Genomic DNA, 133717 nt, shown 5'->3' on the forward strand with positions numbered 1-133717 from the left:
AAGAACAAGAAACGTAAATGGCATTTTAAAGGTATCATCATCGCTTCAATGTTCCCAACGTTTTTTTTTTTTGTGGTCTCGGAGGCTAGGGGCAGTGCTTCTTGCAGGTTGTTTGCAAGACGTTTGGCAAAGCGTCTTGACGTGACCAGCGCGTGAATGAACTATTTTGGAGAAAAATACGGGCACATCGTTTGTGCCCTTGCGCGCTGGTGCACCAGAATAACTCGCACTTCAGCGACGGTTACATCCGAATAACAACTGCGAATCTTGAAGGCCATGCTTTTCCGTACTGCGAACATTGCCAACGTTTCGAAACACTAGAACTAGATCCGGTGGAGGTTGGATGGCGTCTCTACGATTTCATCTCAAAGTTCCGAACAGACACTGCTCAGCACGTCTATTTGTGTTACTGGTTTCCTTAAGATACTTCTTGGCCAATTTTATTAGAGATCAATTTACCAATACTCATTCGGATAAATTACTTTCGTTGGGAGAAGCCACCTTTTATTTTAAATTAACCCAGCCTTTACGTTAGTCCAACAGGAACACTTCATCTGTAATCGAGCATCACTCAAAAAGGATATGTTTTTAAAGGTAAATCACAGGCAAATGCTGCTGAGAAGTTGCGAGAGCTTCCACTCCAGTATTTTTTGTTTTTAAATCTCCTTGGACAATACCACATCTCTTGGTTTAAACCATCAAAAATGTTTTTTTAAAAGCTCTTGCTTGGCGACAAGAATCCAATGTGCTTTTGTCTAGCTGCCAATAGTGGTTTCCACGAATTGGAAACTAAGTCTTTCATTCCCGTTTCAAGAAGTCTCACTATCTTGAATGAACCAACCACAACCAAACTAGCCCTCCGAGACTTTGTTTTTCTTATTTTTTTTATTTCAGAGTATCGAAGGCCAAGGCCTTTGGTAAGTAGCGGAAGGGTTTGTTTCGGTAATCCGTTATAGATACAATGAAGTTCTTTTCTTTTTACCACTTCTTTTCCATTGATGTCTGGTTGATGTTCGGTCTTGTGAAAAGCTGATTAGCTGCAAGAACTGTCAAATGATTTGTAATGCTTTACTGCGGTAAGGGCATCGGAATTGAATTAGGACAACACCATGCGAGGCGTCCACACTGCTCTTGGCATTGCGTCTTTCGAATATAGCTGGAAAAAAAGACCGTTCAACTTAAGATTTTAAACGTGTTACCGGACATAGTACTTTTCACTCGCACAACAATAACAGTCATCGAGCTTGCTTTCGCTTCCTTTCTTGAAAATGGTGTGCTCGCCACTTTCCTATTAAGAACACTATGTCACGCTGATAGCACACACGCCGTTCATGACCTGGAAGTAGCAGATGCACACCATTCAGACAAGGAAAGGAACACAAATCAGGTGACGATTATTGTTGTGTGACAAAAATACACCCCTAAGGTTACAACTGCTTTTAGAGTGCACAACGGGAATAAGATCAGGAAATGACAACCACCCATTCGTAGCACGAAGCCACAAGAAAATCCATATGGATTTCTCAGAAAGAAAGATTCTTAGATGCCGAAAAATTCATCCTGGTCCGGAGACCAACACCTTTCTGGTGTGGTCGCTCTAAGAACTGAGCTATCCAGGAAGCTAGCAATTCGCAACCAATTTGCAGCATTCTGTGTCCATGCACTTCGATTTGTCTATTAGTTAGCCCTCACGCTGCCAACTGCTAGCTTCCTGGTTAGCTCAATTGGTAGAGCAACCGCCTGTCCTGGTCCCGAGTTTTAACCCTGGACCAAAACAAATTTTTCGGCATCTAAGAAGCTTTCTTTCTGAGAAATCCGCATGGATTTCCTTGTGGCTTCATGCTACAAATAGGTGGTTGTCAATTTCCCTTTCTTAACCCTTCCGCCACCTTGTGGGATTCAGCAGAACCGATCTGCAACAACCAGGGATGAAATCACATTTTTCGATACATGCAGAATGCAACAGAGTCGAAATCAAGCCCTATTTTACAATTCTTTCATTACAAAGCTGCAATACACAAATACAAACACACAAACAGCTACAAATGAAGGCAGCAAATGAGCAGAAAAAGGTGCGTACATGTGGTCGCACAAAGCTGTTTTATGCTCCTATCAAAAACTTTCCTTTATGTACACAACAATTTCAACTTCCTTGAAGTGTCACAAGACAAATGCACAAATTGCACAGACACAAATAAATACACTGCTTAAAGCATTGCGATTAGAAAAATATCCACCTACAGACATTGCAAGAAATGATAAGATGCTCGAGGTAACACAGTTCTGCAATAGAGGACTTACAATACCATGACACTGGACGTAATGGCAAAATGTCTATGGCAACTCATTAAACAGAATGGCAAGTGATAGCACCGGCAATAGTGAAACCTCCTCGTGCCTTATGACACACGGTGAAATTGTTACATTGTCATGTTATGTCATGTCTGAGGAAGAAATGAAATATTAAACAAAAAAAAAAAAGAGCAACCTGCTGTGCAAGGTGAAACACAGATTGCAAAAATCGTGGGGTCTGGGGATATTTATTACTTTGAATTCGAATCAAATAATTTATGACTATTTGAATGTGAAAACAACCATTCTTAATGTTCAATTCACAGTTGGTTTCAGTATTAAGTATACAATGTGGTCGTGTTGCCATAACTACCATAAGACATACGTTACCTGACTCGCTGCCTCACAAGGTGAGTGGCTACAGTGTTAACGTCTTGCATAAGTAACAAAATATACCTTTATTTCAGATTGCTCTGAAGAGTCATCAATCTTGAGTTTTCACCTTAAGTGAAGCTTAGGCACCATTGAAATTGGGAGTGACGTTGCATAGTTTATCTGCCAGTAACAGAAAATATCCTAAGCTTCATTGTGCATTATAACCCACAGTATTGGCATGGCAGGCCACATGTGTATTCTACTGCTTTTATTTTCATGGTACTAGAACAGCTTATGAACATATTACACCAATTATGTTGATCCATTGCCAGTCACAAGCTAAAGAACATTAAATTGGTCAGCTTTTCTCTATTTGCCTTTTACATACTTCTTTATGCAACATATACTCAATTAGCATAATACTTGAAGCAATTATTTCCTGCATATTTAAGTTTGCTTAGAAATATACAAGCACTCCTATGAAGTTCGTGATTTAATTGTAGAGACGAAATACCAATCATAGTAAGATAAAATTTAAAATTCATGGACAGCTTTTGTTAGTAATGGACATCATGGAATGATTGCTTAATGGAAGAAAGCCAATACAGCTAACAGAAAAGTTATAAAAATCCTTCAGAGGCCTTTTTCTGGGAAACCTTTCATCGTTACAAGTGGCAGTAAAGAGAGCTTTCAGAAAAGTGATGAAAAAGTTTTCTGTAACACTAACGGACCCTTGAAACCTGGAATGATGCTAGAGTTAATGACAAAATGGTAAACTTTGCTCTAAAAATACTGTAGCAAAAATACTAGCGACAAGACATGGCTTAAAGTTTTATGATATTACATTTGCAAGAGTAAAATGTGGAACATCTACCGGACGGATTGGTCATGAGCAGTGACTTAACTTGCGTTTAAATCTATTAAAATGGATTTACTTTCATGATAGTTGCATGGTAGAACAGTGCCAAAAAAGCACTTACACACTATGGCTAAAGTATAAACTAAAATAGTAAAGCACAAAATTGATACAATTAAATTGGGGGACAGAGGAGGGAGACACCTACTGACCTACACATAAGGCAAATCTAAGGTTCTACACACATACAATAAGTGATTAAAATTCTACCGCACTTTCTTCAAGTACACTGAAAAGTGCTTGTAGCAAACCTGACAACTTAGATATAAAAGCTTTGCACCAGCAAAGTAGTCCATCAGGGGTCTACAATAGCAATCTTTGTGGAACAGATTAAATCAAGTTATGGTGGAAGCTTGACAACATGAATATCATAAATTGAAATTTTCATGCAATGCAAGCCAATCATCAACGTCCCACAAACTGCATAAAAATTTCTAAGACAGCCTCAATACCTAGCAAGTTGCATTTGCTGGCATTCATTCGAAGCCTACGTTGTCACATATTCTGCTGACAGCAAATTTCCAGTTCAGGCCACCAATGCCAAAGAAGAGAGACGATTAAAAAAGATGCCCTGCAACAAAAGACTCAACAGGCTGAGCAAACTAATGCTCTCAGTTTGCTCCAATGGTCCCAAGTATACATTGTATCTCCCTGCAACGTTTCGTGCTAATAGCTCTCATATTTTTCTGCAGCAACTACCTGAGAGCTGCAGTGCTAAAAAAATTTTTGACTACGAATAGATTTCAGAAATTAGCCAGTGCTCTGTACGACTTGCGTGGGCACCATACAGTACATACTTTTTGCCAAATTCCAAAATCATACACCTCCAGTTATCTCGCAGCGACTGGCAAGTCTTCGATATCGCTTGAAATCATTTGAACCTTAGATAGTGTGGGAAAAACAGGAGTGCAAGGCTTGGAATGAACTGCTATTAGCTGTTAGCAGAGTTCCAGGAACAAAAGGTTTTTGTTGGAATGTGTTACAGAAGGGCGAAATCGCAAGTCTGCCAGACGAGCGGAGCTCACCAGCCATGTGCATACTCTCACAATGTTGTTTCTCTATATCTCTCATCTTCTGTTTTCACTTGCCGAAATGTAATTATGAATCAACTAGCTCCGCAGTATATTCTCTTTTGTCAGAACAGCACTTCCAACACTGTTTGTAAGTGTGCCGATTTCGGAAAGTGGTTAAGCAGTTAAAACAATGCTCTGTTCTGTTTCAACTGCAGTTCTAGCACATGCCGATAATGCACCAGTGCACCTGGCTGGAGCTACTTGATTAAGCATAGAAAATACCGCGTATATTTATGCGAAACTAACCGCTGATAAGTGGACACATTGGTGCTGTTTTGAAACAGCTGCCACTAACAAGCACGCATCTGCGTACACCGCTAACAATTCTGATGTGATAGGAGAGAATGATCAAGCTTCTTGACAGGAGAGAATGATTGCTTCTTGATTTGTAAGAGCATGTTGGTTATGCTACCTCTACAGATATGTTCAGATCATCAAATGGGATACATTAATTCAATGAAGGGTGTGCCACCTTGTCTGTTGCCAGGCAAATGTTGTGATATGTGCGAGCGGTGACTGAATCACAGAACTCCAAGAATAAGCTTTCACACTGGTCCTCAAAGTGTGCGCTTCTGATTGTGCGCACGTGCACGCATCTACATGTGTACGGTAAAATGAGCAAAATGCAGTTACACGCTACTGCGGCACGTAGTCCGCATAAAGAAAGCGGACGGACTTGCTGCAAAAGGCTGGACGGATCCTTGGTTCTCCATCGCTTCCAGTAAATGGCAGTGAGGGGTGCTTCTTTTAACTTTGGAGCAAAATGTATTGTTTCTTGTGAGTCTCTTCTGAAGCAGCTACTCTGTTCCCACATGTAACATTCTGCCCAGACCTTTACGTTTGCACAGCAGAAAATGCCTTTTCGTATGGTAAAATTTTTGCTTCATTTACCAATATCATGGGGAAAAAAAACACACCTATGATTGTGGTTGAACTGCCAAAGCACTTAATGTCAACAAACACATTGTATAAAGGCATGAAATTACGAATACACATAAGATTACAAAAACTAAGAAAAATAATTGCGTGTTACAAAAGTAACTCCACGCATGGAAGTGATTAGGCACTGCTTGTCCCCTGTAAGATGAACATGAGAAGTCTCCTTCAAAAGAAGACAACATGAGGGTACAACAGCAAACTCAGTCGAGACACATTAGTACCGACTGGTTTTCGCTGTCGCCGCGCTGAGCAACAATCATCATTCGCAATGTCTCAATGACGAACTGCTTCCTTTTGAGAATGCTAAGTGGCTATGAAGAACCCCTGGCAGTGAATGTTCCAAAAGCGAAACTACCCTACATTTTTCAATTCGTTTTTTTTTTTTCATCATAACACTTCTTCGAAGAGAAGCCAGCAAGAGCATCATCTTCACCAACAAAACACAGCACCTCTCCTCAAGTCATCGCTGCCTCGCTGAAAGAAGTAACAGGTACTATTTTCATCCTACAGTCTAAGGCAAGGCATGCTATTCTATTAGCTCATGGTACATAGCATACCGGAACTGTAGCTGTCATCTTGATCAGGACGGAGCATCTTTGTTCATACAAGTGTAGATTGCAGATGCTAATGTGCAGTAAGCAATGAGACCATTTCCTAACGTAGACTGCACTATGAACACATGTAAACGGACAAGCATCTCTCCTTGTGAACCTGCTAAATCTGTCTTCTCAGAAAGCAGAGGCTAAGAAGACAAGCCTGTAAGGTGACCGTGGCAAGACCCATCTCAGAGAGCCCAAAGCACAAACTATGACAGTTTTTTTTTTCGTCAAACAGTTCTTCTGCTTGCAAACGGTACTCTTCACAATAAAATAATAAAAAAAAAAAGCAGGCTTCGTGGGTCGGCACAGAGCGGGCTCATACGAAAGACGAAAAACCAGGAAGTGGCGCCCGCGAACCAGCCATGTTGTTGAGGACCACGCGTCCACCGTTGAGGCACATGGCGGCACTGCTCTCCTGCTCGGAGTCGGTGTAACTCGGTGGCTTAGCAATACGCTGCCGTTTCCAGGACTGCCGCAAGGTGTCGTTGACGTTAGCGTAGTGATTGACAAACGAGTGTGGGTCGCCCTTGGTGTCGTCCTCACTGTCCGAGCCCTGAGGACGAAACAGAGATCTTTAGCCAACTCTAGTTATGTGCGCTGTCACCAACTTAGCGAGGCTACTCTAAAGATATGAACAGAGTAAACTCTCGACAGGCCCTGATGGGACCAGGAAAATATGCTTCGTTTAACAGAAGTTAGGTTTACTGAAAGATCAGCAGGGGAGCAGAATTCAAGTACGAAACCAATCATATCAGAGGCAGCTGTTCCATTTAAGCAGCAATTCTTTTAAGAGACTTCCATTTACTGAGAATCTGCTGTAATTGGGAACCCAAAAACAACTGATTTACCGGCAAATAGAGAGGATTTCACAAGTGGTCAGAAAAGTTTTTCAGTGTATTGCTGGACACACATACACTTGCATGCAAGCTGAGGTCAGTCGGTCAGCATTCCAAACACTGTCGTGCCGTCCCCACGGATATACGAAAGTGCAGTTAATGCATGTGCCAAATATACAGTGTTTGCACAATGGTAGGTTGACCTATTTTATTAAGATTTGACAATTAGAAGTCGAAAAATTGACTTGCAATCGAAAAGAAGCCGCCAGCAACATATCAAAAACTAGTGCAGTGTGAATAACAAAACTTTGAGTGTGAATCGAACATAATAGTTTTCAAATGTACTGCAAGACATAGCCGAAAAACGAAGTTCTTTTGCACAACTGGCATAGTTGCTCAAAAAGAAAAGAAAGGGTCCAATTTTGCATGCAATGCAAGTGCAAAAGGAAGATAGTCTCTGTTTCTAGTCAGAAACTTCCAGTGTCTATAAGGTCAGTAGTGTGCAGTGATGCTGTCCAAATAATTAGTTGGTGACTGCACATTTATTTCTGTACGAACTGTACATGCGCATGTGATGAAGTAATCAGCCTACCTGTGACTCGGATGAACTCATCTCCGAGGGCTTCTCAGTCAGGCTGCTGCTGTCGCAATGATCGTCGTATGCCTTGGTGTCCTCTTCGTCCGAGTACGTCACGCTCGCAGGAGAGGGCCGCGGCGGAGACCGCAGAGCGGGCAATGGCTTGCGGAGTGATCCGCGGGTCATTGTGCGCTTTGTCGGCGGCTCGGGGCTGCCAAACCCGCCTGCCTGCTGGTCAGTTCAAGCTCAACTGGTCATCACTACGGAGGCTCTGCTGCATCTCCTGCGATTCGGCACCAGTAAAGAACTGGTCAAAAAACTCAATCATTAAGTAAGAGTGAAGAAACTAATGTTAAGTAGGAATGTTAATTGGGCTAGTTGGTATGGATTTATAATTATGAAATGGCACCATTAAATACGACAAAGTGACAGAGGAACAAACGAAACTTGTGTTTTTGTTTTTCTGTGATTTTGTCGTATTTCGTGGCGCTGTTTCATAATTAGTGAACAAAATGTGGCATTTTTCATCTTTTGAAGTGGCCTTATCATAACTCTCTTTTTAGTGTTTATTGTTGCTTTTTATATTGTTCTTGTTCTCTAACCTTATTTTTTATTCTTTGTTTTGTTATGTTTTATTTCTTTATGTTAACGATTACTTCTTTTGCTTCTCTCCCAATTCATTTCAGTCGGAAATTGGCCATTGCATGCCATCATACTCCACTACAGAATCTGAGTGGAAATGTTCAAATGTTCTAGAAAGACGAAGTTTTCAACATCCTCACTGCCTAATTCTCCTCTGAAAAAACCTCGCACTTTCCTCTCAATGATATCGAGAAGGCATATGCCAGAATCAGTTCATAATGCAATGACAAAGCTATCTTTCGCTGTGATCGTTCTATCGGTTACTGATAGACAAGGCACACCAACACTCAACGAAGGAATGGACGCACTCTAAGAGCTGCACTCTAGAACATTGTATAGCTTCGATAACCACCGCCCCACACATGCACGCACACAAAGAAAGCCTTCAAATAAGTTAACACTCAATTTGCACCCTTTTTCCAGCACGAGGGTAAAAATAAGGGACCATGAAAATCAAGTGAAGGAGGATGGAACATACCTGCTTATACTGGTGGGTCTTGCTCTTGACGCACAACACGGCAACAACCAGGATGATGGCTACCATGCTGGCAGCAGCGAGCACCACTAAAAACCATGGCTCCCGATAGAACGGCAGACGCTGCTTGTACTCCAGGAACAGCTTGTCTGTGCAAACAAAGCAAACCATCAGATATGCATAGACCTACTGATAACAAAGGCTGGTTAAATTCATGGGGTTTAACGTCCCTAGTGACTCAAGTTATGAGTGACGCTGTAGTGGAAGGCTCAAAATAATTTCAGCCACTTGGGGTTCTTTAACATGCATTGACATCACACAGAACACGGGCCTCTAGCACTTCACCTCCATCGAAATGTGACCATCGCAGCCGGGACAGAAACCACATCTTTCAGATCCGCAGCCGAAAAATGTAACCACTGAGCATCTGTAGTGGCTTCACCGACAACACAAGGGACATTAATAATAATAATAATAATAATCGTTGGGGTTTTATGTCCCAAAATCGTGACATGGTTTTGAGGGAGACCTGGTGGAGGGCTCCAGAAATTTTGACCGTCTGGTGTTCTTTAACATGCACCTAAACATGCACCTTTAATGTACATGATTCTCCAGCATTACCCCTCTATCGAAAATGAGGCTGCCACGGCCGGGATTCGATTCTGCAACCTTCAGGTCGGCAGTCGAGCACCATAACCACCAGACCACCATGGCAGGTAACGAAAAGGACAGGCTGTTATGTTTGGGAGAGCTGGAGTACTAATTATGTTACTGCCTGCTACAACCACATCCTCGCAAGGTTGGACGTCCTGATAAAATGTCCACCCACACTTATAAAAGTGTTGATCTCTTTCTATTTCACTCACTTTCTTGGCGAATGAGAATGCGCAAGTTACTTTCTATAACAGTAGAACAAGTCCTCCGACTTCCCTTTCAACATGATTAACTTTGTAATAACCTTTTATATCTTCGAAGTTTTTGAAGGGTAGTTGCTTTGGGACACTAATGTGAAACATTAAATCAGTTTAGACAGATAGATTATTCTTTAAGAACACTGTTGCCGCAAATTTCACCATCATAGGTTCATTATTAGAGGAGAAAATGCACATCAAGATTTCCTTCTTGAATCTTCCTTGAATTTCGTGCCACAACTTCAGCACATGAATGTCAATGTGATGTCACAAACTTCAAAGTGTTTTTCGTATTTCGGCCATAATGGCTCAAAAAAATTTTCTGAATCTTGCTATGTTAAGTCTCTGGCCCCTTAGAACACAATGTAATTCACTTTTACCTCTAAACAATTATGTGGGCCTTAACAGACCCTGCATAAGTCTACGAAGTCGTAGTGAACCAATGTGGGAACCTCGAGGTGGCATTGCCACCTGTATTTTCTTATTGCACATTTTCTTGCTCACAGATTGTATTCTTTCCGCAAGAGTGGTACGCTTTGTATTGTGAAGGGGTAATTTTGCGACAAAGGAAAAATTGTCTTCAACTTTGCTGTCCCTTTCTGAGCTGCCAGTTCCACTTATAATAAGCGGATTTGGAATTCATTCTTCACCGAGTCGCTTGTAGGATTTTACTGTCGCTTGTCACGTTTTTCCTACAAACTTATTTCAGTGGTCGCCACTTTCTCTAATGGCACGTTTGTTAATGACATTGTGAATTTGAGCATTGAAATCAAACATACGTTGGGGGAGTGAGCAATTAACTAATATTATTCGTGCACTGGAAAGCACACATCAAACACAGTGGAGACTACGCTGGAGACTGTTTGCACATATTTGTTGCACTAAATAATTAAAGTTATTCTTTTACCTTCCCTTCGAATCTGAGTGTCTCTTTTATATTAATTAAAATACTTTCAATTATGAGAAAATTTATTAAAGTACCGCTTCTATTAGGCTTAACTGCATAAATTCAATAGGGCAGCTTTTTTGGGGCTTCTTTTGGGGCTTCTTTTGGGATGATTATATGCCTATTAGCTTGGAGGCATCTGGCAACTTTAGACATCTGCAGTGCTGATCTCAAAACTGCAACTTCTTACACAGAGAAAAAGAAGAAAAGAAAAAAAAATGCAGCAACAATACACAATTTAGCGATGCTTCCAATCAGTTGTACATTCCTTCTAAAATATTTCCCTGCAAGGTAGTATAGTCAGCCTGGACTTCAGAGTGAAATCAATGCGGTGCAGTCCAGCAACAGGACTGGAAGATGGAAGAAGGAAAGATGGAAGATGCAAACTCACTTGGCGTCAGCACGTGTTCGGGAGCGTAGGCTGGTGGGCTGATGCCAAGGCGGTTGCGGGCGAACAATCGCAACGTATAGGCCGTCGAGGGCACCAGGTTCTGGAAGCTCACTTCGTACGACGTGCGTGGACTGCCCTCTAGCTCTGCAACTGTCTGCCACTCTTCGTCCTCACCTAAAGACACAAGGCCAGTGTCAGTAAATGCCTTTTCATAATAGTGTCTATTTCGTGGTTCAAAGCAAACTTAAAGTGAACGGTAACAGTGCCTAATGATGCTGAGGCAAATAGTAGTTCAAATAGTTATGGAATTTGCACAAGACCTCAACACACAACACCCAGAAGACAGCAAATCTAATAAAAAATCTAAAAAATGAAAAACAAGAAGGGAAGGGCAGGTTTATATACTTGCGAAGATGAGAATAGCTTCATCTTGAGGAACTGTTGTCTTTTTAAATTGTTGTTAAGATACAGTATAACCTTATTACAATAGACCTTCATAGTGAAGGATTTTGGTCCGTTGTAAAGGGAGTATGTAAAAGCAGTCAATAATTGCAATCTGAATAGCCAAGCTCCTTTCACTAAGGAATCTACCACATTTTCCATTTAATTTATTTCACCCTCACTTGCGCAAAGCTTTACAGAAAGGAGTGGGGTACATAAAATAACATTCAAATGCGAAGAAAATAACATCACATTAATAACAACTACAATACATATGAAGATACGATGTTAGGCTGATACAACTGAATTAAAATGCTGGTGCGATGAGAAATACAGAGCAAACAAAATAAAAATATTATACAACATACATTTTACATGTTATCAAGTAAGTAAGTGTGTAAGTTGGAACAAAACAAGTAATGATCAGGGATAGAAATGGTGTTGGAGGGAAGGTGGTTCCAGTCTTTGGACGCGCGTGGGACAAAGGAATACAGTCAAACCTCGTTACAACGAACACCACATTAACGAACATTTCAAATTAACGAACTTTTAAGAAATCCCGTGCCGACTGCTTATAGTTTCAATGTAAAAATATTTCACTACTACGAACTTCAGAATAACGAACATTTCAGAATAACGATCGTTATTTAATTCCCGTGTAATCTTAACAACACCTCAGTACTACGAACTTATATCCCGAAATGCGAGGATTCTTAGATTTCAGTGTATCGGTCATGGCAGTCGGAGCTGTAAGGTAGCAGACGACGCAGCGCGAAGAGCAGACGCCCTCCCGCTAAAACCTGAGATGGCACGGGAGGAGAAAGACGCGGGCGGAGAACTTTTTTTTTTCCTTCGTTGCCGAGGCGACAACGCATCAGGTTTTGTAAAGGCCCAACTGCATGCATAGCACGCGACTTTCGAGCGAAGGCGACTGCGACAAACGGGCTCCGTCGCGCTGCTCGATTGAAAACTATCTCGCGCACGCAGGCAAATTACGAAAAAGAATTACAGAGTAGATGAATGACAACATGCCAAATTTATTATTGTCTTGTTTGAGATAAAGATGCCATAAAAGCGTTTCGTGACTTCCTTTTTTCGCAATCTTATGTTTAACCGCGGCAGTAGTATCTGCTGTGATCCCATGGGGCGCCCGGAAGCGTACGCTGCCTACGCTACGTCGCACTTTGCAAACTGCGTTATGTTGGGGTTAGTCCACGAGGCGCATCTCGACAACGTTTCCTCTTGCTGTCATAGAACGTTTAAGAAAAGCCGCAGCGCCTCACATCGTTGCTTCGCAGGGCTAAGGGCTACCTCACATGACGACGATGTTGAGATTGCAGCAAGCTACCACCAATGCAGCAAGCTACCACCGAAACATCAAAACGAACCGTCGATCATAATTAACGACAAAATACGGCCGCTGCCTCGCTCTCCGCGTGAGATGGGGCTGTAAAGAAGGTAGTCCTATAACTTGCATTCCTTGAAGTACGCGCCGATTGGAAGCATCACGAGCAAATTGCAACCGAAGCGAGGGTCAGAGATGCTGCCATGTTGTCGGATATCGTCATGCTCACTACCGGGCGACAAGCGATGTTTTCTGGCTTTCCAGAAACCTGGGGTGCTATCGCGGAACGATTCTATTTCAGATTCCAATGCCTTTCGTGCTTTTCGCGCTTGGCCAGTGGTCAGAACGACGGTCCGTCCGCGTTATCAGCGCGATCAGCCAGCCGTGTGGGATCGGAAATAGCATCGTTTCGCGATTGCGCCCCTGCGACAAGCGACGGCGATGGATGGCCCTCCGCGACAGCAAATCCTGTCGGCCGTCGCTCAAAACTCGCGTGCATGCAGTTGGGCCTTAAAGGATTGCAGCGATGACATGGACGACGATGTCACGGTAGCACCCGAAGATCGCGACGAGTCCGTGTCGGCCACAGATGCATTGGACTACTTGAGGAAACTCCGCATATTCATAGAAAAAAGCGGAACAGCGACCGAAGCGGCGGATAAAAATGCGGACGGTCTAGAATCGTTCGTGACGCAGAGTTTGTGCTGCACCCGTCAAAAAACGATCACGGACTATTTCAAATAAACGTGCCTTGTCTGACGTTCACGTGTGCATTGTTGTGAGAAACGAGTTCAAGGACGTACCGTTGCAAAGGTAGGACGTTTGCGTTACTGAAATTCTATTGTTATGGTAAATTTTTGGGCTTTCACTATAACGACCTTTCAGAATAACGAACATTTTTCCACGGTCCCCTGAAGTTCGTTATACCGAGATTTCACTGTAACAGATGTGTTAGTGCGGCAGCTATACTCCATTTCATACATCAGGTGCAACGCTGTGGAAGCTATGCATGAAGTTTGGTCAGCAAAATGTGCAAGTCCGTGCATCTCGCACGCATGAGGCATTGTGACAGGCTGCAAATAAAAGACCAAAAAACGAGAGCAAAAAGACTGCTAAGCGATCCAGAACAATGTATTGACAACCGTATAACTAGGTTTGCTTGTTCCTGAGGCACAAAGTATCTTCATTTATTACTCCGCCTAGAAAAACAAACGGATCACGTTACGGTTGATGAAATTATTGAACTGTTTCTTGGTATGAACGCATCTACCACAAGAAGTCTCTGGCTAGCCTCCACAGCGTTGCACCTGATGTAGGAAACGAAGTATAGTGACGTGTTCCTTATGGTGATAGTCTAAACGAGCTGAGTGATAATATTAATGAACTTTGAAATACCATACACACGTCATACACTGAATAAAATTTGACAACGATAAAACAGAAAAATACAGTGACTGACAAAAAAAAAAGCAAAATATTGTACGCGTGACGTACCTGCATGAGCGGGACGTGCCTCGACCAAGTACCCCGTGATGACGCTGGCTCCCGGGGGCCCCTCCTTCCAAGAGAGGGTGGCCGCAGTGGCCGATCGTTGTAGGGCCAACTCCAAGGGGGCCAAGGGTGACCCCTCTTGGGGGCCCGTGGTGACGTTGCACTGGCTCTCTGCACCATAGCCATGGGACGTCTCTGCCCGCACAGTGAACCGGTATGTCGTCATCTCATCAAGGCCACGCACTGCCAGAAAGGTGTGCCCTACTTTCTGCCGCACTTGCCTGCCAGACTCTGCGAATAAAGAAAAATATCTGCGTGTAAACACAAGGGCTGCAACTGCACTCGATGCACTCACGATTAACCCTCCAAGGTGCTTTGTGCACAACGATGTACACCACTGGTTTTTGCTAGTTGTGTCGACTAGGGGATAAGAAAGAGCAAGCTACATTGACATTTGGATGAATTGAACCTCCTACGTAATAAATGTGTCCTCCTTTCACTTCATTTTGCAGTGTACTGTTGTAGATGATCAATTTGTGAAGGCACTGTCATGTTCAACGCTTGTCCGCCATGCCGCTTTCCGCAAACCATGTCAAAAGTATTATTTTTCTTTGCTCAAAATTAACATAATTGGAAAGGCATTTGCACTGTAGTTCTAGCCTGAGATATGATTCTATTTATGCAAAAACAGACCATTAGAACTTCAGGATAAATAAATTGTAACTACAATTCAATTAAGATTAATTACTATAAAATGCATAAATCAACGTTTATGACATTGTTTTTGTTGCAGTAGAATATCGAGTGGCTTGAAGTGATGTTATGGAAATTTGATGCATTTACAGACAGTTCTTCATAGGTGGCTCTTGAAAGGGTTAATAAAGACCATACTTAGGTATGATAGGGGTTAATAAAAACACTGTACGTTGACTGATGATTGGCGATTGCCGCAACATTTAGTTGTGACAAAGTTCAAATGTGCAAAGGGGCTCGATTTAAACTGAGTTGTGTACCTGTGCGGTGTGCACTCTGTAAGCCGCAGTGTGTACATTCGAAGCAGCAAACCCCTTCACATCTCACCTATGTCCAAGTCGGCTGTTTCATAGTTGACCAGGTATCCAGTAATAATACCATTGGGCTCCTTTGGTGGGGTCCAGCTGACGTTGAGTGAATTCATCGTTATGTCGGTGAACACCAAAGGGCCCGGAGGGCCAGGTCCTACAAAAAAAGAGAGAACAGATGTGTACATACCTGAACAACCATGCATTCAGTTTGCAAATCCCAGAGTCACTATCGATGAAAGGAGCTATTCTTCTAATCATTTTTAAATATTTCAAATCAACTGTGCACAGTCAACGTGAAACTGAAGTATCAGGGTTATACAGTTCATCACAGCAGTCATAGCTGACATAAAATATGGGAAGTCAGTAGTGAAGCATTTCATGACACCAAGACAGATTCTTTTTAAAGGGGCACTCGCACAAAAGCTTTCAGTGTTTTTTTTGCGCCAAATGAAAGGCCAAGCGCTCAAGAGCCCAGAAAATGTACTGGTAAGTGTGAGTGCACCTTGAAATAGTAATTACAGCATGTTCTTAACAAATAGTTTCGGTTCCTACTGTACCCTGACATCCCAGCACGGAATGAGCTCTGGTCACACACTCACACAAGATATCTTGACATTTCCACGGTTGCTACGCTCCATGGCTCCATCGGTGAAGCACAAGTGGCCATTTTGAATGTTTTGGTGATGCACAAGCGACCATATTGAATGTTTGGTACCTGACGTCATCACTAGGCTTGTGCAAATAGTAAATTCTAGGTTCGAAAGGAATTCGAAGCGAACAGCGATTTGGTCGAATAATTTCGAATCGAATTCGAGTAGTATATATCACATATTATAAAGAAAAATGAGCATATTTGTCACGACCCAGTGTCATGACCCAGCTAACTTGCACAATATTCTGTTAAGATTGAAACAAGGCATGAGCAAATGTCATTGTTTTTGGTTCAAAGGGGAGTGGAAGCATCTTTGAATAGCAGCAGGATTTGACTTTCGGTAGAATGCGAGTGATAACCTGTAAAATATGTTACGTTTTAAAATTTACTATACTTAGAGCATATAAGCCGGTATAACAAGCTTTTAAACTTAAAAAATGATTAACCTTGAAGTAGGGCTTTGAAGCAGTGAAGATTTCCCCTGGATAGGTGTATTCACGATATAGCACCCCTCCTCCACTGCAGCGAAACCACCTCTACAAGTGGTTACATGCACTTTATGTATGTCTATTCGTCCATTTCGAATAGTTCGGAATTTCGGACAATTTAAATTCATGTCCAAGCGAATTCGAATACTGTAATATTCGTTTAATATTCGAAGTGCTCGAATATTCGCACAAGCCTAGTAATCACAACAGGCCATACTGAAGCTTGATGTCACCAGAATTGACACTGTAGCCTGATGTCACGTTAGTGTCGATGTCAGTGGATGCGCTGTGTGAAAATGAACTCTAATGTCAAAATAAAATATCTTATCAGCATTTAGTGAGCTTCACACTATTTCAGAGCCGCCTCTGTATACAGGATATTTGTATGACGAAGTAAACTCATCTTCGAAAATTGGCATCAGTACCCCCTTCAAGCTAAAGCTTTCGTATAACTTCAAATATTCATTATTCATATATATTCATACATTCATTAGTTGGTCCAATCCCGAGGATGCGAATAAATTGCTTATTTGTTCGTAATGCTGCATTTGTGCATTTAATGAACAATTTGCAACATGCAATGTAATAATGAAAACTTGCTTGCAACATCACAACTTCTAGCCGTCGAAATATGGAATAAAGGGAATATAAATTGAATTGGGACCGCGTCACTGTTGTTCATAGCATGGTACAGGCGTCACTTACGGTCGGCCTGGGTGTGGACTTGCAACAGCTTGGAACGTGGACCATCACCAGCCGGATTAAATGCCAGTAGTTGCACTGAATAGTTGGTGAAGCGCCGCAGGTCGGTGATGGTATAGGCGGTTGGGGTTGCTGGGACTGCTTCCATGGCTTCTTCCGCATCACCTTCCGCTTTGTAGAAGATCTGAAACAGGCCAGGACAAACTTTCATTTTTTATGCCTGCTCGCTGCCTGTGTGCTCAAGAAACAAATGATATGCTTTTGACTAGGGGAGAGCAGTTATAAAAAAAATGTAAATATGTTGTTAATTTGACATCTAGCTGGTTCAGTCTTGAATTATTGAGAGATGTGTTCATTCATGAGAGCACATGCTGGGCTGGAAGTGGCAAACCATGCCACACTGGCTGAGGGAGAGCAACAATTGATTGATTGATTGATTGATTGATCTGCCCATTCTCATTACCAGTATTGTTGGGTATTGCACCTTGAAATGTAAATTCTAGCTTGATGTGACATGGCCTTATAGATTTTGAGTGTCTCTATAATACACGTCATGCCACAAACAGTTCATGCATATTGTCAATATGATCACATATTATAAAGAAAAACTAGCATTTTTTGTCGTGACCCAACTAACTTGCACAATATTTTTATAAATTGGAAATAGGTGAGTGTGAATGTCACTTTTTTGGTTTGAAGTGTAGCGGAGCCAAATTAAATAGTGGCAGGGTTTGAATAGCAATAGGGGGCAAGTTATAAGCAGTAAAATATGCTATGTTTTAAAATTTTCTATACTTAGCACATGTGGGCTCGTACAACACACTTTTAAACTTAAAGAAAAAATTAATCTAGGTGCTGGTAATAGGTACATTTAACCTTGAAGCGTGGCGTCGTGGCAGTGCGGATTTCCCCTGGATAGGTGGTTTCACGGTACAGCTGTCCCATACTGCAGTGAAACCACCTTTTTAGGAGGCTACATGCGGTCAAATATACATCTATTCGTTCATTTTGAATACTTTGAAATTGCGAATAATTTAAATTAGTGTCAAAGCAAATTCGAATATTGTAATATTCGGTCAAATATTCCAAGTGCTCGAATATTCACCCATGCCTACATATTAAATAGGGAACAGATACAAACAAAGAAATCTGTAGCCCAAATCTATGGCTAGCAACATCAGTCACTGGTGACCAGATTGCCATTCTGCCTTGCTGATAAAATTTAAAACCTACCATACGCAAATGTGTTTCAAGTTAGTCCTAAAACCTTCACGTGCAGAAAACAGGGAGCCCGAAAAGCTAAAACAAAACTCTGATGTTCTTGCCTTGTATCCAAGCAGTTCACCATTGCGTTCCGATTCGGCAGGTGGCGCCCAGGACACTGCTATTTCGGTAGAGCTCGGCGAGTCGAGCTTCAGCTGTCGTGGGCTGCCAGTAGGAACTGCAAGGAGACAGAAAATGGTGGCTCAAACAGCTGTGAGAACCCGCGAAGTACACCAGCAAATCACAAGCTATAATTTCTGTCTTTGCAAATGGTACATCTCAGCCTTTGACACCACTTGTGAAACGAATATGAGACAACTCACTTAGACTTGGAAATAGTGTAATTGTCACTGCAATGTTTGATTAATTTCAATGACAGGTTCTCAAACTATCTGACACAAAAAATGCATGACAGAAGGATAGCAGGTTTATGGGTCAAAGCTTTGAAAGAATATAATCATATACTTGCTTCAGTTCTACATGCCAAAAGCATGATATGATTATAAGTAGGGGTGTGCGAATATTCGAAATTTCGATTATTTTTCGAATAGTGTTTGCTATTCGATTCGATTCACACTGAAATTTTACTATTCGAACTATTCGAACTTCCCAAAGACAAAATGCAGTCAACGTCCGATTGAATGTGACCCCTTCAGATTTTCAATATGCTTCACCTCATAACACTCTCGTATTGCGGCAAAGCTGCCTTTCAAGCTCCGTTACGGTCGAACTTAGGCAAGAAACAGTCAACTTCCGATTGGAAGTGGTCCCTAGATTTTCAATATGCTTCACCTCCTCACACCTCGGTATTGCGGCAAAGCTGCCTTTCAAGCTCCGTTACGGTCAAACTTAGGCAAGAAACAGTCAACGTCCGATTGGAAGTGGTCCCTAGATTTTCAATATGCTTCACCTCATCACACCCCCGTATTGTGGCAAAGCTGCCTTTCAAGCTCCGCTACGGTCGCAAATGTATTAACTCAAGAAAACGCTGGTTCCAATATGGAGATGAAAGATGTGGCAGAGTTGGGGGTTCAATTAATGCTGTTTTGAACCTGAAATTTGGCCAGGAAGTCCGAAAAATTGGACGCCGAAGCTTTTTAGCATCCAAAATTTCAGATGTTCTTATATATCAACGTCTACGAGGCAGATTTGGAACTCCGGACTTGAAGAGAGCACACCCTTGTCTGCCACATCAGTTGGGCTTCCACAGAAGTTGAAAGAGGAGGAGAGGCTGAGGAAATGGCATCTCTGCCTATCACGTGTAAAGTGTTGTCGGCAACACTTTGGTTGCACCAAATCATGTACATAAATACAATTTGGCCTCTACATTGCCTCATTCTTGATAAGAAAGGCAACTATGAAACATGACCCCACCAGTGCTTCACCAACCTAGCGAAAAGAAACACTTTCATGTTGCTATCTCACAAGAACATACTTAGGGATTTTCTGCAACTTTTCCTGTAATTTCACTTCGAATTATTCGAAAAATGTTTGAGAAATATTCGAAAATTATTCGAAATTATTCGATTCGATTCGCACTCAATCTTTATTATTCGAATTCGCTTCGCACCCAAAATTTTGCTATTCGCACAGCTCTAATTATAAGGCATGCCTTCGATTGATTTATTTTTTCATATTGCCCACAGCACCTAGTGGCCTTACAGTGGCATTAGTGAAGAACTCTGAATTAATTTCCACCACCTGGCAGTCTTTAACGTGAACCTGAATCTATGTACACGGATGTTTTCATTTGCGTTTCATCCCCAACGAAATGTGGCTACTGTGGCCGTGAACCGAACCCGTGCCCTCAAGCAAGCAGCATGACACCTTACATGCAAGCCACCACAGTGGGTATTTCACAAAATCAGTCAATTATGTGCAACCCCTGCACTATGCTTATCACGTAGCTGTCCACCAGGCAGGTGAAATCACACAAACAAAACAAACGAGAAAACAAATTGTTCCACGCACCGGCTTCACCGACATAGACAGAGACTGGTCGGGTTGGGGGTCCATCACCCTGGCCGTTGTAGGCAATGACCCGCACCTCGTAGATGCGGTCTCTCTGCAGTCCTTCCAGAGTGAGAGGACCGCCTTCGAGCCCGTCGAGTGACCGCACACGACAGTCTTGCAATGACGCACCTACAGGGCAGGCCTCCACACGGTAGCCGGGATGCCGCTTGTCACCGTTCCACGCTTCATCCGCAAGACCCTGAACACAGTTGTTGAGCTTACAAAACTAAACCTTTAAAGGTGAAAAAAGAAAACCGAAAAACCAACACCCATACCTGCCAAGTTTGGAGAAACGGAATCCGGGAGATCTACACAACGGAGGGGGGGGGGGGGGTATAAAATATGTCGACCGCGGGAGGGGGGTGGGGAGTACTGCGATAGCAATTATACGTACACTGTCAGCGGGGTTTGTCGCCGCTGATCTGCACAGGGTCCAAACCGATAACATCGCTTACGCATCGTTTATTTCACGTGCAAGTAAAAGAGCGCTAGCGCAAGGGACGAACGCGGTTGAAGCAGAGATGAAACGACCCGGCTGTCACCGTCGCGCGAAGGGCACATGCGATAACATCGCTCCACGTGCGAAGGCGCCGTTGAGACCAACGTTACTAGAACAAACTCAGTTTAAAAGCTCCGCCGGAGAGGCGGTCCGCGTGGCGGTCGTGAGAACTAGTGGCGCTGCAGTCACGTCTAGCTCCCGCGGCTGGCGCTTGTTGTGATCTGCGCCGCCGATGTACGAGCGCACGTGGGTTACAGCGTCGTCTGCGCTTTGTTAGCTCGTCATTTTTGCGACTGTTCTTGACCAGGCTTAGCGTCTTGTGCGAAGACACGTTCATGATGTACGAAGCGTAACGAGGGCGAAGAGATTCACAGTGCGGTATGCCGACTTGCTTTGCGCCAGGCTGCAAGAGCGGCTACCGCAACGACGACTCCGCTTCACGACACTTCTTCGGACCTCCAAAAGACCCTACGCCATTCAAGCTTTGCATCGCAAAGATAGAAAGCTTACTGCGAAATGCAAGGTCTGTGACGTTCATTTTGAGAGTGACGACATTGTAAAGCACTATCGTCGTGTCGTTGCGGGACAAGAAGTTTTGATCCCACGTGGAAAGTGGGAACTCGCGCTAGGTGCCGTGCCGCGCTTGTTCCCATCACTTCCACCCCACATTTCAAAGCCAAAATGTTCGGGGTTTAGGCACAAATTCCCTCCAAAACGCACGGCGTCCTGCGAAAGCCCAGTGCCCAATTTGGAGGAGCCGCCAGAAATAGAACAGCAAAACGAAAGGCAGGCGATTACCTATATACGCTACCGAGACTGAGAGTTATCAGTTGTCAGCTGTCGCTATGCCTTCAAACCAGTGGATTTTCGAGAGATTTTACGACGAGGTATTGAACAAGATGTGCGGAATATTTTACACTCGCTGGCTCGGGAACGGGCTGCTCAGCGCAAAAATGTGACACGGTACACATAGAAAAGACGAGGACCAGCGCTGGCCCTCGTCTTTTCTATGTGTACCGTGTCACATTTTTTGCGCTGAGCAGTTTAATAATGGAATACCAACTAGCCCAATCCCACACTTTGCTTCGGGAACGGAAACTTACTTGTGCAAAAGATAATTGTAGTTGACGAGCAGTTTAACTGCGTAGTGAACGGCTACAGCACGAAGCGCAAACGGCTGTCGTACAGTGTAAAGTGATGCGGGCATGGAACATCTGCTCGGTGAAGTTGAAAAACTGAAGTTGAATACTGACGACTCTTCTAGCGACAGAGTACGCGCGAATAACTGCTCGGTGCTCACATCACGGCCGATCTGTTCGAATTGTTTAAGGCACCGTAGAAGGATGCGACGTAGAAAGATGAGACAGCGACAATACAACTATCCGCTGAAAAAAATTGCTCAGAGACGACATCTATTCGATGTAACCGCACACTGAGATTTCATTTACCGAGTTCTCGTAAAATTTTCCGATTTTGGGTCAGTATCCCTTTAACCGTCGCGAAAACGTGTCTTGTAAACATTGCAAAGCATCGGTGATGGTTTTCGAGAAAGTTTTTTTCAGTAAATTGTAGAAACATGAGTACTGTTTTGCTAGAACGTTTTTGTATCTCGAGTAAGTACGCTTCTTTGTGCACGTACTATAAAGGCTTTTACAAACGTGTTGGGTTGTTCTTGGTCTAGATAAGACGGCAGCGGCTAAAATTGTGGTGGTAGTTATAAAAATTACTCTGAAAACCCTCATTCGCTTAGAAACTCCTATGCTTGGAAGTTAAGTGCAATGTAGACAGCTCAAATATTGTCACAAGGTCGTGACGTCGACGAAGGCAGCAGTCGGCACGTCCGAGATGAAACTCTTTATTTGGCCGAACTTGTGGCCGGGAAACTGAAAGTCAAACTACAGCAATACACTGATAGCGGCGAACAGAGTGTCGACCGTCGATCAACTGACAAGCGGTCAAGCGCGTCGGCTTTTATACAGGCGCTATCGAACTTTCCAGCGATATCGCTGGTGGCGGCGTTATCTCTCGACAAAGCTGGAACATTCGCGTGCAGCGCGCAATCTTACCAAAACGATCTATTACAATCGCGAAGCTTCTCGAACACTGCTTCGCGGACAGTGTCGAGTGTTTATAACCGTCCTTGCTGGTCAAACCCGAATAAATCAAAATAAAACAAGAAGTGGGCGTGGCAATATAGACCGAACATTGATTTTTAGCCAATCAATGAACAACGCACGCGGGCCAATGCATACAGATGGCCTTATGCATATCCACCTAAGTATCTACCTAACTAGTAGAATGAGAAAGTTGCCGCGCTGTTGCCGCGAGCAACGGCGCGGCGGACCGCAGCGTTATGCCATGGCAGCAGACGACGCGCCGATAGTGGCGCAAGACGGAACTGCAGCGCCGCTAGTTCTCGCGACCGCCGTTCGGACCACCCTCCTCCGTTGGTGGAGATACGGAGCTTTGAAACTGAGTTTGTTCTAGTAACGTTGGTTGAGACGGGGACGGTCGTGGGCGCTGGCGAACGCGCTATCTCGACAGACATCGGTAACGGCTACCCTTTTAAGTGCTGGGCTCTCCACTTAAACCAGTAGTGACACAAAATTTTGAAGGCGAGATAACTTGTGGGATAGATTTGTGTGTACACAAACGCATCATCTGTGTGTGCGTGTATACAAACGCATCATCGATGCCGTCAACAGTCCGGCATCAGTGTGCCGTACTGTCGCCGAGCTCACCGGAGTGAGCGAGCGAACAGTTAAGCTTATCAAGGCTGAAGCTCTGCGGGTCCCACTTGCCTCCCCGAAGCGCAAGAAATTGAATTCGTCGGGCCAAACTGAGAAGCGCATCACCGGCAAGACGCTGCTGCAGTGCTATGTCACGTTTGCGTTGGCAGCACTGCGGCGCAAAGTGCACAGCTACTTCATGCGCAATAAAACTGAGTTGAACCTTTCTACCATCGTTAAAAAAAAAAAAAGAAGATGAATCCTTTCTTCTACGTGGCCAGATAAAGCACTGGACGCGCGGGGCAAAACTGGATTTCCGGGAGATTTTCCTAGTCTCCCGGGTAATCCGGGAGACTTGGCAGGTATGAACACCTAACTGAAGCGTTTAACAAAGGAACCAAAGTGCAGCTCAATACCCTTTATGGCACATTTTTGTTAATCAACAGGCATAAAACATGTTGAGCAGTGGTGTGGTGAGAATAGAATCACTTGCCCAAGAGTGATTGGCAAATATGTAACATGCTTGAAACTAACTTCCTAGCACCCTCTATGAAGCAGCTGCAAAACCTTACAGTCTCCAGCCCTCACCACTGCACATTGTGCACGTGCTGGTCACTATCACTGTGGCCATTGTCTGGAGTGTCAGAAATGTTTAACAACAATTACCCCTACATAAAATATACTTTGCAAGTGCAAATGCTGTTATCATTCATTATTCTCATAAACTTGAATTGCAATAAAGTTTATGAAAAATAACATGCTTTAAGGACAAAGAACAACAAAGTACCCGAGTGGGGATGCACATGTCACATGCAGAAACCTGAACAGTAGATCAGTAAATTGGAGTGCGTGCACACTGACAGAATCTTACAGTAGGAGCACAATTAATTTGAGACGGTATTTCCATACAGGAAAAGCAAAGCGAGCAAAACATGTCCCCTTACCTTCCAAACAACAGTGATTGACGTCGTTGTGTACGGAGTCACAACTACATTTGTTGGTGCAACTTGTGGTGCTAGAAAAGAGAAGGAAAGAAAGCACAAGTCAACTTGACCGTCAGCACAGTTAAAATGACGATACAGTCAAGTATTGCAGCTTCAACCAACTTCCGTACTTTTCAATCAAAACGTTGTCTGCATCTGATTTAAAGTGAAACACTAAATCAATTCAGATGGATAAATTATTCTTTCAGAACTCTATTGTCATTAGTTTCATTATCATAGGTTAATTATTAGATGAGGAAATGAACGTCAAAGCTTCATCTGAATTTCGCGTCGAAAGTTCAGTACATGAACGTCAGTGTGAAGGCACAAATTTCTGTTTCATTGCATATTTCGGCCACACTGGTTCGATGAAATTTTCTGAAAGTTGCTATGTCGATGCTCTGGGTCCTTGAGAACACAATGTAAATAATTTTTAATGACTACCTATTACATAGGCCCTAGCAGATGTCGTCAAAATCTATGACGTCACGGTGAGCTGGTGCAGGAACTTCGAGGTGACCACTTACATTTTCTTTTTGTGCATTTTCTTGCTTACCAACCATCTTCTCACGGTAAGAGTGGTTATACATCTCTTTGCAACATGGCGGCCTCGTTTGGAGATGCAACTTCCTTTTGCCATTTCTAAGCACTTTTGGCAAGGCAGAGACCGCAAACACTGAGCTAATCGTAAATTAAGCCTTTTTGTTGCCTAAAGTTCCTTTATATTGATTCTGGCTGAAATATTTTGCTACACGCAATCATTTTGGTGAAACACTACGTTGGACGTGGGGCTTTTTGGCAGGAATTTCGAAATAATGTTTTACCTTTTTTAGGCATGCTTCCTGCCAGCAGATAATTATCACATGTAACTCGAGTGGGTTGTTGAATTCGTCTTAGGAAGAAATATGTCATGACAAATTGTACAATAATTAGATAATTATTTACATTGTAATTGCAGTTAATTGCTAGAAAACACACTAAATTATTCTAACACTTTCACTTGCTTTAAATTCAATCTCCAGAATACTGGCATCCATTCCAAAAAGAAAGGGCGTGCAACACGGACACAAGAAAGAAAGACAGAAGTGTTTGCATGCCCTGTCTTTTTAGAATGAATACTTACCAAATGGCTCAGCTCTCTGTTATTCTAAACTGGCATCCAATTATGTAAATTTCACGCATTTATAGACAGTCGATCAAAATGTGCACTGCAGTCAACTGCCGATTTTTCGGACATGCTTGAAAATTCAGACTCTTTCGCATCACTGTCACAAGCCCCACAGAAATCAATGTATAAGAACATCTGAAATTTTGGACGCTGAAACTCTTCGGCGCCAAATTTTTCAGGCTTTCCACCCAAATTGCAGGTCCGAAACGGCATTAATTGACGCCCCCACCTCTGCTGTGCCTATCATCTCGTAGGTTTAAACCAGTGCTTTTGTGAGTCAATCTGTTTACGGCCGTAGTAGTGTCCAAAAGTCAGCTTTGCTGCAAATCTTAAGTGTCGGGTTGTAAAGCAAACCAAAAAAATCCGAAGGGGCCACCATCACGGCAAACTGTGGTGATGTCTTTCAGATAAGCACCAGAAATGTACAGAGGTGTGATGGCGGCAAACACGCCAGTACACTTCTTCGCTGACAAACCTTTATGATAAGCATCTTCAGCTAACAGCTCGGTAGTGCATGCGGCCTAGCGCAGTTGTAAGCATACTGCACGCTTTTAATAGGCGACAACCAAATCGCAGCGCACAGCCGTTAATGCTGCCTCTTTGTGCGAGACCGCTAAGTGTGCCGTACAGACGTGTTGCCTCCACGAACAGCTTGCCATAACTGCTAGCCATAACTGCTAGCCATCGCAGCTCGCCATCGCAGCTCGCCGTTGCCACAGCTGGCTATCACCGCGCTCCTGGGCGGTCAGGAACGGAGTGGGCATACATTTTCACGGCAAACGCGCACATACGGTACAGCAAGCGTCCCGACAGTGACGGCGCCAGCTTAGTTGGCGAGGTGCTGCACACAACTAGGAATGATCAGCTTCACGCGGCAGCAACTACTGCGTGACGGCGCAGATTTTCATACAGTAGTGACAGTAGTGCATCGTTTACGTGCACACACACATCGGGGAAAGGTGAACGAGTCGTCTGCTCTTCTGCCACAGCCTTCAAGTTCCACGTCATCGTTTCTTAAGGCTCCATGTGAGAGAGCTGTAATTCTTTCCGCGCTTTGCTGGTATCGGCGGCACTCATCATGAGACAAAAATTTTCATTTGGCGGTTGGCACGTAGTTAAGTGGGGTTTGCGGCATTTACCGAGAGAATTCACTAGAGCCTGGGCGCACACCAAAATGCCTGTTAAATGTACTGGCAGGCATTGAGGCTATATAGAGCGTGGCTGAGGTGATTTGACTGCTTGAGCGAAATAAAAAAGCATGAATTCGTTTTTTCGGCCTGCTCGATTTTTCGAAAAGTTTCGCGGCCCCTGGGAGTCCAATAAATTAGATGTTGACTGTACATGCAAGGACTGACCTGCTGGCAGTGTCCAGGTTTCGTTAGACGGCTCACTCCAAGGGCTGAAGCCAAGGTCATTGACCGCTCGCAGCCTAAACAAGTATCGTGTGGCCGGTTTCAGTCCTGCCACTGTGTACGTAGTGGTGCTCGGGTCCAGCTTCTGGGGCAGCTCCTTCCAGGGGCCCGTGTTTTCAATCTGCGTTTCCAAAGGCAGTGATCGTTGTCAACACACTCATTCTGCGCTTCTTACTAATGCTTAGAAAATGTTACTGGATACAAATATTAAAGTGGCCCTCAACAACATTTAGAATGGAAAAGTACTACGCGTACTGCGCAAGGTTACAATGTGAGAGGCCTCGAAGAAGAAGAAAAAAGCAGCTCCACTAACGTGAAACCTGGGGAGGTGCGAATCACCGGTGTTTCCCAGAGGGACACGTCAATAACAATGAGAGGACAGCATCCTCTCATTACTAAAGACAGCGTCGCAGACAGCGTCCATCGCAGAAACAGGGCTTTCCCGAAGCCAATGCGTCGTCTTATTTGCCACTCGGAGAAGCGCACATGGCGTTGTCTCTTGTGGGCGAGTGCGCATTCTCGTGAGCTTTTCCTGAACGAACGGCGTCTTATTTGTCACTTGCTTTACTGTGACGGGCGACGACAGGAGGCACCTTGACGGGCTATGACGACAGGAGACGCCGACAGTCTGAGCGCATTAGGTGCTTCGCACCTAAAATTCCAGCCAGTTGATTGCTATGAAAACTGTAAGACAGCAAAGCTGTTAGCGCCTTTGTCAGGCATTACACTTCGCTCCCAAGTTTCATCAAAGTTTTCACTAAGGCTTTCTTTTGTTGTTTCTATGTTCTTCAGGTTTAGCCAGGTGGACCTTATGCGACCATATGTTCATTAATAGCCGTGCTGGAACGCTACAGTAGCGTTCCAGTGTGGCCGTGGCCCATTCCACCCGCCCATTCACCCAAAACGCGTATCATCATCACAGCTGCACAGGAACACAAGCAGTGTCATCATCATTTAGCACTATCATCATCATCATTTCATTTTATTTATTTATTTATTCACTTCCCCCTCTGGTCATGTGACCTGCGTGACTACTACTACTACTACTACTACTACTACTACTACTACACTCAAACCTTGTTATAACAAAGTCACATCTGCAACGAAAATAACTTCGTTATATCCGAAAATTCGTTATAAACATTTATTCTTAACACTGTAGCTATGACAACACTACTCTTCATTTACTTCGTTATAAGTAGGCTTGTGCGAATATTCGAGCACTTCGAATATTCGAACAAAAATTACGGTATTCGAATTCGCTTCGAAACGAATTTAAATTCTAGGAAATTTTGAAGTATTCGAAATGAACTAATAGACACACAAACCGCATGTAACCCCCTGTAAAGGTGGTTTCACTGCAGAGGAGGTGTGCTGTACCGTGAATACACATTTTCAGGAGAAATCCGCATTGCCGCAAAGCCCCACTTCAAGTTTAAATGAACATACCGTAAAACCTCGTTAATTCAAAGTCACTGGGACTGTGAGAAGTCTATTTAAGCGGGTTTTCGAATTAACCAAACATACAAAAAGCGGGATGCAAGGAACTTTGAATTACTGGAAGTAATCAGAGGTGGTTGTTTGCTGTTCGTGCTAGTTTGTGGCTACAAGGCTTATGTCTTCCAGTAATACCTCATCCCAATTTTGCCGCTAAACTGGGGAAACTGCAGGCCTCGCTGCTGCCAGCGCAAGAAAAAAAAAAGAAAGAGGAAAAAAAACGGTCTCGTGGTCAACTGAAATGCGCGCCTGCGGAAGAGACGTGCTTCGCTGCAACACAGTGGTGACACGCGGGCAGCATGTCACCTGCTCCTCGCAGCGTCAGCGCGTCACGATGCGACCATTCGCCAATTCTTTCTGGTAAAATAAAGAATTTAATAATGACCAGTGTGACGGAATTCGCGATGTGTTCTGGGTGGAAAAGATGATCATTGAAGTTTTTGAACTGATTTTTCGAAGTAGGTGTTGCAGGCAAGTATTCCGCCAGCAGTGCAAGTGCACAAATTGCCGGAACAACCGCCATTCGGAGGTTCGCATATATCGCGAATTCCGTCAGACCGCCCTTTATTAATTTCTCTATTTTCCCAGAAAGAATGGGTAAATCATGACGCGCTGACGTTGAGAGAAGCATGCGTCATGCTGGCCGCGTGTCACCGCTGCGTTGCAGTGAAGCACGTCTTTTCCGCAGGCGCACATTTCAGCTGACCACGAGACCGCTTTTTGTTTAGTTTTTTTCTTGAGCTGGCAGCAGCGAGGCTGGGATGCTTCACTTGTCATTCATTAGTATCGCTACACATTGCATTGCCTTGTGGCTCCTAAGGGCCATCGTTTCTGCGGATTCGCGGCTAAATCGAGATCAGGGAATTGGCACATGGCACCCAATGTTTTCAAATTAACTGGGCTGGTACTGACCGCCGCTTCAAATTATCCACTCAAATTTACATTGCAAAATATGGGGCCAAGGAAATCCTTCTAATTATGCGGGATTTCAAAATAACAGAGTTCTAATTAATGAGGTTTTACTGTATTACCCCCACATTGATTTATCATTTTTTAAGTTTAAAAGCTTGTTATACTGGCTTATATGCTCTAAGTATAGTAAATTTTAAAACATAACATATTTCACAGGTTATCACTTGCATGCTACCGAAAGTCAAATCCTGCTATTACTCAAAGTTGCTTCCACTTCCCTTTGAACCAAAAAGAATGGCATATGCATATGCCATGTTTCAACTTCAAAAATATTGCGCTGGTTAGTTGGGTCATCACAAATATGCTCATTTTAGGGGCGAAGCTCCTTAAGGCGGCACCTGTTCGTCCCTCGTAGTCGTAGTCGTAGTCGTAGTGTGTAACCAGTCTTACGCTTTGACCTCCAAGGTGGTGCCGGTGGGAGATTTTTCCTGTGCGTTGTTGAACAATAAAAAATTCGCAGCGTGCGCGTTAACTAAAAGCCGAATTCTTCTGTCTCTCATTCCCCATTAGCAGCCATTGGCATGTTCCAGTAGGAAACGTTAGTAGAAGTAGAAGTGTTAAAAGCCGACTTCTTCTGTCTCTCATTCCCATTAGCAGCCATTGTTTACCTCCAAGGTAGTGCCTGGTGAGATTTCTCCTGTGCGTGATTAAACAATAAAAATTTTGTTCAAAACGCCGTTGATTGATGAAATAAACCAACGAAAGACGCCAGATGTTTTGTAAAAGCAAACCGAAAGAACGCCAGATGTTTCTAAAGCAAAACGAAAAGACGCCAGCTGCTTAACGAAAGACGCCAGATGTTTTCTAAAGCAATGGTTTTCTAAACAATGAAAATTCACAGCGTAAATGTAAAATTAAAGTGAGCTGCAAGTCGTCATAACTCATCGAACCTTTAGTATAAACGCGCCCGACCTCACGTCGGTGATGATGTACTGGGCCGAATTCACGGAAGATTCATGGTTTACCGATGAACCTCCACAGCTTCGCCCACTCATCATCATTCACTCCGTGGATATACTGTGATTTTTTTTTTCTTTATAATATGTGATATAAACTATTCGAATTCGCTTCGACCAAATCACTATTCGCTTCGAATTCGCTTCGGACCTAAAATTCACTATTCGCACAAGCCTAGTTATAAGCGATAATTCGTTATATCCATGTTTGTTATATTCGGGTTTGAGTGTACTACTACTACTACTACTACTACTACTGCTACTGCTACTGCTACTACTACTACTACTACTACTACTACTATAATGACGATGGCACGGTGTAGACTAAGAAAGCTTCACTGTAAAAGGAAACTGCAAAAAAAAAAAAAAAAATTGTTAGTGTACTCCCAACACTCTGCACTAATGGTCAAAATCAGTTCCACTATTGTCCTATTTTGGCATACCATATGGTGGAGTGGTTTTAAAGAGAGGCAGCAAAGGACAAAGCTAAAATAAAGAACTTGGTACGGTGTGCTACCATTCGAAGCTTTTGCTAACAATAGACGATGCTGCAGAGCTTGCTTGCACAGAGTACAAGGAGGCAGTCAAGCAATGTGCCAAAGGAAATTACATCTCTACTCTACACAAAACGCCTGACACATGCCCTGACCAAACCAGTGCGACAACTGCTGCAGATACTAATCAATGCATAAACAATCTGCAATGAAAGCAAGGTGATTTAATCATGAAAATAAAGACTCCTATAGTAAAAAAAAATAGCATTGGTAATGTACATGTCTCAGGTAAAATACATGATGCACTTTGCACATGTTACATGATGTTACATGTGCATCATGTTACATGGTTACATGATGCACTCTGCATAGAAGTGGTTCAATTGAATGACTGACATACTATGTGCTCAAGGAGCGTTTAACATACTATGTCATGAGCCAATTGGTAGTTCTGATGTCCATCGGTCCTTCATCTTTTCACTGAGCCTGAAGCTAGAGCCGTGGTTGAGAATGCATAAACATGTGAAAGACCTGCCTATCTAAGCCAAAGCAAAGCCCAAACAAATGGCACGTGAATAACTTCATCCTCACCTGCTGTAGCAAGTAACACCTGAGCGGTGCAAATCCATCACGTCCAGGCGTCCAGCTCAGGGTGACGTGCCTAGCCTGCACCTGTGACGGACTCACGAGAGGGCGTGACGGAGCCTGAGGCTTCTCCCGACTCGCGGTGGTCAGAACGAGTGCCCGAGCCTCAACGCCCCATCCTTCTTGTGTGCGTGCACTCACGGCAAACTCGTAGTACGACTGCGGCTGGAGGTCAAAGGCCTTCAGCGTGCGATCCATGGTGGACACTTCACGAGACACTCGACCCTTGTCGGTGTTCTCGGTGGTGTCTTCGTTTTCTTCGGCACCGCTGCCCAAGGAAGAGCCAGGGCGACGCCAGAAGGAGATCTTGTAGCCCAAAATTTCACCATTTGGTTCTTGTGGAACGTCCCAAATGATGCGCGCTGTCGTTGTGGTGACATCCGGGAACGACACGTTCGAGGGTGGGCCAGGAACTAAAAGGAAATAGGCAAACAAACAAACAAAAAAATGTTTAAAGACATCAGAGGATTGTACACATCAAAATGTGTGCAAGTGCTGCCACAGTCTGTAGTGGCACTCAAGGAAGGTCACACCAAGTTTAATCAGTTCGTGTAACATCTAACAGCACAGAGAAGCTACATAGCTTCAAAGTGAAATTTTAAAAAAGACTACAAAAAACACTTCGCAGGATATTGTAAAGCCTCACTTTGTCGTTAGTGTTGCCCACTGCAATGAATGATGACCAAGTAACCCAATTTTCTGTTCAGTTACATCATTGTCGTATGGGCACTTTTGATTGCAACTGAGGCCAACCAGATTAGGCTCGATCCGGATCAGATACTGCTACACGGTCACTTTTAATCATAACCAAGTCCAATCATGATCAAGACGATCACAATTTACTGACATCTGCACCAAACTCGGTTTGGGTTAGCTTGGCACATAGCACCACATAGCAGAGACCATTGTTGATCGCAATCAGAAATATGACCTTGATTGGCCTTGATCATGATCAACAGTGACTGTGTGACACCAGCAGGAAGCAGTAAAGGTGCTGCAGCACAATAACTACCCTTTTATTGCGATAGCAATTATATGGACAGTCTTAGTGACATCTTTTAGCCGCGAAAGAGCACAACACAAAGGAAAGAAACACACAACGACAGGACGGGCGGCACTTCCAACTGAATTAGACTGAGCGCAAACCCAGAAATAAATATACAACATACACACATGCGCAGTCTCACACCACCTTAGACTATCCAGCTATCAAACAATCTCTTTTCCGATCCATACAACGTCACCGACGTATCACTGACACACCTTTCTGCTTTCTTTCTAATGTAGTAGGCTTCCATCAACTCACGCGCAGTCTGATTCTTGCTTCTGCCTAAAATCTTGATCTCTTTAAAACGTGGCTGACACTTGCAGGTTTTGCAATGCATAGGCAAATGCGCCACGCCGTCCTTCATTAAATTCAGTTCATGCTCCCTGGCTCGTTCATTAATACAGCGCCCGGTCTGTCCGATGTAGGAGTTGCCACAAGAAAGGGGAATTTCGTACACCACGCCTTTGGCACATTTTCCGTACGTCGTGCCATGTTTCTTGCCGCATCCCTTTCGGCTCGCCTCCTCCCGAGCAGTTCTCGGACACAACTGAGCCAGTTTAGCGGGCGCGGAAAAAGCAACGGGTACCCCATACCGGCCTGCTACCCTTTTTCAGATGTCACTAAGATGTCACTAAGCAAGTACCAACTAGGCCAACAAACAGTCTTGTTAAAACATATGGACAGTCACGGCTGATTTTTGCCGTCGCCGGCCGCCGTCATTCACCGTATATGTATATGTGTATATATATATATAAAAGCCACAAAGAAAAATAATTCAGAAAAAACTTTCCGACGCGCGGAATCGAACGGGCGACCTCTCGCTTTCCAGCGAGCGGCGTTAGACGGTTACGCCACGAACAGTACCGTCTTTCAGCCTGCTAACGGCGAGCTATTTATATATACCATTTCCTTCAGCACGCTTTCTTCTTCGCCACATAGATGGCGCGATGTGCGCGCTTTAAAGATGATCGCCCAGCTCGTGCGAACGCCGTTGGTCTTCGCCCTATAGGGCGTGGTCGCCTTCGTGTGCTTATCTCGAGGAAAGAAGGGGGCGACCGGGGGGGGGGGGGGGGGGGGGGGGGGGGTTTGCGGGCGGTTGTCCGCGCTGAAGCCACAGAGTGTATGAAGGTCACTTCGCAGCGGCCGCGTTTAGCGCGCTGTTCAAACAGAAATAAGTAACAACTGTGACAGTTCGCGCTCGTCCTGTGCGTACCTGTTCGTTGGTTTCGTGCGTCCTGCTTTATGTTTGAGCAGTGCGCTTCAGGTGCCGAGCTGTGACGCACGATAGTTCGCGCTCGCCCTGTGTGCGTTCTTTTCGTGCGTCCTTTGGGCTCGAGCGACGCGCTGGCAATTTCGAGCTGCTTTCCATTCTTCGCGTTACATTCCAATTTATTGCTATCGCATTCATTGCTTCGCCGTTGGGGCGAAATTGTGACTTTTTAAAGGAGCCATGACACCCAATTTTCTATCATAATCTATGATATGTGGGTTAATCATTGTGCGTTCACAAACAACCTCGCGAAATTTTAGCGCATTTTTTTATAAATACACGAGTGGCCTGAGAGTCGGGCAACACTGGCACACTCGCAAGCCATGAAGTAACAGGCTGCTTGCTGTGCGAGCATCTGCATTCCGGCCAACAATTTTTGTTCTGTGTTCAACTGCGCATGATATCGAGCTATTTCAGATTTGTTCAGCTTGGCATTGAAATTCAACCATTTACAATGGCTGAAACTTTGATGGAAGACGACTGCTTTGCTCCATGCAGCACGTGATGTCACACTCACCATGGCAAAATGGCAAAATGAGGGTGGCTGATGGTGGGTTCAGTTTACACCCAGCGACTTCCAGGGCTTAACTTGCACTGAAATCTTATTTTACAGTTCAATTTTCATATACCATATTTATTCACGTAATGAACACATTCGCATAATAAACGCACCCCCAACTTTAGTCGTCAAAATTTGGATTTTTATTGTGATAGCAATTATATGGACAGTCTCGGCTGGATTTTGCCGTCGCCGTCATGCACCGTATATGTATAAGTATGTATATATATATAAAAGCCCCAAAGAAAAATAATTCTGAAAAATGCTTCCGAAGCGCGGAATCGAACCAGGGACCTCTTGTTCCGCAGCGAGTGGCGCTATCCACTACGCCACGAAACGCAGATCCTCCACGTAGCTAACGGCGAGCGTTATATACATACCCTTTACCGCTGGACAGACTCACAGACGGCAGGCGATAATAAGCTTTCTTCATTACCAGCGAGATGGCGCTAGCAGCGCGACGGGCGCATTTAAAAGTCGTCGTCGAGCTCGCTCGCTTCTTATATTTGCGCAGCGAGAACATTGCCCTTCCGTTGTCTGCTCGCGCGGTTTTCTCGGGGTGAGGGGAAGAGGAATGTTTCACGCTTTCACCGTGATGTCCGCGCTCATGTTACCGAGCGTACGAAAGTCACTCGAGCTGAATGGACGCCGCTAAACGAACAAACAGAAGATGAGCGCGAACTATCAAGTGTCACAGCTCGACAGTTGAAGCACGCTAGTTTCCTTCGCTGCTTCGGCCGCCTTTGCAACAGGAACGCTGTTCAAACTGAGAGTATCCATTGGCGAGCCTCACTTCGTATAGCATTATTTCTTGCTATCGCATTCATTGCTTCGCCCTTGCAGCGAAACTGTGACTTTTTTTTTTTCTCCTGCATAATAAACGCTCCCCCTACTTTCATCCGCTGCAGTCCCAAGAACCAATGCGCGGTGCCTCCTCGCCCATCAATCTTTCTCTTTTTTTTATTATGCCGACCCGCCTTGGTTCACGTCCCCCCCTCCCCTCTGCCCACTGCCGCGCACCGTTTTTTGTTTGCTTTTCTATCTTCACGTGGCACGTCCCTCTCTTTTTGTACTTGTTTTTGAAGTATCCATGCGCCACAGCAGGATTCACGAACGATACGAGTGTATGAACGGTACGGCTCACAAGCACACAGCGAGCGAAGGTCACGAAACTGCCCACGCCAGCCAACAGTCGCTTTCTGCAAGTACGAAACTTTAGGGAGCCGGCAGCAGGAGCGTGTGGAGACAGCTTGCAGAAGATAGCGCCATCTACCACCGAAGCGGTGGAGTGTCATGAGTAAAGGGGCCCAGGGCGCGTGCCGGACAGCGCAAGGCGTCGATAGTGTGCGGGGAATGAAAAAGTACCCGATGGTGTGCACCCCCGCCACGTCGACGCAAGCCATTGGCCGGAGAAAGGCGCGTGCCACACAACTCGAGCTGAGGTGGGAGACCACAGAAGAAGAGTTGGGCATTGTTCGGTGGAGTCGTCGAGGAGCAAGGTGGGGCAAGCCAGCGTCGCACCCGCGACGGGAGCAGCAGGGCCCCGTTCTGGAGGCAGCGGCGAGAGGCTCGGGAGGGTGGCCGTCGACCTTGGCGTCATCCAAGTGAGGCTCCCCGAGCTTGCAGCAGCCTCATCCAGCAGTTCGCAGGGCACCTACGGCACTACCACAGCTCGACAAGACGGCAATCCACTGACAATCACCGGAGAGCCACGTCGACAGTTTGACCCGGTGGCACCAAGAGGATAGGCCGAGACGACGTTCTCGAAGAAAGACCGAAGGGTCAGCGACGAGGACGACTAGCGAGGCGGCAGCTTCAACGACGGCGACTCTCAGACGTTGAGGAGCAGCGTCGACGGGGCTGAGCGTAGACTTTGGCACGGAAGCGAGGCGACGGACTCACGCGAAGTAAGAACGTTCTACAGTCGACGACCGATAATTCGGACTCCACGGGGAACGTAAATAAGTCCGAATTATCGAATGTCCGAAAAAACGAATGCGCCAGAAAAAAAATACTTTTATTGACACTTCAAGGTCCCGGTGGCCGAAAAAAGTTGTCAATGCGTTGCTGCCCGCACTTCCGCTTACGTGCAACCAAGTCCGCCTGTATCTCCACCAGTGTGATGTGATCGCTGTACGATGACGAGCTGGTTTCGTTCGTGAAGGCAACGCGTCTGTGCGGCGCACTTAGCGGTCCCACAAAGAGGCAGCATGAATGGCGGCGCGGAGCGTTTGGGTTCTCGCCTATTAAATGCGTGCACTACGCATGCAACTGCCCCAGGCCACATGCACTATCGAGCAGTTGACTGAAGATGCTTATCGTAAGGCTCGTCAGCGATTGAGCCGTACTGGCGCGTTTGCCACCTGCCGCCATCACGCCTCCGTGCATTTCCACTGCTTATCCGTAAAGACATCGCCGCACGGCGCCGTGATAGCGGCCCCTTTGAATTTCCGGTCCGCTTCACTGCATAACACTTCGGCATCGCGACAAAGCTGACTTTCGGACTCTGCTACTGTCGCAAACAGGCTGACTCGCGAAAGCGCTGGTTCGAACCTACGAGATGATAGACGCGGCAGAGATGCGGGCTTCAATTATTGCCTTTCGAACCTGCAATTTGGGCAGAAAGTCCGAAAAATCGGACGCCGAAGAGTTTTAGCGTCCGAAATTTCTGACGTTCTTGACCACTGACGTCTATGGGGCTGGTGACGGTGCCGCGAAAGCGTCCGAATTTTCGAGCATGTCCGGAAAATCGGGCGTCCGAAAAATCGGCAGTTGAATGTATCTGCCGCCTTTCGTTGTCGTTGGCGCGGCCTTCGGCGCTGGCTGTGAGGACACCGTTGGCACCATTTAACTCAGATCTTTTGAGACAGCAGAGCGTAAAATAAAGCAAGTTTCAAGATAAAAATGAACGCGCGCGCAGAACGCTTTACCGCAGACGCATTCGACAAAATGGCGGCGATAGCAGCGCAGCGCGGGGATACAGGAACCGGAATGTAGGATGTTCGCGATGTCGATACGATTTCCCACAGTTGACCAGTGCCTCCAAGATCAGCATTTCCAATCCCAAATCTGAGGCATAAAGTAGCGATCGAAATAGAGGCTCATAGATCTCCAATTAGCTTTCGTTTTGATCTCTGAGGCCATACTTTGTATGGTACGGGTGCCGGAGGAGATAATGGCTGGCGATTCGGCGTGCGCGACAGTCTCGGACAGGGTCCGGATTATCGAATGTAGATCTCGCAGCTGTCCGAAATATCGGTCGTCTTTACACATTACTTCTATGAGATCATCGGCGGTGCCGCGCGACTGTCCGAATTACCGAGCATGTCCGAATTATCGGTGTCCGATTTATCGGTCGGCGACTGTATTCGCGTAGCTAGACCGAGACGCCATAGTGGCCAGACTTGCGGGCCAGTAATGCCGAGCTTAGTTAGAAGTGTTTCTTGTATTCTTGTGTACTGCTTGGCGTTTTTGCACGTTACTCCTGATTGTAAATTTTTAGTGTGTTAATTTTTTGGTTTGCCGTGGTGTGGGATATAAAGTTTGTTTGCCGTGACGCCATGGTCTCCGGCCTCGCTCACTCTCCCAACTCCATCACATACTGCAAGCGCTCCCGAGATACGTGACACGGAGTTTCCGAGACCGGGTGGGACAGCCAATCAAAACGACACTAGAGAGTGACACGTATTCTAGTGTTATTGTGGCCTTTTCTTTTTTTTTCCCCGCCAGCCATTCTTACTCCATTGTCAGTTCATTTTTAGTCTGTTTTGCATTTTGCCATGGAAAATGGGCCGAAATGTGAGCTAAATGGCCGGTTTGAAGCTACAGGTTGTGGCGTACACGGCATACACGTGCGAGCCCAAGAGAAAGGATGTATGTCGGCCGATCTAATGGCTGATTGGGTCTGGACAGTCTGGGGACGGTGCCCTGCCACCTCGCTTCTCCTGTCCTTCCTTGTGCTCGATAGTTTTCGCAGCCACCTGGGAGAGAACGTACGCTAGGAACTGAAGGAGCTGTGCACTGAGATCGCCATCATTCCAGGTGGACTCACTTCGGCGCTGCAGCCCTTTGATGTTTATGTGAACAAGCCTTTCAAAGACAGTGTGCGCCAGTTGTATACAGACTGGATGGCCCATGGAGGGCACGCCCTGATGCCGACCGGCAAGATTAAAAGGCCGTCCGTCGAGCTGGTGTGCTTCTGGATCTTGGAAGCATGGCGCTCGCTGCCAGCGGATTCGATTGCAAAGAGTTTTAAGAAGACTGGAATTGCAAATGAGCTGGACGGCAGCGAGGACGACCAGTTGTAGGAGCAAGATGATGAAGTGGCGAGCGACCTGGACGACGTGTCTAGCTATTCTGATGAAGAGTGAAGGGCAATAAAAAAGCTGCTTCCAAATAGTGTAAGCATATGTTTGCTGCGAAAGGTAAGCTACCTAACTTTTTTTTTACCACATTTTGTGCTCGTCCCAAAAAAGTTTTCATAAAATTTACCCTGCATAATAAATGCACCCCCCACCTTTTGCTTCAGTTTTTCAGAAAAAAAAGTGCGTTCATTACGCGAGTATATATGGTGTGTATGGACATAATAGACCCTGTACTTATCTTTTTCGCTGAAAGCGCAAATTCTTCGGGTGACCGTGTCTTGAATCCTTTAACCATGTATGTAAACACAAACCTGGCTAGCGGTGAAGCAAACAGTATTCACAGCACAGTGGGCTGCCACACCCATCAAACTTACCATCTTCAAAGGTAGTAACTGCAATGGGTGGCAGGCTGAGAGCTCCGTCACCCACGCGTGTGTATGCCAACACTTGCACCGTGTACACAGTATACTTTCGCAGCTCCGTCAGGGTGGTGGTAAAAGTGGCATTGCTCTCGATATGTTTGCGCATAGGTGCCGACTCCCTGGCTGCCTGGTACACCACCCGGTACCCTTCCAGAACACCGCTGCGATGTGCCCGAGGCACGGGACCCCAAGACACCACCACGGTGGTCGATGAGGTTGCCTTGGCGGTCACCTGCACATACACACACACCAGACACACTGGTTTCAGAAACACAGTGTTGAAGTCAGAGCTACAAAAACTCACAGTCCCTTTAGGCAACACAAAGGAGAACACAGACAGAAAAAGCCTGTGCTCTTGCAAGACACTAGTTAAAGTACTTTGACTTTGTCAGACTGTGTTCCTATTCTGGACAGCATCGTAGACAGTCTACGCTGACAGCTTTGAAGACTGCATAAAGTCCAAGTAGTCCGAGTAATGGAACGCATCTGGATGACATCAGTGTGATGCATGGGCTTCAGCAAGGAGGTGCAAAAGGGGCACTTGACCCCCTCCACCACCGTGATGCAACCCAGCTTTGCACCACCAAGACAAAATCCTGCCGACATCCATGATGCGACAGGACGCCACCTCGTGTCGACAAGAGAAAGCTAAGAAAAACAAACATACGTGTTATTTCTTTAACTTCTTTCGTGTTCAAGTCTATGAAAAATGTAACGTCAGCAGGCAGACACACACATAGAAGGTGCCGTGTGTTTGCCAGCACAACTCATCGCTCCAAGAGAACAGAGACGCGAATGGAGACGCGAAGAGAACGCAGACGGCGGTAAGGCACTGTGCGTAGACCCGTGTTTCAAGGAATACAGTCGAACCCGTTTATAGCGAACTCGAAAGTGTCGCGAAAAGTGGTCGTTATATCAGTAGTTCGTTGTATATGGACTCGCCCTTGAAAACGTGCGCTTAGCGGCCAAGCCGTTTTTTTTTTTCCTTTGTGCACTTTTATTAAAGTGCTAACAACCCCTTCGGTGACAAGCTAAGCCTTTTCGCGTCGTGAAGTGACGCCCGCTGCGTGCTCACGAGTGAATTAACCGCCTTTGCAATGAGCTGACACCGTTTCACCGAAGTGCAATACCGCGACATGGAGCCGATCATCCCTGGCTAGTTGCGTGCAGCGCGTCGCCTACTCGGGTCACGGAGTCACTGCCGGGCCGCTTGATGTATGCCGTATGCACGCGTTTGTACGTTCTTTGTGCTTGCTTCACTCCGGACCGTGCACGGGTGCGGCGACTAGCCTCTTCGTTCAACGTGGCGAAAACACGCATTTTCCAAGCAACGCGCACTCTACGTCTCCGCGATGCTCTCGCGGCCCTGCACGATGATGCGCGGCGCACTTCACTCGTCACCTAGTCAAACACGCAGTATACGCTCGCTGTCAGTGCATCGATGTTTCTCGGTGCCCGCGCCGCTCAACAACAGCGAGCTACTTTTGTTTCTACAAAGCGACGCGCACTTTAAAGCGGTCTCGCACGACGCGGCGGCGGCGAACTCGCGAACGGCAGCATGGCTAAGCATGGCGCACTCGTACCGCCGTCAATCCGCAGTGTACGGCGTACGCCACACGCGCAGCCGAGCAGATATCTACAGATGACTGTGATATAAGGTTGTCGGCTGTAAGTCATAATGGCACGTTCATCGACGGCCGCCACCTCGCCTTCGCTCTTTTCTGGTGCTTATCCGCGAAGGCATCACCGCAATCGCGCGAAAATCGTTACCACCGACCGACCGGTCTCTGCCGCTACCGAAATTACCGAAAAGACGGACGACCTTTTGAGGCACATTGTGGCGTCGACGAGTTTAGGGACGCAGTGAACCTTTATGCGATGAAAGTTATCGCGGTTATCACTTCTTGCATTTATGCCTTCTTGCGTTCCAAGGCATTGTTTGGTTCATCGTAGGCGGTCGTAGCTGCAGAGAACGGCATCAGGAAAGGTTACCGTGCGAAAGCTGATCGCAAGGCTTCATGCTGCCTCCTTTTTTTTTTTTTTTCCTCACTGCCATTCTGCCACTGAAGAAAAGGCTGGAAAGTGAGCAACCTCGCTCGCAGCGTCCGAAATCTGCGTGCGGTGCTCGCCGATCAGGGATATCTTAGTCGCAAGTAAACTGGAGCGGGGCACGAGCGAGCGTGCGCCCCTCTCATGCTTTAGAAGGCCTGTTTTAACTTTTTTCGCTTCGTATGCACCATATTTTTACCGCGACCGTGTCTGAAGTGTTCGTTGTAAAAGTAGAAGGCTTTGAAAAATGTTCGCTATATGTGGACGCAGCTTCAATGTTTATTTAGCATTGGGAAATCGTACGTGCACCCAAATATGGTCGTTATAACCGATAGATCGTTATATGTGGGATTGCTATAAGTGGGTTCAACTGTACGGGCCTTATTGCTCCCTTGTAACACTATGATGTCAAGTCCTTGAAAACTAGCATTGTCTCTAGATGCGTGCGGCAAATTGTAGCAACATACTTATTTTGCTAAGTTTTACTTGCTCTCAACAGAGAATCACAAGAGCTACAGAGGTAAGACTTGGAATGAAGAGAGCTGATGATCTGAAGAAATGACGACTAATGTTACGAGTAATGACGAGCAAATGTTACTGTACATAACAGCTTATTAAAAGAAATTGCTCAGGGCTGCAATGAGTCACTTTCTTTAAGGGTCACACAATATAGTAAAAGCTCGTTAATTTGACACTCGTTAATTCAGAAAATCGGATTATTTGGACGTGTTCTCTGGTACCGGCAGGCGTGTGCATTGTTTAATGGCATCAAACTCTTGTTAATACGGCCTTTTTTGGCCACAACCCTGTTAATTTGGATGATGCTCGGAGCGCACCGACTGCGAAGCGCCGCAAAAGTGCGACGCAAAGGAATGAAAACGGTGTTCGCGGACAGCCGAAACGGCCACGGGCTTTCAGAAAGGCGTGATCGTCACCCACACTCGCGTTGTCGGTACTTGCAAATGATGAAAATTCTGGCTTTTGCGCTGCTATTATGCACAATAATTACTGGATATACATATTCATCAAGGAAATGAAAGAACATTGATGTAATAGACATTTATCGATTGTTTTCTTGATGCTTTCGATAATTCGGCATTCGGTTAATTCGGACAGTTTTTCCGGTCCCATGAAATTCGAATTAACGAGCTTTCCCTGAAATAACTTTTGGCTTCCCGAGCAAAGAGTTCAAAAGGCATAAAAACGTAATAACTAAAATGTGTCTCGCATCTTGAAGTTGAAGCACTACAACTATGTGCTCTGCATGGGTGTGCATAAAGACAAGCACTTTTATGACGAAAATATAGCAACTAATTAGTATAAGACTTAGTCCACGGCTTCTTAGCTGCAATCGCTGTGTTGTTTCCAGGCAGCAAATACGTCAACGAAAAGCCTAGTCGCAGTCCCGATACCTGGGAAGGGCCAGCAGAGGGTGTCGATTCACGGGTGCGCTCGGATGAAATCGCACTGGCACTGCTGGCACCCACGTCGTGAAGGCCACCATGAACACCTCGTACGGGGTGAATGCCTGCAGGCCGTCCAGCACCACGCTGTTGGCATTGTGATCCTCGACAACAGTCCACTTGAAGTCGGGCTCATCTGCGCAAAAGGCGAACATGCAGATTCCAATCAGAATATCAGATGACAAAGAGGGAAATCCACACATTGAAGATGAAATTTCCAGAGGTATGCACAAAATAACAGTGCTACCTCTTGAGTGAGTCAGTGATTTATACTTTACAGGGGTACACTTATAACACAGGGGATAAGTCAGGGACATGAAATTGCGTACGCGAGTGTTTTGCACACCCCAGCCCATTAAAGGGGCCCTGCAACACCTTTCTTAGTTATATTGGAATAGTCTCATTATTGACGTATGACTCTTCACGAGTCATATGCCGCAAAAATTTTTCGAATCCGTCAAGTCTAAGTGGTGTTACCAAATTATAGAGATCACGTTCCGCAGCTTTCTCCCTCAACTCAACGCCGCGAGCGCGCGGAAAGCTAGGCAGCGAGTCAAGGGAGCGAGCGCAGAGGAGCGAGGCTCCGCCCAAGAGCGCCGGCGGAGTTTTTTTCTTCAATTTTTTCTCTCTGACGTCTGGGCGCAACCACGTGGTCTGTGCCGCCACTTCCGGTCGGCTTGCGTCGTTCTCGTCGAGCGGAGCCGACCGCACTGTGTATCGCGCGTGCTTGAAAACTGCGCGTTGGTTTGGTAATGTTGGGTGTGCACCTCGTACGCCGCAGTGTTTTCATTGCTCTGCCAACCATAGAAGCAAACCTGCGCGCTCGTTTGAACGAATGACAGCTGAGATCAATTTCGGCCCATACTCCGATACACCGCCTCGTAAGACGGCACTGGCAGACGACCCCGAAGCGCCACCATTACCGGACGCCAGCATTGTTATCGGAGACACGCTGCACCCCTGCCTCGGTCGGTCGTGAGAACGTGCCGACGATGCAGTTCTGAGCTGACGAGGCAACACTCGAACGGCTGCCACTCTCAACGGCAACCGGCGATGGTCAAAAGCACAGAAATATTCACGTTTTCGGCACTGCGCATGGCGAAGAAAACGGTACCACGCAACTACAAGCAGACGAGCTGTCGGTGAGACCGGAAGTGCTAATACAGTAGAACCCCGCTGATACGTTTTTGAAGGGACCGTAGGAAATAAACGTAAGAGACGGGAAACGTAAGAGCCGAAAAACAGGAAAAACGGCAAAATATTTAGTGGTACAGAATTTTATTTCAATTCTTACGAGCAGCACGAAAATTGGCGCGCTCAGCCGCGATCTAGTCGATGGATAGAAACGCGGAGCTTAGGACGGCCTCATCCACAGAAATGTAATCAACGTATGTGATTTTTTTAACACCAACAGCTGTAGGCATGAAGGAACTAAGCACACGCAATCACGACCGGCGCGGCGAGTCCGACCGCGAACCGCACGCACGACCATGCGAGCTCCAACCAGCTCGAACTCCTCCCGTTCTCCGACAAATATCGATGATGATGAGTCTACGCCAACGCGATGGCAGAAGTGAATGCCAATCTCGAAGGCCTTGCTTTCGCAAACAATTACGTCATACACGCCATGTTTACGCAATACAAATCTCAAAGGCTATGCTTTTGTCAATAGTAAATGCCAATCTCGAAGGCCTTGCTTTCGCGAGCAGTTACGTCATAGACGCCATCTTTGCAATTTGAATCTCGAAGGCCATGCTTTTGTTTGCATCAATTGAAAGATTCTGTTGCTTGCGCCTCTCATGCGGCTAATATTACGGTCAAACGAAGCCAAGCTGCTTGAAAATGCACCATGGCCGCTCTTTTTGGTAGTCACTCGGTCGGCTTTTGTCATAGTAAATGCCAATCTCGAAGGCCTTGCTTTCGCGAGCAGTTACGTCATAGACGCCATCTTTGCAATTTGAATCTCGAAGGCCATGCTTTTGTTTGCATCAATTGAAAGATTCTGTTGCTTGCGCCTCTCATGCGGCTAATATTACGGTCAAACGAGGCCAAGCTGCGTGAAAATGCACCATGGCTGCTCTCTTTGGTAGTCACTCGGTCGGCTCCGAGCGCACTTCGCGACGTATCATACGGGAACGGTCCGACAGTTACGACGTAACAGCGGGGTTCCCAATACATTGTATCCTATGGGAGCTATGCCGGGACCGGCGGAAAACGACGTAACAGCCGGGAAAACGCAGCAGTGAGGAACGTAACAGCGGGGTTCCACTGTATTAATGTTTGTTCGGTGTTTTTAACGCGATAACAGAATATAAACATACATATTATCTACTTATTGAACTCAAAATTAACAACGAAAGTAATGATGAGGGTGTTATCGTGATTATAACATCAGCCAATGGTGGAACTGCCGACAATCGCGTCATATTTTGCGGACTAATACATCATTTGTCGAGAGAAGAGGGAGCGATTTTCAGCTGACTTTGAGAATTTATTGTAAATTCCAGGCTGTGCGCATCGCTATAATATTTGGCTCGCGTGTTCTCGGGAGCCTCGACTACCGATCGGCAGCGCTTTTTGAGCATGCTCGAAAAGTGTTGCAGGGCCCCTTTAAGAGCCATTGTTTAGCAAGTCTGAACATACTCGCATGCACCATCTCACTGTTACCAGCAGCATCGTATGAAACAGTTGCTTTGAGTCATTAACGAAATCTGCAGGCAAGCGTCACAGTTTGCTAATACAAGGGCTTCAATACGATAACACCAGTTGTCTAATTTTGACGTTTTTGCCTGGCATACCGAGCCTCCTGTCACAGGAAGAGCAACTTAGTAATACCACTCAAATAACAATTCTCTTGTATGTCCCTAACCAATAAGTGCATGTGTAAGGAATGCATGCCAGAGCGCTTCCCCCACTCTCACGCTTTGTTTCATACATCAGGTGCAATGACATAGCGAGACTTGCAGTACATGCGTCCGCACCAACAAATAGTTTTAATGATTTTACTGCTTGTAATACAATTCTTTTTTTTCCACCTTTAGAGTGACTAATAAATGAAAGATACCTTGGGCCTTAGAAATAAACAAACCCTGTTATTTATACAGTTCTGGATCACATAGCGTCTCTTTATTTTCGTATTGTGGCCTCCGCGATTGGTCGGGTAGCGCGCAGCCAGAGCCAATCGCGGAGGCCACATTTGTAACGTCAAAATCACACTGCGAGACACACGAGCTTACACATTTTTCTTACAAAAATTCTTGCATAGTTTCCATAGCATTATGCCTGATGTATGAAACAGAGTATAGTGTTGAGTAAAGAGCCGAGAGGGACACGCACCTTTTGCCCGAAAGGAGACATTGTAGCCTCGGGGAACTCCGTACCAGTCGACCTGGGGCAGTGGCGTCCAGCGGACACGCAAGGCATTGGCATTTACGGCCCGCACGGTGACGTTGCGTGGGGGATGTGCGGGCGGAGCCTGGATGGTCTGGAACCACTGAGAGGGCTCGCTCGGCGGGCTGGGCCCCACCACGTTCGTGGCAACGAGGCGCAGACGGTACTCGGTGAACGGCACCAGAGGGGACACGTGCAACGTCCGTGCACCGGGTGCACTTGTCTGCACACAACGTACCACTTGCAAAAACGCTGGTAACCAGATTCGATTTCAGAACTGTTGATTGCCACAGTGCAGAGGCTGCCAGGATGAATGTCTGATAAAACACAGATTTTCCATCAGGTACATCTTGTCAAGAACAGTGCAAAATTTTAAACGAGGACAAAACGAAGCGGAAAAACACAAGACGAGCGCTGATTATCAAATGAAAGTTCATTGGAAAAAGTAACATTTATACAAGCAATTTTCATGTATAAATGTTACTTTTACCAATAAACATTCCGTTGATAGTCAGCGCTCGTCTTGTGTTCTCCCTCTTCGTTTCGTCCTCGTTTAAAATTCCTCGCTGTTCCTGACAAAGTGACTGATCTCCAACTCGCCAAATGTGCATCCTTCTGCATTTCCAATCAGGTTCATTTTAAAAGGGGGGTATAACAAAACCGCAGACAACTATGTTTATAATGTGTGTTACAGTAAAACGAGCCGCTTTTTAACAATTGAGAGAACCGACCACCTGCTCCTAAGAGCACATCGTGTGACAAGCATATTACACAATCTTCAAATTAATTATGCTTTCAGATGTAGGATTCAGGAAGAAATTATACTGATGCCAATTCCAGTAAACTTCCTCCCCGTCTTGACTCCATAAGTAGCAATGTTGTAAACTGCTTCCCTGGATATGCACTAGCAAAAGCATAGCGTGTGGTCACTCCACTGCCAAGGGGGGCACCCTATCAAATGCCGTGCCCCCTAGTATTCACTTGCTCAGTCATGTTAGCTAGTCCTCACCTCATGAACCGGTATCCACTGCTCGGAACGTCGCGTCTGGGCCTCCACGATCCAGCGGGTGATGGAGGTGTTACCATCGAAGCCCGGCGTGAACTGGAGCATCACCGAGAACGGCCCAATGTTGGACACAGCCAGGCGTCTCGGTGCAGTTGGCAACACTGAAATAAATGAGTTGCATTACACATCCAGACATTTCAGCCACATTACACAACCAGAGAGACAGATCACGAGATCTAGGTCAGCGAATCTGGTTGCAGAACTAATCTTTTCCAAAGCACATTTTTTCCCCCAAAACCAAAACCCTTTCAGAATGAAATCAACAGCCTGCTACCATATGTTGAATTCTAATGGCAGAGTCGGAGCAGCAGATGGACTCTGCGAGCGAGCCCTTGACTCTGGCGTAGAGCAACGCCTCAAAATTAGCGACTGGAACACAATCCATGCCGCCAGAGCAAACATGGGAGCAAGGAGGAAACGGAAGTGCTTGAGCTGCCCAGAATACCTTGTGTGAAGTTATTTCATTCTGTTTATTCTGCTGTCGAATTCCCGCTCGTACACGGCAGTTGCAGCGTCACTGTCACTATTTGATGAATTGCTCGTGCAAGAACGGAGTTTTCTGACTTGGAGCTGTCACTATCAATCAGTGGAAGCAATGCCGCACGATTTGTCAAGGCGCCCATGTTAGGGTACCCATGTCGTCCGCCATTACTGTCAAAACACGCGACACCGGCAGCGCCCCCAAGCTGGCAAACGTGTTAAAGGAAGTACCTCACGCCGAGTACTGGTACACTCTGCCGATTTTGGCGGAGCAACTTTCCTGCTCCACGGAGTGACTCCTGCTCTGAATCCGCTCTGACTCTCTCATTGGAACGCTTCACTCCCGCCCTCACTCTGCCACTGGAACACACTTGCTCCAATAGGAACAGAAAAGCTTGCTCCGACTCCACCATTGGAATCCAACAATAGTTAGCATACCTGATAATGAAGCTTTCGCAGCTGCTCTCTGAAATTTCCTTCGGTCTTCTAGTACAATTAATTTTTATATATAGTTTATTATATATAGTTTATTATATATAGTTTATTATATATAGTTGTATAGTGCCATTCCTTTCTCGTCTACAAAAATTTATTTTTTATGTGGGTAATCTGCACTGACATTAAGATGCACTACTTTTGTTCCTAAGAAATCTTGATTGCATTTTATACTGTACCACTAAGGCATCTAAGGTGAAAGTCTTAGATAAGGTGCCTCATAAAACACAAAAAGTGACCATTTGTGTCAAAATGATCCGTTTAAAAAATCAAGCAAAGCAAAAAAAGCAACCGACACGCCCCATGGCTCCATGCATCATACAAAACACTTAACGTTCATTAACCCTTTGAGGGTCGAATTTTTTCGCGAAATCCAGTCCAAAAATGTGTAATTTTTTTATTGCTGAAATAAATTCTTCAGATGATTCTATTTAAGAAAAGAATTGTCTAAAATTTTTTTTCGTGACCGTAAAGTGACAAAAAAATCAGTTTTGTTGTTACATACATATGGTTTATTCGTTGTAAAATCAGGCAGAATCCTAAAAAAAAAAGCTTCACAGTTTTTTATGAATAAAAATTATGCATTGTATTAAACATAGCTCACAAACATACAAAAATAAGCACACCAGAGTACGTTTCCGGTTAAAAACGCTCGTGCTCTAACACTAAAAACTTTTCAGCGTGTGATAGCCTTTGAAGCATGGCTCCCCGTGCACGCGTTTCAGATGTCGCTCCTTGATCGTCGTCGGAGTCTGAACTCGTCAAAGATCCTCGTCTGACGAACTGAAATCCAATGAATCAGATTCTGATTCGGCACTTGGGGAATAGTCCGCATCGGAAGAATCGCTGCTCGACTCACTGGCAGCAGAGCAACCGGCGCGCGCTTCCATAGCGTAAGCGAACTGCGTCAGTGAGCGAACGGAAGAAAACTCTATGGTTGTGCGCCTGTCCGGAAAGCAAAACGAGTGAAAAAGCTACAGTAATACTTCGTCTTATCGCCAACAAGACGTAGTTAGTTTTTCCGAGACCCCAAAACAGGAAACGCAATCACGGCGGCGTCGTTTGTGTAATATAGCGCCGCACGGAAACAGATGTAATCGCGCGCCGGGGTGCAATAAAGAAGAGAGTAACAAGCGATCACCCTTTCAGAGATTAGAAACCAAACAGCCATCAGCTTTGCGGGAGCAAGAAGCGAAAACCACCCGAAGGACGAAACCGAAACCAGCCGGACCGCGTGCGCACGTTCTGATGCGAGACTACAAGCCGCCGCGCCTCTTTGGAAAGAAAAAAAAAAAAGACGGAGAGACATTGGTGCATTAAAAAAATTACACGTATTCCCGAAGCGTGGCAGCACATTCCAAGCAAGAGAAATGGGAGAAGGCGCGCGTTTAAAGCCAAACCGCGCCGCGGGCGCTCTCGGTTGCGCAAGCGATAGCCGGCGCGCGGCGCGCCTTTTTGCGAAGCATAAAAATAGCAACAACGGAGAGACATCGGCGCATGAAAAAAATTCCACGTATTCCCGAAGCGTGGCTGCCAGCACATGCCAAGCAAGAGAAATCATCGAAAAAGGCGCGCACTTTAAACCAGCTGCACCGCGAACGCGCTCGGATGGGCAAGCGATAGGCGGCGCGCCGTTTTGGGAAGCGAAAAAAAAATACAACGGAGAGACATCGGCGCATGAAAAAAATTCCACGCATTCCCGAAGTGTGGCAGCACAGGCCAAACAAAAGAAATGATCGAAAAAGGCGCGCGTTTTAAAAATAAACGCTATGCCGTACATGTACAACGAAAACCCTTTGGTACCAGGAAGCTTCTGCCGTACATGTACGGCGAAAACCCTGAAGGGGTTAAAGCACTACAAAGTAAAGTAAGAAGTAACTGAGAGTAATTAAAAAGTAACTGAAATTAGGAGTAATTTAAAGTAAATTAAAGTAATTAGCATAATTAGCTTTAATTGAAAATGATGTCAAAATAGTACAGACGGTAAAATAGTGCAGATGTAATGGCTTTTGCTATGAAGTCGTCTCAGCATGCGACAAGGGACCCCATGAATTTTGTAGAAGTGCTGCAGGTTGTTCGCAGTGCTCTGAATAACCTCCCCGACTGTAATAGCTAAATGGCGCTGGGAGTATGAGCATAAATAGACAAATAAAAACCGAATGCAGTGGCCAAAAGAGATCATGAACACACACAAGACTAGTGTCCTTCACATCCTAGCGTCTAAGTACCGGCAAGAATCAGTACCCTTACCTGGTGGGATGCCCGACTTGATGGATGCCTCGATGCTTGGGCCAGCCCCGACAACTGTCCAAGCAAAGACCTCGATGGTGTACCATGTGACGGGACGCAGGCCTTTCACGGTGGTCTCGGTCTCGTCAGCCGTCAAGTTGCGCATTATTGCCGACCCGGGATCATCTTTGATCCAGTACCTGAGGGTGTAGCCTAGAAAGGGGACAGGGTGCACCTTATTAAGGTGGGCAAGCTGCTTTTTGGGACCAAAACTTTCCAAAAAGACAAAGAAAAAAAGAATATATTTTTCAGGCATATAATTTTTGGAGTTTGCCATTACTGACTCATAATCTCACCAATTTTCATACATCCTAGACCATTATTTTAGCCATAACATCCTTTTAGGTCACATCAGCAACCAATGGTGTTTTGACCATTGCTATTTTCACTGCTTTGTAAGCAATAAGCTAACTCATGCAGCCTCTCATGAAAAAAAAAAGAAAGACATGCAAAATATTTTTAAACAGCCAAATCACAGCAGACCAAAGAGAGAGCCCATGATGAGGTGGACTTTCTCTTTCATGCCAAATCTGTTAATAATCGTTTGCTTTATCAGATGGGTTTGCTTGATCAGATGGAATCAATTATGCCACCTTACACAAATTCAAGTCCAGTTTTCTCAATTCAAGTTTATCAGAAACGTCTTCAGATTCAGATTCAGATTCTTTATTTTTCTTGAATTGCACCAAGAAAGGTACAGAAGCTAAAGGTATAGCAATACCTGACAAAAGGCCTCTGTACCCGTTTTACAAAAATATTAAACAACAAATACATAGCAAACTTTTCGCAACACACCAAAACATTGTTTAAATCTAGCATGTAAAGATATACAAAAAGCTCGATAAGTTCACAGCTCGCTGAGAATTTGGAAGAATACCGAAGGATAGCACTAGAAAAGGTTCCCTTGCACTGAAGTAACAAACAATATGTGAAACGAGTAAATACATGCTAAGTATACTTTGTTTAACACAACATTTCTGTCAAAATAGAAATAAATAAAATAAGTAACTAACAAATAAAGGAAAAACGTAAAAGCACAAGTGCTTCTAAAGAAATGCACGGTGGGTCATTATCCACAAGGAAAAATGCATATATATATACACAATAAAGGAAGTAACATGTATTTTAATGTGATAACCTGAAAGTGAACGCTTTATTGATCAGCACCCTCTTTAGTTGTTTCTTAAAAAGGTTTGGACTAACATCGAAGTCCAAATCTCGTTCTAATTTATTAAGAAGCAACATGGTTTGATATTTAAGAGATTGCTTTCCATAGTTAGTCCGCGTTATTGGCATGTGGCACTTTTGATCTCTAAAGTAGTACGTTGATTTATCATTGCTGTTATTAACGTATGACTTTTCACGATGTAGTGTTTGAAGTAATTTAAAATAAAATATTTGGTCGGCCCTTAATATATTATACTTCATAAATAATGGTGGTGTTCTAAGGTCCCGTGGGTTGCCCCTATAGCGTTCAAAGCAGCGTAGTACCGTATTTACTCGATTCTACCGCGCCCTCGATTGTAACGCGCACCAGTTTTCCGCGACCCCCCCCCCCAAAAAAAAGTAATACATCGATTGTAACGCGCACCCATTTTTCGTGAGAGAAAAGAACAAAAAAAGTCCGTAGGAGTCAAACATCGCACATTCAGAAGAACAAGTATTTGGGTTTTAAAGAACTAAAGTTTCAAAAAAGTAAAACAAAGTCAAAAAGCTGGCCTTGCCGCTAAAACTGTCACCACTACGGCGGCGATACGAGTCGCGTAATGGATCAGTCCTCGTCGCTGTCGGACAACTCCTTGTCGCTGTCAACACTCTTCGATTTCGGGAAACCGGCCCTGCTTTGGTCCACTGAAACCTTTTCGTGAAGCTTTGCTGTAAAAAATCGTCTGCTTCTGTTTGCGCCAGTCTCGCATGCACGTTTCGGGAACTCCGAACGACCGCGATGCGGCCCGATTTCCGTCCGTGTCTCTGCACGTGTAATAACTTCTTTTAAATGCGGCATCGTGGTGCACTCGTCGAGTATTTGGCGTCGGCACTTCCATGCCGTCGATGCGAACGCAGAACGGGATGACAATCTCCTCAGCACACGTACGAACTGAAAAAATGGCAGAAATGGCCAAGGCGCGTAGGAGGCGGCCATTTTGAAGTGTCGATGGCAATGCGATAACCGAGTTTCCTTTTTTTTTTTTTCGGTACTCGATTCTAACGCGCATGCGATTTTTGGACTCGTTTTCCCGGAAAAAAGGTGCGCGTTAGATTCGAGTAAATACGGTACCCGTTTTTGTAGAGTTACTAGTTTATTGTAATTGCCTTGCGATGTCGTTCCCCATACTAAATTTCCATAGCATGCTTTTGAATAAAACAGCGCATAATACATAGTTATCATTAGGTGCACAGGGATGAAAGGGGCCGCTTTTTATAAACATCCCACACATTTCGCCAGTTCAACTGCTAGGCTACTGATGTGTGCATTCCACGATAGGTGTTCTTCAAATATTATACCGAGAAATTTTTGCGTGGCGACTCTGCTAATAGACTCCCCTTCAAAAGTAATTTTCAACTCGCTATTTATCATTTTATGCACTGCATGAAAAATGATGTATGTTGTCTTTTTTGCGTTTAACTGCATCCGATTTTCCCTTAACCAGCATGAAAGAGATGATAAGTAATAATTTACATTTGATTCGAGCGTTGTTAGGTCTTTCGACTCGAAGAATACGTTTGTGTCGTCCGCAAACATAATTATTTCAGGAGAATCACGGATATTTACCAAATCGTTCACATAAAGCAAGAATAAAAGGGGCCCTAGAATTGATCCTTGCGGAACACCTTGTGTTAACATTAGTTGGGAAGAAGTGGTGTTATTTACCTTGACTACTTGAAAATGATTTTTTAAGTAATTTTCAACTAGGCTTAATGCCGTCCCCCGTATGCCATACCTTGAAAGTTTGTTAAGCAATATATCATGATTAATGCAGTCAAACGCCTTTTTGAAGTCTAAAAATAAACCGAGCATATATTTCCTGCTCTCAATAGTCGTTATTATTTTATCTTTAATAAAAGTCAGTGCCTGCTCTGTTGATTTGTTCTTCTGAAAGCCATACTGACTCTTGGTAAGTATGTGGTGCTTATTTACGAAAGATATTAGTCTACTATGTATGATACTTTCAAAGACCTTTGATATGGTGGGTAGGACTGACACAGGGCGATAATTTGTAAGCATATCCCTTCTACCGCTTTTATATATGGGTGTAACTCTTGCTATCTTTAAAGCTTGCGGAAAGATACCTGTACTAAGAGTAAGATTTAAAATGTGGACAAGAGCATCGCATATTAATGGCGATATGTGTTTAATTTCTATAGGACCTATATCATCGACACCAGCTGCCACATTGTTCTTCAACTTATTTATAATCCGTGTAACTTCTGCGGAGTCAGTTGGTTGCAAAAACACAGATGATTTCGTCCTAACAATATGCACTACAGAATCTGCACGCATGTCTTCACTAACAACTCTATATGCACCAGAGTTAACAAAGAAGTCATTCATACAATCTGCCAAAGCCTTTCTGGATAGAATTGAACCATCTGGAGCAGCTATGTTGAACTCACTACAGTATAGACCGCTTATAACGTAAGTCGCCGGAGTCGCGAATATCCGCACTATAAGCGGTACCGCACTATAACCAAAACAACCTTCTTCAAAGGCTGCACTTGCGCAAAACGTGTTGAGCATGTAGCCTCGCGTCTCCGATAATCGACACATGCGATTTGGGGCGCTTACAACCTCTTAAATCTCCGAATGTTCAAAAATTAACCGCCAAAGACAGGGGAAAAAAGCAAACAAAACAAAGTGCCATCGCGGAAATTCGCCGACTACCTTTCAGGCCATCTCGAGGTATGCGCATTACACAGAAACCATGTCGAATCGCGACCGAAATTTCACGTGCTGAGCGGTACCGATCGTTCGATTTCACGGGCGCGCACGCGATGTCCGACATTGCAATCGAATCCGGAACCACCATTCGAGAGTTGCATGTGCCAACCATGCCCTCGTTTTCATTAACGATATGATTCTCTTCCCTTCAAGTGCAGCCATCGCAAAAAGTTTCGTTGATTCCGCACCAAATCGCAACTTTTATCGCCCGCGACCGCTACCGAAAAGCAACCAACGCTGATTAGGCCTAGCGTGCGGTTCAGCATGTTGTCGTGGGAAGTTTGTCCAAGACAACATGAAGATCGGACGTCGAAAAGATCGCACTCAAGCACTAACCCAAGAACAGCGCGCGCGTGATACGAAGTTTGTGTTCGCGGCCGGGAGATCAACGGCGACAAAAGCCCGCCAAGCTCGTTTAAGTCCGCGCACTGGCAGAAAAGGCGAAAGCTCGCGTCATGAAGCCGCAAATTTGCGGACGAGGTCGCAAGCGCGATATCTGTAGCAAGTGTGATAACGACGACGCTTTTACCGACAGGAAACTTACTTTAAAGCGCACTTGATGAGGACGCGATCGTACGTTCCACGCGTAACGCGCTGTCGGCAAGCGGCCGCGGAGCCTTGCCGCCTCGCCACCGCCGGTGCAAAGGCTACTCCGTCGCCTAGGCAACCACCATCCTTCCCCACTCGGCGAGCCCGCACAGCGCTGCCGCGGTCTTTTTCCTCCCTCCGCCCCTCGTTCGTTCACTGTGCGTGCCCTCGCCCTTCGTAACGACCTCGTCGCTCCCTTCCCAGCGGCGTACCTCCTTTGAGAACCGCACTCGCTACCCCGTTTGTCAGAAATATTTTCCCGCAACCGCATTATAAACGGTATTTCATCTTGGGGGACTGCACAATAAGCGGTATGCGTATACATGCGGTTCTATGGGAGGGTAAACGGGAGTTGAAAAAGACCGCATTATAACCGGTCCTGCACTATATGCGGTTACGTTATAAGTGGTCTGCACTGTACTTGTTTGTTTGCTTCTGCCAGTAAGGGTGTTCACTACCTCCCAGATCTTTTTATGGTTGTCAAGTATTTTCTCAAAAATGTTTTGGTAATATTCTCTTTTTGCTTTCTTTAGGTCCGAGTTTAGATTGTTTCTGTAGTTTTTATATTTCACAAATAGTTCTGGTTTTCGTGATTGAACAAACGCATGATACAACGAGTTTTTATCGTTGATTCGTTTTCGAAGCGCTGCATTCATCCAGGGCTTTCGGTACTTTTTACTCTTACGGTTCTGTATCTGCTGTAATGGGAATGCCTCATCATACTTTTCTTTCAATAGTCGAAAAAATAAGTCATAAGCTGTATCGGCGTTTTTTTCTTTGTACACGTTTTTCCAATCAATGTCTTTTACAATGTCGTAGAAAGTATTCTTTGCAGCATCATCCATACGCCTTTTAAAACGTATAGGCTTGTTGAGCGAAACGTGTTTCGAACAGGTAATGCAAAATATAGGTAAATGATATAGGTAAAATATGCAGGATATCACTGCAGGAGTCCTCATAAGCTCTCCAAGCTTTTACCAAGGTGCAGTGCTTTTACTGAGGTAATATACAAGCGTTTACCAAGGTGATATTTAAACAATGCAATCATATAGCACACTGCAGCAGTTCACGTAGCAATAACTATTCTAACAGGCACACACTTAAAGACAACCTTCACCACAAGCAAGGCATTTAACGTAAAAAGCCAACGCCTGAATGCATAGAACACTGACCCAGCAAAACCCCATTGGATTCCTCAGGAGGTGTCCACAGCACCCGCACTGAGACATCCAGAATGTTGTCGAACTTGAGCGATTTCACTGGCCCAGGTACTGTAAAAACATCACAGGTCTAAGCTGTCAGCAAAGAAGACACAAGGATAGCAATGGAAACAAGGCACAATTAAGCTATACTAACAACATAACCACTTTGAAGCTCAATTTTAATTTGTTTGGTATGAGAAAAGGTCTGCTGAAAAAAGAGAAAACCAACAAAATTTCACATAAAAACATTAGTGTCCGTACATCAGAACAGTGTACAAGTTTCAAAACAATTTTTCTCATATCCGAGTCATTTGGATGCCAACAGAGTCACTGAAACTTGCTAGGCTGACCCCTTGCTTCCTTTAGAATGCAATAAAGTCCTTCTTTACAAAGCAACAATTCACCTGGTAGTACATATTGCTGCATGGAGGTACTAAAGGAAATACTGGAAAAGGAAATTGGCAACCATCCGATTGTAGCACAAAGCCACAAGGAAATCTGTACGGATTTCTCAGAAAGAAAGCTTCTTAGTTGCCCTGTCAATTTCCCTTTCCTAAGCCTTCCGACACCTTACCGGGTTCCGCAGAACTCATTTGCAATAGTATGTGTCCATATGCTTCGAGTTGTCAATTAATTCGACCTCGCGCTGCCAATTACTAGCTCACTGGTTAGCTCAATTAGAGCGACCGTCCTGGAAAGGCGTTGGTCCCAGGTTCAATCCCCAGAACAGGATGCATTTTTCGGCAGCTAAGAAGCTTTCTTTCTGAGAAATACGTGCGGATTTTTTTGTGGCTTTGTGCTACAAAAGGGTGATTGTCAATTTCCCTTGCTTAACCCTTCCGCCACCTTGCGGGATTCCGCAGAACTCATCCCCCCCCCCCCCCCCCCCCCCCAATAAAGGAAATACCACTACTACCGATCGTGTCTCTACCGCCTACTACAAAAAAAAAAAAAAAAAAGAAAAGGACCTGAGCTGCTATCCCTGCTGTTAAAGGGACACAAAAGAGCAAAATAATTTTTCTTGCATTAATAAAGTAGTCTTCCACGATACCAAAAACACCGCGCTTTCTGTACGAAGACGCTTAATAAGCGAGAAAACGCGCAAAAAGAAAATACAGGTGGCGACGCCACCTTGGAATTCCCACACCATTTGCCGTGACATCACATATTTTCGACGGCGCCTGCTTGGGCCTACGTAGTTCCTAATTGGTTAAATCGAAGTACATTGTCCTCTGAGGGGGCCAGAGACTTGACATAACGAGTTTGCGGAAATTTCGTTGAGCCAGTGGCACCAAAATACGTAAAATGCTCTTGGAAATCTTTTACGTCACGAATTACAAAGTTCGGCGCGAAATTTAAAAGTGAAACTTTGAACTTGGTTTTCTCCTCTAATAATAAACCTATGGTGGTGAAATAAACGACACAAGAGTTCTCCAAGCATACTTTATCAATCTAAACCAATTCACTGTTTCTCTTTAGTGTCCCTTTAACTTCATTGTAGGATGGTCTCCAGTATGCAGTTCATCACACCTTCAAGCAAGGCCAATGGTACACAGCCAAAAATTACACAATGCCACCCTAAAAAATGTGCCACCATGGCCATCTCACCGTCCTGCTTGGTTGTGGCCAGCACGGGCTTGCTGCGTGGTCCACTGCCAGGGCTGGTGAAGCACAGCACAGTTATGTTGTACATGTGGTACTTGCGCAGACCCGTGATGACAGCCATGTGCTCTGTGGTTGGCGAGCCCACATTTGGTGCCACCAGGGCAGTGGCATCCGGGGGGGACACGCCCACTTCACGGCCCCTCAACCACGCTTCGACTCGGTAGCCCTGGTTGATGCCGTTTACACGCTGGGGGTCCGGAGGTAGCCACCGAACTCGGACGGCCGTTGAGTTGAGTGCATCCGCTCGGACAGCAGTGGGCGCCGCTTGGGGCACTGCAAAGGACGACGCTTACTGCAGGCTCCACGTCGTATTTTAGTATTACACGCTGTTGGGCTAGCAGTTGCATTGCATAGATATGTATATATAGTCAAGAGCTTAACGAAAGTTCACCTCGTCAGGTAACATGATGATGAAGTTGCGGCCACTGACCAAGTCAAGGTGAAAAAACAAAGGAGAGATGTTTCGGGCACCGTACGTCCTGAAACAGCTCTTCTGTGTTTTTTTTTGCCTTGACTTGGTCTACATCAGAAATACATATGCAGAAGGGACAAGCACGGGAAGCTGTGAAGAAGACCTCAACCAGCCTTCACCTCAATGTCACCTCAACCGACCCTCATAAAAAATGCAAAGCCTACAGGCACCTACTAGCTTTCATGGTGGATTCATCAACAAAGTTTTGCTAATTATCTTGACTTAAGACGAGGCAATGCTGACATCACAATTGTTCATGAAACCTGAGACTGGCACCATTTCTGTGCTATACCTTGAAAATGTGCTACACTCCTAATGGAAATAGGAAGCACCTCCTTTATGGACTTGCGCAGAAGTAAAAAGGCAGGTGTCTCTGTGGTGCTTTTTGGTGGGAAGGGGCACCCATATGCATAACAGCACAGAGGTCAACACAATGATGCCCATGAAGCTCTCGTTAGAAAGGCCAGTAGGTCTAAGCTTCTTTCGTTTAAAAAATGAGCCGAGCTTTTTTCAGCATTGTTCAGCACCCAGCAGACTGTCATACTGCTGTTCTTTTCTCTCCCCAAATATTTCTTTTCCTACAAGTGCTGTAAAGGTCACTCCTATCAAGACGAAGCAAACGCGCGCAAGATTACCTAGAGACAAGACGAAGATCACAGGTCAAGCACATCACCAACAATCAGAACAAGAGCATAACTAACAATCAGGACAAGCACATAACTAACAAGGAAATGAGCATGAAATTAACAAAAGACAAGATGAAGAAGGCCACCAGACAAGTGCATAACACTGTCAATTATGAGCTTGTCCTGTGGCCTTCCTTGTCTTGCCTCTCATTAATTTTGCACTCGTTTCCTTCACTATAAATTACCAACTCGCCCAACAGTCTATTTTTCCAAGTCTCATCAAGCATCAGCATTACGAACGCACATAAATCAAGTTGCTCAGATTGGTGTCTCACCTCCTTCGAGCGTGCGCACCAGGATGCTGGGAGAGAAGACACCCAGCCCCTTCTCGTTGTAAGCGGCCACTTCGATGGCGTAGTTCTGCCACACAATGAGATCTTCCAGGAGCGTGCGCGTCGTGGTCACGTTCTGCGTGGACCAGGCACTGGAGGAGTAGCCTGCTAGCCGGAAGCGGACCACATATCCCAGCAGGCGACCGTTGCGCTCGCCCTCGAGCGGAGGCTGCCACTGGAGCATCACGGAGGTGGCCGACCGGGGTGCGCCCACCACGTTCTGTGGCGGACCACCGGGGGGTTCGGGGGGCACCGACACCGGCTCTGTGGGACCACCGGGACTGCCTTCGCCCACACCATTCACGGCACTAACTCGGAACTGGTAGCTCACCTGAAACCAAACCTGGCTGTCAGCCTCTTTCCTTACTGTACGACAACGCACCGACTATACTCGATTACAACTTAAGAAAAAATGTAAGCTCCGCTCACAAAACTGTGGCACACCTGCCCTGCACCTGTGAAAGACAGCCATGCTAGCTGGTTTCCACTCGAACCGTAAGCGCTTTTTTCTTGGCTAATACAAATACTGGCATATCAAGAGTTAATGGTTCAATAATAATATCTGGGGTTTTACGTCCCAAAACCACGATATGATTATGAGAGACGCCGTAGTGGAGGGCTCCGGAAATTTCGACCATCTGGTGTTCTTTAACGTGCACTTAAATCTAAGTACACGGGCCTCTACCATTTCGCCTCCATCGAAATGCGACCGCCGCGGCCGGGATCGAACCCGCGACCTTCGGGTCAGCAGCCGAGCACCGTAACCACTATACCACCGCGGCGGTCAAGAGTTAATGGTTCATCATTGCTACCTAAAACATTATGTTTGGCTGAACAGTAATGTCAGAATATTTGATGAAATTTACCAGGGCGTTCCAAGTTTCCGACCAAAATCCAGCGACACAAACGTGTCTTAATGGGAGCCAACTGTCTGAGCAGCCGAGAAGTGCTTGACATCACAAGAATGAATGAGTGCTATTGAATGGAGCATTCATGCCAATTCTAATAATATAATAATAATAATAATAATCAATCAATCAATCAATCAAATCAATCAAACGTTTATTTAATGTGCCCAGGAACAACCGTAAGGTCTTTGTACTGGCGCACGAAAAAAAAAAAGGCCAACATACATAATAAAATATCAGGGATAGAAAACGTTAGAAAATTGCACATATACAACTATGCGCAGGAAAAAAAAAATGTCAACAGTGTACGAGGCTATGTAAGTACAGTACAAAGCTCGGAGCAGAACGACTGGGAGCTGTGAAAAACATCGAGCTCCAAAAAGTAAGCGTTGTAAAGACGCTGTATCCTGCCAATGGTCGAAAGAAAAAAAAATAATAAAAAAATGTCAACAGTGTAATAATAATAATAATAATAATAATAATAATAATAATAATAATAATAATAATAATAATAATAATATCTGGGGTTTTACGTGCCAAAATCACGATATGATTATGAGGCACGTTGCAGTGGAGGGCTCCCAAAATTTCGACCATCTGGTGTTTTCTAATGTGCACTGACTTCGCACAGTACAGGGGCTTCTAGCATTTCACTTCCATCGAAATGTGACCACCGCAGCTGGGATCAAACCCGCGACCTTCGGGTCAGTAGCCGAGCACCATAACTACTAAAGCACCACGGCGAACTCATGCAAATTCTCTGTGGGAGAGACAGCAATGAATGTGGGCGGAGCTGACATTTTTTTTAGGTTGTATCAAAGTATAGGCTTATGCAAATACCGTATTTACTCGAATCTAACGCGCACCTTTTTTCCGGGAAAACGAGTCCAAAAATCGCATGCGCGTTAGAATCGAGTACCGAAAAAAAAATAGAAACTAGGCTATCGTATTGCCATCGACACAAGCCGCCTCCTACGCGCCTTGGCCATTTCTGCCATTTTTTTCAGTTCGTACGTGTGCTGAGGAGATTGTCATCCCGTTCTGCGTTCGCATCAACGGCATGGAAGTGCCGACTCCAAATACTCAACTAGTGTACCACGATGCCGCATTTAAAAGAATAGTTATTACATGTGCAGAGAGACGGACGGAAATCAGGCCGCATCGCGGTCGTTCGGAGTTCCCAAAACGTGCGTGCGAGACTGGCGCAAATAGAAGCAGAATATTTTTTACAGCAAAGCTTCACGAAAAGGTTTCAGTGGATCAAAGCAGGGCCGGTTTCCCGAAATCGAAGAGCGTTGACAGCGACAAGGAGTTGTCCGACAGCGACGAGGACTGATCCATTACGTGACTCGTATCGCCGCCGTAGTGGTGACAGTTCTAGCGGCAAGGCCCGCTTTTTGACTTTGTGTTTTACTTTTTTGAAACTTTAGTTCTTTAAAACCCAAATACTTGTTCTTCTGAATGTGCGAAGTTTGACTCCTACGGACTTTTTTTGTTCTTTTCTCTCACGAAAAATGGGTGCGCGTTACAATCGATGCATTACTTTTTTTTTTTGTCGCGGAAAACGGGTGCGCGTTACAATCGAGGGCGCGGTAGAATCGAGTAAATACGGTACCACTTTCTTGGTTTGAAGGGAACTCTAAGTTAATGGTGATTAATTTTGAAGCAAGTTCGAATTTGAACCCCTTTATAAACAACATGCACCAGGAAGCTGTCCCTCATATGGGGGGGTCTCTTATGCACAGCGTACCATATTCTGATCAACCCCTATTTCGATGTTTCAAGACCTCATTGAAGCTGTTGTTTAAAACATAATTCGGAAAATCATTACTGTGTTTGTCGACACCATGATTAGACGTTCTATAACGGGCATTGCCCTCGTGAAGTATAAGAAACGTACTAGTTTTACCAGTTTGAACACTAATGAGGTGTTCAGCTTAGATGTGGTCGACCCTGTACATACACATGTGTCTCTTACACCCAACTGTCTGTTCGATCAGTCCCTGTTACAAAGGGGTTCAACCGTAGTAGCAGTATTTCAATAATACTAGGGTGCAAGTTATAAGTGGTAAAATATGTTATGTCTTAAAATTTCCAATACTTAGCCCATATAACGTCCCTTTAAACTTTAACAGAGGATCACTCTAAGTGCACGTGGCTTAGTCGCAGTGCTGATATTCCCCTGAGTGGGTGGTTTCACGGTAAAGCGGCCCCACATTGCAGTGAAACCACCTCTTCAGGCGGGTTACATGCAGTAAAATAAGTGCTGGGGTGGCCTGGGTGGCCTTGCTGCACTCCCCCCCCCCCCGCTGCTGATGTCCATAGTAGTTACTGCAATCAAGTATGCAAAAGATCACACTACTTATCTAGAGGGTTGCTGTAGCAAACATTTCTGATGCACCACTAAACTCGGCACATTTCTGTTGCACTACTAAACCGAACTCACAACTGTACAAGGTACTACTAGCAAGTCACTTACAGAGGGCTTTAACTGGGAGACTAGGACAGAGGTTGCCTCTGCAGAGATGTTCGAAAGGGCTGTTGTCCAAGGAGCCAGAGAGTCAACAGTCACTGCGAACACACCACATAAAACATGTGAAGACAACCAGCGTGCAAAAACATCAGGCATGTGGTATGGCATGACCTTGCAAGCGTATATTCTGCAGAGACTGCAAAACACAAAGCTTTAACAGTAGACCCAAGACGTAAACAAATTCTTTGAAGACACACAATAGGGTCCAAGCGACATGGCAATGTTTGCACAACACATGGGATGTCATCACATAACAATGTTTAGCAATCACACTTTAGAAAGTAAATACGTGCATGTGCTTGCAAACCACACAACAAAACAAAACATGTTGCAATGTGCGAGACAAAGAAAATGAAGAAAATGAAGCAACAAAAAGCTCGTAACCACGATGTGATGCAAGTCAAGTTCTGGCAAATGTGTAACTTCAAACAAATAAAGCAGGTGCTTGTTCATGCTAGCAAAGTTCACAATAAAGCAACATGTATGCTCAAAACAAACACAAACGAAAGCAATAAAAGCAGTACAGCACACTGACGAGCAACAAAAGCTGCTAGCACTGTACTCACGCCAAAACACGTCTTCTGTTGATGCAGCAAATTTGAAAAACGGGACAGGAAAGAAGGAACAAGAAGAAAAAACAAACCAATTAGTCGCTGTTTATCACCTCTGACTGAGCAGTGATGCATGTAATGAGGCACGCCAAATGACAGACAACAGATAAAGTAGCTGTTATTCAAAACTTAAGTGTTACGGTATTTACTTGAACTATGATCCCACCACAATCTTGGATGATCTTGCTAGTGAGTACTGTGAAGGCCGAGTGTCATCAAATAAACGCTACATAGACTACACTGTGCAAGGCACTTGAGGCACATAATGGATCACGAGCACCGACAGCAGTGACGTCGTACTACTACCTGTGCAGTAGTAGCAACTGACACTTGAAAATGCATCAGCATCTGCACACAGGAGGTGTCAGATTAATTCTTTGCCATGTAGTGAAGAGTCTCTCCTGGACTTTTCATTCAGAACAGGAAGGGTGCCTTCATTGCAGCATTGCAGATGGACAGGAAGGAAGCAGAAGTGGCACACAGCACACAACCTCCGTCGTGGTGTGTCTTTCATCGTCATACAACAATCACATGCAGCCCCATGCGGTATTCAGCTCAATATGACATTTTTTTTTGCTCTCACATCACTTGTGAACAATAATAAGTATGCAGCAGTATTACCTAACTGTAAATGAACGAACTGCATACAGCAAAGAAATACAGTCTGGTCGGTCTTTGAGCATTTGTGCATAATGGCAGAGCTGTAGATTAAACAAGGCACACGTACAGGCAGACAAGTACTGCTTGCACACCGACCATTACTCTGTGGTTTATGATTGTGCAGCAGAAGGATATTTGGCTGATCATTGTTGCTGATGATTATAGACCCCAGCATTGAAGCATACTCATGTTCTGCCCGCTTTTAGTGATCAAGACAACAGGTAGATATCACAGGCCTTCACAATGAACAATGAAAACAACATATGCGTGAGTGCAACTTCAGTGGCAACGTTGAAGGTTAGGTTAGGTTAGGTTCAGAGTCCTGTGTCTACTCGTCCGTGTTTCTTTTTGCGCTGTTTTCCCTATGCATACGTACCAACAGGCTCGCATTCAGGTGCTAGTAGGTTAAGTTAGGTGGGGTGGCACGTGGACAGAACATAAAAGTTCTGGAGCCCTTGCCCTATCAGAAAAATTTGGGCGAGTGAAGCTTGGCATGCGAGTGCCTGACATACAACTTTTCTTTCTATCACATTGCACAATGCTCCCTCCCGTTTTCTTCCTGCATGCTGGGAATTGGACCTTCACCCACGTGTTTAGCAGCACAACACTTCAGTTGCTACAGGCAAGAACGATGGTCATGCGTTCATGTACAGGCAATGTGAAATGACGAGTCATCTTGATAACCTCAATAAAAGATCAGATTGCCCTATCAGAAACGGCTGATTGCCGGCAAGCCCACAATCAAGAGAGCACCAATTATTGGAAGACTGCACATACAAATGTGCATGTGACCGGCACACCTTCGAAGGCTGCATTTCTTTGTGCTCGTGGGTGCCGGGTTTTTTTGTGGTCACACCTGCAATGCCAACGTCACTTGTGAGGCAATACACGCTTTTTGCTTGAATATGAATACATGTGTCACTATTCTTCCGTATTTCAGCCTCCTGTATTTCCACCATGCTAACGTTGCATACAGCAATAAACATCAGCTGAAAGTTCAGCACTTGTCCTCTCTGGACATGTCTCTTGTTTGTTCTCCTGCCCTGCCATTATGCAGGGGTGTACAACATTCCCAATTGTGCACAATGCCTGATGGCCAGTGGTACATCTCCCAGTGTGCAAATGCGAGAGTACTGACCAGTGGGCAGGGCCCGCATCTGCAGCACATAGTGGGTGATGGGGCTGTGGCCATCGAAGGCAGGTGACCAGGTCACGTTCACCGTCTTGGGCAAGGTGTCCGTCACAGATGCTTTCACATGGCCTGGCGGGTGCGGCAGCTCTGCGGGACATCCCGGCATCGTCACGACAGTTGCAATTTATAAAAACAGTCAAAACTGTACAGTCTTTCTTTCTCATTTATGCAATGACCTTCATTTCACAGCAATGCAACGTTTGTAACTTTCCTTTGGACAATATCACCAGGTCACAGCCCAAAACACTGTATTTAATGAACAGTCACCAAGTGATGATGTTGATTTGCTCAAATGTATCTTCCTTCGATTGTCCCTAGATGCCTTCACTATTTCTTTTTAAACAGCCAAGCTGTTTAAAGCCGAGGTAAATCCTTGGGGATCGTCGTCCGCACTTTCTAGCCCAGCTGCGAGAGCGGAGCCTGACGAGAGGGAGAGCATGGGTAAAGCTAAGTGGGTGAGAGGGAAGCCTAGTGCAGCAAGGTGAGCCTGGTAGGGAAAGGGTATGTAGATGTTGAAGCTAGGTAGAGAGGAGGAGAGCAAAGGCGAAGCTATGGCGCGAACAGAGCAGGCGGTGTGGAGAGGAGGAGAGAGCAGGAGCTTTACTGGCTGTGCCTGTGGAAGGAGTCAACCAATGGTAGCGTGCACTCGAGCAGAGGTGATGCTGGTGACAGAGAAGGAAGGGCGCGCCGAGCTTTAGCGAAAATGGAGGAAAGGCACGCTGATGCCACCAGCTCTGCTGTTTAATCAGCCTTCGCAACGTTAGGTCAGTTGAAGCTGCGCATAATTTTTAAGCTGCTACTACTGTATAGCTTTACATTACCTTCTTTAGTAGCAAGTGAAGGGTTGCCAACAAAGGAAAAAAAACTCTAAATTATTATAAGTTGTTTCGGGTTTAACATTGTGTCTCAACTAAAAAGTAGCTTCGCCCTCTCCAGCAGAGACAAATAGACACATATATTCCTTATAAGGGGGGCTAGGTATTGAACTTGGCCAATCTAGGTTGACAAATTTTACCAGGCCAATTAGATGGCCTTTAATGCTGCTAAAAGAACAAACTCCAGAAAGAACAAAGAACCAAAAACTTATTAATTGCAGCACTAAGCCACTACCACTGACTTTGGACATGCACCATGCACCATCCTCCTTCCTCTGAAGAGCGCAGATCTTTACTGCCAAATTCCTGATTGCACGTGACTTGTATCATCCAACAGTAACCAACACAAACAAGAGTGGTTGGTGTATTCACCAGTGAGGTCGCAAGTGACTTTGCGAGTGACTCACCGATGACCTCGAGCTTTGCCGAGCGAGTGTCGTTTCCGCCGGGTGACGTGACGACGCAGGTGTAGGTGCCGATGTCGGTGTTTCGTGCTTGGTCAATCTTCAGGGTGCCGTCCGGTGCCAGATGAGTCCTGCTCGAAGCCGTTAGTGGTTTCTCCTCAAAAAACCATGTGACCTGCAAGCAAGCAGTTAATCACTCAATGTGAACAGCGCATAATACCAAGGAAAATAATTATTTGTGTAGAAAACTATGCCCACTAGAAACATAAGGGTTCTAAATTAATTAATTAATGCACAAATAAATAACATCAAGACATGTAACGTAAAATTGCAAGCGAACGCCCCCTTCTGCAAGTCTAAATTAGAGGCAATGTGGGGGCACTTTCCGAAAATGGCTCAAAAATTCAAGATGGCGGTGGCAAAGTATTGCTGCCAGCAAAAAAAAAAAAAAAAAAAAAAGAAAAAAAAAGAAGCATGGACTTCCTCAGAAGTCTTCTGGCTCTCGTTCGTGGCATGGCATATTCTAATGACATCTCACAAACACAAGAAACACAAACACAATGTGATCAGATCACGGGAAGCATGTCATGGATGCACCACCGATATGAGCACACGCCTATGCAACAGCTCTGGGCGACAGACAAAGAACTCGAAGGCCTTACTCTTGCTAACTAATTACGTCATAGGTACCATAATCAAACTGAAAATACAGCTCTAGAAGGCCATGCTTTTGCTCACGGGAACCTGAATGTCATCATGGGTGTCGTGCGCTTAGTTCTGGGTGTCATCATTATGCGAGAAAGGGGGAAAAAAGTCAAAATTTTGACAACACATTTTAGGCACAGGCGCTTAGAGATAGGGCCGCTATGCAGAACTCGCAGGCCAGTGGTGCCCAGACGCGTGGTTTATTGGTGAGGGCGGCGCTTGCTCTGAATTTCACGGTGGGTCCTTTGCAATGGGAGAAGGCACTACCGAGAAAATTTGCAGGAAACATGCATGAGGTACTCAGATGCACACGTGGCCATACAATCTAATGAAACACTTCATATTAATGTGGTTTATAGGTCCACACAAGATTCCAAGGGTGCCTTCAAGGGGTCCCGAGCTCACCTGATAAGGAACGCTAGGGTCGTGTGATATACGGCACTGCAACTCGGCCGTCGATCCCAGGATAACTCGTGTGTCGACCGGAGGCTTTACAATCTGGGTGCGAACTGCGCAGTGAGGAGACACGCTTTGAGGTTAGTGAACTCTGCTTGAAGAATATGCTGCTGCAGTTAGAAGAGTAAAGGCTCATTCACACCTGCGACTAGCACCGGTTGCGTGACCATTTGCAACTGGTGACCAACAAGAAACTCAAAGCACTCAATGTTCACGCCTGCATGCAACCAAAACTCGTCGCCACACAAAATTCATGTTTGCTCGCGTTGCCATTGCCCCACAAAGTAAGCTGATGTCCTGTTGCTGCACATCTGATTAGTTCAGACGTTTCCGAATGCAGTCACGCAACTGAAAAATCAAGCGGGAAGCGACTGAGCCATAGTCGCTTTGCTTCCAAAGCAGCCACCTGCGACCGGCATAGTTGCAAGTGCGAATGAGCCTTAAGTATACGTAAATGTTTCAAGGCAATGTTCCCACAAGAAGAAACAGAGTAGCATTGAAAAATTTTTGCACAGAAGCAACACAGGGAACAAGAGGAGACACAAGACATTTACAAACTTAACAAACAGTGCATATGTTGTGTTTTATACTATGCTGTTTATTTTTTCTTCTTACTGCTGCTAATTAAGGGTAACATTCTGCTAATTAAGCTATTACACTGCTGATTATGTTGCAAATTAAGGGGGCAACATACCGAGCACTGTGAGGTAGGCCTCTGCACTGGCTGAACCAGCCGAGTTGGCCCGCACGCAAGTGTACTTCCCGCTGTCGGCCAGCACCACTGAAGCGATCACCAATGTGCCACTCTCGAGGATCTGCATGCGACCCTCGCTGTGCACAGGCACCACATCTGTACAAAAAAATGGGAAGTAAGCTTAACAAAGCAGACAGAATATGTCCACAGGTCATGACTGGTGCACCTGACATTGTCTTGAACAGTGAAGACCCTTTTCTGAAGTCATTATTAAGCTTTAAATCACTTCAATGTCTATGCCAAAAGGTTATTTTAATTAGACAACCTTACATCAACAAAAGTAGGGGATAAATTCCTTTACTCTAAGGTAGAGTGAAATTAATGTGGAGTGTATAAAAAAGCTCCACTCTTTTTTTTTTTTCACGTGAGAAAATGAATAAACGGTGATTGTTATCAATAGTTTTGTTTCAAGACAACAGGAATGATAGTTTAAAACAGACTCGCACACCTGCCAACCTATGAACTGTAATATTAGTGAATTTCCGATGAACACAAAACCAAGGAAGAGAACAGGGAAAAGCGCAGATTTTTTGCTTAAGGCTTCGCTTTCATACGTTATAGAGTCCCTGACGCCGTTTCACACTACCGTCAACTGCCGAATTTTCGGGCATGCTCGAAAATTCGGACACTTTCGCAGTACCGTCACACGCCCCATAGACGTCAATGCATCAGAACGTCTGAAATTTAGGACGCTAGAATTCTTCGGTGTCCAATTTTTCGGACTATCTGAAAACATTTCAGGTCTGAAACGGCATTAAAGCCCCCTTCTCTGCCGCACCTATCATCTCGTAGGTTCAAACCAGCGCTTTCGCGAGTCTACCTGTTTGCGACAGTAGCAGAGTCCGAAAGTCAGCTTTGTCGCGATGCCGAAGTGTTATGGGGTGAAGCGGACCGGAAATTCAAAGGGGCCGCTGTCACGGCACAGTGCAGCAATGTCTTTATGGATAAGCACCGGAAATGCAAGGAGGCGTAATGGAAGCAGGCGGCAAACGTGCCAGTACAACTTAGTCACTCACAACCCTTTATGATAAGCATTTTCAGCTAACTGATTAATAGTGCATGTGACCTAGAGCAGTTGTGAGCATACTACACGCTTAAAATAAGCGACAACTCAAACGCACCGTGCCGCCGTTCATGCTGCCTCTTTGTGCAAGACCACTAAGTGTGCGACACATATGTGTTGCCTTAACGAACAAAAGCAGCTTGCCATCACCGCGCCCATGTGCGGTCAGGAACGGAGTGGGCATCACGAACACTTTCATGAGAAACGTCTGTGTATTGTACAGCAAGTGCACCGGCAGTGAGGGCATTAGCTTAGTTGGCGATATGCTGCACACAACTAGAAAAATGCTGCACACAACTAGAAATGATGGGTTTACACACGGCAGCAAATGTTGTGTGTCGGCGAAGATTTTAATATACTAGTAGCACATCATGTAAGTGCACACACGTATCGGAAAAAGCCCGACAAGCCGTCCGCTCTTGCGCCACAGTCTTAGTGTTCTGCGTCATTGTTTCCAAATGCACCATGCGAGAGAGCCATAATCTATTCCGCGTTTTGCTGGTATCGGCGGCGCTCATCATGAGGTGCAAATTCACAATTGGCTGTTGGCACATAGTTAAGCAGGGTTTGAGGGAGGTACCGAATGTATTCACAAGAGCCTGGGCATGCACCAAAATGCCTGATAAGTAGAGCTGTGCGAATAGCAAAATTTGGGGTACGAAGCGAATTCGAATATTGAAGTGTGAGTGCAAATCGAATCGAATATTTTTCGAATATTTCTCGAACATTTCTAGAATATTTTTCGAATCCTTCGAAGCGAAATTGCAGAAAAAAAGAGAGGATTCCTAAACATATTCTTATGAGATAGCAGCATGAAAGAGTTTCTTTTCGCTAGGTTGATGAAGCACTGGCGGGGTGGTGTTTCATAGTTGTCTTATGAAGAATGAGGCGGTGTAGAGGCCGAATTCTATTTATGTACATGATTTGGTGCAACCAAAGTGTTGCCGACAATACTTTACATGTGATAGGCAAAGATGCCATTTCCTCAGCCTCTCCTCCTCTTTCAACTTCTATGGAAGCCCAACTGATGTGGCAGACAAGGGTGTGCTCCCTTCAAGTCCGGAGTTCCAAATCTGCCTCGTAGGCATCGATATATAAGAACATCTGAAATTTTGGATGCTAAAAAGGTTCGGCTTCCGATTTTTCAGACTTCCTGTCCAAATTTCAGGTCCAAAACAGCGTTAATTTAGCCCGCACCTCTGCCACATCTTTCATCTCCATGTTGGAACCAGCGTTTTCTTGAGTTAATACATTTGCGACCGTAGCGGAGCTTGAAAGGCAGCTTTGCCGCAATACGGGGGTGTGATGAGGTGAAGCATATTGAAAATCTAGAGACCACTTTCAATCTGACGTTGACTGTGTCTTGGCAAAGTTCAACCGTAACGGAGCTTGAAGTGTGATGAGGTGAAGCATATTGGAAATCTAGGGACCACTTCTATTCGGACGTTGACTGTCTTGGCAAAGTTCGACTGTAACGGAGCTTGAAAGGCAGCTTTGCCGCAATACCGGGGGTGAAGAGGTGCAGCATATTGAAAATCTAGGGACCACTTCCAATCGGACGTTGACTGTCTCTTGGCAAAGTTCGACCTTAACGGAGCTTGAAAGGCAGCTTTGCCGCAATACGAGAGTGCAATGAGGTCAAGCATCTTGAAAATCTGAAGGGGTCACTTTCAATCGGGCATTGACTGTATTTGTTTTGGGGAAGTTCGAATAGTTCGAATAGTAAAATTCCAGTGCGAATCGAATCGAATAGCAAACACTATTTGAAAAATATTCGAAATTTCGAATATTCGCACACCCCTACTGATAAGTCAACTGGGACCCATTGAAGCTATATCAGATGTAGGTGTGGTGATTTGACCGCTTGAGCAGAATAAAAAAAGCATGAATTCGTTTTTTCAGACTGCCCATTTTTTCAGACATTTGCGCAATCCCTAGGAAATCTAAAAAACTGGACATTGACTGTATCTGCCAAAAGTTTGGGTAGGAGCGCAGCCCGCACTCTGAGCAGCATAGGGCCCAATGTTAGTTGCAGGTGACATTGCAGAAAACTTCATCTACAACTCGGTCACCTCTCGGCAAAAAAAAAAAAAAGATGTTGCAACGCCTGTTTTTCATGATGCCGGTGAAAGTGGATACAAGCAACAAAATGTAAATTACACTGCCACATATGACACATTCGCGCGTTATACACTCTTGTTGCCCAGTACTGACTGGGCCACAGTCTTCAAGAAAAGCCAATATGAAATATAAAATGTTTGAACCAATGTGATGCCCACCATTGCAAAATATGGGTAACTACAGTTTGCAGGAACAGCTTCCCATGCACAAATCTCGCACTGCTTGACAAACTTGATGACAAGGGAAGACGTACCATTGTACGCCCAGCTCGTGTTGGGCAGTGGTGCCCCCACAACAGAGCACGACAGCTGCGCGTCCATTCCATCCAGAACGGTCACGTTCTCGGGAGCTCGCAAGAAGGCCGGTGGAGAAACTGCACGTGACAAAAAATGGTCATTGATCCCTCTTTCGTAAGAATCGTTTGTAACACGAAAGGGAAACGCATCTACACAGAAGTAGTCGTAGCTCTGCGGGACGTTAAGAAATAGAACATTGTGGTGTTTGTCTTGTGTGGTTAATTTCCTTTGCCTTATATACATTATATTTTAACCGACCCGGCACACACGATCTCGCTACTCTTGGTCGTTTGCACCAACACCACCACGGGTTCGAGCACACCGAGCTCCATGTAGGGTGCTGCGTCTGCACTTGCCTTGCACCGTGTACCATTCGCACTGCTGCAAACGAGAGCTCGGACGGGGTTCGACAGGTTCGACAATTAATATGCTGCCCTGTGTCATATTTATGAAAACTTGATAATTAAAACAAAATCCTGAGGTCTCCTCGAGCTTGAATTATTGAGAGTCTACTGTGGTGACACACACTGTGCATATTCCCGCGCAGCCAGCCTCCGCCTCGCTATCATTCAGCTCGGTGCAACACAGCCGCCATGCTGCACTGCATTCCGATAAAACAAAGCGCCACCCGAGATATACGTCACCGGTGGGAGCTACAAAAACAGGCTGCCCTGCTCGGGAGAAGATTGTTTTCGCTACCCAGACGCGCGTAGCCATGGTATGCACGCCCACTGCTGCTGCCTAATCGAATAAACAGTAGTTCGCTTTTATGTTGGGATTCGTCCTTCGGTAGACTCGACATCCCACACTACTGTACAGTACACAGGAGATGAGGATGTTCGAATGCGCCTCCTGCGTTTTGTGTCAGTCTCTTGTGTCTTTATTAGCCTGCCCTGTATGAAGTGTACAGAGGCCGACAAGTAAAGATGGTGCCGCTCACTCTTGACGTGGAGCCAGGTGGCGGCTCGTGCCTCGCCCAGCTGGTTCTCGGCCACGCACTGGTAGACGCCCGCATCCTCCATGGCCAGTGCTCGAATCTCCAGGCTGCCTCCGTCGTGCTGGTGGAAGCGGTCGCTGGACATGTCCAGTGGCTGGGCGTCCAGCAGCCAGTGCACCTCGGGTGGCGGGTGACCCTCGGCCACACAGGGCAGCTGCACCTGCTGGCCCAGCTCTACCGCAGTCTCCTCGTCCACTTTGCGGCTCAAAGAGGGCAGCACTGCAGCAACCAAACCAAGTGACCGACAGTCCAACATACTTTGGCGAATCTGAAGTAAAGATGGGACTTCAAGAACACGTTGTTGGGCTAGTTGGTTCGCACTGTGCAAAAGGTAAGAAGCAACGCAAGACGGAGAAAACGAGAGCACCGGAAAGAGGACGCTCTTTCCGGTCCTCTTGTTTTCTTCTCCTTGCATTGCGTCTCACCTTTCACACAGTAAAAATGGAGTTGATAAATGAAATGGAAACACTCTGTTGATTACAATTTGTACAAACAGTGCTTCACTAAGGTGCCTCAGACTGGCTGGCCGATGTTTTTAAGGCGAAAGCCTGGGATGCCTTACCAAACGTGAAAAGTGACTACCAGTGTCGGCAGCGTCGGCATCAACACAAGTGTTGCAAAAAACCATTATCACGTGATGACATCACCTTAGGACTACATCATGGTGTCACAGGTTACCAAAATTTGTGACATCATTACATCACTATGACATCGCATAACATAGTGTCAGATGATGACATTGCCACTTAGTCAAAGGTAGGCCAATCCCAGAGGCACTGCCAAAGCATACCGTTTTTACTCGCGTAATGAACCCACCCCCCACTATGGTCCTCGAACAAAAAAATTTTTTTTTTATTGTGTGCGCCCGTTCATTTTATTTCAATGTGATTGCCAATGACGATCAAAACAACGTTAAATCACGTCATTATATCTCAAAACAACGTCGCAATAAAAGTCCAAACATAGTTTAACAATCATGCTAAACAGTTGCCAGCAGCGCGAGCACAAACGATGCAGGTTGAAACTTAAATGTCGTGCCTTTTTGCGGCGGAGCGCCATCTGCCGAATTCAGAAGAAACCGCTTTGCTTCGCCACGCAAGCACAGCAGCATGCAAACAAAGCAAAAACAAAGTGCAACGGCACCGAAGGCGCAACGTGTGTGCACCATCATCCGTCGCTGCTTCTTTGTTGTCAGGTTTCTCGTGGTGAACTTCATTGGACACCTGCTGCACAGGGTACAATGGGCCGATATATACTACCGTATAGTGCGGAATATATGTCGAGATTTCTTCAAAAAAATCACAGCATATCCACGGAGTGAATGATGATGAGTGGGCGAAGCTGCGGAGGTTCATCGGTAAACCGTGAATCTTCCGTGAATTCTGCCCAGTACATCATCACCGACGTGAGATCGGGCGCATTTATACTAAAGATTCGATGAGAGTTATGACGACTTGCAGCTCACTTTAATTTTACATGTACGCTGTGAATTTTCATTGTTTAGAAAACCATTGCTTTAGGAAACATCTGGCGTCTTTCGTTAAGCAGCTGGCGTCTTTTCGTTTTGCTTTAGAAACATCTGGCGTTCTTTCGTTCTGCTTTTACAAAAACATCTGGCGTCTTTCGTTGGTTTATTTCATCAATCAACGGCGTTTCGAACAAAATTTTTATTGTTTAATCACGCACAGGAGAAATCTCACCAGGCACTACCTTGGAGGTAAACAATGGCTGCTAATGGGAATGAGAGACAGAAGAAGTCGGCTTTTAGCTAACACTTACACTTCTACTTCTACTAACGTTTCCTACTGGAACATGCCAATGGCTGCTAATGGGGAATGAGAGACAGAAGAATTCGGCTTTTAGTTAACGCGCACGCTGCGAATTTTTTATTGTTCAACAACGCACAGGAAAAATCTCCCACCGGCACCACCTTGGAGGTCAAAGCGTAAGACTTGTTACGAACTACGACTACTACTACTACTACGACGACGACGACTACGAGGGACGAACGGGTGCCGCCTTAAGGAGCTTCGCCCCTAAAAAATGTCACTAACAAGTCGCCCCTCGACCTATATACCGGCCCTTGGCACAAACCGAGTGATCGTCTGGCAACAGGGAGCGTCGCATGCTTCTTGGGCATCAGCATCGACATCACCTCCATGGGCCGACGTCCGACGCCATTTTTCCTTTCTTGTTCATCGTGTTCCTAGCGAGTGGCGACCTTGCTCTGCGGCCAGCTATGAATACCGGGACGCGGCGCCAGTTCACCGCCGCGTTTAAAAGAAAAGTCACTGAATTCGCGGAAGCGAATGGCAGCATGTCGGCGCAGCGGCAGTTTGGAGTGTCTGAGAAAAGCGTCAGGTACTGGCGCAACCAGAAATCCAAACTGTCGGTGTGTAACGCGCGAAAGACGCCGTTTCGTGGTCACCGAGCTGTGCATCCGGAACTCAAGGACAAAGTGGCGGATTTCGTCCGCGAGTACCGTGCCAGGTCCCTGCCAGTGAGTGCAGAGCTCATTCGCACAAAAGCCGTCGAGCTCGCCCGTGAAGCCGGTCTGTCGAGGGAAGACTTCAAGGGGTCCATTTATTGGGTCCGCCGCTTCATGCGATGCAAAGGGTTTGCCCTTCGACGGCGCACGTCAATCTGCCAGAAGCTGCCGGAGGAGTACGAGGACAAGTTGATCGAGTTTCAACTCTACGTGAATAGCCTCCGGCGGCAGCATGGCTACATGTTAGGCCAGATCGGCAACGCCGACGAAACGCCGGTGTGGTTCGACATGCCGTCGTCCACAACAGTCTGTGAACGCGGGGCAAAGGAGGTGAAGCTGCTGTCGACCGGAAGCGAGCATTTGCGCTTCACCGTGATGCTTTGCTGCACGACCGACGGCAGAAAGTTGCCCCCGTTCATCATCTTTAAGCGGAAGACACTGCCGAAGGAGGCCTTCCCGCGGGATGTCGTCGTCCGCGTGAACGAGAAGGGGTACATGGACGAGGCCCTAATGCGCGAGTGGATCCGCACAGTGCGGAACCGGCGGCCCGGAGCCCTCCTGCAGCACCGGAACATGCTCGTGTTGGATGCATTTCGCGGGCATTTGACGGCGTCAGTGAAAGAGGCACTTCGCGATGGGAAGACCGATCTTCTCGTCATTCCGGGAGGGATGACGTCAACGCTGCAACCGCTGGACGTCGTCCTTAACAAGCCTTTTAAAGACCGTGTGTGTGCGTTGTACAATGAATGGATGGCTGGCGACAACCCGTGGACCCCGACAGGCCGGCTGCGCAGGCCGCCTCTCGCGACAGTTTCTGCTTGGGTCTCCGAGGCATGGAGGTCTCTGCTTGAAGAAATGATGGTGCGCGCATTTAAGAAGTGCTGCATCAGCAACGCTCTTGACGGCACCGAGGACGACATGTTGGAGGCGGCTAGCGAAAGGCAGTCGTCCTCGGAAGAGAGCTCCGACAGTTCGGAGGACTGAATAAAGTTCATCAGTGAACAGTTCCGTGTCTTTCTTTTTTTGCTGGTCAAGGTAAGGGGGTCGACCTATATTCCGCATTATACGGTAGCTACACGGCTGGTTTTAAACTCAGGGTGGTCGAACATGTGCTGGAGCATGGGAACCGTGCAGTTGGATGACACTTCGGCGTCAATCTGGGGCGCGTATGTTACTGGAGAAAACAAGAGGGAGGGCTTCGGGCTACAAAAAAGGATTGTCGCGCATTTCGCGGGCCAAAGCAAGGAAAGGTTCCTCTTGCGAAGAATGAAGTTTTCGAATATGTTAAGAGGCTCTGTAGTGAGGGACGTGCAGTGTCCCACGAAATTATTCTTCAAACCTACGCGCGGGCCACGATCAGATCTGAAGGCATTTCTGCCACTGACCTCAAGGCCACCAGCGGTCGGACAGCGAGTTTCTTAACACCGTGATGCGCAACTTCAGCTCTGAATAACTTTCGCAATTTTTTCTCCCGCATAATGAACCCTCTCCCCAAATTGGCATCAACTTTTCTGAAAAAAAAAGGTGGGCTCATTACGCGAGTAAATACGGTATGAAGTGCAGAAAGCTTTGATCCCGGAGGCAGTGCAAAACCACGCTGGGTGTGGAAAGCTTTGGGGGGGGAGGGTCAATACATTGACTGAGAAGTCATCTTAGTCAAATGCATAAGAGACCATGTGACATTTATGGGTGGACCTTTGTTTGTCATTGCCTCTTCATCCTAGTCATTTTAAAGGCTAACGTTTAAAACTAACATGCCGAGGATAACAAACCACTGTTGACAAAGGCAAGTCCACCCACAGAAACACTGGCCAGCCTATCTGAGGCACCTTATCACCGTTTGTACAAATCGTATTCCACATACTCAGGTGAAGAAACCTTGCTTTTGAACAAAATAAGAGATGGCATGCACAATCGCTGACTACATGGTCCAAGGTTCAACGAAAACTCGTCAGGCGAGGGATATTCACTGAGGAAATAAAAGAGGCATTCGTCTTGTTCAAAAGAAAACAAACATATATTGACGTTTTGGGGCCGCTACGGGTCCCTTGTTCACAATGAAGAGGGTGCCACCCTCCTCTCTGTGAACAAGGGACCTGTAGCGTCCCCGAAACGTCAATATATGTTTGTTTTATTTTGAACAAGGCGAGTGCCTCTTTTATTTCTTCAAGCACTGACTACCAGCCATAACGTTTATTCGTAGCGAAAGGCTACATTTACGCAGTAATCAACAAATGCAAGAAATCAGGATGTGTTAACATCACATCACAGGACAAGTGGAGACAACATACGCATTACTATAGTCGGGTACAACTTTAGAAGACAGGAGAGGTCCCGCCCAGATGACCGAAGCGCAGCAGCCAATTGCCTCCGCAACTAAAGAAATAGTTCACCGTTGGCGGCGTCACTGGCCGTTCGGCTCATGACGTCACCTGAAGTGCACGCCTATTGGTGGAGGCTAGTGTGCATCCGCCATTGAGGGGAAAATGTCGCTGCCTTCTAAAGTTGTACCCGACTATAGTGTATGTCGCCGCGCCTCGTTCACTTCAACATAATTCGCTCTCTTCAAAAATTCAAAAGTCAATGTAGGAATACACGCGAGTTAACATTGCATTAAGGTCACATGCTCTCTAACCTTTTGAAAGACGTCAAAATGGAGCTTTTGTAACTGCCAGTAGTACTCCCTAAAATGAAATCGTGCCGTAATATATAAAAGGGGCATGCACCTGACACTGTGACATTGGCATGGGCGACAATGGGGGCTGCCAACTCGTTGTTCGAGCCGTTGGACTGTCGAAGCAGGCTAGCCTGGCAGGTGTATCGTCCAGCATGTTGTGGCCCCAAGTGCAGAAGGGTCAGGGTGCGGTTCCAGTGGGTCAGCACGTGAGGCAGCTCGCCCAAAGGGTGGTCGTCCTTGAGCCAAACTATCTGCACCTGTTCCAGGGGGCTGCGCAGAAAGATACAACCATCACCACAGGGTAAGCACTGCACCAGAGAGATGTGATGTCTCTTAGAGCCCCACATCACCCAACCCTACTTCCTCCCTGACCACCCTCCCGCTGGCAATGTCAGTGGAATGTCAGTGTGACGTCATGTATTTCAGTCTTTTTTTTTTTCATATTCTGGCCATATTGGCTCAATAAAATTTCCTAAAACTTGGTATATGATGTTTGTGGCTCCATTAGAAAATGATACGATCTATTTCTAGCGATAAAAACTTACGTGGGCACCAGCAGATGACATCAAATATCAATGTACATATTTTTATTATTCAGATAACCTGATTTACAAAGTCTTCTCGCAGCAAGAATAGCACTTTAGGTATTATGAAAAAGCAATTCATTAGCATGAGAGAAATAGTTTTAACAGCAGAGCTGTTTCAAGCCGAGCTTGCACCATTTGCATGTTCGTTCGTTGTCCCGCAGATAATGTGACCAGAGGGGGAGTTGTGGGAATCGAGCGCGCCCTTCCCTTTGGCGCCTCGTTCCCCAGCTAGCGCGCGTGTTGGCCCCGCGCGGCTCGAGCGCCGGGAACCGCCGTTAATCGGCGGTATGGCGACCGCGGCGGCAGCGCCAGGCCTCTTTGTCTGGTGCAAGCCATGCGTCAGCCTCCCGGCGCGCGGGCACGCGTCCGGGCATGCCTCGACATGCTCACATGCTCACGCCGCCAAGCTAGCTTACGTCACTGTGCAACGCCGTTCCTCATTGGCCGCCAGTGACAACCCCCTCTCCCCCTTGAGCTCGCTTCTGTCTGGCGCGGGCTTGCCCGCGGGAGATGCTCTCAGGCTAGCACGAGAGGTTGACGCGCTGCTCTAGCAGGCGGCTTCTCGTTCGTGTGCTCGACCGCTGCCCTTTGTGTGATAGTCGTAGCACCGCTGGCAAGCGTACTCGATCGGTCTTGCGGAGTTCCCTTTACGGCCTGCAAGCCCGTGACTGTCGTACTGTGCTGCATCTTGGGTTAATAAACCCGCGTTGTTTGTTGACCTCCTGCCTCGAGTGCCTTTTCTGCGCCGTGCCGGAGAATCGACGAACCCGGCCGTAGCGTCTTTGTTCGCCGCGGCAGTGGAGAACGTCGCGTCCCTTCACGGTCGCCTCGTAGGGTAAGCTTTGCGCTAAACCTATCTCCACATAACTGGCGCCCAACTTGGTTTCGGCATGGCATCAGAGCAGTCCCCCTCGAGGCGCTCGTTCCTGCTCGATCCCGTGGCGACGGACTTGATCTCGTTCGATGCGGACGACGCCGGCAGCACGAGGTAAGCTCGCCTTAGCGGCCCTCGGCTTTCGGCCACCGGGAGAGATCCCGTCTTGGGGCCTCCTTTGGTGATGACCGCTAGAATGTGGACTACAGTCCTAGCCTAGCCAGTCTCGGGTTTTCTCAGCTGTTCGAGACACACGCGGAGCACGTGCTTTCGGGCCTCTCCAATGCGTCGTCTCCGCTCGCTGGCCTTTCTTTGTTAGCAGCACAGCTGAGTGTCCAAACCGCCGCACCAGAGCGTCCCTACCTAGGACACATGGTGCTGGCATTCATACGCTCGCTGGCCCATCGTTGTCACGAGCGTAAAGGGTTGACGATGTCGTCCGCGTTTTCCGACGATCATTTTCCTCATGCGCGCTTGGGCGACGCTTTCGGCAAATGTGAGCCACCGTGCTCCGTTGTCGATTCGTTTGCCTGTCGCATGAGGCATCATGTGTCCGTCGGTGCGGAAACCCTACTCTTCGCTGTGCCGTTTATTGGCCCCTTTGGGTCCGGCGTGCATGGCGGAGATACAGGCGCACGACCCTCGAACGGCGGCGCCTGCCTCGGAGCCGCTGCACACAACTGCGGCACAGCTCCAGGCAAAACACGGCCTTCCATCTCGCGAGCAGCATCGCTGTTTCGTGCGGCGCTTCGCGGTTGGTTGTGCGCTGGGAGAATCGCGCGCGCTGACAGTGCTTTGTGCATCTCCCTGGTCTTTCGCTGCCCGTGATTCTCGGTCGCGTCTTTCTCGCGCGCACGAGTATCGTGAATGACTTCCCAAGCGGTGGTTACAGGGTCGTCCCTTTCGGCGCCCTACTACCATTTGCAACCCTCGTAGTGGCTACCGCTGCCTTTTAAGTTCGGGACGCCACTCGAGATTTCGCTCGCTGGTAGCTTGACTGCTATGTCAACATAGTGCCATTGGTGGAGGAAACGAACCCCATGGCGCTAGTCTGGCTTAAGCGCTTGCGCGAGCCCTCGGGCCGCCTCGCGCGCTGGGCGTTGACTTTGCAGCGGTACAACTTCGTTGTGCGCTACCGGAAAGGGAGCTCAAACGTCGTGGCTCACGCCTTGCCGCGTGCCCCCGTTTCGGTGTGACACTTGTGTTCGCCACTCCCGAGAGCAATCGCATCGAGTAGACTCCGGGGCCTCTGGCTCCAATGGGTCGAAAGGAGCGAACCCCGACGACGAATTGACTTTCGAGTCGATCGCCTCGGGTGAGCACGTCACGTCAGCCGGTATCGTGTTAAGCAGAGAAGAGACACCAAAGGCACAGCAGTGCGATCCGTTTTGGGCTCCAAGAGCCGTGCTCCCAAGGAGCGGGCGCGTATTGACAGTCTGGTATTGCTGTCGGCGCCGTGTGCCGTTTACGCAGTCTGGTATTGCTGCGGGCACGTTGGATTCGCATCTGTTTGTCGCCGGCGGAGTTTTCCTGCGCTCCACATCCCACCGGAGGAAGCTCCCAAGGAGTCTTTCAAGGTGGGGGTACCCCGCAGTCTCGGGAAAGCCACCCTCGGCTATTTCCACGACTCGCGGTTGGCCGGACATGCGAGTGGTCGTAAGACTTTCTAAAAGTTGTGCCGCTCTGCTACCCGGCCAGGCATTAAACGTGACGCTCTTCACTCCTCGTGTGACAATGCGTGCAGTCTCGTGCGGGCAAACCCCCGGGCTCATGCAGCCGCCCTCAAACCCTTTTCGTTGCCCACAGAGCGACTTGGGAGAGGGGGAGGCGGTCACACAACCGCAGGAAAACCGTAAGGCTGGCCCCAAGTCACGCCACCGGTAGAACCTGTGGAAACGCACTTAAGCAACCTTTCTCCCACTAACAGGTAGCTGGACTTTATTCCATACCTTGACAGTGAATGGAGATAACCGCTAAGGTGCGGCGGCACACGTCTGGAAGTGGTAGAAGGCCTTCTTGGCCGAAAATACCCTCTGACGTGTTGTCCAAGCCATAACCTGGCAAGCGCCCCTTTGTTGGGCAGCACGGTCAGGCAGGCACCCCTTTTCGGCAGCCGGCTATGCTGGGGGCATTTCTGTCCGCTCTTGCATCGCCCTGTCGTCTCCCTGCGCCTACCTTGCCACCAGCCTGTTCCAGACCTGATGGCCTGCTGTTCCCTGGTCGTCCCAGCTGTGGCCTGCTGCCTGCCTTCTGCCCTGCGGCCACCCCCATCCTGCCTTACCCACCTGGCAGCTTCGGCAGCCGCCCTCGGCGGCTAGTCCGCCCACCGAAGCTTCGGCCCAGTCCCGAGCGTGGTCGCTCCGGCTCCCGTTTCCTGGCTGCCTGCTGTTCCTGTGTGGCCCCCCGCCCCAGCGACTTTCGGCGGTTGGCTGCCGCACGCAACTGGCAGCCACGCCTCGTACGTTCCCGGCTGCCAACCTCTCCAGTCCGGCGAACTTCAAGCGGGCTGGCTGCCCGCCCTTGTGCAGTCTTGCCCCCGTTCCTCCTGGGCTGTGGACCTTCTTCCCGGCGGTGGGCTCTCCCCTTGTGGTGGAACTTTTGGTGGAACTTTTGTGTGGCCATGGCCGACTTTTGAACTTGTACCTCCGGGAAGACGACACCCCCCTGTTGGACTTTGCCCCGTTGGCCAGCCCCCTTGCGGCTGAGCTGACCTTGCCACTTGGCCTCGGACAGCCTCTTTCACAGGCTGGCCTCGGTCTTTAGGAGGGGGGAATGTGGGAATCGAGCGCGCCCTTCCCTTTGGCGCCTCGTTCCCCAGCTAGCGCGCGTGTTGGCCCCGCGCGGCTCGAGCGCCGGGAACCGCCGTTAATCGGCGGTATGGCGACCGCGGCGGCAGCGCCAGGCCTCTTTGTCTGGTGCAAGCCATGCGTCAGCCTCCCGGCGCGCGGGCACGCGTCCGGGCATGCCTCGACATGCTCACATGCTCACGCCGCCAAGCTAGCTTACGTCACTGTGCAACGCCGTTCCTCATTGGCCGCCAGTGACAACCCCCTCTCCCCCTTGAGCTCGCTTCTGTCTGGCGCGGGCTTGCCCGCGGGAGATGCTCTCAGGCTAGCACGAGAGGTTGACGCGCTGCTCTAGCAGGCGGCTTCTCGTTCGTGTGCTCGACCGCTGCCCTTTGTGTGATAGTCGTAGCACCGCTGGCAAGCGTACTCGATCGGTCTTGCGGAGTTCCCTTTACGGCCTGCAAGCCCGTGACTGTCGTACTGTGCTGCATCTTGGGTTAATAAACCCGCGTTGTTTGTTGACCTCCTGCCTCGAGTGCCTTTTCTGCGCCGTGCCGGAGAATCGACGAACCCGGCCGTAGCGTCTTTGTTCGCCGCGGCAGTGGAGAACGTCGCGTCCCTTCACGGTCGCCTCGTAGGGTAAGCTTTGCGCTAAACCTATCTCCACAGAGTGAATAAAGAAATAAAATGAAATTATGATGATGATGCTTGAAATGTTGATGATAAATGATGGTAAGGATGATGGTGCTGGAAATTATGATGATGCTAAATGATGATAATCTTAAAATTATGACGACGATGCGTTAATAGTTATGATGATGACGATGCTCGAAATGGTGATGCTAAATGAGGATGATGATGCTCAAAATGATGATGTTAAATGAGGATGATGCTTGAAATGATGATGTTCGGGATGCTAAATGATCATGATGATGATGCTCGAAGTGGTGATGATGCTATATGATGATGACGCTCAAAATGAGACTAAGCAGTCTTAGGCCCGTATTCACAAACGCTCCTCGACTCGACCCTTCACCTCGACTCCGTGGAGTTGAGGAAAATGCTTCTCCTCAACTCGAGGGGCGAGGGACATTCAAGGATGTCCCTCAATGTTTTCTCTGACAAGGAGCCCTTCACGAAGGTGTCCTCCATCTCAACGCACTTGAGGAACGCACGGAGAAGAGAATATGCAAATTATGCTGTCTAAAGCATGCCTTGAGCCTCAAAACAAGAAGGTTTCTTTTTATTTTCCATTCTAAACAATTGTTGTACGTTTTTTTGAGTCGGTGATACAGCGGAGGAGATGTTATCGTGTGTTGTGGCGACTGAGCTACTGACGTTGTTGTGTCTGGCAACATAACAGCCTAGTATGCGATCGAGCGGTAGCAGGTTACGATATTACTTCTTTACACGCATCAAAGATCCCAACACGTGTACGTGCCGCCTGCATATATTCTGTAGGCAATGGGATCAGTAATTGCTCGCCCGAGACGACCATTTGGAAAGGGACACACGCAGTGTGCTCTTGTTTTAGTTCTCGCACAGAAATATTCCGCTGTCAGGTGGCAAACAAGTATAAAATAGTGTAAAACAGAAGACCATAACAACTGAATCTTACCTTGACCTGCTCAACTTATATTTCACGGCATAGATTCCATTGCACTGAAAATGTGATGCAACGATTGCTTCGCAGACGAACGAAATGTAGCAGACGACCGCATTTCTCTGCTAGCGCCGTCTGTTTGTAAATGAGTCGTTCGCACCTGTAGTTCATTTTGGTTGGTTTTAACAGCAACAAAAGAGAAAAGTCTTAATTTACTCAACATAGTTATTATAATACAAAAATTTATTTTCACTAGCAACTTCCTTGGGTGCTCGATGCTGTGCAAGGGCCCTTGTGTATGGCAGACGACACAAACAGTCGGCTCGTTGGTGCGCACTGCACGAGCGGTTGTCCGTGTTGTCCGCGCACTGCACACGCGGTTGTCCGCGGTTGTCCGTGCTCGACTTGAGCGGGAGAGATGTCAGGAGACTTGCTACGGTGCTCTTCGTAAAGCGAAACCTTGAGAGAAACTCCGTGTCCCTGTACTCTTCTAAAGGGTTCAAGCGATCCCTTAACCAGTGCCTAGGCAAACAATTCGTGGCATCTGACTCTCTTGCAAGTTCGTCGGCAACATCATGAACATGAAAAGCGAATTCCAAAAAGCAGTCAAGTGACCGTACGTCTGCCATGTTTGTGAGGAGCGCTCAAGGGAGCTTCTGGCCTACCTCGAGATTCTCGAGGAGCACACTGAGGATTCTCTCCATTCGAGGAGCGTTTCGAGTCGAGAGTGATTTCTGCAACGCGAGACAGTCCTCAAGGATCCCTTGAAGTCGAGTTTCGAGTCGAGGAGCGTTTGTGAATACGGGCCTAAGTCTACCCTCACATACACTCGCGCGCTTACAGCTTTGCTGTCCGACGGTTTTCATGGCACGAAGCTGGCTGCATTTTTTTTATTCTTTAGTGCCCCTTTAATATATCTCCTCATCATTGCTGTGTAGCCAATCAAGCACACTTAACGAGGTTCTCACCTGCCAGCAGCAATGCACTCAAGGTAGCTGTCATAACCATTGCCCAGATTGTTGAACTGTCGGTCAACTGGTGGCACAACAATGGAAAGTTCTGCCTTGTGCTCTCCACCTGGAAACAAAGCAATGTAATAAGAACAGTTGCTCACCAATTTACTGGGCCTCTGCAAGTATTCAAACACTTTGAATATTAGAACAAATATTATGGTATTTGAATTTGCTTAGACACGAATTCAAAATTTTCCAAATTTCGAAGCATTCAAAACAAACGAACAGACGTATTTCACCATGAGTAACCCACCTGAAAAGATCCTTTCACTGCGGCGTGGGGATGCTACGCCATGAAACCGCCGATTCAGAAAAAATCCACACTACCGCCAAGCCGCACTTCAAGGCTAAGTGTGCATATTACGTGCAGCCCAACAAATTTCTTCAAAAGTTTAAATTGTGTTATACAAGTTTATATGGTTTAACATGGCAAATTTTAAAACAGCATATTTTACCACTTATAACTTGCACCGTACTTCTATTCAAATCCTGCAATAATTCAAATTCACACTGACTTCACTTCGAACCAAAAAAGTTTTTATTTTTCTTTACACAAATGTGCGATATATACTATTCGAACTATTAGATTCGAAATCATTCGGCCAAATCACTGTTCGCTTGACCTTCAAATTTATTATTCACCCATCTCTAAATTTCTGTTAACATTTTTTCTCGTGTATACAGTCCAATGCTGCAAAGCTTTTGCAGCATCGGCATAGCCCCTTTGTGACATGCATTATGATCGACTATCTATGAATGCGTGAAATTTTGCATAATTTGATGCCAACGTTCTAGAGACTCAATTTTAAGTGAGTGGAAGTGTTAAAATAAATCATAGTGCATATTATAGCAATTAACAGCAATTACAACGTAATTATCTAAATACAGTGGACTCTTAGTAAACGGAAATCTCTTAAACAGAACTTCTACTTAAACGGAACAACTGCCCCTAATATTATTGGTTTCATATTTGCATTCTGCACCCCTGCTCCTCTCTCAGTAAACGGAACTCCTGTTAAATGGAACACATTTTGCTGGTCCCTTTAGGTTCTGTTTAACGAGAGTCTACTGTAGTTGACAGCCAGTCATGCCCTATTTCCTCATAATGCAAATTCAATGACCCACTCAAAGTACACACAATAGTTACCTGCTGGTAGTAAGCATTCATAAAGATGTACAAAAAATATTTTGAAATTCCTGCCAAACCGCCCTACGTCCAACGTCTTGTGAAACACAGTACAGCCTTTACCAAAGCGATCCTGTGTAGAAAAATGTTTCACCCAGAAGCAATATAAGGGATCTTTCGGTGAGAAGAATGTTTAATTTACCATACGCTCAATGTTTGTGCTCTCTTCCTTGCCAAAAGTGCACAGAAATGGCAAAAGTAAGTGATGCAGCAAAGGGGTAGAGAAAGAGCGGACTTAGTAATGAAACCTCTTTGCACGCAGGGTGTTGCGTTCACCACAAAGCGAAACAAACGGTTAACGAGTCAAAATTTTAGAAAGCACAGGCGAAGGTGTTCTTGTGACTTACCACTGCTGTCAACGCTGAGCTCCACCGCTGGCCCGAAAACGGTGTCACCAGTGTGCGGATTCGTCAATTCAACTTGGTACTGGCCCTCAAGCTGTGGAGTTGCTTCCAGAATCACCAAGCGGTTGTCCTAGCAAGGAGGGCAACAGCTTAATTAAAAAGGAAACTTTTAGGGAGGGCACTGCTTTAACACTTTTCTTTAAAATTATTAATAAATTTTTATTAAACTTGCTTAGTTTAATGCTGATTTCAAGCATGCAATTATTTTTCTACTACAGTGTCTACTTCATAAAATATGAAACATTTCATGGGCCTTGTTACGAGCCAGATCTTTTCATAAATTGAGAGAGTTACAAAGTAAATCAGCATATCACAATAATCTGGAATCAGAACTGTATGCAACAAAACAGGAATGGGTATTCTAAACCCATTTGAAAAGAAGTTATGGTATGTTGAACATTCTAGCTTGACAGTGACTCACTGACGAATGTTCAACATATTGTCATATGGTTGTGACGGTGAAGCAATAAAACTTTTGTTAAAATGGGTTCAGAACAACCATTTTTGTTTTACTGCACACAGTTCTCAATTCAGATTATTTCAGTATGCTGTTTTACTTTGTAACTATCTTAGTTTAAGAAAAATCTTGCTACCACAAAGGTACATGAAATAGCCGAAAGAAAACAGCGCAAAAGACGGAACACCCGAAAAAGAAAGAAACATACAACAGCGCTAACTTAAAACAAAGGTTTGTTTGTCAATACCGCGCAATATATACATGCGCAGTCCAAAACGAAAAGAAAGAGGGAACATAAAAACAACAAACAAAGATAATATAAACGAACTATCACTGCAAACCATGCTCACTGCATGTACCGCCATCTGAGAGATAATCAATTTCCTTGATGCCAAGCAACCACTTTAGTCGCATGAAACGTTTGGTCATTTAAAGACATGTACTGGAAAAATAATTGCATGTGTGAAATCAGCCCACAAAATATACATCAGCTCCGCAAGTTTCATCAAATTCAATCAAGATCTTAAAAAGAGGAATTTAAGACCCATGTTAATTCTGCCTGCGAGCTATTCTCTATCACTTTTTAAAAACCCCACACCTGTGTAGTTGCGAACTTCCTGCTGTCCAAGGGTGTACTGTCGAGCCGTGACCATATGGCAGTGGCTTGAGGAACGCTGTCCACCACGGGTGGCTCCAGGATCACGTGACCACCCTTGGGCACAGTCACGTGCACTGCCTCAGAAACCTCTTCAGTTGGTGTCAAGTCTGCACAATGACACGACAGAAACATGATGCAGAGGAGAATATTGTGCTATGCATGTCACGTGTTTAATTTGGACTTTTTTTTTTATTGAGACAATAGTCCATACTTATAAAAGCAGGCTATGCATACGAACAGGGTACATCCTGGCACAACCAAGTGGTACCATGTAGGACCCTGTTTTTGCACTTGGATAGAAATACACTTTGAAGTGCTACGAGATTTATAAGTGGCATAGCTAATAATATTATCTAGTGTTTCAATTTCCAAATTAAGCACAAGAAATAGGCTATTTATTTATTTGTTCATTCATATACCCCACAGGCTCCAGAAGGAGTACTGTGTGAGGGGGGCATACAGATTGTGGAGCAATAAACGTGTTATACAGCGACATAACTATCAACAGAACGAGGATTAAATAATCTAAAAAGAACATGAAATAAATAAAACAAACGAAGGTGAACTAACACATGGGTGCTTATCAGTGTACAGTAAAGCAACAAACTTAGCATGAATTCTTACATAACTACGTAACAATAAAGTTGAGAACTACAGAACTAAAACAAATGCTGGTTGTTAGCAAAGTAAGCCAAATATCGCACCAACTTTTTTGTCTGAGAGTTATCGAGTTGTTAAGGTCAGTAATGTTATGAGGAAGACCATTCCAAAGTGCAATGGCACATGGCAAAGCAGAACTGCTGAACGCATCAGTGTGACCGATTATGCATGAAAACTGAGATAATTATGGTTTCTTGATTAACCCTTTACGACACAGCCTCCACATTTGGAGACGTGACAATTTTGCCATTTCTGTGCACTCCTGCCAATTAAGAGACCACAAATGCTGAGCTAATGGTAAATTAAACATTTGTGTTACCTAAAGTCTCTTTAGGCCACTTCTGGGTGACACATTTTTCTACACACTATCACTCTGGTGAATACAGTACCACAATTAAACAGATGCTGGACGTATCGCGTTTCGACAAAAATTTCAAAATATTTTTTTTACCTTGTAGTGTGCATGTATCTCACAGGAGTACGGCCACTAGCGTGGGTTCGGACTTAGCGAGCCACAGGGCCGTGTCTGCCGTCGCCTCGCGTAAACTAGCGCGCCGCTGCACACGTATGTTCGAGCGCAAACAAGGTGCCGAGCGTAGCGCGGCAAGTACACAGTGCTGCTCTAAAAATCCGCAACAGTTTATTGCCTGCGGCAACACCACAAACGCAGTACAACGCCTGCTCCCAAAGGCGGCGGGAGAAGCAAAACAGGCTTAACCACGCCACGGGCGAAAGTACAACACAAAGGGTGCCGCGAGGACGTCTCCGCAGGCAAAAGGGCTCACGGCGACACGCCGCTGAGGGAAACGGTCCCTCGCGACTATGCTGCGTACTCTTACGATCTGCGACCACAGGGCCCGATCGCTCGAGCAAGGGCAAACTCCGCTCGCGTTGGCTTCGATAGGTATGGTTTCGGCGTAGTATGACCACGCGCGAATGCACCGCACCGCTCTTCAGCCTAGCGTTCGGAAAAGGACAACGTAAGGTAAGCGCTCGCCGCTGGCGCAAGGCACCGTTAGCGAACTCCGTCCGAGCGAGCCCAAACAAAGGAGCCGACGGAAGGGAAAGAAAATGCGTGCTTACCCTACGAGGTCCAGAGAGTGTCTCCCTCCCGCCGCGCAAAACGTCTCACGAGACTCGAACGCGGCGCCACCGTCGAGATCCAGCGCCGGGGTGAGGGGGGTTAACGTCATCCCCGCTCGCCCAGCGCCGTAGGACGGCGGAGGAGGGGAGCGGCATGATCGGACATGAGGATGGCAGAAATAGGCGAAAAACTCGCGCAATGGCGACGGGCAAGCCTCAATCCCCACAACCTTTTTAAGAATGCTTATCACCATCAAATAACTGTTGCATGTGATTTGAGTAGGGTCATTGAATTCATTTTATAAAGAAATATGGCACGACTAACTATAAAATATTGAGATCATCAAATACTTTTTAACTACAAGTAATTGCTATAAGGTTGAAAACAGAATCTTGAAGCGATGAAAAAACCTTGAAACATGGGTTGTCACTGGAGCCAACGTTCCGACAAGCAGGCTTGTCTTTTCAAGGCTGCCATTGCCTACCTTAGCGCGTGCATGTGCACATTTCGTACCATCTCCTCCAACCCAAACAAAAGAGAAGGAAAGGGTAAGTGCTTGAAAAAGACAAGTCCGCTTGTCGTAACGTTGGCTTCAGCGGACACCCCATGTTCCAAGAATTTTTTAAGTAATTGCTATAAAATACAAAATAATTTATTCTAACACTTCCACTCGCTTTAAAATTGGTTCTCTAGAACCTTGGCATCAAATTAGGCAACTTTCACGCATTTATAGACAGTCGATCATAACGCGTGTCGCAAAGTGTTAAGCATGCACAAAAGCCGGGCACTCGTGCACCACAAGAAGCAAGGGCGCAGCACAGCACTCACGTGCAACTTGCAGCTTGGCCTTGGCACTGAGCACTGCCCGGCCGTGTTCTTGGCCAAGCACTGGTAGGCACCAGCCTGAGAGAGGCCGATGTTGCTGAGCACATGCACAGCCGCAGGGAGGTCCAGTTGGTGAGTGGCTGGTCATCCTTGAGCAGCCGCAGCCGCGGTGCTGGCGCCCGACCGCCTCGCACCGCAGTGCTCGCTTCTCGCCCAGACCTACGTACCCGCCCGAGGGCGGGGTCAGGAAGCGTGGGGACAGCAACTGCTGGTGGTCGCAAACACAACACGCAGCAGTGAAGTAAGAAGACATACACAATATAGTCTAAAGCCAATGGGGTACCGACACGAAAATTTTCAGTTGTCATTCTTTTTTTTTTTGCATCAAATGAAAGGCCTCAAGAGTTGAGAAAATGTATTGGTAAGTGTGAGGAACCGTGAGAAAGTAATCAACATTATGTTTTTAAAAGTTAATTTCATTTCCTACTGTACCCTGACCTCAGGACACTGTATGAGCTTCTCATCACGTGCTCACGCAAGATATTGCGATATTCCATGGCCGCTCTGCTCCGTGGCTCCATTGGTGGACACACAAGCGGCCGTGTTGAAAGTTTTGGTACCTGACGTCATCACAACTAGCCACAATGTGCATGAAGTTCACCAGAATTGACACTGTAGCCCGAGTCCCAATAGTGCGATGTTGGTTGGTGCACCATGTGGAAATCCACTTTAATGTCAAAAAAAATATCTTATCAGCATTTACTGATTTCCACACTTGCTCAAAGCAGTCTCTGTATATGGGAGACATCTACGGCAGAGTAAACTCGCCTTCGAAAAATGGAGCCAGCATTCCTTTATTTTCCCTGCACCTGCTTTTATGTTACAAAGGCCCTTAAATACATAGCTTAAGAATTTTTTCTGTGTCTCAAAAACTCTTTGAAACGAGTCACCCATCGCGGCTATGGTGTTTCACTGCTAAGAAATAGGTCACGGGTTTGATTTCAGGCCATGACAGACTCATTAAAGGGGAGTCAAGTGCTAAAAACGTGTACTTAAGATTTAGCCAGCATGGTCAAAATTAATTCGAAGTTCCTCATTACAGCATGCCTTATAATCGTATCACGGTTTTCATCATGGTTTGAGCACACAAAACCCTAAAATTAAATTCTTTTTCTTTTGTTTGGCATTGGATTACATTGGTCCCTACAAAAACCCATGCTCGACCACCACTATTTAGGTTGCTTGTTATTTTGTGATGCACAAATGCAATGCAGTGCCACAACTGGAGTGGCCACCAGTGCCACATGTGGCTATCCTGAAACACGCACGATCTGTGTTGGCCCACGCTATGAAAAATTTGTGAACACGGGGTGTCGCCGGTGCCGATGTTTCGACAAGCGGCCTTGTCTTCTTCAGGATGCTTGTCCACGATAAGCCCGCCTGTTGGAACATCGGCTCCAGTGACACCCCGTGTTCATCAACTTTTCCTCTCTTCAAGCTTCCATCTTCCCCTGAACTTCTGCCTTTTTTGGCCCACACTACAGTGCCATGACACAGGTGACATGCACAGTGACAGACCAATTAAACAATTGTGCACTATCAGAACAAAATGATCCAGGACAGTGCTCCCACGAAGAAGGCTTCATCTGCTCTATTTCCAAGGTCCCAAGCCTTTACGATAGATTTTAACAGCACTGACTGCTCTCCGGTTCAGCGCACATGGTTCTTTTACTTGCGCTCAACTCTCTTCCGTCCACCTTGTCTTTCTATTGGTTCACCCCATTCCCCCCTAAAAGGCAGCCAACCCAAACTACCTCTTGTTAAGCTCCCTGCCTTTCTGCACATTCTCTCTGGCACAGCAATCACCATTTGGCCATGCCATCCAGGTAGCCTACCGTAAAATGCCGAGATTCCCCCACCCCTGTTTTTTATGTGATTTTCTAGTTTTTCAAGAACACCGATAGATAACCACCCCTGACAATGGCATCGTCCCTTTTGGTGATAAGCTTCTCCGAGTGGAGTGATATATCAACCAACCACAAACTGCTAAAAACGAAGACACGAGAAGAACAGACAGGACCAAATGCTGTGTCTTCGTTTTTCACGCTGTTTTGAAGTCATGAAACCATACCAGCAGGCTCATTCCTAGACCGTTTTAAAGTACATCAACTGCCCTCAATGAATCAGAAGATGGAGAGCTTAGTGGGCGGGCATGCTTCAGCGATCTCCTCTTCCACTGTTCTACCAACAATGTCGAACACCGCGCGTGTGATGAGGTTGTCAACCTTTTGCTTGACAGCGAGAGCGACTGTTTGTTCAATGGTTTTGACAACAAATGAATTCAGTGCTATTAAGCCTGTGTTCTCTGGCTGCTATACATTTTTCACATCTTTTTCTTTTTTTGCTGCCCACAATAAGTTAGCCCACCTCATATTTTCAACAGATCTCTCAATTTTAGGTGGGCTGTCGGGATTTCATTCAGCAATCCCATTCAGTTTATAGGTAATTTTATTCGATGTCATCATGGTCGCCATCCTGCGGTACTAGCACGTTGGGATGCTGCATAAACAAGAAGTGTTCATTTCTCATATCTTGAACACAGCAACCGCAAGGTGATGTGTGCTCCTGCCTGCTTTTCTCGTGCTCTGGCTTAAATGCGCAGAGCTGCTAAAGTACAGCTTTGTCAGCATAAACCAAACCCCGGCAGATTGCCATAAGATAATCAAATAAAGAACAGTCACTCTTGAAAAACTTAACAATGTGCATATGATAATACAGGGCAACCACATCACTGTGGCTGCCATATCTAGGTACTAGCACAAACAGAAGCTGCGCCTGTATCATCAAGTGAGAACTATGTATTAGGCTTGGTGCCACTACAGTTGCAATAATCCCAATCCTTCTCTTTTTTAGGTTACGTTTTGCCACTACCAAGCTGCCAGCTATTTGCCGGCATACACTGTAATCATTGGCTTCTTTCTGCGGATCTGTTATACATGTTTTGTACCTTCTTCAAGCTTCTTGCTTTAAAATCTTTTGTATGTACTGTCAAAACTAGAATGTGGCCAGTGTCATGTGCTATCCTTGCCAACATAAGCCAGCTAATACTACATGGTTATTACAAAAGTTAGCAGCTGGATTCATGCTCAGCAACTTCTCTTCGAACAAAAACCATGACACTAAAACATGCTTCCAACATTTGACGCGCTAGAGACTCACATACTTGTCACTAAATTTTGCTACCTCCACAGCTTACAAGCTGATCCGTACAGTTGCGTATGTTTTCCACCACACCCACTACGATAGCCGTTATCCTTGAGAACCCAAACAGCCAATTTAAGCTGCGACGGTCACCTCGCCCCTGTAATCATTATCACAGAGCACTTATTCTTCAAAGCCTCAATTGCAGAAGAAGAACCCTTCAAGCATCACTTTTCAACTCCTACCCCTCAGGGCTTTCACATGTTTTCAGTTCTCTAAAGAAAACCACCAGGCTCGAATAGCTCATCCTTTTAATAAATGACTATACGTCTTGTGCCATTCTCAAGGCTTTCAGACTGCGCATTTAGTTCGTACCTGTACCTCGCTAGTTATCCTACATGTTATCATAACGAGTTTCCTGTTTTGCCTGTCCAGTGGGTCGTCCAGGAATCAAGTTTTTACTTGTTTCTTTCGACAGCAACCGCAATTCTTGTTTTCCTAACTGGGCGCCCACTATTTAGTTTCGCTTATCTTTGTATTACCGCGCACGTCTGATCAGAAATCAATCCCACGCAGGCTGCGCCTTTATGGAAGCGTACTACATTACGGATAAACAAGCGGCTTTCACAACCAGGATTAAACAAGCATAAGATAACTAAATCCGGAAGCGCATTCCTTTACCGTTTTCCGCGATGCCAGCTCCTAGCGTGCACAGCAACGTGCAAAAGAAAAGGCAGAGATGGACCATGGTCGTTGTTTTGTTGCCGTCGCAGGGCGGCGGTTCACTAGGTACTTCCACAAACCGTGATGCGTCCTTCCACACACGCGCACTTCTTATCACAATCACACACAAGTTGTACGGGTTGACGATGTAGTACTACAAAAACTCGCGCGCAGAACATCACACAGTTAGTTTCTCCTGGACGGGTTAACGCGACGACGACGACAGGCACCCGACAGTCACACTGAAGTTTCGCGTATCCGGTCGTTGTTCACTGATCGACTGTCTCCTCCGTTCCTCCGATAACTACAACGTCCACGGGAGCGGCCGTGTAGCATTGTTGTTACAGGACAGAGCGTCGCCATATTGCCAAAACTCTTTCCAAACTTCGAAACTCGATGAAGTTGTCCATCCCGCTCGCGGCTACCGTCGCGTTCGCTGGACCCCGCCGCACGCTACAGATCCGGACAGTCTCCGTGAGCTTAGGGCTGTCGTACGACCTCTCTCCGGCATTCTGGGCCCGTGTTCTGTGCCTTGACACGGTCGTTTACGCGTAGCGTAGGCAACAAAAACCGTCGCCGCCGTCGTCGGACAGTCGCGCTCGGGTCACGTGACCCCAACAAACTCGTTCCGGTCCTCGTCCCGTGCTCGAACGCCGTCGTCGCGAAAAACTTTTCTGACGTCACGCTCGCAGAGTTGCGCGCGCTACGCCGTGCGCTAAGCGGTAGCTGCGCGGAGGAGACGCCTGAATCGAGCGAACTGAGGACGCAGTCACGTCCGAGCGAACAACAACCTGTAGCGCCAGTCGTAGCAGACGGAAATGGGAGACCGGCCAAAGATAAGAATACAACTAATACAACCAAAGGATCGGCCCTTTAAATTCCAGCTCCGCCGAGGCGGTCGGCTTACCAGCCAGTCGGCGCTGCGCTAAGGTTCAATCGGACAGCGTACACATATCGCGACCGCAAAGCGCTGTATTTTTGGGGACACGCGGTAGCCAGTTTTTTTGCGCTTCCCACAACGAAGGCTCGGTCGCACGGGTCTTTTTACGCATCGATAGCTTCGGGCGATGCGGTAATCTCACAAGCACGTACGCGTGGGCTCGCAATACAAGGCCGCATTCAACGCACAGCTGTGCAGCCGAAGGCGCTGAAATAGGGCGAGTAGATTGTACGATATACAGGGCTCGCCGGAGTGAGCATTAAAGTATACGGATGCAAGTAGACATAAAAACGAGGAAAAAATGAAGAGAAAAAAAACCTGACGACGCACACAGGACGAACCACTCGAGTTAAAGCACGTGTAATACATTTATGCATAATACCTTTCTTCTTAAAAAAAAGAAATAAGCCCAGGCTCACACTATTATTAATTAATGATTGTTGTGTATATGTACCGTATTTGGCTAGGTTATATACACAGCTAGTAGAACCTCGTTCATACGTTTAAAAAAAAGTGGGAAAATAGAGGCTATCTGGGAAAACGTACAATACGAATTCACTGAAACATCATGCGGTTTCGCTTGATGACAATATTGGAAACGTTGGCACCAGGAAATGTGTGAAACGGGAACGTATCAATGAGGTTCTCAGTGAACTGCAGCGAGAAATCTATTCAGGTTCATAATAAGCTAGAAAATGGTGATCAAACAATGCAGAAAGGTGAAACAACTAATGCATGAACTGAACTCACAAAAAATAATTTTATTTATTGGCACAGCAAAAGATGACAGAATGTTTCGACCCAAGTTATATGGTGTCCAACGGAATGTGTTTTATAAACTGTCAATTAAGGACCTGAATCTCAGAAAGAAGTAAGAATGCAATATGTCCCAAAACATTGGCCAGAATATAAGTTGTAATACTGTCATAGAGCAGCAATTAATAAGGGGCAGTTGGTTAAACATTGCCTTGAAATAATTGCACTGTAGCACAAAGAGACAGATTATACGTGTTGTCGTGCGTTCACATTTAATCTGTACTGAAACTTTTCTTTTTTGCCAACGCATGCCCATTCCACATTCATTCATTATAGTCAATGTCTCTCATGATAGGACACAGCTTGCAAACCAGCTTACATGTATGCTTTCGTCTAGTAATAAGCCTCAGAATAGTAAAGATTTTTCGGTTAACACAATCCTGAACAACGATCTTGGCCAGCAGACATACACTATATGGGCCAAAGACCTTATATTGATGCTGAGATTGGCCCTCATCAGGTAATTATAACCTGATGACTTGTCCGCAAATGCACCTGATCGCTAGGTGGCACCAATCGCAGCTATCCAATGGCGACAGTATATGCCCAAAGTATTGAAGACGTCACCTCTTTGAAAGGAACATTTTTGGTCCAAACTGCCCACAGCCACAATGAGCTAGAAATGCTTTTGTTTGTCGGTGTTTCACCAAAACAAATATAAAATGCAGCATGTAATGTCATTTTTGATGCTTTATGACAGCTGCTAAGTAAATACGGTTGGTCACACAACGACAGCTCCATGTCCTCTGATTAATAATTATGAAAAGTGTAGACATACAAAGATGGCAGAAGACAGGATGAGCACTTGCAGATAGCTGAAAAAGCTTTTATTTGAATACCCACTTCCAACTTCTCGAAAAAGTCAGCAGAGCAGCTGCAGCCCGAGGCAGGATGAAGCCAGGATTTTATTAAACTTGTGGATCAGTTAGCATGAGAAATTGGCAAGGAATTTCAAATAGAGAGAATATGGACACGCGTGTGTCCCAGGTTTTACAGCACAGCTGTTAAGGTTTTTCATTATGCTGCGTAGCGTGACCTGAAAACTATCATCATGATGAACCAGCACATGCTGTCTTCATCCTTTTTGCCCACTTCTGCTTCGCTCCCAGAACATGTGCGCCGATTTGTCTGGCGTGCGATGAAATACTCAAACCTCGATATAACGAACACGGATATAACGAATTATCGGTTATAACGAAGTAAATGAAGAATAGTCTTGTCATAGATACAGTGTTACAAATAAACGTATATAACGAATTTTCGGATATAACGAAGTTATTTTCGTGGCAGATGTGACAGATATTATAATGAGGTTTGAGTGTAACTCCGATGGGCAAGAGAACAAGTACAGAGAGAGAAAGGGAGAAAAAGATAGAGAAAGAAACAGACACAAGAAAAGAGGTAGAAAAAACAGAGAGCAAGCACAGCCACGCATAGTATGGTATAGTAAGGGGTGGGAAAGAGAAGTGTGGGTGAGGAGGAGGGAGGGTAAAGCACAGCATAGTATAGCAATGAGTGGGAAAGGGAAGTGGGTTGAGGAGAGGGCAACACCACCAGCTTCGCCACTTTGTCAGTCTTCGCACCACAAGTGCGTAGTTGCCCTAATTGTTTCTGTGACTTTGCACCGTTACGCGATAGTTTTCTTGAGCCTAAATGTGCACAACAGCAGATAATTTCTATCTTGTAATTGTGACTTTATCAGCGTACTGTCACTCGACAGGTGCAAACCTCGAAGTATATATGTTAATTTCAAATAAGAAACTTGTTTATATTCAGTCGACTAACCGCACAATAAACAGGACAAAGGGCAATCTACCAGAGATATACACCGCACGTGCGCCACCTGACCCATAAATAGCCGCATGCCCACGCTGACATCTTCATTGTGATCAAGGGACCCGTACGGGCCCCGAAACGTCAGTGCCTTTTTGTGTTTATTTTAACCTTGCGAGTGTATGTTCATTGCACAAGAAACTTGTTCAGTTACCAGTAAACACTCATCCTGCCTTCTGTCACCCTTTGTTCATGCTCTCTGTAATGTGAATGCTTACAAACTTGCCCTGTTCACCAGTTTAATGAGCTTTATCTCTGGTTAAACTCTGCAACACAATGTGGTACCATCAAGACAGTCGCTGAAGCAAATGTACTCTGCACGTCAGAGTTCTGTACACTGCAATACATTTACGAACACTTCAATATTCTCTCATGTCCTATGTGTGTTCATGCTAGAACTGAATGCCTGTCAAAATGAAACGTATCTACCATGGTATCTACCATCCGTTTCTTTCCAGCGTTCGCTTCTTTGCAGTAACGATACTTCAATCAATCAATCATGTCTTTTTATTTTCGCCTTTCGTTTACACGACAGAACGAAAAAAGGTGGCAAGAGTACTTGAATTCGTGCTTGGTTGTGTATCTAACCACATAACTCAAAAGGGCATGGAATTACACTTATCGTAATTAACAAAATGTTGCTGTAAACACTCAACAAAATTTTGGTAGATTTCGAAGAAGCTAGAATTTTTTGACAATCACAATTGATGTGTTCTACCACAACTTTTTTCTTCCAACTGTCAATCGGATTGGATCGATTAAGAAACTTATGCTAGATAATGCAAGGCAAAATGTTTGCCAGTAGCTGTAGTGACGCAGTAGCAAGCTGAGGTCAATTCCCTTACTAAAGCCAATCTATTTTGCCTTGCTTGGCCCAATCCAGTCCTCATTTGGTTACTCTACATCTGGCCAGTGTTGGCCTAGACGAATTATGGACATTTTCAGGTGCACTAGATGCTTACTATAAAGATGCTATAGTATGTGGCAGAAATATGAAGGGGACATGAGTTGTAAAGACCAAAAAATCAAAGAAAAAAAAAGCTGTTTATTATATTGAAACGTACAGCTATTCTTTCACATGTAATGCCTTACTTAATTTTTAAAAGATCAGTATTTCATCTGCAGTGTATATCTATGCGATGTGTATTAGCTGAATCTGAAATGCTTTTAGGACACTTATTTGGTTTGTGAGCGATACCTCACGATCTAGAACAGGGGCAGCTATACATTTTTGTTAACGTAAAGCCCAAACTGTGTACCATAAAGTGCCGAGAGCAGAATTCTCATTTTGTCCGCATGCAATTCTAAAGTTTGATTTTGTTTTTTTTTATGGTAGTTACAGCACAAACACTGAATTGTGACCATCTGCTCAATGACTAGTTCTAGTTATGACGATATGAAAACTGTTTGCAGCACTGCACTTACTGTGCTATAATATATAGCTATTTAATAATATTTGCTTTCTGCTGAACATTCTTTTTTTTTCTGCTGCCTCCAGAAACAAAAGAGAGGCAGCTTTGTCTGTCTCCTGAAGTAGGTGACCTACAAGCAAAACTATTGCATATTTGAAATCAGCATAAAAATAACAGATCTAATTAGTTTTATCAGGTTTGGCCAAAACTACAGGAGATATCTCCACAACCCATGTTCAGAACGCATGATGGAAGGAGTCTGTGTCCTCCTTTCGTGTCCTAATGGGACTGCCTCCATAAAGTCATGCGACTGTTGACTGACACAAGCGACGATGGAAATTTGAGCCTTCCTCAAAAGGGTCATTAACCACTTTTCCAAGAAATCATCAAATGACCTCTGTATCACAGTTTATTGCCTCACGAATAGATTGCCGCAAAAATTTCTCGAATCAGTCAAGAACGAATGGAGTTACAGGGGTTTGTCGCGCGCTTCAAGTGCCTTCTCTCTTCTCTCATACCGCCAAGCGCGCTGGAAGCTACACAGAGAGGAACAGCACGGGGAAAGTTACATCTGCACACATCATGACCTTGAGTGCACATGACGAAACACGATCGCTCTCCCGGTGCGATTCAAGCATGCGAGTGTGGCTCACTGTGTAATGTTAGCAGATTATGGAGCGCTGCGCCAGCATGTGGCGGCATCCCGTGGCAAGAAGCACATCTGATCCAAACGACCCTCTTGATTTATGCCAGATGTTGCCCAATAGCATGCTATCTGATGTTTGACGTCAAACAGTGGGCACCAGCAGCTTCAAAGAGTGTGAGTACCGGCCTCTGTATGAAAAGCGAGCTCCTGAGAAAATGGGAACTTTGCGCTCTGCTTGTAAACTCCTTGCAGCACGCGACCGCAAAATTAGGCTGAGATGTTCATAGCAGTGTCTGCAATTCACAGGATGTGTTTTCTCACCAAGCCCGACGGGTGCTTCATGACCCCTTTAAGAGTATGGTACCGCAAGACAAGCCAAGTAAGAAGGCAGGACTGGAGCTAGTGTGCCACATCTACAGACATGAAACAAGTGCATGGGCATATAGCAAATGTGTTGTCTTTATTCAAAATTTTATGTACACACACAAACACTGTTACAAGGTCATATATTTATACACACACCTTCGTATGCAATACAGCAACTCCCACCCTGTTCAGTAGGAGCGTTCGCACCACTATTGCTTGTAAAAATCTGGCGTCATCTACATGCCACCACTTGCCACGACAGTTGTGTACAATGTACTCTTTTGATCAGACTCATTACACCACTGGCTAGGCGCTGTACACTCCTAACGTGCAATGGAAAAAAGTTAAATTAAAATAAGAAACATAGCAGCACCCGTTTTGACGTTGCATTAAACGCTGATCAAAAAGCCAGCTGTACGCTGATTTCTATTTTTCATGCACACACACACCACACATGAACACAAAGGCATAACCGACACGTTAGTTGTGCAGCACAGCCTTATATGGCACAGAACATTCAATTAGCAATGCTTCTAAGCATTAATCCTTGACCCATTATGCAGTGTTATTAATGAGGAACTAGTAAACATTAATCTTTTAATTTTAAACATGCATCTGGTGACCTCAAGTCATTAGTAAAGTCAAACCTCATAATGAAGTCGCATCTGACATGGAAACGGTTTCGTTGTATAAAAATATTTGCCATAAACGTATATTTGCAGCATTGTTTTTATTGGCAAGACTATCCTACGTTTACTTCAACACAACTAATAATTCATTATATTTACTGCAAAGACAATGTTCTCTGCCTATATGACGGCACTGCACATATTGCACAACAGAAAAATTTAAGTCATTACGACAATGGCAATATTGGTAAAATACAGAGCGATACGGAATTGAGGGGGCATGACAAACTTGCAGTCATAGACAGCAATTTTCTTTGCATATGACAATGTCTCATTAATTTCTTCTTTCCGAAACTGCACGGGCATAGGCAAAGGTATTTTGAACACACGAGTTCTGGAGAAACTGCATCCCGGTGCCCTTTAGCAGCATCGGGGAGAATCTAAAAATGAGATCACACATGCGCGCAGGCCAGGGCTGATAGCCAGTTCACACTTCCTAATCTATTTCGTTACCAGTGGGTTGGAGAGTTGTTTTCAGTTTCTGCATCTGAACACTCGGGAGCGTAATGACACTCGGAGCACAGCCACAGTCGCTTATGTCATGATGGCATGTCTAGTGCATACATACTGCAGAAACAGCTATGCTACTACTGCCATCACACTAGCAATTGTTCAGCTGCAGATGCCGCTAATGAAGATCTGATTCACTGGTTCTCACTGAGAGCTGTGAATTGCTGATCAGTGCTTGAAGGCTTGCATGTGTGCTTTAATGTTCATCTCACTCACGAGGGCACTGGAATGCAGTCTGGCCACAGCTCACACGTCACAATAACATTTGTCTGCACCATTACATGCACGTCACCTTTAAAAGCTAAAGCACTTAACACTACAAACCCTGCAGATATACTTGGAAACACAATGCAAAGATGTGAATGTATTAGTTATTTTGGCTGTTTTAGGTTATAGAGTAAGGTAAAAATAATTCTAATGGTCCCTATATAAATCTACAGTAAGAGAAAAAAGAAAAGTTAATCACAATTAAGAACTTTAAAAATAGGCCTCAGTTACACAAAAATGGTCTGCAGCAGCAAAAGAAGAAGTCTCTTTCTGCAGCAAGGTGCGACATTGGGTTAGTTGGCAGTTTACTTTTAGTTTTTCAAGAAACAAAAAATAAATTAGTAAAAAATGCTAAAGATGTAAAAGAAATACAACCATATGTCATCAGACTTCTAATTATTGTACGTGTATCAAAATAATAAAAAAATCCTTGTACTGGAAAAAGTGACTGCACCAAGCTTGATAGGATGAGTTAAAGCAAGTGTGTTTATCAAAAAAAAAAGGGGGGGGGGAATGATAGTATACTCAAGTAAGACCAGCAACATTTCAATGAGGAAGTTCATTACAAAAACTTACAGCTGCGGAACTTTAATTTTGTCCTCAATAGTTTCACAAACTTAACAAAACAGATATTTGTTATTAATGCGGTTGTGTGGTCAAAAGTGCCCATTTTTTTTCTTTTCTTTTTAATATAACAGATACAACTCTGCAAAACCATAGCTGATAGAGCATACACAAGAACCAAATATCTTACAAACACTTTTGGACGTAATTTTTAAATTTGTGCAAATCTTGTTATGCCTATTAAACATCCAGAGACATTTTAAGACACCTTACTCAACTCTCAAGCTGTGGGCACAGTTCTGTTCAGCATGATCAGCACGAATTTCAAAGAAAGTTTGGTGTTGCAAATCCTGTGATCAAGCTTTTCTCAAACTGGTCCCAAATGTCCACATGACCCACAGACAAAAAGGTGTGCTGTGAATTACAGCTGTCAGGTTTGAACACAATAGGATAGGAAATGAAGTTAACACTGTACCTTACTAGTAAATAACACGCCACGTGCAACACAGATCATACCTAAATGCATCATCAGGGCAGACTGAAATATTCTGGCTCAAGATGCCCGTACTGGCAGTCAACTACCAATGTAATAAAAACAACACCAAAAATTGACGAACTTGAGAAACTGTTCTTCAGGACATTAAAAATGAGGTCAGCCCTTACTGACACGCGCATTCATAGAGTTATGCGTATTAATAACGAAGCCCAGAAAACTTTACAAGTGTAGCCATGAAAACCAAAGTGAAAAAGTTGAATGCTGAGACATCTGAGTGGTACATAATTGTCTTAAATGATTTGACCAACGATGTTACTGAAGAGACCTTCAGGCAAGCTTTAAATTTTTTAATGAATACATGATGTGTTAATCTCCGAAACAAACAAACAAAAGCAAAAAAATGGGGACCACAGTGGCCTTTTTATTTATATGAACATGACAAACATTGTTCTGAAAGTTGATCAACAGGACAAGAATCATGATTTAGTGACGTTTTATGCCTTGATCATGCCACAAACTCGCACTTGCTTTTGTGGTCTCATCGTTTGTATCACTGCTCGGGTTCCAGAAACGCCAACTACAATGTTGCTCCAGAATAGATCGTCGACAGAGAAAAAAAAAAAAACTGACAAATGGACAAGTCCAACATAATAAACCATTCATAACCACTTCCGTAGCTGACTCTTTAGCTTTCATTTACCCCTTAGCAGCAATCTCATAAGTTCCACGTGAGAAAGATCAGTATAAATTAGTTAAAATGACTAATCAAGATGAGAAAATCTTGTAGAAGCTGACAGTGACTGCAAGTAATCATTGACCAGACTTGGCACATAAGAATCATGTATACCTGTGCTGTCATTGATCCAACACATGATCTTACGCTGGTCCTTCACTTTGACAATATAACACCTGTTCCCATCTGTTTGGTTGCCTGTCTCCCTGGGACTGCAAAGTAACTATTTGAAACAAGCAGTGCCATACGGGAGTCTAGAACACGAAATCAAATTTTGAAGTATAGATGTAGCCTCAGAGAGTTCAGATTTCTTCGTACTGGGGTGAGAGATTCGTTTGCAGTAAGTTTCATTAGGACATTCATACAATCGTCCATCTTCCCCCGACTCCTGCCTTTTTTTTTAGATGTTAAGTGGGAACAGCTTTCAATAAACCAAACCAAACCTCTAAAGGATATTGAAGAATGCTCAGTGGCACCAGAGGCCAGAGTGTGTGCATCGGACAGCCTCATTCTCTTCTTCACTTATAAGGCAAAAAGAAAGACAAAACAGACCTTAATACTGATTTACACCGTTCCTGGTCCAGCAACAATTTTGCACATGTAAGAATGACGAGAAGATTGCAATTTCTGATAATATATCTGGTGACGGCATCCCATTGGTTTAGTAAAGAACACATCACAAAGCTGAAAGCATGGAATTTTCCTCGCTTGCAGCATGGTCTAGCTCTGTTGCTGCCAGACTGTGCCAAGGACGGACGGCCAAGACAAAGGCGCGAAAGACACTTCACGGGAATGAGTTGTATTGCCATTAGAAGAACGTAAATTAGCTCGCAAGCTCCAAACAAGGTGTTCATCTGCGTAAAAATTAATGCTCTTGGGCCTCGATGCATGTTCCACTTCTAGGAACTTAAGCAAAATAGAATGTCGGCTGAGTCGGTGCAAGTTACCCATTTTGAACTTCAATGCGAGAAAACATGTGCTTGGGCTCCACCTTTCTTGGTCTAGAGTTGAAAACGATTAATTCTCAGAACTGTTGCAGATTCTGATAAGTAATCCTCACCGTTCCTTGCTGCTTTTAATTACTGAACCTAGAACTGTTGAACATGAGAAAAAAGGGGGATCTATTCGAAACTCATGTGCACACATGCACGCACACTCATTCAGGAAAAGCCCAATAACTAACTGATCCACATCTTTCGTTAGAAGACGCCCAGTCGCAACAACCGGCACTTTGCTCCAGGCAGTCAGGTTCACGTTAATGGTACACACTGGCCCAACATTGCTTTAGTGTAAAAAATGCTGGAAATGGCAGTGACAAGCAGGGGCCTATCCAAACAGACAGCACCAAATTCTGACAAGCACATCCTTCAACTAGGCACCTGTTCCTTTACAGTTAGGAATCATTCAGCTATGACCTACCACTCATCAGAGTTGCCATGGTGGTGCGAAATTATACAAGTACGACTATTCCACTTGAAAAGCACAAAACACAGGCTGAAACAAACTTTCGGGTGCTAAGTTGGCTTCTGCACATTTACATCCAAAATTACACGCAGTACAATCCAAACTACGTCAGTGCAGCATTCAGAAACGGTGCATTCAGGCAGCAAAAAATGGTTTCACTCCACAAAAGAGACGTCGGACGTTTGGTGCATTTATACACAAGTAGCAATGAACCACTCTGCAATGCCACAACTTATCAAGTATGCTGGCTGTTTCGTGTCTCTGGATAATGTATTAGTAATGGCCTCCAAGATGACTAACTCAAAAGGAAGAGCTAAAATCTTCTTGCTTCCCAAGGACAATAGCGTATACAATCTTCCTAGATTTACAAAACTTCCGAGCTAACGGTGTCTGAAAAAAATTTCAATCGCTGTCTTGTAATATAAACGATTGACTATGGCAAAAATAAGTGATCGAATCACTCTGGCAAAAATAAAGTGCTGGTTTAGTTCACACTGAGAGTTAAAGCGAGAACACCTTACAATGTTGTTAATACTGGAAAGAATGGCACACTGCCCTTTACAGTGCTTCACTTGTCATGGTACCTACTTCCACAAGAGACCCAGCCTCACTGTAATAAGCATTGCAATTGCAAAAAAAGGAATCTCTATACTAGAATTGGCCAAAACATGGCAGCAACACGTGCAAGTACAAGTGCTTATTTCTAATGAAGAACGGTGCACACCCAAACACTACGCTGCTGGTGCTAGAGATATGCCGTAATATATACTTGGTGCTAAACATTAGAGAGCTTGCTTTGCGTGATATGCAATATGACTGTGATATGGTTGGCCCATGGGGCACGTGTGTCCTACGCCATGCAGAACCACAGTGGCCACTGCCGGTCGCTGCAATTGAGCAACAACATGGCTTGAAGTGCCCACACTGATCTGTATCATGCTTTCTGCTTGTCATGAACTAGAAATTATTGGCAAAATAAGCCATTGCTCAGTTTTACCTTATGATGACAGCAAAGCAATGTTTTGGAAGTATTATTACAATTACATATGTTAGGCCTACCATGCTAGGCCTACCATGCTAGGCCTACTATGCTAAGCCTACTATGCTAGGCCTACAAAGCCTGTACCAAGCCAGGACAGTTTTTATCAACACCTAGATGATGACACCACATTAATGCCACCGATACGTTGGCGACAATGAACACCCTAAAAGCATATTTATTTCCTGTGTCATCTACTTGATCATCTAACACGGAACACAGTGATAGTATAACCAAACATTCTCTTGATTTGTCTTCAGTAGCATCCGAGAAACTGGTGCGTGCACAGCAGCACTAACCATCACAGTAACATATCACATATCACACTAAGTTAAAAACCCCTTATAATGCAAGCACACTGCAAACTGTACCTCGATTGACAAAAACTGCAGCCATTGGTATCAGGTGGCATGCAGTGCATCTTACACTGACTTCTGGTGCATTATTTTACACTGTGGAAATGGCCAATTTAACTGCAATTGATTGCATGGGACATATTTTGGCTGGAACCAGAGCGGAGGCCACTGTGCTTCGTGCTTCAAATGACGCCATGCTGTAAATACAACAACGAAAGCACTTTCCTCGTGGGTGTTGCTTTGCATGCGTGTTTTGAAATCAGATGGTGCCCGCAACTTTTTTTATTTGAACTAACCAGAATCTGCAAGCTCAGCTCGACATGCAGACACGCAATGAACAAAAAATATGAGATGTGCATTATTCAACATACTTGCTTCCATGTCAAGACACATAGTTTGAAATTGCTGCATTAGAAGCTCAAATAAATGAGCAAGTAGAAAGAAGTGCTGTACTTGGTGGCACCATCTTAATAACACAAAGAACACTGACCAGCATGTTAGCATTTCACAAGGCTCGGTACGACGACGGCTTGGCCGAGCATAACCCCTACTCGACAAACGTTAAAATGTTCTATCACACACTAACTTACACAAAATGTTGCCTCTAGTGGCATGGATCTCCTGTCTCAATTACTGTCATGCAACTGCATGAGCGGCAATGGGCTACACTTAGAGGCGATGCCTCACACTATTTACTTCTTGACACACATGATACCGTGGATTTTAACTGTAACGACACATGAAAAATTGGTTTGGATTACCGTATAATCTGATGTTAGAATAGGAAGAAGTTAGAAAACCATTGGTTTCTCCTGGGACATTAGTACAGGGTTAAATTAAAATTCAGGTCAGATTAACTGATCTTGAATTAACGGAAATAACTCCATAAGCAGGTATACCTGTCCTCTTTGATAACAAGGCAGTGCCCAGAGGGTACATACCACGCTTTTATCCACACAGTAGTAGTAGTATATGACAACAGTTGCTCAGCTTGTGCACACTGCGGTGATTATGAGATTCGGTGGTACCTTTACACACACCACACTATGCAACTTCAGCCCGCACAGGGCCAACATGAATTCGGTACGGCTCACCACTTACACATTCTTTGTAGATAGCAAATTTTAAAGCAAGAATGGCTGGACGTGTGCACCGATATCAAGCCCAGCGCAGCTCAGTAAGAAAGAGTACATTCTTGAATAAAACATTTAGGCCTGCACAAGCACTCGACGCAGTGCACCTTGTGTCACATTCCGGGGAATTTCAACAGACAATCTGGTAGCCGTCGAGATACTATTATGGAGGGATTCAAACAATGCTCTCACTTGGCAACTGCTACCTTTCATGAAGAACTGCTTTCACTGCACTAACTGTAAAGCCTGACCTTTCAAAGGACAATGTCCTCCTTTTGTACGCGTAATTTTCGAAAAACATGATTCGCTAGTGATCAACAGTAGTTCAACCAGAGATGTCACTGGAGCCAATGTTTCGACGAGTGGACTTGTCTTTATTGATGCTACAGCTTGCCTTCGACGTTTTCATGAACCAATGCCAACTGAAGACAAATCCGCTTGCCGAGACATTGGTTCTAGCAACAACCCTTCTTTAACCACAGCTGATCACTTCAATTCTCTATCTTCCTGTTATCCTCTGTCTCGATATGAAGTGCTAGCAATACTTTCTCATGCACCCTAACTAGCTGCTAGTGCTAGCTGCTCGTGGTACTTGTTCAATGCTAAAGCTAGTTGTAAATTCGGTGTTCAGATGGGTACATCCCATTCTGGCCGAGTGACTTCGTATGGCCCCCCCCATGCCTTTAAGCGGGCTGAGCAAAATCCACTTCAACCTACATGCAACTCACGACAGCTCGTAACGCATACGAAGCTCATATGCATGCAGCTCATATGCATATTGTCGCAGCAACCGTGTCGTGTAGCTGGAGACGACAAACCGCGTCATGCCCAACCGAAACCACCAGTGGCCGCTTGTCATACGCAGGTGCTATTGTGTGGGCCTCCGTGGGTGTACGTAGCCCTCTGACCCTGTGGCTCGAGACTGACGTCCTCGGCTGACGGTGTCATCTGGATGCTCGGAGTGCCACTGCTGCTAGCCCCGCTGCTCCCGACGGGCTGTGCAGTGCTGCTCCCACTGTAGACAGCCTGCACATGTCAGAAGTGCATACCTCAGCAGAAAGCAAGCGTTGCTTCTAACTGGCCACTGGTCCATTTGTGTTGATCACATGGCACACGAAATCTATTAGTTGAACCCTCTTCTTACAGACCAATTGCTACTGCACTATTCTTACATGCCATCTTGTACGGGAAATCCACTCGAAGTATGGGTTCAATTATGACGGACTGATGCTTACTTCAACTCCTCTTCATGCCAAAAACACTTAATGAATGGAACCAGTTTTCATGACCACTCATGCATATTTGCACTACTGTTAGTAATACCTTGTTCATTCTCCGTATACCTAAACTTCGTGTAATGCCGCCTTTTTAGGCAGTCCTTAAAGTTATAAAACGAAAATGACAAAAAAGAAAAGAAAAAGCAAATGAGACACCACAAGCTCTCTCTTATGTTGATTGTGTGGTTAAACACTGAAGAGCAAGAAGCATGTTCCTCAAACATCTGAGTTACAGGCACTGTTAGCTGACGCCACTTACACCATCTCATTACAGCTATGTAACTTATACCAATTCTCCACCATCGCATGCCTGTGATTCATGGAAGCTGAATCTCGGGAGCTGTGCAGGAAAGACAAAAGTCGAGGTACACGTGAGAGCCGAGTGTTATCACGAAGTTTCAAGTCAGCCGACACAGTCCCAGCCGACTTTTGCTCAGACCTTAGTTCGTAAAAGGACCCACCTTGAGAACCTGCTGGCAGGCATCCGAGTCCAACGGTATTGGGTCTCATTCTCACGGTTGAAGATGATCAGTGCAATCTTGGCCGGGTGGGGGACAGCCGGGGGAAGACTGGGTCGCTCACTCCCGCTCTCCTGCCGCTTCCATGGGGGCCTGTCAAGCAAAGGAGCGCCTTTTGTTTCAGTCGTGCTCGGCCAACCCACATTTATATGCCCACAAAACCGTGAAATTTATTAATAATAATTATTGGGGTTTTATGTCCCAAAACCACCATATGATTATGAGGGACACTGTAGTGGAGAGCTCCAGAAATTTTGACAATTCCATGTTCTTTAACGTGCACCTAAATCTACGTACACGGGCCTCTAGCATTTCGCCTCGATTGAAATGTGGCCATTGTGGCCGGGATCCAATCCTATGACTTTCAGGTTAGCAGTCAAGCACCATAACCACTAGACCACCATGGCCGGTGTGAACTTTATTAAGGCGAAAGCCTTAAGCGTGCGGTACAAAAGCCATGTGGGCTTAAAAAAAATCAGATAAAAATTAGGGTTCAAGCCAGAATCGAACTCGGGTATTCTGCAAGGCAGTCAAGTATTCTGCAACAAAACCATAGTAGTGCTTAAAGCCACTTTGGAAGAAGACCCTATACAGTCGTCACGTCGGGCGAGGTGTCACTTTAACGAACGTAATGCTGCGTGGAAGAAGCATAGAATCGCACCAGGCATCGCACCATGCGCACTGCATAACGAGTGGTTGAAAGCTGCAAACCCATTACAAATGGCTGAGCTATAATTTATCAACATCACCAGCCACAGCATCAACAAAGTGTGCAGCTACTCATATGAGCTCTTAAGCTCCGATGATGATAAAATAGCCATACTGGATGGCTTTCGCCTTCAAGTAGTTTTAGGCAAGTGCATAAGGGACCCGTGAGTTTTTTATTATTTGTAGAAATCCTGCAGACATTAAAGTGAAAGGTATCGCAAGGAGGTATCCGCAGAAATATCCGTAAGTTTATTTATGAAATAGTCACAAAATATCGACAGAAGTTGCAGCTGCCATCATACAATTGTTTCTAAGAGTTATTGGCATTGTTGCTTGCATGTCCAAACAACTAAGCAAGTCTAAAACTTCGGTTTCTAAAAATATTATTGGTTGTGACTGCATCTTTAATGCCTAGAAATTAGTTACGCTGTGAACAGGAGGAAAAAAATAAAAAGACTGCTGATCTTATCATGACTTTTAAAGCAGCTCTACCATAGGTCAACAAAAAAGTAGAGCTCACTCAGACTCACTCGAGAAATATATTTTGCACTTAGGGCTTACTGGGATTCAGACTCACCGATATTTTCCTCGACCGGGCCCACTCGGACTCAGACTCACTAAAATTTTTCTCAACCAGACTCACTCGGACACAATCTCACCAAAATATTACTCACCCGGACCCACTCAGACTCATGGCCCGGTCTGAGTGAGTCTGGGTGAGTGAGTTTGCCGACCTATGAGCTCTACAGACCAGCCATTTTACAATGAAGTGGCAAAAGTTGCCGTTTATGCATCAAATTAAAACTACAAAGAGCCGGTTTTGCAGCTCTAACGAGTCTTTTCTATCAGTCCTATCCAAACAGTATGCCATTACAACATTCTTGAGTAACGCGAACACAGCAAGCAATAAACAAAAGAGAATTTTCACCAATAGTTCATTGCCTGCTAACAGCTCTCACCTTTTAGTTTTGGACGTGGTTGTGTGGCCAGCAGCTGATGACTGAGGGTTGAACGCAGATGGATCCAGGTAAGGAGTGTGTATGTGGATCTTCCCTGCACAGCAACAATTGCCAGTACAGCTGCTACACTGCATCATGCGAAATGCAACGAGCTTGGAGAAGTACTACAAATATGAAACGGGACAAATTCATTAGCATAGAAAAAAAAAGATTTTATTGCAAGTTCTTTTGTTGCGTTCACATAACAAGTTCATAAATGGTGCTAAGCCATCAGAATTCTACTCGGCAAACATTTCCTGAGGAGCAACTGGCTTCAATTCTCCAACGACAAACATATCGCCGACACTTCCGACAAAGACCTTTGTTCCCGTTTCCACGGCAATCCAAGACTACAAGTAAATAATCGTAGGTAACTAGTTCAATACAAATCATAGTCAACAAAGCCCAAAGCTTGAGTTTTGAAAGGAAGCTCCACAGTGTAAGCCGGACAGAAGACGCACCTTTGGGAAGGTGGACAACCCTGGATGTGTCTATGTCCACGGCTCCGTGCGTCTGCGCAAGCTCCCTGTACTTAGTCAGATCCACGTCCACCACCTGTTCGTGCAAATGAGATAGTCAAGACACCGGACATGCATGCACGCCAGGTGCTGCGTAGGATAATGCTAGGAAAACATAAGGCTGCAATTGCTTCGAGAAAGGAATAACTGTTTTAGTGCGGCTAATATTTTCAATAATGTTTCTTTTCTTTTCATTATCATACTGATCGCTCTGAACAGTGAAACCACAAGAAAACAATTCTTAGAGTTAAATCTTTAGAAAGCATCTTACTCGAAGGAGCCAAGGGCAACAGCCAGACAAAAAACAAACCTGGAGCGTAAAGGCCACATCATCCTCTAGCAGGGGCACCAAGAACTCGGGTGAGAATGTTTCAGAGTACAGCTGGGCTGCCAAGCCTGCAATAAAGGCAATCCCCTTTTTCACGAAAAGCATGGACCAGCTGATAGCAATCCTTGGTAAAGCACAAGAATTATCAACATTTGAACATCATTTCACAAACTTGGATAACCAGAAAACTAGAAGAATGAGAACAACAACAAAAACACCCAGAAATGGAGACTTGGTGTCGTCTTTTGTCACAGTGCCTGTGCGCTGCCCCTTCTTGCTTGCTTTTTTTTTTTCAATATCATGTCTGGTGCCTGAGAAACAGTGCAGAGTGCCACGGAGGTGCATCGTGCTGTTGTTTCAGTCACTCTGCTGTTATGATATCAGAGTGTTTAACAATTCTGCATTACATATGAACCTGTGCTTATAGCGAGACTAGTCCCGCATAGCAATACCTTTGCTCCAACAACAGAACACCCCCAGACGCTTAGAAATGCAAATGACAGAAATGCGTCGCACGAGAGACCTAACTTGACCGTCGCACCTAAGCTAACCTAACCAAACAGGACAACAACGCACTGTGAGGGGCAGTGTACCAGATACCGAGTGTAGAATCATTAGCTGCTCGCTGCAAACTTCGACCTCACAAAATCTAGTAGGTCACTGACCGAGCCAGTCCTTCTCCTCGAGCCCCCGGTCCTGCCAGTGGGCTGAGGGCAGCTGGGGCAGCAGGTGTTGGGCCAAACTGGACCCTGCGACCAGCGCCGAGTGCAGGCCAGCAGCCGTCATGCGTGTCCGCTGGCGACAGCCCACGCCCAGGCCCAGCTGCAGCTCACGCTTGCGCCTGCGTCAGTGGAGCAATCGTAGCTCTCTCGGCTCCACTCCCACATATCTTGGTGTTTATGAGAGTGCATTGCAGTGAAGTCACAAGCGTGCCACTGTTGCTACCTCCAAGATATCAACAGGCCAGGGGAAGATGGAAGCTTGAAGCGATGAAAAATCCTTGGAACGCATGGTGTCGCTGGAGCCAATGCTTTGACAAGCGGTCTTGTCTTTTTCAAGGCTGCAACTGTTGGAGCCTTGAAGTTGCAGCTTTGAAGAAGACAAGACCACTTGTTAAAGCGTTGGCTCCAGCGACACCATGCGTTCCAAGAATTTTTCATCGCTGTTGCTATCTCTGTAACACAAAAAAAAAAGAAAGAAAAGGAAGGAGCCCCCAAACTGCATGATTTATTGCTCTTGAAAGACAGACTTCAATTTACATATCATACTACAGTTGCAATACTATACACAGAAACTATACTATACTGTACAGAAGATTGTAAGCTTTGCGATACGATCAGCAACATATCGTCTATGAATAGCACTTGAATCTAAAGCCTGCTAGCACAGTGATTAGAAGAAATTTGTGGCACACTACGGGCAGAAACATCCGAAACCCTCGGCAGCCAAAGGATTAATGAAATCACTGTATCAGACTGCACCTGAATCAGAAAATGTTGTACCCCGATTGCTCCTATGCAAAAACTTTCTTACAGCGCGACTTCATTGTACATACCCAAGTATGCATGAGATATACAGAATATAAGATCTTTCAGGTGCACACACGTTCTGCCGAAGAGATTGTCAAATAGTTTGCTCAAGCCAAATAATTGTGAACAAATGAAAAAGGATGGGCACTGCTCATAGAGCCTTTGTATGTATTTTGCAAGGATGACATGTCCAGGGGTGCTATTCTAGACACTGTTGAATTGCACCATTTTGCCATATTTGCCATCTTGTCAACTCTGAGTGGCCCAGGGGACTGCTACGACCTCTCTGATTGGCACAAAATGCCGCCATTATGAAATCTGGCAGTGTCCAGAATAACACCCCAGGTTCAGCAATCAATCAATCAATCAATCAATCAATCAATCAATCAATCAATCAATCAATCAATCAATCAATCAATCAATCAATCAGGGTCATTCAAGACTGCATTCATCACACTCACCCACTGCACTGTAAGGTAGCAACATAACAAACATGCTCACTTGTCCACTTCCGCCTTGAGCGCCGACACCATGTTGTTCAGCTCGGCCTCGAGGTCCCGATAGGGACTCCTGTCTCGTGCCAGGGTGGACGCAAATGGACTGAAGCACTGCTCCACAAATTGGCTGCCAGAAATAACAGAGCAGTGTTTCTTTCTACCAAGTGATCAACATGTCTAAGCAAAATGTAGTGTTTATTACTCATTGCAGGGCACCACGTAAACCTACTGCCAGTAATAAATTTAACAGCGCTACAGATAAAAACTGGTGAAGAGCACAAACACAGCGCTGACTTTCAACTACATTTAATAGCAAAGCAAAGACAATGTACAGTAGAATCTCGATGATACGATCACGGCTAATACGAATTTCGGGATGATACGAATTTTTCTGTGGTCCCGGCCAAGGCCCATTAATTTACAACGTGCTTGAGTACGGTTGTTACGAACTGATTTTTGACCCGCGTCGTTTGATACGAATAAACGCCGCCCCACCCAACGCAACGTTGGCCCCACCGACGGCCGCGGAAGATAGCAGCGTGCACTTACGGCGCTGGAATGCGTGCGGCGCCGCCGGTTTGGCACGTTGCCAGCGCCGCCGGCGAGCAGCGCGCGACAGCCTCCAAGATCTGCGTGTATCGGAGGCCGGAGTGTGCCTTTGCTTTCTCTTGAAGATTACAGATGGCGCTGGCCACGTTTTTTTTTTTTTTTCTTGGTGCGGAGGCAGGCCGGCAGGCGGAGACGCCGGAGAGGGAGAGGCACGGCCCGCGGCCCGCGGGAGCTTCTTTCTTCTATGCGTGCCGTCGGACAGAGTGGTTGTGGTTGCTGTGCTCGAGCCCGCGTTCTTGCTTTGTTGTGATAGTGCCTTTTTTGCCGAGTGGCAGCAAGCTATGTCTCGCAAGCGGAAAGCCCTCTCCTTTAAGGAGAAACTGGACATTCTTCGAAAGGTCGATGAGGATCCCAAAAGAAAACGCACGGAGTTGGCTAAGGAGCTAGGCCTCGCAACGTCGACATTAAGCACAATTGTTGGACAGCGGGACTCAATAATGAAGAATGTGCTTTCATTTAACGTCAACGCGAGGCAAGCGAAGACAGCCCAACACGTGAAGCTTGAAGAAGCTCTTCTGACCTGGTTTAAGGAGGTTACTGCAGCTGGTGTGAACATCGATGGCAAAGTGTTGCGTGAGAAAGCCGACGAGATCGCACTTGCTCTGCGCATCGACGGATTTCAGGCCTCAGGTGGGTGGCTGCACCGTTTCAAGACGAGACACGGTCTCGTTTACAAAAGCGTCTGTGGGGAAGCGAAGAAGGCTGACGAGACCGTTGTTAGCGACTGGCTCGCGAAGCTGCAGTCACTCATCTCTGGGTATGAGCCTCGTGATGTTTTTAACGCAGACGAGGCTGGCCTGTTTTTTAACCTTCAGCCTGAGAAGAGCCTTTGCTTAAAAGGCGAAGCGTGCCAAGGAGGCAAGAAAAGCAAAGAGCGAATAACGGTGCTTTTGTGCTGTAACGCCGACGGGTCGGAGAAACTTAAGCTGACGGTAATTGGCAAATCCCAAAAGCCTCGGTGTTTCAAGCGCGAGAGCCATTTGCCGTGCGTCTATCGCGCAAACAAAAAGGCGTGGATGACGGCGGCCCTGTTCGAAGAATTTCTGTCGCTCCTTGACAGAAGGATGGCCTGCAAGAATCGGAAGATTGTTTTGATTCTTGACCAGTGCGCCGCCCACCCGAGGCAAGTAACGCTCCAAAACGTCAAACTGATCTTTTTGCCCGCGAACACGACGACGCACCTGCAACCGCTTGACGCTGGAATAATAAAAACCTCAAGCATCATTTCAAGGGCCTTCTTGTGCGCCGCCTACTTGCCAATATTGACAGAAAACACGAAGGCGACCTGCGAATAAGCCTCCTGGACGCCATCCATTTTATCGCTATGGCTTGGGATCGAGTAACGCCGACTACCATAGCAAACTGCTTTGCGAAATGCGGCTTCTTCAGGAGTTCCGAAGAGGTGCCCTCAGAGCAGGAAGAGCCAATTGAGGGTTGGGAACTGCTTGATGCTGGGTGTACAGCTGAAGACTTCTGCACGGCGGATGACAACCTCGCCACTTGTGGTGCGCGCACGGTGGAGGATATTGTTGAGGAGGCCACATGCGAGGTTGCCGATTCCAGCGATGATGGCGACAACATAGACGAGGGCGATGGTGAAGGACCACCACCGGCGGCTGAAACGCTGCACGCGCTCGACGTCCTGAGGCGTGCTATGGCCGCTGATGAAATCAGCGACGACACGTGCACGCGTTTTTACGGATTTCAAAGAAGTCTGCTGAGTGACTTCGCGAAAAAAAAGAAGCAGAAAGACATTAGAGATTTTTTCTGCAAGAAATAAATGTTTTTTTTATGTGTTCCTAAAAATGAGTTTGCCTCTGACTGTTAATATAGCTAGTTTTACATGTGTTTCGGTGATACGAATTTCGGCTAATACGAATATTTATCGTGACCCCGCGGGATTCGTATCATCGAGATTCTACTGTATATACGATATGGAGGCATGCGTAGAAGAGGGTGCAGTTATCAACCATGTCAATGAATATAGGATGAGAAATCACTTGTCACATGTTGACTGTGCTTGAGGACAGTACAATTCAACACTGAATGAAATGTGCAATCTCTTTTTGCAACAGCGCAATTGATGGGGAATTTACACACTTGTGTGTGTGAGTCCTTTGCCAGTCCTTGCCTGTTGCGCTGTTCTTAAACTTATTACTAGGGATGGGCGAATAGTGAATTTGAGGTTCGAAGCGAATCTAAAGCGAATAGTGATTTGGTCGAATAATTTCGAATCGAATAGTTCGAATAGTATGTACCACATATTATGAAAAATGAGCATTTTCGTCATGACCCTTGCACAATATTTTTAAGGATTGGAACTAGGTATGAGTGAATGTCACTTTTTTGGTTTGAAATGAAGTGGAAGCAAGCTTGAATATTATCAAGATTTGAATAGCAGTAGAGTGCAAGTTATAGGGGGTACAATATGTTACAATTTAAAAATTACTATCTTTAGCACATATAAGCCCGTATAATACGCTTTTAAATTTAAAAAAATATTTACACTTAACCTTGAAGTGTGGCTTCGCGGCAGTGCAGATTTCCCCTGGCTGGGTAGTTTCACGGTCAAACACATATATTCGATCAAACACATGTGCGGTCAAACAAATATATTCGTTCATTTCGAATACTTCGAAATTTCGAATAATATAAATTCGTATCGAAGCGAATTCGAATACTTTAATAATATTCGAAATGACCGAATATTCGCCCATCCCTTCTTATTACGTCTTACCAATATGCCCAAATTTCCACCCTTCACTACTTCCAGTATAGTGCAGTTTTAAAATGCACCAATGACCACTTGCTCAACATTTCACTCTTTCTGCATTTGTCAAAAAACAGCCACTAAACAGAGCCATCTAAACACAACAAAAGAAGGGAAACAGATTGAGGAGGTTGTTTTTGTTAGATGCAATCAGCTGAAGTCAAAGATAATGAAGCAAAAAAAAAGCATAGGGGGTGTTGTAGTTTCTTTTTGTTGTTGTTATTTGAAGTGTAATAATTACACAATAAAGGAAAAATTCAACTTTACGAAAAAAACAACTTGACACCACTAGGGGACTGAACCCACAACCTCTGCATATTACAAAAATCGTATTGCAAAAATAAAAATAAAAGAGGACATCTTGAGCAGTGTGTACTCACTCATAAGCCTTGAGGGGCTCCAATATCTGCTGTTCCGTTTGTTGCCCGTAGATGGAGAGCTGCTCCAATTCCACTTTGGCCAAGAATGCTGTGAGGGCTTGCTCCGGATTTATCTGCATGCACGTACAAGGAAGTCAGCTATACCGAGTGTAACATTTTTGAAAGGTTGCATCTCAAACCTATGCTGACATGCCATGTTGCAAGAATATGCTCAATGCCAGGATCGATCAGCCTACATAATTATGGTAAGCTTTCTGTAGCGACGAGATACACACAAGGTGTGGAAGACTGTAGAATAATGCTAACTCAAGCTTTCAGTAACAGCCATACGACGCGAGTTTGGTACAGCAACAGGTGCACCCTATGCATATGGCAAACCTGTCAACTTCAAGGATCTTTAGTACACACTACAGACCGAGCAAAAAGTACACTAAAATATTTCGTTAAAAATACTAACAAGTATTTCATAACTCATATGATGGCAGTTTATTGTATAAAAATATGCAGACATTGCTCGCCACAGAAGCTGTGAACAGGAACTACTTTCTGCAGCTAGGACAATCTGCATTACATGCAAACAGAAACATTCCTCACGAAGTTTTATTTACAAACCATCCACACAATAGCAACTATAATTTCTACTGCCTTTATACATTGGTTGCAAGTTGACTTATATTACTGTGTGTAGGACCGAATAACAGTCATCAGGCTCCGAAAATCGATCAGTGATTGCTTATTCATATTCTCTTAAAGTTAGTTGAATGACTCTAAATTAGATGCAAATGAAAAATTGTAATAAGATTACAGGTGCCATTACGATAATTGCCATTATGATATGAATAAGGTGCCATTATGATAATTGTAAACATGCTCTAAATAAGTAAGGTACTGGTTTGGATAAGTTGATAGCATTTAGTATTCGTAGGCATCTTTTATACAAGCACAATGAAATGCAGACAAGAGGCAAACACATGCACAAGTGCACTGTGCTTGTGTTTGTCTACCCTTTGCTTTTCATCGTCCTGCCCACAAAGTAAGAACAGACAGGAGCGGCAACTTTGCTCGCCTGGAAAGGGACACATTCTGCCATGCTGGTTCCTGCTTCACAGCATGTTCACCAGATGGCACTAAGAATGAAGAAAAGCTGCGGAGGAGAGACACCGGTCCTCGAGAAGAGCTGTGGGCGGGGGTTCTCTCTGTCGTTGCTATAGAAACGACGCACCATCGCGCTTCACCATGTTCCTGTGACTGATTGGCTACTCCTTTTGTCATCTGCTCCCCACTTGCCACTCCCCGTTGCTGTCGCCGCCGGCCTTTGTCAGTCAGCCCATACACTCATGAGAGCAGGTTGTTGAATGATTTCCACCTGCCTCAACAGATAGCGCTGTGCGTTGTGAGCAGCGCAAGGGGAGGGTGTGCGAATGCGTGAAGAGGAGCAGAGGGAGACAGCAAACGAATGAGTTGGACCACCGCACCCCTGTCGCATCGTTTGTCCCAAGCGAATGCGTTGCGTGGTGGCAGAGTAGGCACTCCTGTCTTATCTTACTCTGTGGTCCCGCCTGAATGCAAAATGCCTACAATTAGATATGCTCCAAATGTTTGGCATCTTACAATAAAATCAGTTAGCAGCAGCTTTGATAAGGGCACCTGGTACAAATGGTCCTGTGAGAGTCCAGGTCCCGCCACCCGTGTTACCATCCAGCTGTCGCCCACCGGCACCCGGGCTCGGCGCTTGATGACACCATGAAACAACAGCGCATCCCAACACCGCACCGCTGCCCACCGAAACACCGCAACTGCATAACAGCACGCACAAGAGCCCAACTGTAGAGCAAAGCAGGCTTCATTCAGCAACAGTGCATACCAGGAGACAAATCACCTGTTTCAGTGCGCCAGCATGTTCAAATTATACCGGCATCACATGGGCATTTCTGATTGTGATAAGGGCCTATCCGGACTGCATATCTTGATCGCACTCAACAACAGTTGCTGCCACACGGTCCAGACTAATCCAGATTGAATTTGGCACAGATGTCAGCCAAACTGCTATCTGGGAGCCTGATCGCGATGTGCAGACTGTGATGTCAATTTTGACTGGGCCTAATCAAAATCAAAGGTGACTGTGCAGCAGCACCTGATCCAGATCGAGGCTAATGTGGACTGGCCCTGATGGTGATCAAAAGTGCCCATGTGACACCGGTATCAAATTCTGGGGTTTTATGTGCATGCCGCAGTGAGGGACCTCGTATTAATTCTGGCCACCTTGGATTCTTTTACATGCACCTAATCTAAGTACACTGGTTTTCTGGCATTTTGCAATGCGGCCACTATGCCAGGAATTGAACCCGCAACCTTTTGCTTGGCAGCGTGACCCCACTGCCACGAAATCACCATGCCATCTTCTGGTTTATTAACAGGTCATGAGCCCCCAAAGCACAATACAGACAAAATGGGCAACTCAGCATAATATGTGATTATGTCTTTTTCTCTTCATCGTATGGCTGAATGTAAAACCATCAAATGTGGAAGCTAAAGGTGGCTCAATATATGTTCCAAGAAACTGAAAGCACTATCCCAATCAGTGGGGCTACTTGTGAAGTGACAAATGTGTCTGTAGCTTTCTTTTCACTGTGAAAGTTGTCCATAATCATACCAGTTATCAGAGTTGCCAGACACTACTGAGCTAACAAGCAAATAATCATCACAACAGAAGCCCAAAAAAAGCGACGTGACTTTCACGAAGAAGCCCAAAAGAAGGAGGAATTTCATGAATTTTCTCATTCTTGAAAATATTTTAATTATAATAAAAAAATGTCCCTCAAGTACGAAGGGATGTTGAAAAAATCACTTTAGTTATTTTGTACAGCAAAAATATGTGCAACTATGAACAAAAGCACATACTTTTTAATGTTGCCTTCAGCGTAGTCTCTATTCGGTTGAATGCCCGTTTGCCAGTGCATGCTTAACATTAGTTGTTGATTACCCCAACGTATCTTTGACTTCAACACTCCAACTAGTCAGTCATTGACAAACGCACTATTGATGAACGTGATGATCACTAAAATGACTATATTTGCTGGAAAAATGCAAATATGTCCAAAAAATGCGACAAGTGACTGGAAAATTCAACAAGTGACTCTGTGAAAAAAGAAGCCCAAATCCACGTATTATAAACAGAACTGGCAACTCTGCTAGTGACAGAATTATTCTACAAATTAACAGAACCTGCACATAAGCAACGTACGTACAGGCCATCATAAATTGAAATGGGAGCAGGAAATAACTGATCCGAATTTCTTTTGCACTTAATTACTTGAAAATGCGAAGTGTAAATGCTCTGCAGTTGGCTTATAAGCACGCAGTGTTTCCAAGTGAACATTCTGTAGTCAGAATTAAAAGTCAAGGTGAAACTTTAAATTGGAAAAACACATTGAAGCAGTTCAGAATTGCTTCTATTTGAATTTATAATGACAGCATGTCTATACGAGGTTGTGTCATAACTGCACAGTAATAATTTCTTATTTTCGCAAGATAATGTAAGCTTTCTTTTACTGAAACTTGGGACAGTTAAAAATGAAAGACAAAACAGTACAAATGCCAATAATAATAAGAATACCTAAATTTTTATGTGCCGAAACCACAATATGATAATCAGGCAGCCGTACTGAAGTGCTACGGAAATTTCAACCATCTGGCATTCTTTAACGTGCACTGACATAGCACAGTACACGGGCCACTTATCATCTTGCCTCCACCGAAATGTGACCACCGCGGCCGGGATCAATCCCACGACCTTCGGGTCAGCAGCCGAGAACCGTAACCAGTAATCCACCGAGGCAGACGGGTACAAATGCAATTTAATGTTACAAAAATCCTAGACGCCTCTTGCGTGCATACATTTTATTCACAAAGAGAGGCTACCCTTCATATGTCAACTGACAGTGTTAAGCATACTGCTCACTACAACTTTGCTATGCCAGTAGCAACCCTTGTAGTGATATTTTGTGACGCCTTAAGTGGGAGGACAACATAAAGCGCAGCTGTGTTACAACAAATAACCATAAATGACTTGGCTCACCCAAGAGAATGAAGCCAGCCGCTATGGGACACAGCACCAAGGCTATGACGGCCGCTGCAATCGGCTGAAGCAGGCCCAGCACAAGCCCCTGCCAGAGGATGGCCTCACCAAGCACGCAGATACGGTTGCGCTCCGGGCCTGCGCCATCACCACCATTCGTGAGCTACCCATCAAATGTGCACGATGATGTATGCAGTCCACTGCACTGAGGCACACACACTGAGTGGAGCATGCTCAAAAGAGATGCCTCTGAGCACGCTCAAGCTCAAGTGGAGCTTCAACAACGATTGGCGGAAAAATTTCCAAAAATGATCCCCACGTATTGCCGCAAAGCTAGCTTTCTTGTACAGCTGTGAAGCACTGCCGTGAAGCCAGCTTTGCAGACTAGAATGAATCCTTTTTATAATCCACAAGCGCGCTTCTCTGCGCTGCCTATTTGCCCAACTAATGGAAGCATCTGTCGTCCTTCAAGTATAGAAGAGGCCCTAGTTGCATGTGCTGGGGCTCATCTATTATGCATGTTTATATCAAGAGAGCCAAGTATACGTTTTCCGTGTCGTAGCGCAAGCAAACCGCGCTCGATCACGTTGCTTGCAGCAATTGACTTGCTGCCATTAGTTGGGCTAACTGCATGGCAGGAAAGCTGGCTTTACAATTATAAAAGGGGTCTATTTGCATTTTTTATTTTGACTCTAGCTCCAAAATAAAAAAATGTTTTTGCGGGTTATACGTTAGAATACACGTAATACATTGATTTTGTGATTTACATAGCATTCAAGCTTCAGAAGAATTCTCCTCTTGCGTTCCAAACCACATACTAACAGCTATGGAAACAAATTTTTTACCTAAAACACAATATAGATACTATTTCAGGTGACAAAAGAACACTTATTATGTAAACCCATCACATTCCTTATATGCATGTTATAACATTCTATGGCATCACTTCTTCAAGGATGATGCATGCATTTATAATTTTGAAGCAAAGCAAGTCATCCAGGAAACACATTCAGCCTAACAGAATGCTTATTAAACAATAGGAACAAAAAAGCGGGGCTTGAAAAAAAGCAGCTGGGAGAACGCACTTGGCGAGTCGAAGTCATAGGCGAGCACCATGAGTAGGTGGAAGGCAAGCATCACACATGGCATCCTGCAGATAGAAAACACGACACAGGTCAGGCATTACTGTCACATGACAGCGTCTGGCTAGATTTCATTAAGCCTCTGTTTACCAAAGGTCATGCCACTGAAGAAATCCCTAATAAAAGCATAGTCAGGTGTAGCCAGGAGCTGCCTATATGCATGTGCGTGTGTGTTAGTATGAGTGCATGCACACACACATGCACACACAAACTAAACAAACATTTCTGGGAGCATCCCTGATCCCTCTCCTGGATAAGCCTATGTCGAGTATAGCTAAGCTGCCTTGCTTGCAGCTGCCATAAGCACTGGTACTACGGTTCCCAGCAGCAATTTCTTTAGAAAACTCGACAGGTGCCACCATCGGAATACAAATGCCCACCAGAGGGGAGCCAGGAGTGCCGCCACCAGAGATGTCAGGCAGACGACCAATGAGAGCACGGGGAAGACCAGCACCAGCAGCACCGTGCCCACCAGGCCCTTGACGAGGTAGTTCCAGGCACGGTTCACTTGCCGGCTCAGGCCTTTGCCCACAAAACCTGCAAGAGAGGTGGCAGTGAAAAGGAAAATTATAGTCGACCATGCATTGGTAGCACGAAACTATGCAAAAAAAAAAAAATCCACACGGATTTCTCAGAAAGAAAGCTTCGCAGTTGATGCAAAATTTGCCCTGGTTTGGGATTTGAACTCAAGGACCAAAGTCTTTGCAGAGCAGAAATGCACACCAGAAAGGCATTACTCCTCACGCTGGTGCTCTTGGAGCACAGCCCTTAGCAAAATCCACGAACAAGTTCTTTCAGGTGACGAATGAGTGCTCAATCCGAGGAATGTTTTCAACAACCAAGATTTTGGCAAACACTGTTCAGAAGAGGACTGGGGTGCACTTTTGAGGTGCCATGATGCCCACAAATACCTTCAATATGATAGTGTACCAGGCCAAGTGCAGCTCTAAGGACCTGGAGGGCAAATACTCATGTTTCCTTAATCAATGCATCTTCTACTTTCCTCAATGCACACATTTCCATAATTTTAGAGCATAAAAACTACATCCACCAACACTTCAAAGGAAGTTTACAACAATGAATACGTTAGTAATACTGCACGTGCAATAGAAAGGTGAAAATTTTGGCGATCATTCCAATTTTCATTTTTATGGCGAAAACCTTAGATGCCTCATTAAGCGTGAAAACTGACAGCCGTCGCCGTGCTGCGGCGACGGCGTCAACATGAGTGATGCAAGAAATCATCGTGTGATGACGCCATCTTGACGTCACAGATCACCAAAATTTGTGACATCACTGACATCACATAACATGATGTCACACGATGCTTGGCGATCACTTGGCATCATCCCTTGGTCAAAGGTGGGCCGATCACGTAGGCAGTGCAAAGCCAGGTGAGATGCAGAAAGCTTTTGGAGGTGGGGGAGGATCAATACATCCACTGAGAAGAAAAAGAAGAAGATGGCTTATGCCTTCAAGACGTCTTAGGTGAATGCATAGGGAACCCTGCGAGTTTTTGTGCCTCTTTATCGGTAGTGGCTGCATCACACTACAAACTCCCCTCACCAGAGTCTGGTTGAGATTCAAAGTCTGTTCTTGACTTGGAGATGTGCCTCCAAAGGGAGAGCAGTCGGGAGCAGAGTGTCTGGGTGGAAGACGACTTGCGCGGCTGTAGTCTTCCCTGCACAGCAGTGGGGCACTCGTGTTACCAGACTGTCCCAGCAGAGACCGAGCCTCGCGTCAAGTCACTTCCCACAACGCTGAGCTCGTCAAAAGGACAGCTCTGCAACATGCCCATTTTTAGATAGAGCCAAATGAATCCAAGAGGCAATTAGGCCAGGGAAGGCATAAGGGCTATTATTTGTTGTCAATGACATAAATTGAAATGAATTAGAATGGATGAAAAATCCCCCTTTCCATCAGTGGGATCTTCTAATTATGTGTCCAATGTTCCACCAATGGAGCTACAACGGAGATCAATCCATCGTAGCTCAAATGGTAGAGCATCGGACACATAATTCGAAAGTTGTGGTTTCAGATCCCACAAACTGAAAGGGGGATTTTTCATCCATTCTAATTCATTTAAATTTAACATAAAGAATTAAAAACAACAATTAATGGCCCTTATGCTTTAGTTGGCCTAAGTGTTGGTTGGATTCATTGGGCTGTGTCTAACAAAGAAACGAGCCCCTCGAAAAAATTCCCATTTTTCTTTCTTTTAGCTAATCACAAATTGATTACCACCTCGACATCTTTTAGGCTGTTAAATACCATGTAAACATATTGAATATTTCTCTAATTATACACGATCGACATATAAAACATTACCTCCACACTGAGAGAATGTTTACTGTATTTGTTCATATAAAAAATCAGCCGGAGTGCATCTTTGACGCTGATAAACATTCTCGCCAACCCCGTAAGGAAAAGTGGCATTCATTATTAAAAGGACACTAAACAGAAACAATGAATTGGTTTAGATTGATAAAGTGTGCTCGGAGAACTCTTGCGTAGTTTATTTCACCACCATAGGTTTATTATTAGAGGACAAAACCAAGTTCAAAGTTTCATTTTTAAATTTCGCGCCGAACTTTGTAATTCGTGACGTAAAAGGTTTCAAAGAGCATTTAACGTATTTTGGCGCCACTGGCTCGACGAAATTTCTACAAACTCGTTATGTCAAGTCTCTGGCCCCCTCAGAGGACAATGTACTTCGATTTAACCGATTAGGAACTACGTAGGCCCAAGCAGGCGCCGTCAAAAATATGTGACGTCACGGCAAATGGTGCAGGAATTCCAAGGTGGCGTCGCCACCTGTATTTTCTTTTCGCGCGTTTTCTCGCTTATTAGGCGTCTTCTCGCAGCAAGCGTGGTGTTTTTGGTATCATGGAAGACCACTTTACTAATGCGAGAAAAATCGTTTTGCTCTTTAGTGTCCCTTTAAAGGGTTCAGTCTCTTTTTATACAAAAACAAGAAGAAAGAAGGGCTGGAACAACACAGATACAACACAGATAACTAACTACGTATTGACCAATTCAGTGCAATTTATGCAATGTGCAGAAGCCTAATAAAGACATTTTAACAACCACATAATCTGTTAAAGCAATCACACTCATAATAAGGCTGCTTCTCTTTCATCTCTTTTGAAAGTTTCTCGTTACCGAGATGAAACATTAGTCTCTTAATAAGCAGCTTTTGCTAAGGATGTTACTGTACAGAAGGAGCAATAATTGCCTTTTCTGTGTTTATTCTGCGAGGCTGTCACTCCCCTTGTTAGCAGTATTTCAAACATCAAAATGTTTTATAGAAAAGTCTTGCTTTACAAAAATGAGATTGCAAATGCGTGGGTCTCAATAGGAATTGCAGATGGAATTACTTTATTATATTTATTATAATGTTATTGCCAATTGCATTATAATGAAGCTTCACTTCGGACATCTTCACATGATAGGAACAAAGAAACAGCAACTGTTGCATGAGGATATAAAAGGCACATGCTGTCCATGTTCCTCGTGCTGTTGAGCCTATGCTTGCAAGGTCTCGCAACAGTCCAGAGATCATTATGAAAGCTTTTATTGGAAAGGTCTAGCTACACCAGCCAGGATTCAATGAAATTTTATTGCTTCAGGAGTGCAAGGACTTACATCTTCCTGGTTGACCTCAAAGTCTGGCATGAAGGGACGGGGAAGCACCAGACTACGCAAGCTCAGAGGACTGCACCAAGGTATCAGGATCTATGAAAAGAAGTGAATGTTTCAGTGCTCAAATAACAATGTCACTGGCTCAGCAGAGACAATATGCGGACATTTTAAGAGAGAATGCGTCGCTCAGGGGCTCCTCCCTCGATACTTGCCCTCTGCTCTTTAAAATGGTAAATACAAATATTGATTGATTGATTGATTGATTGATTGATTGATTGATTGATTGATTGATTGATTGATTGATTGATTGATTCGAGCTACACTTGTCCACAACAGTTTGGGGACAGTTTGGCAAGGACAAGTAGCGCCTGTTCAAAATGGTAAAAGGGTTAAAGATTGAGCACTTTATGATAGAAAGTTGGCCAATATGTACAAGTGGTTTTCAGCTTTTTACTCATTACTGCAGTCAAAGCACAACTAGAGCAACACAACAAGCTTAAATTCAGCGCTCCAAAAAGTACTACAGCCCGTTCCATAGAGAGCGGTCGCTGTGGGGGCTAGGGCTTCTTGCACTACATGTCTTGCGCATCAGGAGATTATTCATTCTTGTTTCACACCCACAATGTGATTTCTCTCAGTTTTATGTGGAGCAATAAATTACAAGTTCTTGCAGCTTAGAGATAAACAACTCCGTTATACGGCTGTGAATATGTTGTTCTGTATCCCATAGCGTTTCGTTGTCTTCGTTTCTTTGTTTTTCATTTGAAGCATCACGATGCTGCTCGCAAGAGCACTTGCAATGAAGAAACGCGGCTGCAAGACGCGTGGAGTTATACATTTTGCTGACCGAACTTCTTGCGTAACCTTCACAGCACCGACTGCTACGTAAGGAACAGAGTGTAGACAGAGGCAGCAGGCACACCATACCCCGAGGAGGAACATGGCATTGCAGGTGTGTGCCCAGACCCGGTGGCAGAAATTGCCCCAGCGCCACAGGGGCAGCCGGGTGGAGGTGAGCCGGGTGCACTGCTTCTCGGCCACGTACGTGGGGCGCTCGCCCAGGAGCAGGGTGTCACCCATCGGGGGCTCGGGGCCCGAGGGGCCACCCACACGCCGCACCTGCAGTGGCGACACCTCGAAATGACACGTGGCTGAAGCACATTACCCTTTGCAACACTCATTATGATCGACTCATTATGAGCGCATAAAATTCACATAATTTGACGCCAAGGTTCTGGAGATGAAACTTAATGCAAGTGGAAACATTAGAAAAAATTATAATGTATTCCAGAGCAATTAAATGCAATTACACCATAAACAATTATCTCATTACTGTAGAGTCATTCATGCTATATTTCTTCATAAACCGAATTGAATGGCCCACTCAAATTACATGCAATAGTTATCTGCTGGCAGCGAGGATTACCAAAAAGGTAAAAAAATATTTTGAAATCTCTGCCGAAACACCTCCCATCCAACTGCCGTCACTAAAGCGATTGTGTGTAGCAAAATATTTTGCTTACAAGTGACATAAAAGCACTTTAGGCAACAATAAGGAGTAATTTACAATTACTCACTGTTCATGGTCTCTTCCTTGCCGACAAGGCACAGAAATGGCAGAAGTAAGTTGCATCTCCAAATGCCGCAAAGAGATAATTTATTCGAGCTCATATATAGAGAACATAGAGAGCTAATGTGAAACGGGTGTTGACCCTCTACGAAATCATGACATGGGTTGGCGTAAGGCATGACACTGGCCCCCTTTCAAAGTCACTTACAGAGAAGTACATATACCCATTCAATGGGGCATTCAGGAATTTCTCGACCACATTTGGCTTGCTTAAAGAAGCTGCAGAAAGTGTCTCACACTCTGTGGGTATGAGGTTTCAATTCTAGTAAAGGCACAGTGCAAATTCTTTTTCTTTTATCTTACACAGTCGAATCTCGTCACAACAGTGTCACATCTGACATGAAAACACCTTTGTTATTATATTTTATGTTTAACATAAACATGGATTCATTACATGCTGCTGACAGAGAGACGTAATTGACCAACAGCTGATATACATGTTTGACTGACAACAGACATCGGCAGGCATGAAGAAAGATCAGGAGGTGAGCCGTGTACGAAGTATTCTTCAGCATATTAAACTTCAGTTGATACATGCAAGCAAAAAAAGAAATGTTTCCTTTCAAGTTTCCTTCAGCATTGATCCCAACCTTGACAAATTATTTATTTCCACACATACTTTCTTCACTAAGCTGAATACAGTCAACTGCCGATTTTTCGGACGCCCAATTTTCCGGACATGCTCGAAAATTCGGACGCTTTCGCGGCACCATCACCAGCCCCATAGACTTCAATGTATTAGAACGTCCAAAATTTCGGACGCTGAAGCTATTCCGCGTCCAATTTTTCGGACTTTCTGCCTACATTGAAGGTCCGAAAGGCATTATTTGAAGCCCCCACCTCTGCCGCGTCTATCATCTCTTAGGTTTGAACCAGCGCTTTCGCCAGTCGATCTCTTTGAGACAGTAGAAGAGTCCGAAAGTCAGCTTTGCCGCAATGCCGAAGCATTATGGGGTGAAGCAGACCAGAAATTCAAAGGGGCCGCTATCGCGCCGCCGTGCAGCGATGTTACGGATAAGCAGCGGAAATGCACGGAGGCATGATGGCGGCAGCTGGCAAACGTGCCAGTACGGCTTAATCGCTGACAACCCTTACGATAAGCATCTTCAGTTATCTGCTCGGTAGTGCACATGGCCTAGCGCAGTTGCATGCGTACTGCACGCATTTAATAGGCGAGAACCCAAATGCGCCGCGCCGCCATTCCTGCTGCCTCTTTGTGCGAGACCGCTAAGTGCGCCGCATAGACGCGTTGCCTTCGCGGACGAAACCAGCTCGCCATTGTCGCACCCATGTGCGGTCAGGAACTAAGTGCGCATCACGAACCCTTTCATGATAAATGCGTGCGTACGATACAGCAACAGTAAAGTGACGGCGTCAGCTTAGTTGGCGATGTGCTGCACACAACCAGAAACGATCGGCTTGACACGGCAGCAAATGCTGCGTATCGGCAACGATTCGGCGATGTGTGTACGCACTTTTACATGCGCACATGCATCGGGGAAAGCTGGACGAGTCGTCCCCGCTTCCGCCATAGTCTTTGTGTTCCACGTCATCGTTTACAAGCGCTTCATGCGAGATAGCCGTAATCTATTCCACACTTTGCTGTTATCAGTGGCGCCCATCACGAGATGCAAAAGTGGCAGTTGGCACGTACGTAGTTAAGCGGGGTTCGCGGCAGGTACCGAATGTATTTGCGAGAGCCTGGGCACGCACCAAAATGCCTGATAATTGTACTGGGAGGCATTAAAGCTATTTCGGACGTGGCTGCGACGATTTGACCGCTTGAGCAGAATAAAAAAGCATGAATTTGTTTTTTCAGACTGCCCGATTTTTCGGACGATTTCGCGGTCCCTAGGGAGTCCGAAAAATCGGCAGTTGACTGTATTTTGACAGAATTGCCTGTCTAGCTGCACTAATTAATTGCGACTTTCAAGTGGCTATAAGCAAAATCGGGGTTTATTTCCCGACGTTTCCTTCTTCAGGGGGAGTGACAACGAAGATGTCGAGGTGGAACCTTTGAGCATCTTTCATGGTCAAGGTGCAGAGAAGGAGAAAAGACGCTTCTGCATTGATGTTGAGCTCAACACCCTCAACATCAAAGCACAAGCACCTTCTTCCCTCCTCAACCATGAAAGGCACTCAAAGGTTGCACCCTGAGATCTCCGTTGTCATTCCCCCTGAAGAAGGAAACGTCGGGAAATAAACGCATTTTTTGCATGTAGCCTCTTGAAAGTCCTAAATACTTCCTTCAACAAGAAGAGAGAAGGGATAATACGACATCAGTAGGCAAAATGGCAAGCCCGATGCTGCACCAACCTGCCACTGTGAGGGCCTCCACACGTGCGTCTGCCAGGTGAATGTCCGGGTGGGAGCACGCAGCCGCGCCAGCTCGGCTGCCAGTGCGGGGGCCTGTTCGCGCAGGAAGGACAGGTCACGTGCCACGAAGTAGGCTGCCTGGGCAAGACCCCGCTCCCTGCACAAGGCCAGCGCTGTCTCGTGGGCCTCCAGGCAGTGCTCGCGCTCCAGCTGGCACTGCGGTCACCCAGAGACTGACATCAACATGTCTGCAAAAGCACTGGTCAGACTTTATTGAGGTCCATTAGGTCACGCTAGCTTCCTATAGCCTGAAGCAGACCACTCCCTAAAGGCCTAGCCTTCCGGCCGCTTTGCAGTCCCACTGGACTGCCCATAGCTGCTCTTCTAATGTGAGACTGCGTAAAGCTGTGTCCCACCGCTCTTTTGTGTTGTCCTTGCCACTGCGTAACATGGAGCAACACCAAGGCATATCACTAAGATCGTTACATTTATCGCATGATGTAGGAGTAGAGAACTCCAAATCTTCCAATTTTAAAGAGATGGTTTTCAGGGCGAGCTAGTAATGCACCTTGACGTGACTAACATGAATAACGACTAAGAGGAATGAAAAAAACAAAGCACATGATAGAGTGCTGGTGATACTGTAGAAAGACTCGCGCAATACGGCAAGCTCATCTCACTATGGGTGGGTGTCCCCATTATTCAGGAGTGTGCAATCAATGGTGCTTACCTGAACTTCATAAAGCTGACTGCGCAGCCATGGTCCAATTAAGGAGAGCACAGGAAACTCTTCTTGTAGTCGTTCCTTCTCCTGAGCGAGCAAGAAACAGGGCTGCATTAAGAACTTGCAAGGGGAAAAGGCCCTACCCCCCCGCCCCTTTGAAAGTGAAAGTATGGATCTGCTTTCATCTGGTGCTAGAAGCTACAGCACTGGCAAAAAAAAAGTGAACAAAGAGAGCGCTGGCAAAATGAGCACCAGCAAAGAAACGAGAGAGCCAACAACCTTCCGAGGACAATTCAGAGACTGTTTAAGGAAAGGTGAGTCTGCCCACCTTTTCGCCCCCCCTTCCCACCCACCCTGACCACACACACAGTCTGTAACTGAAACCTGCAAGGGCCAGGAAGGGATTGCAAAGCCCCTGCCGCCAGATCCACTACAGGTGCCAGATTAAGCTACTAAAAAGGCTTCATCGGGCACTTGCAACTATGGTCGGTTACAACCTAAGAAAAAAATATAAGCTTTGCCCACAGAACCACAACTGCCCTTCACCTGTGACAGTCGTGCTAGCTGGTTTCCGCTCAAACCGTAAGTAATTTTCCTCACCTAACATAAATACTACACATATTTAGAGTTAAAGGTTTGTTGCTACCACCTAAAACATTATGTTTTGCTGAGCAGCGATCTCAGAATCTTTGATGAAATTCACCAGGATGTTCAAGTCGCCAACCTAACACCAGTGACACAAGTGTGTGTCTGTATGGGAAACAACTCCCTCAAGCAATTGAGAAGTGCCTGACGTCATGAAAATGAGTGAGTGCTATTGGATGGAGCATTTATGCAAATTCTCCGAGGGAGGGACAGCGATAACTCTGGGTGGGGGCGACATTTTTTCTTAGGTTGTACACTGATATTAGAGCACTAGCACAGTGAGAGCCACGCATTGGGGCATTCCCTTTAACAGTGGACTGCACTGCACACGAAGGCTTTTCTGCCTCAAACCCAAGCGTTGCAGTGGTGCTCACCTGAGCCACGTAGTGTGCAGTTCTGTCGTGCACGACGTCCAGAGCCCGCTGGATGAGCACGGCTGCTTGGGCCTGCTCGGCGAGCAGCTGACCCAGTCCTGGCGCCAGGCTCTCCAGGGCCGGGTCACGACCCACCGCCTCCGACACACGTCGCACGTACTCGTCCTGCACGGCCACTTTGGCTTGCTGCAAGCAAGACATTAACAAGAGCTGACACGAAGAACAGCCAGAGCCTTCGTCATCACTGAGCAATTATAGCGAACACTACAATATGCACGCGGATTGGCTGGCTTTAGGCTGATATCTTTCTCAGAAACGTTTGACAATTAGGGCTCTGCTGCACTGCCAAATTTTTTGGCACGCTCTGGGGATAGATTAGAGAGGGAGATCCTGAAAGTTTTTTACGTTGCATACACAGGATACATGTGCATTAGCCGCCCATCAGAGGCACTTGCGGGAAAAAGAGATTGCCTTTATGTCGCATTAGAGGCTTCATGACGTCGTGATGGTGATGCCAGTTTGTTCCATGTATAAGTATCTATGTTTCTTCAAATAAAATTCATTTCATAGTTTACACTGTTGTTTCCTCCTGGTCCTCGTGTTTTTGCAAAGCGTATTCATTAAGCCTCTTACACTGATTTACTCAGTATTAAAACAGAACACAAAATGCTAGCCTTCTTCTGTTACTGTGTTGGAATGTGCAAGAATAATCAACATAGACACAGTTATGTATTTGTGAAAAGCACTACCCGTGTGCGACTAAAAAAATTTTGGAGGAAGAGCAATGTGGCCTTCACTCATCGTGCATCAATTTTAATTTCACCTTCTGCTTTCACCATTTACTTGGTGTCATTTTAAGTAAACATACAGATGGTTAAAAGCAGGCAAGACTTGCTAGGAATATGTCAATATGAAGAAGCTTCCCTTGCATTGCCATGACCATTTTTTCGGCCAAGCCAAAGTCAGAGTAATCCATACATACACTATTCTGTCATTACTATGGCACCGTCACAACACCTTCATACAACTCGCACAATAGTACCAGACGTCTTTGTAGATAACATTGAAAGGAATGTCATACCACAGAACGTGACAACCAGAAAACATGGACCCTTTTGCGATGACAACAGTGATGACATGAACTATGATGGCAGGCAGTTCCCACTAACGTGAATGTGATTTTAGTTTCCCATCCTACTGTAATGTTCAAGCTTCCTGAAGAAAAAAAATGTGCGTCCCGGTATCTTCGTCCCTTGAAACATGTGCCAACGATTTGCGACAGAAAAAGTTAGGCATGCAGACAGGGACCACAAGTAGGGAAAGACAGACAATGCTTGAGTCACTGCACTTTACTGATGTTCTTGTCTGCACGCCTAACTCTTTCAAAGACGAATATTTCGCAC

At 45.5% G+C, this 133717-nt stretch overlaps 2 protein-coding genes across 9 annotated transcripts in view; both read right to left on the reverse strand.

Annotated features, from left to right (window-relative positions):
* Nucleotides 1-1982: 1982 nt before the first annotated feature.
* Nucleotides 1983-90756, reverse strand: LOC119399245 (protein sidekick-like). Its single transcript, XM_037666061.2, is given in 35 exon segments — nucleotides 1983-6747; nucleotides 7623-7838; nucleotides 7840-7890; nucleotides 8728-8873; nucleotides 10973-11146; nucleotides 14253-14540; nucleotides 15330-15467; nucleotides 17159-17339; nucleotides 18481-18596; nucleotides 20390-20630; nucleotides 24604-24674; nucleotides 27166-27343; nucleotides 31733-32199; nucleotides 39402-39681; nucleotides 42911-42990; nucleotides 42993-43097; nucleotides 46298-46574; nucleotides 47361-47518; nucleotides 50643-50834; nucleotides 56382-56480; nucleotides 58020-58349; nucleotides 59510-59897; nucleotides 62954-63045; nucleotides 63574-63588; nucleotides 65417-65557; nucleotides 66753-66924; nucleotides 67860-67963; nucleotides 68605-68760; nucleotides 72102-72221; nucleotides 73085-73360; nucleotides 78356-78576; nucleotides 85125-85233; nucleotides 86703-86829; nucleotides 87815-87981; nucleotides 90447-90756. Coding segments are annotated over 35 exon segments (6423 nt in total). The 3' UTR covers nucleotides 1983-6510.
* A 17545-nt stretch (nucleotides 90757-108301) lies between these two features.
* The window catches only part of LOC119400502 (uncharacterized), a 257402-nt gene continuing 231986 nt past the window's right edge, over nucleotides 108302-133717 (reverse strand). For 6 of the 8 annotated variants that reach the window (XM_049418089.1, XM_049418095.1, XM_049418090.1 and 3 more), the window contains exons 12-29: nucleotides 132315-132500; nucleotides 131302-131382; nucleotides 130572-130787; nucleotides 127553-127744; nucleotides 126629-126718; nucleotides 124550-124664; nucleotides 123364-123520; nucleotides 122927-122991; nucleotides 121842-121979; nucleotides 119411-119559; nucleotides 117764-117876; nucleotides 114009-114131; nucleotides 112644-112819; nucleotides 111961-112046; nucleotides 111594-111687; nucleotides 111094-111187; nucleotides 109370-109519; nucleotides 108362-108657 (exon numbers count right to left, since the gene is read on the reverse strand). In XM_049418089.1, the coding sequence (XP_049274046.1) occupies nucleotides 108576-108657; nucleotides 109370-109519; nucleotides 111094-111187; nucleotides 111594-111687; nucleotides 111961-112046; nucleotides 112644-112819; nucleotides 114009-114131; nucleotides 117764-117876; nucleotides 119411-119559; nucleotides 121842-121979; nucleotides 122927-122991; nucleotides 123364-123520; nucleotides 124550-124664; nucleotides 126629-126718; nucleotides 127553-127744; nucleotides 130572-130787; nucleotides 131302-131382; nucleotides 132315-132500 (2307 nt within the window). In that variant the 3' untranslated portion in view covers nucleotides 108362-108575. Of the gene's footprint in view, nucleotides 108658-109369; nucleotides 109520-111093; nucleotides 111188-111593; nucleotides 111688-111960; nucleotides 112047-112643; nucleotides 112820-114008; nucleotides 114132-117763; nucleotides 117877-119410; nucleotides 119560-121841; nucleotides 121980-122926; nucleotides 122992-123363; nucleotides 123521-124549; nucleotides 124665-126628; nucleotides 126719-127552; nucleotides 127745-130571; nucleotides 130788-131301; nucleotides 131383-132314; nucleotides 132501-133717 lie in introns of all 8 variants that reach the window. The other 2 variants (XM_049418096.1, XM_049418094.1) reach the window with 2 other exon arrangements.

Source organism: Rhipicephalus sanguineus, chromosome 7 (assembly GCF_013339695.2).
Source record: "Rhipicephalus sanguineus isolate Rsan-2018 chromosome 7, BIME_Rsan_1.4, whole genome shotgun sequence".
In the NCBI taxonomy this organism is placed as follows: domain Eukaryota; kingdom Metazoa; phylum Arthropoda; class Arachnida; order Ixodida; family Ixodidae; genus Rhipicephalus; species Rhipicephalus sanguineus.